Raw genomic sequence first — 144,179 nt, forward strand, 5'->3', positions numbered from 1 at the left:
GAGTTTTGACAAGAAGTAGAATAGCCCTATTTAGATTAATGCGATTGGGATACCAAGGGGGGTACAGGATGAATACAAAGCTATGAAACAAGTAGGAGAAGGGTTTACTGCAAAGTTCTTTTGGTGGGTGACAATAAACAAAAATGTGGGTGGGATTAATTATATCTATTACGACCAACAACGATTTATTGGCCAGACTAGGGATGCAGTAAAGGGGATCTCTGAACAATTATCCACCACCTCACTCATGACTTGGGAAAATAGGTTGGCTCTAGATATGTTGCAGGTTGAAAGGGGCGGTGTCTATAGAATGGTGGGCCATTGTTGCACATTTATCCCTAACAACACCGCACCGGATGGTACGGTCACCAGAGCTCTTGCAGGATTGACTGCTCTAAGTGAAGAATGGGCTGAGAACTCAGGAGTTAATACATCTTTGATAGGGTGGTTTGATGAAATGTTTGGCAAATGGAAAACCATAGCAGCCACCATCTTGGGGGCAGCCATCGCTTGTGTTGGTATTCTTGTATTATGTGGTTGTTGTCTTATTCCCTGTATCCGAGGGTTGGTGAGTAAGGCGTTGGAGAATGCAGTGTCTCAACAGATGATGAGATATGGACCGACTCCGGACTCTGACCAGTGGAATGTGAAAAACGATCCTCCAGGCTTGGTGGATAACAAGGACTTTGACCCTGATAACCTGCAACTAGATACAACTTTTATTGGTTCTGACATATGAAGGTCATAGGGAAAAATCATGCTTGTAAATACATTTATCCTGAGGGTGTAAAAATTTAGTCAAAGGGTGGATTGATAGAGGAATTTTGGTAAAATGACTAAAATGGTTCCACCCCGATACTGATGATGACTGTGTAAACGGTTTTAGGGTTATAATGTAGTATAAACCCATTAACCAAGGAGGGGGACTTAGAAACTGCTTAATCATTCTATACTGTGGAAATGTACAGGCCACCTAAAGGCAGGCAGAGCAAAGTTCCTTTGTGTGAAGGGATATAAAAAGGCTGGTTGTATGTTTTGGCGGGAGAGCGCTCTCATTGAATAAAAATGGCTGATCCCTTACAAACTGGACAATTTGTTTAATTCATTCTTAACTAGAGTCTGACACCCTCTGGGGATTATTCAAAGTTTGAGTATTAGAGATAAAATTCTCGTGACAGTGTGTCATCGTAATCCAAGATATTGCCATCGTAATCCAAGGGTGTGCTCTTGGGGTTCTACGCCATACTGGGTGAACCACAGCTCACCGTTCTCTGACCTGGACTCTTGATGTAGGTGTTCGATGACGGCTGGAAGGTTGCTGGCCCACTGGCGTAGATCGAATCCTCCCTCAGCAAGAAGGTGCTTCAGCTTGTCCATCAGTTTCTTGGCTTCATCCGCAGAGGGGAGGCTTTGTAGACAGTTGTCTACATAGAAACAGCGTTCTATAGAAAAGCGCACATCTTCTTCGGACTCACTGTGGTCAAACACATGCTTCTGAAGGGCAAACGTGGCGCAGCAGGGGCTACATGTCATCCCAAAGGGAAGAACCTGCCGCTCATAGACATCAGCGTAATCATTACGGTTTAGGTCTCGCCACAGAAACCGGAAAAGAGGCTGGTCTTCGGGTAGCAGGCAGACTTGATGGAACATCCCCTTTATGTCACTGCTGATGGCCACAGAGTGTTCCTGGAAATGGAGAAGGATGCCAAGCAGAGTAGCTCCCAAGATATGTCCGGGAAAGAGTTGTTTGTTCAAGCTCTTGCCCCTGTAGTTGAAGGAACAGTTGAAGACGACTCTGTTTTTCCCATTGTGATGGACCATATGATGGGGAATGTACTCTTTGACTGCTACTGGGGATACCTTCTTAACGTGGCCAGACTCCACCAATTTGTGAATCTCTGCATGCTCTGCTGCTTTCTCTGGATCCATGGACAGACACTTCTCTGTCCCTCACAGATGAGCCAGTACCGCCTCCTTTGGAGCTTCCAAGGGAGGAAGGTTCTTCTTCCACAAAACAGGAGTGGCGTACCTTTGAACCCCGTCCACTTCGACCCTGACTGTCTTCTCCTCCAGTAGATGCATGGCTTCTACATCTTGTCTGGACTGTGTGACGAGCTTCTCACTCCTGTACGGTAGCGTATCCAACTGCCATAACTTCTCTACATGGCTGAAGAGCTCTGCAGATGGAGAGACAAGGGATGTACGAAGGCACTGTTGTGGAGCAAGACTTTGCTGCAAGAACTTTGAAGGACCTTGAAGGGTCCATCCGAGCTGAGTCTTGATGCGGCAGGTCCGCCAGGGAGACCCAAATGCACTGGCTCTGTCGGGGTGATTAGATGGGGATAGTCTGATCCGATGAGCAGTAACGGCTGCGCCTGGTCCAGCGGTTGAAGAGGTAGGCCTTTGAGGTGCCGATATATTTTCTTAAGGGCTTCGACCAGGTAGGTATGCGGTGCAAGGCCCAACTTTTCAGCTGTGAAGGCTCTGTGGATGTCAAAGGACCTGTTTGGTTGAGTAACAGGGGCCACTGAGAATGACACAGAACCTCCATGGACGACTCGGATATCTTGACGCACCGTACAAAGTGCCAAGTCCTCAGGATTTCCTTGGAGGCCTAGCTGCTCTGCTGCTTCATGTAGAAATATAGTGCGCTCCGACCTGTCATCCAACAGGGCGTACGTGTCAAGTGACTTGTTACCACTCCGCAAGATGACTCGACTCATCTTCAGCAGCACCTTGCTGCTGCCGGTAGGTCGATCAACATAGAGGGTCTCTGCAGTGGAGCTCACCAGGCAAATGCTCTCTGTTGTCACCTTTGTGCTGGCGGTCTTCATAGTGTTCGTGCTAGCGTTCTTTGTAGCAGTCGGTCTAGCGTTGACCTCGTGGAGAATCTCAAGATGCTTCTTCTCGCACTTCTTGCACTTAGCCTTGAGAGTACACTGAGCTGCTTGGTGTTCGCGTCCACACTTCCAACATCTTTCATTTGTCTTGATCCAGGATTATTTCTGTTCTTTGGAAAGGAGCTGAAAGTTGGTGCATTGATTCATGTAATACTGCGTGGTGTTGCAGAACAGACAATACTTATTTGGCTTCTCCCATGACCTTTCCTCTAGAGACTGGTTCTGTGCAGAGAGTTCGACTTTGTCCTTTCTCTGCTCACCTCCATGGAGAATGGTTATGGTCTTGGGGAATGATTTGTCTTTACACTTATCTCGGCGTGAGCTACGGTGGTCCCTGCTTTGTTCATTACTGAACTGCGTGCCATCTACTTGCACTCTCACCTCGCACTCTGCCAGGTGAAGGAGGGTTGTAATGGGTGTCTTGATGGGGTTCACACATCTCTTGAAGCTGGCTTTTAGGTTGTGTGGTAACTTAGCTAAGAGGCATGAGACTTGTGAGCCACACCTCAGTTCTGTCTGTTCATTACTCCCTAGCTGATCCAACATGCCAACCAAGGCACGCACCCTCAGAGCGAATCTTTGGAATGCCTTGGTGTCACCACTCTTGATGTTGGGGCCATCCATTAACCCTGCGATGCGTTGGAGGGCAAGCTGCTGGGGCTGGCCATACAGTTCTGTGAGGGACTCCATGGTGGCACTGTATGGGTACCTGCTGTTACTGTAGGAGTTGGCAATTAGCAAAGCCTCTTCCAACTTCAGGTGGTCCACCAATATTTGAAACTTGAAGCACTCTGTTGCATCTACAGGCAGCACATTGTCGAGGGCCACCTTCAGCCTTGCAAACTCTCGTGGGTCTTTATTGATGAAGTTGGGGATGGTAGGAGTTGGTCCACGGTAGACACGCTACCGGCTGGGTGGAAAATGTGTGCGGTAGCGGACAGGTGAGTGCCGACGACGATCAGGTGAGTAGGCCCGGCGGTGACGGTCAGGCGAGTAGTCACAGTGGCGATGGTCAGGTGAGGGGTGATGACAACGGTCAGGTGAGTAGTCGTGGCGGCGACAGTCAGGCGTGGGCTGACAATGGCAATCAGTTGAGGGTTTACAACGGCAATCAGGCATAGCTGACCGTAGCGGTCAGGTGAGTAGTCGTGTCGGCATACGGTCAGGTGAGTAGTTGGGGCGGCGACAGTCAGGTACAGGCTGACGATGGCGATCAGGTGTAGGCTGACCATAATGGTCAGGTGAGTAGTCGCAGCGGTGACGGGCAGATGCAGGCTGATGACAGCGATCAGGTGTAGGTTGACCGCAGCGGTTAGGTGAGGGCTGACGTTGGTGATCCTGTGAAGTCAGCCCTCTAGGTGGCGCTGTAGGGCTATGAGTTCTGTAATGAGAAGTCGACCGATCTCGCTGGTGCGATGGCTCACGACGTCGAGGGGTTGACTGAGTAGATGATGACGGTGAGGATGACTGGTCTGAGAAGGAGAGCCCTCTGATCCCAAGGTTTTCAATGAGCTGCTCTAGCTTATCACGCTGCCTTTGTGACTGCAGTTTATCATCTCTGGTTGTCACCAGCTGTGCCCGCTCAGGCTGACTTTGATGATGACAATCTCTAGTCGAGGTGCGCCTGCTATGGGGGGCCGGTGAGTTGGCCATTGATGAAGGTGAGGCTCCATCCTCACTGTTGCGGGTCAGCCTGGGTAGTGACTTGAACTGTTGGGGACCTATTGAAGCGGATGAATATAGCTCTTCCGATAGCTCCAGTATCTCCCGTGTCAACTTCTCAGTTTCCTCTCCTATCAGCTTCAGGCACGTTACAACTGTTCTGGAAGAAGAACGTGTTTCTCTCTCATCTTGTACAGGAGGGTAGCTTCTGCTGGTCTTGTTGTGAGAGTAATTAATTCCACTCACAGGGCCCTCTGCTCGTGGTCCCTCGTTGGAGTGGTGTGTTGTTGTGTGTGGTGTCTGCCTTGACTCATAGCTTACCTCATAGTCGACCAGACGATGTGGGGGGCGAGTCTGACGGCGGGGACGAACCACAACTTGAGGAGGATCTTCTCTGGAGACTGGCATCCTTGAACTTTGGCAGTTACTAAATCCGTCTCGAAGGACCATGAAAAATATGGGTTGTTTATGAATTCGAAGGACCAATAAAAAGGGATAAAAAACATAGGTGTTGGATTTCAGACTATCCCTCCCTCAGATGACAGCAGTAGCTGACCCCAGTTGACCTTGCTTGGCTTGCATCATGGAAGAAACGACACAGCAAGTCCACACAATCCAAAAAACTAGCCTACTTGTCTTTATTTTTATTATCTTCGAGTTAAATGTCTTTGTAAACACTCAGTCTGCTAACCTCACAAACCACAAAAGGACCATGTTGTGGTTGCTACTAGATTAGCTAACTAGCTAGCTAGCAAACGAGTGAACGTTCGCTAACATTAGCTAGCTAAGCTAGCTGGGAAATTCGGTTTATCACATCACCTTGCATCTTTCACAACTAGTTAACATTACAGACAATATTAGTATATTCATCACTGTTATTTTGGAAGGTGACATGCTTCAAACATTATATTAACCAGTTAAATGTAACTAAATGTCAATGAAATTGTAGTCTACGTAATCCCCAAACATAATGATTTATCATGAGAGGGCCATAAACAATAACTAGTAATGCTGGATACTCAAAGGAAGGTTAAAATCTCACCTTTCTGGTAAAAAGTAGTTATAAATTGCTGAGGTGTAGTCACTTCTGAGGACACAAGCTCAAGTACATCACAAATATGATAAAAAATGAAATATTTTATATGATGTACAGTGAGGGAAAAAAGTATTTGATTTTGTACATTTGCCCACTGACAAAGACATGATCAGTCTATAATTTTAATGGTAGGTTTATTTGAACAGTGAGAGACAGAATAACAACAAAAAAATCCAGAAAAACGCATGTCAAAAATGTTATAAATTGATTTGCATTTTAATGAGGGAAATACGTATTTGACCCCTCTGCAAAACATGACTTAGTACTTGGTGGCAAAACCCTTGTTGGCAATCACAGAGGTCAGACGTTTCTTGTAGTTGACCACCAGGTTTGCACACATCTCAGGAGGGATTTTGTCCCACTCCTCTTTGCAGATCTTCTCCAAGTCATTAAGGTTTCGAGGCTGATGTTTGGCAGCTCGAACCTTCAGCTCCCTCCACAGATTTTCTATGGGATTAAGGTCTGGAGACTGGGCTAGGCCACTCTAGGAACTTAATGTGCTTCTTCTTGAGCCCCTCCTTTGTTGCCTTGGCCGTGTGTTTTGGGTCATTGTCATGCTGGAATACCCATCCACGACCCATTTTCAATGCCCTGGCTGAGGGAAGGAGGTTCTCACCCAAGATCTGACGGTACATGGCCCCGTCCATCGTCCCTTTGATGCGGTGAAGTTGTCCTGTCCCCTTAGCAGAAAAACACCCCCAAAGCATAATGTTTCCACCTCCATGTTTGATGGTGGGGATGGTGTTCTTGGGGTCATAGGCAGCATTCCTCCTCCTCCAAACACGGCGAGTTGAGTTGATGCCAAAGAGCTCGATTTTGGTCTCATCTGACCACAACACTTTCACCCAGTTCTCCTCTGAATCATTCAGATGTTCATTGGCCAACTTCAGACGGGCCTGTATATGTGCTTTCTTGAGCAGGGGGACCTTGCGGGTGCTGCAGGATTTCAGTCCTTCACGGCGTAGTGTGTTACCAATTGTTTTCTTGGTGACTATGGTCCCAGCTGCCTTGAGATCATTGACAAGATCCTCCCGTGTAGTTCTGGGCTGATTCCTCACCGTTCTCATGATCATTGCAACTCCACGAGGTGAGATCTTGCATGGAGCCCCAGGCCGAGGGAGATTGACAGTTCTTTTGTGTTTCTTCCATTTGCGAATAATCGCACCAACTGTTGTCACCTTCTCACCAAGCTGCTTGGCGTTGGTCTTGTAGCCCATTCCAGCCTTGTGTAGGTCTACAATCTTGTCCCTGACATCCTTGAAGAGCTCTTTGGTCTTGGCCATGGTGGAGAGTTTGGAATCTGATTGATTGATTGCTTCTGTGGACAGGTGTCTTTTATACAGGTAACAAACTGAGATTAGGAGCACTCCCTTTAAGAGTGTGCTCCTAATCTCAGCTCGTTACCTGTATAAAAGACACCTAGGAGCCAGAAATCTTTCTGATTGAGAGGGGGTCAAATACTTATTTCCCTCATTAAAATGCAAATCAATTTATAACATTTTTGACATGCATCTTTCTGGATTGTTTTGTTGTTATTCTGTCTCTCACTGTTCAAATAAACCTACCATTAAAATTATAGACTGATCATTTCTTTGTCAGTGAGCAAACGTACAAAATCAGCAGGGAATCAAATACTTTTTTCCCCTCACTGTATTTCCTATTCAACAAAACTGTATGAATAAAGGCCGAAAATTATTTATATGCTTTGTAAATATAGCAATCAAATTATAAAATGACTAACTCTAAGATCTCACCTTCCTTATATCTGTATACATATTTGTATGTTTAGTGTTACAGAACATTTGCATATTTTCTAAAGGTCTGGCTTGATCAAAACGTCTGCCTCCATCGCTGTGTATGTCACAGAGCTCTAGCTTGGATTCCTGAATTCGTTAGGAACTCGCCATTCATCTCATATTAATATTGTCCATCTATGACAAACAGAAAGTGGTTTTTGTTTAAAATCTATGAATTATTTTAGATTAATGGCTATAAATCAATCTCTGAACCATGATTAAACCACTCTCTCCTGCTGCACTACGATGTAACGATTGCAGGCATGTGCTTTGTCCGTGGCTATGATGTAGGGTCAGCCAGGAGTTGATGGACAGTCAGAAGAGCGAATTAAATGGTAGTAGGGACATCCCAGCTTCAAGTGGTTTCAGATTTCACATCCTACATCACACAGGCACAGACAAAATACTACTGTGTCCGTGGGAACCAGGGCTATCGCTCAATGCAAGCCATTCGATCGACGGTATCCACAAATCGATTTATAAGCAAAAATGTCGGTCAGAACCGGTACCAGAACCACACAGGTCCCCTTACATATATGAAGTCTTAATTAACAGGCTTTAAGTTTTTCACAAAGTTGTTGTAAAAACAAGTGAAATGCTAACGTTCGTGAGCTAGCATAAAGCAGCTCATCGGATGCTACTAGCTACTGTTAGCTAGCTAACGCGTTTGCACTTATTTGCTTCCCTCCCCCACATTAAAGTATTAATCGGTCCAGCGAATAAGTTTGAAGCACTGACCTGTATGGATTTGAACAACTAGTTGGACTGTGCTAGTGAAGTGTCAAATTTAGCTAATGTTCATAAACCAATTAAATTTTTGGCAAACCACCCACGGCACGGGCTTGGCACCTTAATTTTGCAGGTACATGCATGAAACCAGAGGTCAATGAGTTCATGTGACGTCATCACGTTATGGATTTAGCCAGATCTCCTAAAGTCTCCTACAATCAGAAATGGGCAAAGACACATGTATCTTGTTACAAAATCCAAAATACCATAAAGACCAATCAAATATAAAATACTGGTGCCAAACAATGTGACCCTATGACCCCTGCCTAACACTCTGCTATGAACAATACCAATAGCTACCATCTATGACCAATAACCCAGATAATAATGTAAGTCTCCAGAGCTTTGTGACTCCTATTTACCGAATACATATTACTCCAAATTCGCTGCGTTGGTGTCAGAAATGAGATACCATGAGGGTGACGTAATCAGAGGTGCACGTGGAGGCACAAAAGGGTTTGAAGTTGAGGCAGGGGACTTGCTTCCCGAATGAGAGTAAGTATAATGACAGCGTGGCAATAACATAGTGTGTTCGTTTTCAAAGTCGAGTTCACTTCCACCTTTTGGAGCAAATTCACTGCATAATCCTCAGTTTTGAAGTGCATTATATGTGCTTCAACTTTCTTTCAAACTCCTCCACTCATCTACCAACACCTCTCAAGGTCTCACACTATAGTACCATCTGACACCAATGCAGCAACGTTGGGGTGATAGAGGGCCACAAAATTGTGAACCACTATAAAAAGTATTTTGAAAATACAAAATACCATTCTCTGAAGTATCTTGTTACAAATTACATTGTGATTTTTCCAGGCCTTTGAAATACAAATGACTAAATACTCAAAAGTGATTGAAATACGCATTTCAAATACATGTAACAGAAATACTGCCCATCTCTGCCTACAAATGACCTAAACAAGACCTAACATTATTATCCCCATATAACATGAATTTATGTTCATGTTTAATGTTAATGCCATGAATTACTTGAATTTAACCACAGAGATAGCTATTATTTGATGAAGGAGCAGAGCAGTGTGTTTTATACAGTGCATTCAGAAAGTATTTCCCACTTTGTTACGTTAGAGCCTTATTCTAAAATGGATTAAATAAATAAAAATACCTCATCAATCTACACACAATACCCCATAATAACAAAGCAAAAACAGATATACCTTATTCAGACCCTTTGCTATGAGATTCGAAATTGAGCTCAGAGGAACATCCTGTTTCCATTGATCATCCTTGAGATGTTTCTATAACTTGATTGGAGTCCACCTGTGGTAAATTCAGTTGATTGGACATGATTTGGAAAGGCGCACACCTGTCTATATAAGGTCCCACAGTTGACAGTGCATGTCAGAGCAAAAACCAAGCCATGAGGTCGAAGGCATTGTCCGTAGAGCGCAGAGACAAGGAAGGGTACCAAAAAATGTCTGCAGTATTGAAGGTCCCCAAGAACACAGTGGCCTCCATCATTCTTAAATGGAAGAAGTTTGGAACCACCAAGACTCTTCCTAGAGCTGGCCGCCCGGCCAAACTGAGCAATCGGGGGAGAAGGGCCTTAGTCAGGGAGGTGACCAAGAACCCAATGGTCACGCTGACAGAGCTCCAGAGTTCCTCTGTGGAGATGGGAGAACCTTCCAGAAGGCAAACCATCTCTGCAGCACTCCACCAATCAGGCCTTTATGGTAGAGCGGCCAGACGGAAGCCACTCCTCAGTAAAAGGCACGTGACAGCCCACTTGGAGTTTGCCAAAAGGCATCTAAAGGACTCTGACCATGATAAACAAGATTCTCTGGTCTGATGAAACCAAGATTGAACTCTTTGGCCTGAATGCCAAGCGTCACGTCTGGAGGAAACCTGGCACCATCCCTACGGTGAAGCATGGTGGTGGCAGCATCATGCTGTGGGGATGTTTTTCAGCAGCAGGGACTGGGAGACTAGTCAGGATCGAGGGAAAGATGAATGGAGCAAAGTACAGAGAGAACCTTGAAGAAAACCTGCTCCAGAGTGCTCAGGACCTCAGACTGGAGTAAAGGTTCACCTTCCAACAGGACAATGACCCTATGCACACAGCCAAGACAACGCAGGAGTTGCTTTGGGACAAGTCTCTGAATGTCCTTGAGTGGCCTAGCCAGAGCCCGGACTTGAACCCGATCTAAAATCTCTGGAGAGACCTGAAAATAGCTGTGCAGCGACGCTCCCCATCCAACCTGACAGAGCTTAAGAGAATCTGCAGAGAAGAATGGAAGAAACTCCCCAAATACAGGTGTGCCAAACTTGTAGCGTCATACAAGACTCGAGGCTGTAATCGCTGCCAAAGGTGCTTCAACAAAGTACTGAGTAAAGGGTCTGAATACTTATGTAAATGTAATATTTCCATTTTTTATTTTTAATACATTTGCTTAAGAAAATTAACACCAGTTTTTGCTTTGTTATTGTGGGGTATTGTGTGTAGATTGATGAGGGAAAAAAACAAATGTAATCCATTTTAGAATAAGGCTGTAACGTAACAAAATGTGGAAAGAGTCAAGGGGTCTCAATACTTTCTGAATGCACTGTATATACAGTATATATATATATATATATATATATATATATATATATATAATACAATAGCCTCACACTGATACATACTTTTTATTGAATTCAGAGGTAACATAATACCAGAAATTATCAAAAATATTTTAAACTGTATCACAAATGTCAGAGATATTAACATGGAGACTTGACCTTAACTCAAACCCTCATTCCAAACTGTCAAGTAAACGATCAAAATGAGCACCAACCAGATTAGACAACATTAGTGGTACATGTAAGAGCTAGATGGTTATTATAATAACAATCACCGACATGAAAGTATGTGCTTTGTAGAGGGATTAGTGGAGAGTGCAAAAATAGATCTTGCAATAGAATAAAAATAAGACTCTATACACACACAAACATACATATAACCCACATATTATACATGCAAGTAACACAGGCGGCCGGTGAAACCTTAATTGGGGAGGACAGGCTCATAGTAATGGCTGGAATGGAATAAATGGAATGGTATCCAACACAAACACACAGTTTCCATGTGTCTGATACCATTCCAGCCATCCTCCCCTCAGCAGCCTCCTGTGGCAAGTACATTTTGTTAAAGCCCATTTGTCCAATTATTAGAGCCATTGAGCGCAGACGTAGTGATGGTCACCCTCAATCTTTATTCTTATATTTTGCATCATGGCTGAAGTTCACTCCAGCTGGCTTTGACTCCATCACCAGTGAAGTTTCCCCTCTGAGTGAGTTACTCCTCCATCCACTGACAATAACAAAGGGAACATAACTGTGGCATTAGCCCAGACTCAAACAGTGACCATGGATGTGTTGACCTTATATATACACATTATTTTCTGCCTCTAACGCTTAAATGCGCCTTCACCAAATGCTCAACAAGTAATAAATTATAGCTCGGTTTGTATCAGGTTATGTATACTGTACATACATACTCAACTTGGTATATATACACACATATATACAGTACAAACATACCAGTCAGTACAGACAAAGGCAAATTTAAAAACCAAAAAATTAATGGGGTATTGAATGTAACAAACACCAGATGACTGCATGTTTAAAATTCAATTCAAACAAATGGTTGAATTGCTTTGGTCTTAGTTCTGGAGGCTCTCGACTCCAGTAGGTCTCTCCTGGTTGGTCAGTTAGACGCGCTAACAGTCACATCCCTCAAGATGGCACCACTGAGTGGACTTTCAGGGAGAATCACATACAAAGTCCACTAGGCCTACTGTTCTTTCACAGACACCACACAGTCACTGCCTCTCTACTGCTTTCTCCCACATCCCTATCACTCTCCTTCTCCATCTTTTTCTCCCTCCCTCGACGCCTTACTTCCGCAGTGGCTCCACCCTTAGAACCCAAACATATAGTCTTTTTCGGCGTTGTCTGCATCCATTTTGTCCCAGTTAGCTGGGGACAGGCACTCTTCAGTGTTGAAGTCCTGAGGTTTTACCCCAATGTCCAGGACCTGGGGGTTAGTGCGAAACTCAGCGAGTCTGGGGGGGGGGAGAAAGAAAGACATTTCACTTATCACATTCATAAGGCAAAAGACACCATTTAACAGATGGGATGTGAACACTCAATACATTGAAATTAATGGAGATGTGGTAGCGTTAACATTCAAAAGCATTTAAATGACAAATGTGTGTATTGGCTACTAGCATAAACATTATTGTTCAACATGACAGGAAAGATACTATACAGAAATGTGTCAAACTTGAGTAAGTAACTAAAAAGACAGTGTGTTGGTCTCGAGTTACAGTATCCAGAACTAAACTGTAGAGGGATGTCTTTTTAAATGATCAAACAGTGAGGTGTGGTTATCTAAGTACTTCACACAGCTACAGCTCTCAGGCCTGACAAAACAGAATGTTTCAACACACGCCAGACTCTCAACAACACTTCACTGCTACGACACTAACACCACTTGGCTCACCATGTCATTACTCATTCAGTGATGTGGCAACAACAGTGAAATGGCTGTAGATGTGAAGCAGAATAACACACAAATTCAAGTACATGGACAAAATGAGAATAAATGACAACAATCAACATGTTAGCAGAGAACCCTGCCGTTCATACATAGCACAGCCTTCCCAACCTCTGTGCACTTTGCTGGTGTAATGTTGGAACCTGTAGTCCAACCTTACATCAGACGGGTAACTTCTCTGTCTTGGTTTAAGCCATAAGTTTGCTCAGCTTTGTCTCAACATAAGGTAAGTCAATAGGACAGGGTTCTGAGCCATGGTAATGGGATGCTCCTACAGGGAGATATGCAACTACAGGCGTTGTAATGGCAGAATCCTACAGATCCACATCCATGCTCAGACAGATGGGCTGTGTACAGTAAGGATGGAGGTTGTACACAGCCCATCTGTAAGTCGCTCTGGATAAGAGCGTCTGCTAAATGACTAAAATGTAAATGTAAAAATGTTGACAAAGGGGTCTCAGTTGTGGTGAGGGTGGTGAATGGAGTGGAGGTGACTGGGGGAAGTGAGGGTGGGACACTGCACGTCCAATGGATGGCGTCATTACCTGAGTATGATTCAAAGCTATCCAGACTGCGGCTGAGGGGTGCAAAGGAAATGTCAATAGTCAGACAGCTGTTTTATTATTCCCCTATAGTTTTATTATGAAGAACACCAGAGCATTCCCACCGAACGTAAAAGTTGCAGTAACTTCCTACAGCCAGCAGATGGCACTGTAATCCTTCTTGAGGTACAGCGATCTTAGTGAGGTCAGTATCAGTGTTGAGAAAGGGTTCCGACTCCTGGGCACAAACTTCTTTCATATTGATGTTTAAAGGAATATACAAGGAGAGAAAGTTTAGGTGCCCATACAGCTAAACAAAATCTCTCACCAATCACTCACACAGAGAATGAAGGCAAGAAATGTCAACTCTTGTCTGAAATTTTAAAACTCACACTAGTAAAACACTAATTAACAGGGATGGAGGATTGGAACTAAAACTGTTCTTGGCTTCAGAATAAGTCCTGAAGGAGGAAAACCATTCAGTCTAAAATGACAGGCATCCTTGGACTTCCAGAGTTCTGCTACCCCATAATACCACCCACAGCAAGTTTGGAGGGACAAAAGTCAATCTGCCAATACTCTTCCTTTTACTAAGAGTTATTTCCTGAAACTCAGAGGAAAAGTCCGACCTTATTTCACCCCATTCCCAGAGGTAAAAGAAAGGAAAGAACAAGCATTAGCAACAAAATATCCCTGACTGTCAATATGCAGGGAGTTTATAAACAGCCCAGTCTAGAGAATGACTAAGGTCTCACAGACAGAAGCTTATTTTCTGTCATCGCTGGTTTTGGTCTTTTTAGAAAATGTATACTCAAAGTGCTTTTAGGAGCTTGTTTAAAATCTCCAGCTGCCACTTCCAAGTCTCCTCAAGTAACTAAAAACTATCCATACTAATATATCAGCTACAGGTATGCAACTCTAAAAAAGGAGAAGCGTGTCTACAGGTACTGACATCAGCAGAACGTCCAGTTCAGTCATGTTTGGGCATAGAGGTCAGTACATATGACAGTGAATCAGTTCAGCAGCCCTCATATGGAGATATAGAGTGACAGAACTTCCTCTCACTCTTCACCACAGCTCAACACCCACTACTTCAATAGTAAGAGTGCAGGTCTGCAATCAGCTCTCTCTGATAGACAAAAGGCTTGAACCAGGGGACTCATTTATCAAAAGTGCGTGCGCAACAAAAATACTCTAAACCTTGCGTGTGCCTGTTTTCCATCAAAGGTTGGTATTTATCCATTTTGAACATGGGAAAGTGTGCGTATCAAACTACAGCTCAGACCATTCGTACGCACAACTTCTAGTGGTTGATCAACTTTATTGCAAGCAACTAACAATGATAAAACAGATACATTTGCCATTGAGATCGCATCGCAGCATTGAGATCGCATCGCAGCTTACAGCATAATATATGTTTCTTTGACTTAAGGCCTAAATCATACTAATATTTTCTGACATGACTGGTTTATTCCCGCTACACAACAAATATTAGGCTACCATTTATTCATGAATCATTCAATAGTCAAGCAAGATCGGAAGTATATAGACCGGTATCCTATTTAAAATATTTGACAGTATGGGTAGGCTACAGCATTGCTGTAAGATAGGAGTGTGACATCATAGCCCATTTAATATTAGAGCCTATACCAAGGCAGGATATAGAAACCCAACCATCTATTGATAAACAAAATATTGAACAACAATTTGACTGCATAGAAGTGTGGGCTGTAGCATTTACATTTAAATTGTTTGAATAGACAATCAATCTTGCAGAATGCGTGGCCAGTGTTTGCCACGCGCTATAGGTGGCATGCATTTTTGGTTTGAAAAAGTCACTGCAAAATATAAAAACATTCTACCCACACCTCTACAGAAATGTGATGAAATACGGCCTCCTGAGTGGCGCAGCGGTCTAAGGCACTGCATCACAGTGCTAGAGGCATCACTACAAAGCCGGGTTCGATCCCGGACTGTGTCGCAGCCGGCCGCAACTGGGAGATCCATGCACGCAAATCCTAGAATCTCCACGTACGAAAGAATTTAGTAAGAAATGTACACACAGTTGATAAATGAGGCCCCAGGTCCTCTGCCTACTAAATTTCCCTCAATTAAGGCAATCTGTGGCCGGACTGCCCATCACTTCTCCACAGAGTCCCCTCATTAATCAGTAGCATAGATTAATGGCCTAGTGAGTAATTACTGTGTGTGCAGACAAATAATTATCTGATAACAGCACTAGAATGGCCTCAATGCTTGATTACCGCCCCTCTGAAGCACACTATCCCTACCGTCAGAAAAATACTGATAAACAGAGGAGGGCCACCATCAGTTTCAACTGAAACAAAATGAAAAGAGCCCTGGGGGAAATGAAAGCACTGAAAGTCTGGAATCAGACTATAACTTAGTGGTAGACATAACAAAAACAAATAAACATATTGGGAATTGTGATTCAGGATGCATAAAGACCTCATCAGGACATGTAATTGAAACAAGAAGGACTCCTTTGAGCTCTGCATGAGTTGGTTTATTTAAAATGAGCCCTTGAGCAGGGTTGGGCAGTAACTGATTATAAAAGACCTGTAACTGTAATCAGTTACATTACCAGCAACAATATTGTAATTGGATTACAGATACTTTTGAAAAACTCAATGATTACTTATTGGATTACATTTAAAATTTTGGGTATAATGTTTGTGAAAAAATACATTATGACATCTTTCTGTTATCTCAATGACATTAAATTCAGCATTGAAAAAAAGGTTCAAGTTTAAGCTTGTTCCACCTGAGCAAGTCTGGATTTTAATGTCGCCGGAGGGGATGGCTGCAGTATTACGGGCTCCTAACCAACTGTGCTATTTTGTTAGAGTTTTTTCACATTGTTAGTAACTTATATTTTAACTTATTGTGTACATAATGTTGCTGCTACCATCGCTTATGACCGAAAATAACTTCTGGACATCAGAACAGCGATTACTCACCTCGAACCGGACAAAGATTTTTTCTTTAATGAGTCCGACGCGAAGGATATACTGCTTTCTCGGGAACGGGCCCAAATACCCGTCATTTGCGTGAAGAAAAGGAGAAAAGGGGGGCGGAGGTCGGGCTGCCTTCTGGGAATTCGTAGGCGAGTGAGTAAACCTCCACTACCAATCAACGTGCAATCATTGGAAAACAATATGGATGATCTACGATCAAGACTATTCTATCAATGGGATATTAAAAACTGTAATATCTTATGTTTCACCGAGTCGTGGCTGAACGACGACACGGATAATATAGAGCTGGCGGGATTTCCATGCATCGGCAGGACAGAGAAGCTACGTCTGGTAAGACGAGGGGCGGGGGTGTGTGTCTATTTGTCAATAACAGCTGGTGCGCGATGTCTAATATTAAAGAAGTCTCGATGTATTGCTCGCCTGAGGTAGAGTACCTCATGATAAGCAGTAGACCACACTATCTACCAAGAGAGTTCTCATCTATATTATTCGTAGCCGTCTATTTACCACCACAAACCGATGCTGGCACTAAGACCGCACTCAACGAGCTGTACAAGGCCATAAGCAAACAAGAAAATGCTCATCCAGAAGCGGCACTCCTAGTGGCCGGGGACTTTAATGCAGGCAAACAAATCAGTTTTACCTAATTTCTACCAGCATGTCACGTGCAACCAGAGGGAAAAAAACTCTAGACCACCTTTACTCCACACAGAGACGCATACACAGCTCTCCCTCGCCCTCCATTTGGCAAATCTGACTATAATTCTATCTTCCTGATTCCTGCTTACAAGCAAAAACTAAAGCAGGAAGTACCAGTGATTCGCTCAATACGGCAGTGGTCAGATGATGCGGATGCTACGCTACAGGACTGTTTTGCTAGCACAGACTGGAATATATTCCGGGATTCATCCAATGGCATTGAGGAGTATACCACCTCAGTCATCGGCTTCATCAATAAGTGCATTGACGACGTCGTAGGTACATATCCCAACCAGAAGCCATGGATTACAGGCAACATCCACATCGAGCTAAAGGCTAGAGCTGCCGCTTTCAAGGAGCGGCACACTAATCCGGACGCTTATAAGAAATCCTGCTACGCCCTCAGACGAACCATCAAACAGGCAAAGCTTCAATACAGGATTAAGATTTAATCCTACTACACCGGCTCTGACGCTCGTCGGATATGGCAGGGCTTGAAAACTTTTAAGGACTACAAAGGGAAACCCAGCCGCGAACTGCCCAGTGACACGAGCCTACCAAACGAGCTAAATGCCTTTTATGCTCGCTTCGAGGCAAGCAACACTGACGCATGCATGAGAGCACCAGCTGTTCCGGACGACTGTGTGATAACGCTCTCGGTAGCCGATGTGAGCAAGACCTTTAAACAGGTCAACATTCACAAAGCCGCGGGGCCAGACGGATTACCAGGACGTGTACTCAAAGCATGCGCGGACCAACTGGCAAGTGTCTTCACTGACATTTTCAACCTCTCCCTGACCGAGTCTGTAATACCTACATATTTCAAGCAGACCACCATAGTCCCTGTGCCCAAGGAAGCGAAGGTAACCTGCCTAAATGATTAAAGCCCCGTAGCACTCACGTCGGTAGCCATGAAGTGCTTTGAAAGGCTGGTCATGGCTCACATCAACAGCATCATCCCGGATACCCTAGACCCACTCCAATTTGCATACCGCCCCAACAGATCCACAGATGACGCAATCTCAATCGCACTCCACACTGCCCTTTCCCACCTGGACAAAAGGAACACCTATGTGAGAATGCTGTTCATTAACTACTGCTCAGTGTTCAACCCCATAGTGCCCACAAAGCTCATCAATCACTAAGCTAAAGACCCCGGGACTAAACACCTCCCTCTGTAACTGGATCCTGGACTTCCTGACGGCCGCCCCCAGGTGGTGAGGGTAGGCAACAACACTTCCTGACCCCCGCCCATTGACTCAGTACCGGTACCCCCTGTATATAGCCTTGTTATTGTTATTATATTGTGTTACTTTTTATTCGTTTTTACTTTAGTTTATTTGGTAAATATTTTCTTAACTCTTTCTTGAACTGCATTGTTGGTTAAGGGCTTGTAAGTAAGCATTTCACGGTAAGGTCTACACCTGTTGTATTCGGCGCATGTGACAAAGTTTGATTTGATTTGATTTGAAGTCAGAGACCACTACGATGACACACCAAATGCGTTTGATGGATCCTTTTTGTCTTCTTCTAATGCCTCTTAAAAGGGAGATTCCACCCAAAAACGATATTTTGGTAAATGTTTTGCATGTCAGCAATCAAGTTAAGATATATAGCTTTCAAAATACAGAAATACAGCCGGTATGATGCATTTTCAATCATATGATGCAAAACGTAGCGTCATATGATGCAAAATGCATCATACCGGCTGTATTTCTGTATTTTGAAGGTTATATATATCTTGAAAACTTGATTACTGATATGCAAAACATTTTGGGACTATATTAACAATGGACTAATGAAACAAATACCAAAAGATAGTTTTTGGGTGGAATTTTCCTTTAAGGGGAAAGTAATCAAAATGTAACTAATCAGATTACGTTACTGAATTTGGGTAATCCAAAAGTTACGTTACTGATGACAATTTTGGACAGGTAACTACAATAGTAACTAACGGATTACATTTAAAAAGTAACCTACCCAACCCTGCCCTTGAGGAATCCCAGTCTGTGTTAGAGTACAGAGAATACACTGAAGGATGTGTCCAGTCAACCTTGAACCTGCTAGTTGTATGACCGAAAATCAATGCTCTGTGTATTTATCCCTCAACCACTACCATTGTTGTCTGCAAGCTTCAATCTATCTTAAGTCCTCACTTAAAAATCTACTGTTAAATCACTGCTTGTGGGGACCTGGCCAGTAAAAAAAGGCTGAGAAAGCAGAAGATGACTAAGTTTGCCATTGAGGCCAGTAAACTAAACAGCCAGTTTCTTGGGTATAAGTGCAGCGAGCGCCCAGCGGTCAGCCAGCAGGTGGGAGTGGCAGCGTTTATAAGACAAGCCCTAACCACCGGCTATTTCCAGAGCAGTGTGTGTGTGTGTGTGTGTGTGTGTGTGGGGGGGTACTAAGGCACAGTAAAATTACACACCTTGAGAAAGCTTCATCCAGACCATCCTCAAGCTCCTGCCAGACAAAACACACATATAGACGAGTTCAGGGAAAGACCACAATGTCAAAATAATTTAAATACTGTAAAAAACAACAACATTTGTTTCGGAAAGGTTTACAGTAGGTATACTACAGGAAGTGACCACCAATAAAAATAAATGGCATCATGAATGGCTCTTTTGGTTTTACAACTACAAATGGAAGGTTTGGGTTATGAGCAGCTAAAGGAAACACACACCTCTATCCAAACTTTCCCTGTAATATAAGTATATGATTGCAGAGTAACAGCTCCACACCCTCCCCTGCTATGGGGACCATCTGATAAGTCTTGTTCTTTTCAATGCACCATTGTCCTGAGCTAAACTCAACCCACAATCATACTCTACTATAAAGACACTGCCTTTGAATCAAGTATGTATGCTAGGAGCTCCTGCCAATACTGTATTGTTTCAATCTTACCCATACAGTATACTGTAGCCATTCTATGTCCATTTAATCTAACCCATACAGCTAGTTCTAGCAAACATTATGCTCTCCAAGCCTTCATTCTCTCATCCATAAAGCATTGCCCCTTATCAAGCCTGTGCAGCTACAGTAGTTCTATTCTAGCCCCCATTCTCTTACCCATACAGTATTGTTGTTCTCTGTGGCGTGGTTGTGCGCCATGAAGGTGTCCGGTTCACTCTCCTTTGTCCCTGAGTGCACCAGCGCCATGTTCGCCCCCTCTGCCAAGTCTAGAAGGTTCCCTGTGGCCACTTCTGTAACTCAGAGAAAACAAACATACTACATTCATCTCTGACTTTCAACATCAACAGCATTGCAGGACTTCTGTACAGACATCTTGTACAGACATCTATTAAATATCTTATTTTCACATACTGGCACCAAAACCCCATGCACACTCATGACCATCATGTGCAAACATAACAGTAACTGGAGTCATGCAGACAAAGGCCATTACGAGAATCATTAGGACCAAGCCTTCCTTATTACCCCTCCTAATGTGTGTCATCAACATGCCCATCTGTTGTTTGTCATTTATTGTCTTTTTGATAAGCGGGCAAGGAATAATCCCCCGACACACACACACACACACACACACACACACACACACACACACACACACACACACACACACACACACACCTCACCATGATGATGACTGTGCTGTAATGGGATCGTCTCCAATGGCTGCTGTGGACGCAGCTGTTTAATAGGATTGGGAATCGTGTGTGTGTGTGCCTGCCTGCGCCATGTGTGCTTATTGATTCCCTGGTCAGACAGACTGGTATCAGTCCCCTGAGAAGAGAACGTCAAATCTCAGTAGGTTCTCTAAATCTGTCTCATAGTTGTACTTGGGTCCATTAATAACCTCATTTACTTCGTCCTCTTTTCTATGCATAACAGGTGGCCCCCAAAAGAGGAAGGCTCATAAATGATCAACTCAGCCATCGCAGCAGTTCCCCTCCACTAGTTCTCTCCATCAACATGTTGTTATCTCCATCAACATGGCCTCATTGACATTAACTGCATCTTCCATTTCACTAAGAAAGCAATTATCAGCAGCAATTATTCATCATATCTGTCTGTCTGGGATGGGGAAGGATGCAGGGGGCACCGCAGCACTGTTCATCACCACATTGGGGATGGGTCTGGTGCTGTGTGAGGAGAGGTTGAGAGTGGGATGGGTGTGGGGGCTTGGAACGGGTCAGGGGTCTGGGCACCGGCTGGCAGGCTTGCCCCAAGGAGTGAGCAGCAGACTGAGTCAGGAGTATCATTTTTCAGGCCTCTCAGGAACTACATCTCCAAGTAGAGGACACAGGAGGATGTGCACACATCCACACACACATTTAGACGCACATGCCCGCACACACACTAGTTTGTGTGACAAGCAGAAAACTGGCAGAGAGGGAGGAGGGGAGGTGGGTATCATGTCTCCTGAATAAAGCTGAATAGTCTTCAGCAACACTCCTTCCTGAAGCTCCCAGGAGGTGAATACTTACTGTAAGCACTTTACGTCTCGGTCAATACCGCTTCCTTATGGGTCTAACCCACACATCCCTCTATGGGACTATGAATCATAGCTCAAGGACTGCCAAAAGTTAAAGGAACAGGGCTGCAATCCCCTTACACCAAGCCTCTCTGTTACAAAAATATGATTTCTAGGTCAAGGGTTTCGCTGTCCTCTCTAGAGATTATCTATAAACCACTGAACCCAAACGGGCCTAATCCCATTGTAATCCCGAGCTGATCCAGTCCCATCCCATGTTAATAGTGTCAGCTGAGATTTAGAGGGATCCCACTCTGGGGTCCACCTGGCCAGACTAGGGGGAAGCATTGGCCAAGCTGATGTTTTAAGGCTGTTCTCTCTGCGTCACACAGTGACTGACTCCTGTGACCCTCTCACAGAGGAGGGGAGGGGAGGAGAGGGAGAACATGGTGTGCCAGAGGTACTGTAGGGTGAAGGGTGAGCGTCATCCTCTATCAGGCTCTGGATCAGGATGCAGCACTTCAGGGCCTAAAGCTGCACAGGCCTCCCCAGCAGGATTTGAGGAAACGGTCACAGGGACTAGAATCTCTCTGCTTACAGAATTCTACAGAAGAGGAACCTAATAGCCACAAAGAATGTAGATCCCTCAAGCTTTTCAAACAAACAGTGTTTCCTGTTGTTGGACTTCTCTCATGTGTACATGGCAGAAGTCACTGTTCTCCTTAACATTCCACTGTGCAAAACATACTTCAAAAACAAATAGCTCAATCAGAGAGACAACATTCTGAGAAAAACAGATCCCCATTACTTCCTACTGAAGTATTGATCACATCTACATGAGTATCTTCAGAAGAATAAAGACAGTAACCAGCGTGAGGGAGTGATCGTGGATTTAGACGAAAATGGATTCGGAGGAGACTCAACAAGCACCAGATTGACATCGTCAACTGCCCTGGGCTATATGAATAGCCTGCCCTTTGAATATAATTCCATCCCTGAGGCCCTCAGGCAGAGACTTTAGGTTGGTGACTCACCTCCTCCCTTCAGACTGCTCAGTCTGGCCGAGCTCTCCGACTGGCTACTACTTGCTCCTTCCTCATCTGACCCAGACATCACGTGCTTCTCCTTCTCTGTGGGGGAGAGAGAGGGAAAAAGAGAGAGACAGTCAGGGAAATACAGGAGAATATTTACATCTAGCTGATCATGTTTGTGATGTCTGTAAATCATAGTTGATCATTCTCAGCAGATAATCGGGCACTTGACCAAACACTAATATTTAGACAAGATGCCACAAAGACCACAAGTTCTGTAGTGGCTACACTTAAACATGTCAGTCAGTGGCCATAGGCCAGGAGATTTAAATAGGGCAGAACCAAACACTGGTCATGTCTGTAGCTTCAGGATCCAGTCAGTCAGTCAGGCAGACAGTTCCTCCTTTGTCTTAATAAGGAGCATCTGGGTCACATGGATAAAGCCCGTCTCCTCTCCTAACATTCTCACCTGCTGGGAGCAGGGTTATGTTGAGCACAGACCCAAAGAGCTTTCCTGGGACTTCCTGGATAATCTGAATGCTTTTCTATGAATTTCAGTCTCAGACTACACAGTACGTGTTCACGGTATGGTTTATATAACTAGAGAAGGGTCTCTACAGAAAGTATAGGCCTAAAAATGCACACACATGTATGGACATACATATCCACTATGGGTATGCATTGCATGCATGTTTCCATTCCCCTGTGATGAAAGGTGAGTTTTTTGCTCACGCACAAACACATACTTGTGATGCACTCAAGCAAACCAATACACAGTATCTGAGCAGGCCTGATCATTCTCAAAAGGCCTGGCTGCTGACCTACTGTACCTAATGCTTCCATTACCGTCGGTGGAGATTAAAAGCACATCTCAGCCTGTCCCTCAAGGGCATTGGTTACATTAAGGCCTTTTTAAGATTCCTTAGCCATTGTCCAGCTGAAGCATAAAAAACATGGACCCCCTCCCGAGAGTCCCATTCTCCAGGAGAGTCACGGTGGCGGAGTGGTGACTGGGTTCTAAACCATTCCCTGGGCGACTGCGCCCTCTTTTCCACTGCACTGGATAGCCCCCAGACAGGGTGTGAGAGTGCCATCAGACATTGAAACAACTCCAAATAATATTGAGAGTTCACTGAGGCAAAATCAAAGCTATACTAGCTAGTTGTGTTTACTGTAAATACACTTCAAATCACTATTTCTCATGCATAGAGATGAGAGCTTATAAGGATGTGGGTCAGGGATGCGGTTTAGAGTAAGTAATATGGTGGGGCTGTGTGGGGGTGGGAGTGTGTGTGGTTGGGGGGGGGGGGGTGAGGGGGTGGGATGCAATGATGTACAGCAAAGAGACAACCACCCTGATGTTCCTACCCACAATCCTCTAGGGCCATGTAACTCACAGAGCAGTCTCAAAGCTTTTTCGTTTTTAGTTCTCTCCTTCTGCAACAAGAGAACACAACTACTTCCTTTGATAGCTCCCCAAAGCCCCACTCCTTTCTACTCCACTCTCTCCCTCATCAGCCACATTGTGTAGAACAAGACAAGACGCAGCCCAGCAAATCAGAGGGGTTAGCGCTCCTGATGGCTCAGAGTCTGAGCAAACTCTGACGAGGTACAAGGGGAGAGAGCGCGAGGGGAGAAAAGTCTGCACTCCTAATTTGCAGCTTTAATATTCATTTCTGAAATGCGGAGTGGAACACAGAAGCGGGGAAACTAAACAGCCCTCCGCTGCCTTGATCTCTGAAAAATAATAAAATAATAAAATGGAAATGCATCCAAATTAAAACACTATCAAAAGGCTCTGCGGTAAACACAACCTTCTCCTGTCCAAAACCACTAAAAGGGGGGAGTAAATGAAAGGCTAGTGGGTGTAAAGGGATTAATAAATAACCTCTCCTTCACTCTCTCAGTGAGACAGGATCAATGGCACAGGCACCCAGCTGTCACAGGACTGAACTGCCATTGTCACAGCCTCTCTCCCTCCCTCACCCCCTCTGCCTCCCTCCCTCGTCTCTCCCTCCTCCTCCTCCTCTCTCCCTCATCTCTGACAGTGACAAACAGAAAGAGGGGTTTAGACAAGGAAAATAAAACAGGAATGTTACAAGGATCTAGGTAGAGGTTTGAGCAGGACTGAGTTTTTCATCCCACTCCCACCAAAGCCTGCAGCTTTTCATACCGCACCTGCCCGCTCCCACTGGTTTTCAGCCAATAGGCTAGATGTAGTTTGAAGAGAGCAGAGTTGGAGAGGGAGTGGACGCTTACACTTTCTCTTGAACTAAGTTTTTCATATAGCCTACCTTTTAGGAGTGGGACAATTTGCAGGCAGAGACAAATAAATGGGTAATCAATATTTATTGAAAAGGAAAAAGGTGCAACGCTCGCTCACCATGGTATGCACGTTGCTATTTTTTGATTGCACCTCAACTCACGTTGGTTGAGTGCCCTCTATTCTCTGCATTATCAATATTTATTTACAGACACTGTAGTAAACTATAGTCTAATCAAATTTAAGTTGATTTCCTTGGAAATATAACTGCCACGTGATTCTCAGTCCATGCATAAGCAGCCTACCCTATTTCATATAGCCTACTGTAGGACGCACTTGATCTCGCACGCCAAACTAGGAGAGGAGAGGAGAGGAGAGGAAGGCTCCTGAAATTGAAGCAGTGAATTCTGAGAGTGTGTGAATAATGTGTCAAAGGCTAACGCAGAAACAAAGCAGAAAGACGACCGTTTGCAAATAATCTGCGGGGAAAAAATGGTTTCATCCCAGTTGTCTGACCACCCGAAGCATGAAAAATGCAGAGCGCGCCGCAATAATCTGTCGGGATCCGCAGGTCCATGCAGCCCTCTAGATCCAGGTAACAGACTAGATACACAGTCACAAATTACATTTGGAAATATCTAGAAACAAAAGACAACATAGTAAGAGAGGGCATGCCATATGGAGGTGTGAATAGGGCTGTGGCGGTCATGACATTTTGTCAGCCGGTGATTGTCAAGCAAATAACTGCCAGTCACACCGTAATTAACATAAACACATATAGCCTACAAGCCACTGATGCAGACCTTTGGAACATCTACATTTAAAAAAGTCTAATAAATCCATAGCCTACACCATCACAATAAATCCATTATGTATAGACAGGTCTAAAGAAACATGATATGAAGAAAATATAGTCTACTTCAGAAGAACAGAATAGCATACTCTTTATCCTTATGTTAGGCCCTGATCTGGCTATGCCATATGGCTGTGGGCTACACTAGCTCATTTAGCAGACAAGATTAGCTTAGAATTCCATATTTTATAGTATGAAGAATACAATTGAACATAGCTGAATAAAATAAAAAGGATGTTGTTTTCTTCAAAATATTTGAGGGAGTGCGCACATGTGGCTATTCTGTGTTGAGCGGTTAACAAAGAAACAGGTCTTCCTATATGCTTAATTTAGAGTTATTTATGCAACTTTAGTTATGATGAAAACATATAGCCCAACGTTTGTATTTTTAATATACAGTGGGGAGAACAAGTATTTGATACACTGCCGATTTTGCAGGTTTTCCTACTTACAAAGCATGTAGAGGTCTGTAATTTTTATCATAGGTACACTTCAACTGTGAGAGACGGAATCTAAAACAAAAATCCAGAAAATCACATTGTATGATTTTTAAGTAATTAATTTGCATTTTATTGCATGACATAAGTATTTGATCACCTACCAACCAGTAAGAATTCCGGCTCTCACAGACCTGTTAGTTTTTCTTTAAGAAGCCCTCCTGTTCTCCACTCATTACCTGTATTAACTGCACCTGTTTGAACTCGTTAACTGTATAAAAGACACCTGTCCACACACTCAATCAAACAGACTCCAACCTCTCCACAATGGCCAAGACCAGAGAGCTGTGTAAGGACATCAGGGATAAAATTGTAGACCTGCACAAGGCTGGGATGGGCTACAGGACAATAGGCAAGCAGCTTGGTGAGAAGGCAACAACTGTTGGCGCAATTATTAGAAAATTGAAGAAGTTCAAGATGACGGTCAATCACCCTCGGTCTGGGGCTCCATGCAAGATCTCACCTCGTGGGGAATCAATGATCATGAGGAAGGTGAGGGATCAGCCCAGAACTACACGGCAGGACCTGGTCAATGACCTGAAGAGAGCTGGGACCACAGTCTCAAAGAAAACCATTAGTAACACACTACGCCGTCATGGATTAAAATCCTGCAGCGCACGCAAGGTCCCCCTGCTCAAGCCAGCGCATGTCCAGGCCCGTCTGAAGTTTGCCAATGACCATCTGGATGATCCAGAGGAGGAATGGGAGAAGGTCATGTGGTCTGATGAGAAAAAAATAGAGCTTTTTGGTCTAAACTCCACTCGCCGTGTTTGGAGGAAGAAGAAGGATGAGTACAACCCCAAGAACACCATCCCAACTGTGAAGCATGGAGGTGGAAACATAATTCTTTGGGGATGCTTTTCTGCAAGGGGACAGGACGACTGCACCGTATTGAGGGGAGGATGGATGGGGCCATGTATCGCGAGATCTTGGCCAACAACCTCCTTCCCTCAGTAAGAGTATTGAAGATGGGTCGTGGCTGGGTCTTCCAGCATGACAACAACCTGAAACACACAGCCAGGGCAACTAAGGAGTGGCTCTGTAAGAAGCATCTCAAGGGCCTGGAGTGGCTTAGCCAGTCTCCAGACCTGAACCCAATAGAAAATCTTTGGAGGGAGCTGAAAGTCCGTATTGCCCAGCAACAGCCCCGAAACCTGAAGGATCTGGAGAAGGTCTGTATGGAGGAGTGGGCCAAAATCCCTGCTGCAGTGTGTGCAAACCTGGTCAAGACCTACAGGAAACGTATGATCTCTGTAATTGCAAACAAAGGTTTCTGTACCAAATATTATGTTCTGCTTTTCTGATGTATCAAATACTTATGTCATGCAATAAAATGCAAAATAATTACTTAAAAATCATACAATGTGATTTTCTGGATTCCCTCTCTCACAGTTGAAGTGTACCTATGATAAAAATTACAGACCTCTACATGCTTTGTAAGTAGGAAAATCTGCAAAATCGGCAGTGTATCAAATACTTGTTCTCCCCACTGTATTCTAAGGCTGCATGATGCGGCTCTAATGACGATTTGAAAAAAGTTGCATGAAACGCATGAGCTCTGCTTTGTTATTTGTGCAGGCTGCACACATTTCATCAGTCTTTTATTCACAATTTGACAAGCACTTGATAATGCCTCGAAGCAGCATCCCCTTTGTGTGGCCGTAACGCCCCCTAAAAGAATCCCTGCCTTTTGCGGCCAGTGGCCATTGTGCCCTTGGGCTGGATATAATAATTATAATTCCCTTCTCCCGGCTGCATGCTCTGAAGCACCTCTCACTCACATGGCTCTCTCAGATATCTCAATTCTTATTAGCTAATGTCCGTCATGTGATCGGGTCTTTCTCACTGAGTGCGTCCTTATCCAACTGTCCACACTTACTTTTCGTCAGCCAACAAGATGAGTAGGCCTAACGAACAGCAAAAGCACTAGCCTATCAACTTTTGGTTGTATTAATTTGGGATCTATCGCATCCCACAACTGTCCCAGACTAGGTTTGGAATATTTATTTCTCGCACAGAAAATAATAGGTCAACTTTTGCACTATTTTCGTTGTGAGAAATAAATATTCCAAACATAGTCTAGGACAGTTGTGGGATGTGATAGATCCCAAATTAATACAACCACTGGCATAAAAAACATTTTTTAAGCAATGAGGCTGACGCAACAGATCATAAAGTTTAGCTTACAATTTTGATAAAAGGGCCTCCTAAGTGGTGCAGCAGTCTAAGGCACTGCATCGCAGTGTTTGAGGCGTCACTACAGACCCAGGTTCGATCCCAGGCTGTGTCGCAGCCGGCTGTGACTGGGAGACCCATGAGGCAGCGCACAATTGACCCAGCGTCGTCCGGGTTAGGGGAGGGTTTGGCCAGCCAGCTGTACGGTGTTTCCTACGACACATTGGTGCGGCTGGCTTCCGGGTTAAGCGAGCAGTGTGTCAAGAAGCAGTGCGGCTTGGCAGGGTCGTGTTTCGGAGGACGCATGGCTCTCGACCTTCACATCTCCCGAGTCCGTACGGGAGTTGCAGTGATGGGACAAGACTGTAACTACCGATTGGATATCACAAAATAGGGGAGAAAAAGGGGTAAAAAGTACTAAAAAATAAAACATGATATATCAAATTGATAAACTATTAGGCTATTTCTTCACATTATAAGTGGAGCAATGCACACACGGCAGTGTATAAGCGCAAATATTCCACAATGCAATCAATTAGCAGGAAAATACCATTCTCAAAAGTGCTTTTATTATATAAAGGTGAATTTTTATGGTGAAAATTATCTTCCCCAAACTTGAAACTCACACGCTACGTATGTATGCCAGTTAGGCTCTACACCTGTTGTAAAGCGGATTAATGTGCTTAATTTTAAGAAGTTATTTGAGCACTTTAGTTGTGATACAAACCTTATCAAAACATATCGGCCTACAGGCTAGGCTACATGAAAAAGTTGCAAAAAAAAAGGCATGCGCTTATTCGCGCCTTAATACACACAAGCTGGGCATCATTCACAAGTGATAGGCTAATATTGTCACCCATCAGACTGTTCTTGATTTAATCTTGTCTTTACATGTACTAAATAATATACAGTGCCTTCAGAAAGTATTCAGACTCCTTGATTTTTCCACATTTTGGTACGTTACAGCCTTATTCTAAAATTGATTAAATAAATACAAATACTAAGTAATCTACACAATATCCCAGAATGACAAAGCGAAAACAGGTTTTTGACATTTTTGCAAATGTATTAAAAATAAACTGAAATACCTTATTTACATAAGTATTCAGACCCTTTGCTATGAGACTCAAAATTGAGCTCAGATGCATCCTGTTTCCATTTATCATCCTTGAGATGTTTCCATAACCTGATTGGAGTCCACCTGTGTTAAATTCAATTGATTGGACATGATCTGAAAAATGGCACACACCTGTCTATATAAGGTCCCACAGTTGACAGTGCATGTCCGAGCAAAAACCAAGCCATGTGGTCGAAGGAATGGTCCGTAGACCTCCGAGACAGGATTGTGTCGAGGCACAGGTCTGGTGAAGGGTACCAAAATATTTCTGCAGCATTGAAGGTCCCCAAGAACACAGTGGCCTCCATCATTCTTAAATGGAAGAAGTTTGGAACCACCAACACTCTTCCTTGAGCTGGCCGCTCGGCCAAACTGAGCAATCGGGGGAGAAGGGCCTTGGTCAGGGATGTGACCAAGAACCCGATGGTCACTGTGAAAGAGCTCTAGAGTTCCTCAGTGGAGAACCTTCCAGAAGGACAACCATCCCTGCAGCACTCCACCAATCAGGCCTTCTGGTAGAGTGGCCAGACGGAAGCCACTCCTCAGTAAAAGGCACATGACAGCCCGCTTGGAGTTTGCCAAAAGGCAGCTAAAGACTCTCAGACCATGAGAAACAAGATTCTCTGATCTGATGAAACCAAGATTGAACTCTTTGGCCTGAATGCCATGCGTCACATCTGGAGGAAACCTGGCACCATCCCTACGGTGAAGCATTGTGGTGGCAGCATCATGCTGTGGGGATGTTCTTCAGCGGCAGGGACTGGGAGACTAGTCAGGATCGAGGCAAAGATGAACGAAGCGATCATTGATGAAAACCTGCTCCGGAGTGCTCAGGACCTCAGACTGGGGTGAAGGTTGACCTTCCAGCAGGACAACGACCCTAAGCACACAGCCAAGACAACGCAAGAGTGGCTTCGGGACAAGTCTTTCAATGTCCTTGAGTGGCTCAGCCAGAGCCCGGACTTGAACACGATCTAACATCTCTGGAGAGACCTGAAAATAGCTGTGCAGCAACGCTCCCCATCCAACCTGACAGAGCTTGAGAGGATCTGCATAGAAGAATGGGAGAAACTCCCCAAATACAGGTGTGCCAAGCTTGTAGCGTCATACCCAAGCAGACTCAAGGCTTTAATCGCTGCCAAAGGTACTTGAACAAAGTACTGATTAAAGGGTCTGAATCCTTGTAAATGTGATATTTCAGTTTTTTATTTATTTGATAAATTAGCAAACATTTATAAAAACCTGTTTTTGCTTTGGCATTATGGGGTATTGTGTGTACAGTCGTGGTCAAAAGTTTTGAGAATGACACAAATACTAATTTTCATAAAGTCTGCTGCCTCAGTTTTGATGATGGGAATTTGCATATACTCCAGAATGTCATGAAGAGTGATGAGATGAATTGCAATTAATTGCAAAGTCCCTCTTTGTCATGAAAATGAACTTAATCCCCCAAAAACATTTCCACTGCATTTCAGCCCTGCCACAAAAGGACCAGCTGCCATCATGTCAGTGATTCTCTCATTAACACAGGTGAGAGTGTTGACGAGGACAAGGCTGGAGATCACTCTGTCATGCTGATTGAGTTAGAATAACAGACTGGAAGCTTAAAAAGGAGGGTGGTGCTTGAAATCATTGTTCTTCCTCTGTTAACCATGGTTAGCTGCAAGGAAACACGTGCCGTCATCATTGCTTTGAACAAAAAGGGCTTCACAGGCAAGGATATTGCTGCTAGTAAGATTGCACCTAAATCAACCATTTATCGGATCATCAAGGACTTCAAGGAGAAAGGTTCAATTGTTGTGAAGAAGGCGTCAGGGCACCCAAGAAAGTCCAGCAAGCACCAGGACCGTCTCCTAAAGTTGATTCAGCTGCGGGATCGGGGCACCACCAGTGCAGAGCTTGCTCAGGAATGGCAGCAGGCAGGTGTGAGGCGAAGACTTTTGGAGGATGGCCTGGTGTCAAGAAGAGCAGCAAAGAAGCCACTTCTCTCCAGGAAAAACAGGGACAGACTGATATTCTGCAAAAGGTACAGAGATTGGACTGCTGAGGACTGGGGTAAAGTCATTTTCTCTGATGAATCCCTTTTTCGATTGTTTGGGGCATCAGGAAAACACCTTGTCCGGAGAAGACAAGGTGAGCGCTACCATCAGTCCTGTGTCATGCCAACAGTAAAGCATCCTGAGACCATTCATGTGTGGGGTTGCTTCTCAGCCAAGGGAGTGGGCTCACTCACAATTTTGCCTAAGAACACAGCCATGAATAAAGAATGGTACCAACACATCTTCCGATAGCAACTCCTCCCAACCATCCAAGAACAGTTTGGTGACGACCAATGCCTTTACCAGCATGATAGAGCACCTTGCCATAAGGCAAAAGTGATAACTAAGTGGCTCGGGGAACAAAACATTGACATTTTGGGTCCATGGCCAGGAAACTCCCCAGACCTTAATCCCATTGAGAACTTGTGGTCGATCCTCAAGAGGCGTGTGGACAAACAAAAACCCACAAATTCTGACAAACTCCAAGCATTGATTATGCAAGAATGGGCTGCCATCACTCAGGATGTGGCCCAGAAGTTAATTGACAGCATGCCAGGGCGGATTGCAGAGGTCTTGAAAAAGAAGGGTCAACACTGCAAATATTGACTCTTTGCATAAACTTAATGTAATTGTCAATAAAAGCCTTTGACACTTATGGAATGCTTGTAATTATACTTCAGTATACCATAGTAACATCTGACAAAAATCTCATAACATTGAAGCAGCGAACTTTGTGAGGACCAATACTTGTGTCATTCTCAAAACTTTTGACCACGACTGTAGATTGATGAGGGAAAAAAACAATTTAATCAATTTTAGAATAAGGCTGTAACCTAACAACATTTGGAAAAAGTCAAGGGGTCTGAATACTTTCCGAAGGCACTATATGTGTGAAATTTGCTTTGATTTAGAACGGACCATTATCATGCACCTGTCTCGAAATAGGGTCAGGGGAAATAAATACATGTCATCTATGCACTTAAATAGCGAATGGAGGATCCTTTTCCCATGGTTCATTTTCATGCCAGCCAGGTAGGCTTTCCTCCTGTTGTAAAGAGAAGCAATGTGCTTAATATTAGGAAAGTTGAGAAATAAATATAGTAGGCCTAGCCTGTAGAAAGCTGATGGGATCCTCCTCCATCACTCGGTTTTCTCACGCAATTGCATAGCCTATAGAAATGTTGCGCAACATGAGCTCGTGGGCGCTCATGAAGTGTTTGATTAGATTTTCGATTTAATTTGCATTGATGTCAGAGTTATTACAGGGACAATAGAGTGCTGAGTACCAGGCAGTTAGCAAGTTTGGTAGGCTACTGATGACCATCAGCAGCATCAGAGCTCAGAGAAGCCCAATTACCGTGACTATACAGTCACGTGGAATTTGACTGTCATCATGACTCGTGACCGCCAGTGTGGCGGTAATATGGTCACCGTAACAGCCCTAGGTGTGAAGAGGGAGAAATACTGACACACACGTAGAGAATACCCCCAGGAGTTCTCATTTACATAGAAGTCATACATGCAGTAAATTACATACATATTCTGCTGATCTGTGAAAACCATGAATGGGTTTGTGACACCTTGCTAACACAGCACATTCAGTGTGTGTACACACATCTTCATCCGTTTAGCCTGGGCGAGTACCGTAGGAGCTGGATAGCTGTCTTCACACGCACACAGATACACTACTGTACATGCTCAAAGTAAAAAATACTTCAATTAAACTATATACCTAGTAAATAATTAATGTACTAGAATAAAATATTTCCACTCCGGTTGAAGTAGTCCTCACTATCTCATTGGTGACTTCCATCTCTCCCACTTCTGCCTCATGTTCTCACAGCCCACAGTGAAAACACAGGAAACAGGCCAGATTGACTCTAACCCACCTAGGCTACGACTCACTGAGCTCCTGTCAATATCCATATCAGCCTTTAACCAGAGTATTCTGCCCTTAATAAAGTGGGTTTACTGAACTAAGCCAGGTTTCCCTTTCTGGCCTGGTTGTTCCCACAGAGGCACTGTTTTAATCAAATGTGGACCTTCCTGATGGGGAGCTAACTATTTCACATGCCTCTGAGGGGTCAGGGCCAAGGTGAGGGAGGACAGGGTCATTTATGTTGCCACATAGTACAGGAACTACGGTGGGATTGAGAAACTCCACTCGATCGTCCCTAATTCAGCTATTGTAGAGAATAGCTACATGCATTGCATGTGAACAGGAGAGAATTAAGTGTGTACTGAAAGAGAATAGAGGCTGAGAGGCAACAGGGTGAAAGAATGAAAGAGTTGGGGGGGAAGGAAAGGGAGAGAGTAGGAGGATATGAACGCTCAAAGAATATCAGGCAGCCATCACACTTCTCTAGTCGTCAGGGGTGACCATGCCTACCTTCTTTGGAGGCCTGCCAGAATTCAAACGCCACTCTGAAGGCCTGGGCCACTGTTAACGTCACTGCCTGGGCCTGGGTGGAGAGAGGGAGAGAGGGAGAGAGGAAGAGAGGAAGAGAGGGAGAGAGGGAGAGAGAGAGAGAGAGAGAGAGAGAGAGAGAGAGAGAGAGAGAGAGAGAGAGAGAGAGAGAGAGAGAGAGAGAGAGAGAGAGAGAGAGAGAGAGAGAGAGAGAGAGAGAGAGAGAGAGAGAGAGAGAGAGAGAGAGAGAGAGAGAGAGAGAGAGAGAGAGAGAGAGAGAGAAAGCGAGGCAGGGAGAGATAAACACAATAAGTATGACAAACAAGATGTTGGCTAAGTGTTTCAAGACGGGAGATGAAAATCCATTGATGACAGATGAGAGCAGAACTAGGGACTACTTGATGAGGGAACATTAACCTAGGTGTTGTTCCCTACTGCTCAGTTCAACTTCTCCTTTTCATTACAGTTGTTTTATGCAGCTGGGAGGAAGTGTGGCCTTTGGACCAGAGCTAAATTAACAAGGGGAAGGAAAGAAAGGGAGTGGCACAATCATTCCCAAAACCCCCCTTGGAGGGAGACTATTTGGAAGAGGGCGCACAGGCACACACACGGACTCACCACCTTCCTCTTGGTGCAGAGGTAGGCGTGGCACTCAAGAGTTTCGTTCTGTTGGCTCTGGGCGATGTAGGCAAACACTTTGTCGTGCATCTTGTCTGCTGTGCAGTAGGATATCCTGAGGGGGGTCAGAGACAAACTAGTTTGAATAAAACCTAAAAATCTAAGAGTCACCACGGATCGGGCAAGGCTATCACACCACTTCATCTTCACTAAGCCTTTAAGCCCACTAAAATCAGATTTAGACTCTTAAATCTTTAATTTCCACATCAAATACACCCATCACATTCCACACAGACACACACACTATAGCGTACAGGTGGAGAGCCAATCAAAAGATACAGGCGGTGAATTTTAATCTGTAGTTGATCCCCAGTGTACCTTGGCTCCATTAGTGTCAGCCATAAAGACTGATGCCTGCTGTGTCCACCTAGCCCGCCTGGGCCTGTGGCGTTTTAGCATTATTGGATTGAACCTGGACTCTTAACCACAGGTCTGCTCTTTCTCTAACGCTGGCCCCTGGAACATGCTCTGTTCTGCAGATATTCAGAGACATGACATCATTGGTGATGTCATCACCCCAAGACCTGATTGACAGGTGGGTTGGCCAGTCGGAGGGGGACCCTGAGCAGTGGCGGGACAGGGATAATGAATGACCACCATCTGCCCTCCCTGTTCCTCTCCACACCAGTACACTGCTGCTCAAACTGTCAACATCACTGCGGGGAGATCAAATGTCTAGTTAACTAATGACTCAGAGATATAAAAATGCAACATGTAAAAGGTTTCTCTGCTATCTAACTGTAAGTCGCTCTGGATAAGAGCGCCTGCTAAATGACTAAAAACAATATATATATATATATATATATACACATATACACACACACATTTAAAAAAGCCCACAGCTGCACAATGTGACGCTGTGGGATTTACGACAGATGTTCGAGTGAGAGCATTGTAAAATTGTGTGTCTAATCCATTTCATTTCCTGCTCGTCCATCTTCTCTAGCGGATGCCTGGAGAGGAGGACCCCAGTGAATGACGTTTGCTTTAAATTTAACCAACACGATTACATTGGGTCACAGCTGGATAGTTAGTGTTGAAGATCACCCAGCCTCTTCAGAGTCAGAGCAGAGTGGTGTGCTCCAGTGTGATGAGAGTTGAGCGACGTGGTTGTGATTCTGCCAACCCCTTCTCTGTTACTGTGAGAGAGTGATCCAAGTTCTGGCCTTGCTTCATTTCATTTCCAGATAGAGTGCTGGGAAGACCCAGTTCAAACTCCACTTCTCATAAATGTGGAATGTTAGACAAGCGACTCAAGTTTGACCTAAGCAGTTACAAGTCACACACTGTTTTTGAAAGGTGAAATTGAGGGTGTGTGTGTGCTTGCGCATGTGTGCTATCGTGCGTGCCCGTTTGAGTGTTCACACCCCAGGTGAGGGCTCAGACACATAGATGTTGTAGAGGCCTCTTGAGGGAGAGGAGATTGATGGGAAACTCTATCCAACCCTCCACCCTTTGGAAGAGAAGGGAGATTCTGGGGGAAAATAACCTTTGTTTTTTTGCGAGTTAAAAATTATGAACTTGGCCTGATAGAATTTCACATTTCAGCGACTCACAACGAGAGCATGAGTATCTTCTTCTCTGTCAGTGAAAGGCAGAGAGAGAGAGAGAGAGAGAAACAAAGAGAGGGAGACAGGAGGACTAACCTGTATATGGAGATGTTCTCGATCAGCTGGTTAGAGGCATAGTCGTAGAGGATGATTCCTCGAGGGGACACTTTTAATGTCACTTTCTGGAGTTTCTTGCCACTGGCTTTGGCCTAGAAAGACAGACCGACAGACAGACCGACAGAGACAGACAGACAGAAAGAGAACAATAATAACGCAATCAGAAACATGTGCGACACTTGCCAGTGTGCAAGTCTGTGCTAAAAGTACACATCTAGACTGTCCGTTCACACTTCTGCTATCTCCTCCAGTGCTGACACAGAACTAGTCCAAATCACAGCCTTGACACCAGCAGGCATTAATCAAACCTACACGCCCCTAGCCTAAACACACTTCCCTCTGAGAAACAAAACACATGATTTAGAAAACCCTGGGGGCCGATAACAGCTTTCTAGACACAATGATTCATTATACTGGAGAAACAGATCTATTAGACAACTTCATACTACAGTCTGAAGGGATGCATCCAGACCCCTCAGCTGCTAATGATATCCCTAACACACACAGTCAAGACAAGCAGCTTGTTAGAGTTCTATAACACACAAATACCACTCAGGAGCTTAGCAATGTCGACAGAGAGCCTTGGGCAGAGCAAGCAACAACAAAGTTCGGTACTGTTTACACCCGGCTAGGAAAAGGAAGAGGAGCAGTAGAAATACTCAAGGCTGTTATCTAAGCCATTCTCTCTAAAATCCTGCTATCAACCAGTCAATAGTAGAAGTATTGGGTCCAAAACAACACTACCTAGTGTATTAACTGTCAGGACCTTGTTAGTCTGGTCAGGGTGGCGACAGAGAGAGCAGAGTCAGTCACCTCTGAGACACTGTCCTGTGTGCCCTGGGCCTGATCAGCTCCCCCTAATTTAATTAGTGTGGAGCTGACAGATTTATTAACAATAAGCCTTTCTGTTACTGTATAATAAACCTGGCCAAAGCAACACACAGATGCTTCACTACTACTCTGGTTGAAATGGCACAGTAAGCCTGGGGCACTAAGTGTTGCAGCAGGTTGACTTTTCATGAAGGCAACAACTTAATGGGAAAATAAATGGGACTGTTTTATACTGTGGTGGTGCGGGTATTGAACTATAAGGAATAGATCACAATCCACTGTATGTTTGGGAAAATTGTCAAAAGGGCCTTTAAAAGGTCAGGGAATCTATATAGAATGGAGTTTGCATTTTGGGGGGATAGGGTGCAGAACTCCTTAGGAGAGGATGAGTGGGAGTATAGAAGGCCAAGTGTGTATGTGTGTGTGTGTGTTGCTGACCGTGGCAACAATCCTCTTGACGGCGGCTGCAGAGAGCTCCTCTCCTTTGGGCTGCTCCACCAGCGTGACGCCCAGGTACTTGAGCTGGAACACCATGCCCTCCAGCAGGGTCTCCCGCGTGTCTGTCCAGTTCTCTGGCAGCTCTATGGAGAGGAGAGAGGACACTTTATTTTTTATTTCACCTTTATTTAACCAGGTAAACCAGTTGAGAACAAGTTCTCATTTACAACTGCGACCTGGCCAAGATAAGCAAAGCAGTGCGATAAAAACAACACAGAGTTACATATGGGGTAAAACAAAACAAAGTCAAAAATACAACAGAAATAAATATATATACAGTGTGTGCAAATGTAGCAAGTTATGGAGGTAAGGCAATAAATAGGCTATAGTGCAAAATAATTACAATTTAGTATTAACACTGGAATGATAGATGTGCAAGAGATGATGTGCAAATAGAGATACTGGGGTACAAATGAGCAAAATAAATAACAATATAGGGATGAGGTAGTTGGGCGGGCTAATTTCAGATGGGCTGTGTACAGGTGCAGTGATCGGTAAGGTGCTCTGACAACTGATGCTTAAAGTTAGTGAGGGAGATAAGTGTCTCCAGCTTCAGAGATTTTTGCAATTTGTTCCAGTCATTGGCAGCAGAGAACTGGAAGGAATGGCGGCCAAAGGAGGTGTTGGCTTTGGGGATGACCAGTGAGATATGCCTGCTGGAGCGCATACTACGGGTGGGTGTTGCTATGGTGACCAATGAGCTAAGATAAGGCGGGGATTTGCCTAGCAGTGATTTATAGATGGCCTGGAGCCAGTGGGTTTGGCGACGAATATGTAGTGAGGACCAGCCAACAAGAGCGTACAGGTCACAGTGGTGGGTAGTATATGGTGAGGTGAGGTGAGGTGACACAGGTGAGAAGAGACAGGTACAGGGGACATACAGGTGACAGGTCAGACAGATGGCCCATGTTCTTCCATCTAGAGACAGGTAGGCATATTTCTGATATTAGTTTATGATTCAAGTTTTATAGGTAATTTCATTTCCTTCACCAGTTTCTGTGTAAAATCCTCCAAAGGACATTGAACTGTACTATGGTTGTGCGTGACCATTCCTTAGATTGGGGGAAACGGTAGAGAAGCAGACTGTCTCAGACCAAGGTTTATCACACTAACCACGTTTCCATCCTCAGTTTCTATGCGAGTTTCGGTACAATTTTATAAATGCAGACAGAATTTGTTAGTTCGACATGGTGGGATCTTTTTGTGTCGGTAAAATGAATTATGAGAGAAATGTTGGTGGAAATGCCTTTATGTGCAAATATTGATATAACAACCATCATATCGAAGTAAACTTGGAGTCAAGCAATGATATGGTGTGTGGTCCTCCCACTATGACTCGGGAAACCATGCAGTTTATTAGGCTACAGAAGAAATAAAGTTCTGTTATACAACGGGTGGTTTGGAATTCCCATTGTTAGAGCCTATCCTTACCTACCGTTACCTAGCAACGCACTACCACTACTACTACTACTACTTTTACAACTACAAGCATTAGCATCTGTAACTCGTCATGGATGATTTTAAAGTGACTTTTGATTTGTTTTATCCACTAACATTTGAAGAATGGTGCAAACAAGAAGAGGAGGAGGATATGAAAGAAATGAAAGAAGAAGAGCAAGTGGACCAGCAACCTGAGCCTAACATTAACGTTAGACATGCAGAAATCAGTAGCACCGTTATAGGCGACATAGAAAAGGAGAGAAATGAAAAAGCTACATCAAGACAAACCAATTGGCAGTGAAGTGCTTTCTGGAATGGCTGTCAGAAAAGGGGATAAACTGGTAACCCGTTGTATAAAAGCAATAATACACTTGAGCCCATGTGTTATGACATTTTTATCATGTTGAGTTGGTCTACTCGGCTTCGCCTCGTGGCTATGACCATGTCACGGCCATGATAAAAATGTCAAAACACATGGACTCTCATGTATTATTGCTAAATGAACTTCACAGGGTGGTAAAAGTGCACAGTGATGATGCTCCTTTCCAATAAATATTGAGGGTCTTATTCTGTTGACATGATGATCGATGCTTGACAAATAAAAATATTCTCGCTCTTATCCATAATCTCACACTGGATCTGCGAGCTGTTGGCTACAGCGCACATGCCAAGAACAGAGTAGGCACATTTTAGGGCTGGGACGATACCAGTATCGCAATATTTTTTAGATTGCAAAAATGAAAACACGAAGCAGACCAAACTCTTTGGTCCTTTAAAACCTGCTATATGTAAAATATTGTGTGCTATAGCTTGGAAATGAAATACATGTGACTCTGGATGACAACATCATGTTTATTTCCAACTTTAGGGCTGTTTTTCTAAATAAGTACAAATCTGCTTTGTGTTTTGTTTCCTTGCCATTATACTAACGAGAATCGCGATACTGGTATCGTCCCAGCCCTAGCACATTTGCCATTTAACGCAACAGATTGTGATAAAACTATTGCTATAGTTGAACATGCGATGGAAACACATTCAACTTTAGATTTTTATTCTGTACATGAAAATGTAAGCGAAAAAGTACATTTTGTGTGCACTAGTCATCATGCACTGATTTGTATCCGCAACAAGTACGTTTGGTGGAATCACCACTGGTGGGAAAATGTGCATATATTCTTTATGCAGATTTTCTTAATATTCACATGAAAATCTATCGCCAATTGGATGGAAACCTAGCTTCAGCCTTTGGTCAGTCACCTTAAAATGTGAAAATCTGCCAAACCAGGCATCTATCCAGACATTGGGCAAATACAGCAGGACAAACTTTGTTACATGCAGGGAAGGGATTGGCACATCAAGAGCTTTTGTGTCTACTCTATTAAAAACGTTATCAAAACAGTAAGAATCAGATACATTTTTGTCAAAAGGCTGCTCTCCCTACATAAACTTTCCTTCAAAAACTTAATTTGAAATTATATTAGTGTTCCTTGGTATTGTAGAACCACCTCCGGTCTATGAAACGATGACATTCAATGAATCTAATATTGTAATATTATGAGACGAATAGGAGCCCTGCCATTTCATTTCTTTAACATTTTATCTCCAGAATACGCTGCGAGCAGCTCAAAGACTCTCTCCCTCTGTCTCTGTATAACGCCAGATAGCCTGAGGCATTTCGTCACAGGACAGAACAGTTACTTAGAGCAGAGATAGAGCTGAGCAAAACAGAGAACTACTATTACCTATAGCCTACTCCCCCTCTCCCATGAGACCTCAGTCTCAGCCAAGGCCATGAGGGATCACTGCAATACCCCAGCAATAAAGCATAAACGAGCGTGCACAGACACGCACACAATCCTCTAAATAGCTGAGTGACATAACAGGCTTCTTATTCAGAGTGCCTTAAGCACCATGTTTAATTACACTGACTTAATGATTAGTGTTACAGGCTTAGATCTGAAAGGCTGGCCAGTACACTAAACCCAGCCAAATTCATGTTTCTGAGACAAAAGACGAATAACAAGGGTTGTTTTGGACAGCTTTCATTATAAAAACAATGCTTAATCTTCATACTGCACTTCCTTCCTCAAATCAGAAAACACACTCACACCCTCCCAACACTTTTATTGACTTGTCGCTCTAAAGAAGAGCATTCACAAGAATCAGGGTGCTCAATTCTGTCAGTTAGAGGCCACCATGAGACATGGCCACCTGCCCCCTGGCCACTGCTCACTTCTTGGGAGGTCTCTGGCGGTCAGTGATATATGTTGACCTCAGGGTCATCTAGATGGAAGATCCTGTCTTTACAGCTGCCGTGGTCTTACAGAGACATTCAGCCAACTGCAAAGGTTACTAGGTTAAAATCATGTTCGGAGCGTCAAAGGTAAACCCATGGATTGGAATCCATGTAGGCTATAGACTGCAAAAGGTAAAAGGTTCAGATTATTATGCTTTCACCCTATGGAGCCACAGTCATATTCTACCAATGTAAAATGCCTGAGGTCTAGCTTGCTACTTTGCTTGTGTTTCAGAGACAAAAGCTACCCATCGAAGGCCACACACACTCAAGGTCACTGGTTTGAAAAGTGCAACAAGGTGACTTCCCTTTAAAACCTAACAAAATGTGAGCAAAAATCTTGAAAATGTACAGTACACCCTGTTCTGAATGTGAGGGAGGAGTTGAAACTAGAAACTAATATTTTCAAATACGGAATCTATAATTCCCATCTCTCTCCCCACCCTTGGCGACCAGCCTTCAGTAAACACAGGTTTTGTCCATTCCAACCTCCTCCATCCATCCTTATCTCCATTTTATACTAAGCTAACCCCATAATAAACCCTGCCTCTGCAGCCCAGCTAACTGTAACCAGGGTTTCTAAGTGACTGAGGGAGGTTGAATGGTCTGTAATAGTCTAAATGTGAACCTACACTTACCAAACAGGAGTCTGGTGAACGCCCATGATTGAGGTCAAGGGCCCACAGCCACTCAGGCTGGTAAATGTGAATCTGACCGTGGCCCCCCACTGATCCAACTTAATGCACTTTACAGCATGAAACCACTAAAAGCTAATTATGCTCCCTAATTAGGTTACTAAGCAGACACATATGCCCATTGTGGGGGTGTAGGTTTCAGTTTTACAAGCAGAGGTATCACTTAGGCTCATTATTATTGTAAATTATATAAGTTTATTATTGTGGAATGCACTTCCAGACACTATTAGAGCGGCGGTCTCTGTCCTCCTTTACGGCACAGTTCAAGACAGTGCTGCTCAGAAAAGCCTTCAAGGACCTCTGCTAATTCTGTTCCAATGTCCTCCGGATCTGATGATACCTGTATATAGCTTTGTTTGTTGTCGGTGTTCTATGTTCTGGATTGTTTTTATTATAATACTTTTTTAGCACATTGGGTGTGAGAAAAGCACTTTACAAATTACATTAATTAGTATTATTATAAAGGCAAAATAACAGTGGCGTCTCATACATTCTGAATACTAATTTGATACCTGACCTCACTAAACCACCAGTCATAGGGGGGATAAATTATGAGTTTGTATTTATTAAGGATCCACATTAGCTGCTGCCATGTGTAAGTGTGTGTAGAGTACTTTACTGTATTTTTATCTGTTTTTTAATCTGATTCTACTGCTTGTATCAGTTACCCGATGTGGAATAGAGTTCCATGGCTTTAAGTAGTACTGTGCGCCTCCCATAGTCTGTTCTTGACTTGTTGATTGTGAAGAGACCTCTGGTGGCATGTCTTGTGGGGTATGCATGTGTCCGAGCTGTGTGCTAGTAGCTTAAAAACAGACACCTCAGTGCATTCAGCACATCAACACTTCTTACAAAAACAAGTAGTGATGAAGTCAATCTCTCCTCCACTTTGAGCCATGAGAGATTTTCATGCATATTATTAATGTTAGCTCTCCGTGTACATTTAAGGGCCAGCCGTGCTGCCCTGTTCTGAGCCAATTGTAATTTTCCGAGGTCCCTCTTTGTGGCACCTGACCATACGACTGAACAGTAGTCCAGGTACGACAAAACTAGGGCCTGTAGGACCTGCCTTGTTGATAGTGTTGTTAAAAAGGCAGATCAGCGCTTTATTGTGGACTTCTCCCCATCTTACCTTCTGTTGTATCAACATGTTTTGACCATGACAGTTTACAATCCAGGGTTACTCCAAGCAGTTCAGTCACCTCAACTTGCTCAATTTCCACATTATTTATTAAAAAATTTAGTTGAGGTTTAGGGTTTAGTGAATGATTTGTCCCAAATACAATGCTTTTAGTTTATGAAATATTTACAGTGCATTCGGAAAGTATTCAGCTCCCTTCCCTTTTTCCACAAAGGCGCTTCAACAAAGTCCTGAGTAAAGGGTCTGAATACTTATGTAAATGTCATGTTTTTTTTTGTTGTTTTTTTATACATTTGCAAAAATGTCTAAAAACCTGTTTTTACTTTGTCATTATGGGGTATTGTGTGTAGATTGATGAGGGAAAAAAACAATTGAATCCATTTTAGAATAAGGTCTGAATACTTTCCGAATGCACTGTAGGACTAACTTATTCCTTGCCACCCATTCTGATACTAACTGCATCTCTTTATTAAGTGTTTCAGTGATTTCACTCACTGTAGTAGCTGATGTGTATAGTGTTGAGTCATCCGCATACATAGATACACTGGCTTTACTCAAAGCCAGTGGCATGTCATTAATAAAGATTGAAAAAAGTAAGGGGCCTAGACAGACGCCCTGGGGAATTCCTGATTCTACCTGGATTATGTTGGAGAGGCTTCCATTAAAAAACACCCTCTGTGTTCTGTTAGACAGGTAACTCTTCATCCACAATATAGCAGGGGGTGTAAAGCCATAACACATACATTTTTCCAGCAGCATACTATGATCGATAATGTGAAAAGCTGCACTGATGTCTAACAAAACAGCTCCCACAATCTTTTTATCATCAATTTCTCTCAGCCAATCATCAGTCATTTGTGTTTGTGCCGTGCTTGTTGAATGTCCTTCCCTATAAGCGTGCGGAACGTCTGTTGTTAATTTGTTTACAGTAAAATTGCATTGTACCTTGATCGGACCACAAAGGTCTTAAAAGCTATAGTACCAGAAAGGGCATCAAGCCGTCTGAAATTACAAGCATCTGCCTACAGAAGACACTTTACTTTTCCCCCCAAGGGGCATTTCCTCCATTCTTTTATCTCAACACACATGTACTGTGTGGATCACTGAGACCAATCCCTACTAGAGGCTGTGGGGTTGACCAACACTTCACTCTACATACAGAGCCTCAGTGTAATCCTTTTCTCTTGGTACCCTCCCCCCTCTTGCTCTCAGAACCATAAATATACATGGCTGTGCTCTTTCGCTTATTCTGTCCCTCCCTCACACCCTCTCCTTACTTCTTATAGAAAACCATAGGAGCTGCTGAGATAAGCAGGGCAAGAGATAATATACTATAGCAAAATGATGTACCACAAAGTGAAATAATGTTCATGCTCTTTTCATGCCTAAAAGCAATTGAGAGATGGAGGGAGGGGCAATCCTCCACATGCCAATGACTCCTGAAATAGCTACATTAAAGTACATTCAGCCTTTGAAGCCAAACTCAATGTCTATGAGAGTGGGGTAGTGAGTGAGTATATGCTATATTTACACATCAGCCTATACTAAGAGTGCTGCTTCGTATGGATAATAATCTAGTTCCATATTGGAACAGAGCGCAACATTCTCATTCTTCTTCTCCTCCTCTTGCTCCCAGCAGAGGTGGTGGTGATTAACGCACACTTCAAAGGCTGCCTATGCTGGCTGGTCCACAGCGCTGCCCGTAACTGAATGAAGTGCTGGACGCTGGAACACTGCTGCATGCTGGGAGGCCCAGGCAGTTTGGCAGCGACACAGAGGACCACAGCTGCTCCCAGAGCAGGGGGTGTGAGTACGGTCGACTCGGCCCGTGATCTTCAAAGCCAAGTCTGGATAATGAAACGGTAGAGGTGTGTGTGAGTGTGTATGTGTGGAGGTGGCTCTGAGGCACTGGAGGGGCAGGTGTCTACTTCTGCTGCCATGGGACAACATTAAGAACAGACTATCTCACAACAAAGCCAGCTTCTGCACAGTGCACACACATGAATTAACCAAAGCATGTTCACTCTGCATGGGGAAATGGGCAGAATGGAGGAAAACCCAGTGAACAGGCAAAACACACGTGGACTGAAACTTAAATCAAGGTAAAAGTAGGGAACGAGAAAGAAGAGATTCCCCTAAAGCGGCCCACATACATTCCTTTACACAAATGTCTGTTTGAGGTGATACACCATATGCCCCTCTATGAATAAAAGACAAGGCCCTTTTTTTTTTTTATCGCATTATCAGGCACCACCATCATGAATTAACAATGAGACAGTTACAGGAATACAGAATCTCACTGAATGTACATACATTCTTCAAACAGTAGGGTCTATACACCACAGTCAGTCTATGTCATAGTTGTGAGAAGTGTGAACCAATTCCAGTGTCTCCCGTCACAGCAGATAGAATGGTGCTTCCCTCAGAACGGTGGCAGTGAAAGGTGTCAGACTAATCCCGCAGAGAGAGCAGTCTGCTCCACAGCCCTCTAATCAAACAAGCTGTGAGGAGCCCACTCTGACACACTGCCATACTGATACACTCCATCACGCCACCTCCAGTCCTCTGCTTCTCCTGGATCAGACCAGTCTTAACACGCCACAGTCAGGAAGAAGGGAGGGAGGGAGGGGAGGAACAAAGACAAATAAACCCTACTACCGTCCTCCTCCCTTCTTTCTCTTCATCAGTCAGTAGTCTACCTCATCTGAACCCAGAATGGTTTCAGGGGACTGGGCGAAGTGGAAATGACCTTATTTGGCCTCCACTGTCTTGTGTTTTATGGTGAAGTGTAGCTTCTCTGGTAGCTGGATCGTGGGAAGATGGTAGCAGTGAGATAAAACCAGCGAACGGCTCTGAATATCTAACAGATGTGCCAGCGGCTGCAAACGGTCTCCTGGATTACCGGTAGGCAAGACAGTGTTAGCCAGTGATTGATTGACATTGACAGTGTATGGAAATTCTGCCCATCTGAGGTCTCTCAGTACTAGTGGGAAGCAGTGTTAATTGTCAACAATAACTATAACGAAAGATACTCGTCAACAACCTATTTTTCCTGACTAAAACTATGACGATAACGAGACGCCCTGGGAAAAAAAATAACTATTACAAATTACTTTTATTTTGTCTACACTTTACAAAAACGCAAATACCATGTGAGCTCCAAGGCGGTCAACTTCAGTCACTCGTCAATCTTTGGAACTGATGCGAAGCCAGGACACTTGACTTGTAACTAACCTCAACTAGAAACAATGTTCACTTTCTCTCTTACTTTCATGTAGGCTATTTTTTCTTTGATCACATCAGAAGCTCTATTTTCCCATGTGCTCTGTTATTCAATCATCTGTGTTGCTGATCTCGCAATGCGGCCTGCAAATGCGAGTTGCGGTTGCTTTTTTCATATGGGAAAAACAAATGGTATTTGTTGAATATTAGGAGTACAGTAATACTACAGTATAGTACAGTAATACTACAGTATAGTACAGTAATACTTCTGGCATTTAAGTAAAGCTTATTCTTCCCTTTTCAAGGAAACTACTACTACAGTGAGGGAAAAAAGTATTTGATCCCCTGCTGATTTTGTATGTTTGCCCACTGACAAAGACATGATCAGTCTATAATTTTAATGGTAGGTTTATTTGAACAGTGAGAGACAGAATAACAACAAAAAAATCCAGAAATACGCATGTCAAAAATGTTATGAATTGATTTGCATTTTAATGAGGGAAATAAGTATTTGACCCCTCTGCAAAACATGACTTAGTACATGGTGGAAAACCCTTGTTGGCAATCACAGAGGTCAGACGTTTCTTGTAGTTGGCCACCAGGTTTGCACACATCTCAGGAGGTATTTTGTCCCACTCCTCTTTGCAGATCTTCTCCAAGTCATTTAGGTTTCGAGGCTGACGTTTGGCAACTCGAACCTTCAGCTCCCTCCACAGATTTTCTATGGGATTAAGGTCTGGAGACTGGCTAGGCCACTCCAGGACCTTAATGTGCTTCTTCGTGAGCCACTCCTTTGTTGCCTTGGCCGTGTGATTTGGGTCATTGTCATGCTGGAATACCCATCCACGACCCATTTTCAATGCCCTGGCTGAGGGAAGGAGGTTCTCACCCAAGATTTGACGGTACATGGCCCCGTCCATCGTCCCTTTGATGCGGTGAAGTTGTCCTGTCCCCTCAGCAGAAATACAGCCCCAAAGTATAATGTTTCCACCTCCATGTTTGACAGTGGGGATGGTGTTCTTGGGGTCATAGACAGCATTCCTCCTCCTCCAAACACGGCGAGTTGAGTTGATGCCAAAGAGCTCCATTTTGGTCTCATCTGACCACAACACTTTCACCCAGTTCTCCTCTGAATCATTCAGATGTTCATTAGCAAACTTCAGATGGGCATGTATTTGTGCTTTCTTGAGCAGGGGGACCTTACGAGCGCTGCAGGATTTCAGTCCTTCACGGCGTAGTGTGTTACCAATTGTTTTCTTGGTGACTATGGTCCCAGCTGCCTTGAGATCATTGACAAGATCCTCCTGTGTAGTTCTGGGCTGATTCCTCACCGTTCTCATCATCATTGCAACTCCACGAGGTGAGATCTTGCATGGAGCCCCAGGCCGAGGGAGATTGACAGTTCTTTTGTGTTTCTTCCATTTGCGAATAATCGCACCAAATGTTGTCACCTTCTCACCAAGCTGCTTGGCGATGGTCTTGTAGCCCATTCCAGCCTTGTGTAGGTCTAGAATATTGTCCCTGACATCCTTGGAGAGCTCTTTGGTCTTGGCCATGGTGGAGAGTTTGGAAGCTGATTGATTGACTGCTTCTGTGGACAGGTGTCTTTTATACAGGTAACAAGCTGAGATTAGGAGCACTCCCTTTAAGAGTGTGCTCCTAATCTCAGCTCGTTACCTGTATAAAAGACACCTGGGAGCCAGAAATCTTTCTGATTGAGAGGGGGTCAAATACTTATTTCCCTCATTAAAATGCAAATCAATGTAGACATTTTTTGACATGCGTCTTTCTGAATTTTGTTGTTGTTATTCTGTCTCTCCATTAAAATTATAGACTGATCATATCTTTGTCAGTGGGCAAACGTACAAAATCAGCAGGGGATCAAATACTTTTTCCCCCCTCACTGTATATCAACCTTATTACTTTGGTGTGTGTTCCTATTCTAATGAAATTAATTTATTCTCAAGCAAAGGAATCTGTAAGAGTGGTGGGACCAGGTTTCCAAGTTAATGGTTATTGTTATTCTCTTGTAGGACCTCCAGTGAGCAATAGGGCAACAAAGTTACTTAGAAAAATATTGAATAAAGTTGTACTATAAAAAAAGCAAAGCTAAATATACTGAACAAAAATATAAACGCAACATTTAAAGTGCTGGTCCCATGTTTCATGAGCTGAAATAAAAGAATCCAGAAATGTTCCATATGCACAAAAAGCTTATTTCTCAAAAATGTTGTGCACAAATGTGTTTACATCCCTGTTAGTGAGCATTTCTCCTTTGCCAAGATAATCCATCCACCTGACAGATCTGGCATATCAATAAACTGATTAAAGAGCATGATCATTACACAGGTGCACCTTGTGCTGGGGACAATAAATGCTACTGTAAAATGTGAATTTTTATCACATCCAACCTCCGGAGTGCTCAGGACCTCAGACTGGGGTGAAGGTTCACCTTCCAGCAGGACAACAACCCTAAGCACACAGCCAAGACAACGCAGGAGTGGCTTCGGGACAAGTCTTTGAATGTCCTTGAGTGGCTCAGCCAGAGCCCGGACTTGAACACAATCAAACATCTCTGGAGAGACCTGAAAATAGCTGTGCAGTAACGCTCCCCATCCAACCTGACAGAGCTTGAGAGGATCTGCAGAGTAGAATGGGAGAAACTCCGTTAATACAGGTGTAACAAGCTTGTAGCGTCATAACCAAGAAGACTCGAGGCTATAATCGCTGACACAGGTGCTTCAACAAAGTACTGAGTAAAGGGTCTGAATACTTATCAAAATATATGTCATTTATTTATTTTTATATACAGTACCAGTTAAAAGTCTGGACACACCTACTCATTCAAGGGTTTTTCTTTATTTTTATTTTGATAAGACTTCAAAACTATGAAATAACACATATGGAATCATGTAGTAACCAAAAATAAGTGTTAAACAAATCAAAATATATTTATATTTTAGATTTGTCAAAGTAGCCACCCTTTGCCTTGATGACAGCTTTGCACACTCTTGGCATTCTCTCAACCAGCTTCACCTGGAATGCTTTTCCAACAGTCTTGAAGGAGTTCCCACATATGCTGAGCACTTGTTCACGACTTTTCCTTCACTCTGCGGTCCAATTCATCCCAAACCATCTCAATTGGGTTGAGGTCGGGTGATTGTGGAGGCCAGGTCATCTGATGCAGCACTCAATCACGCTCCTTCTTAGTCAAATAGCCCTTACACAGCCTGGAGGTGTGTTTTGGAGCATTATCCTGTTGAAAAACAAATGACAGTCCCACTAAGCCCAAACCAGATGGGATGGCGTATCGCTGCATAATGCTGTGGTAGCCATGCTGGTTAAGTGTGCCTTGAATTCTAAATAAATCACCAACAGCTTCAACAGCAAAGCACCTCCACACCTCCTCCTCCATGCTTCACGGTGGGAACCACACATGCGGAGATCATCCGTTCACCTACTCTGCGTCTCACAAAGACACGGCAGTTGGAACCAAAAATCTCAAAATTTGGACTCATCAGACCAAAAGGACAGATTTCCACTGGTCTAATGTCCATTGCTCGTGTTTCTTGGCCCAAGCAAGTCTCTTCTTATTATTGGTGTCCTTTAGTAGTGGTTTCTTTGCAGCAATTCGACCATGAAGGCCTGATTCATGTAGTCTCCTCTGAACAGTTGATGTTGAGATGTGTCTGTTACTTGAACTCTGTGAAGCATTTATTTGGGCTGCAATCTGAGGCTGGTAACTCTAATGAACTTATCCTCTGCAGCAGAGGTAACTCTGGGTCTTCCTTTTCTGTGGCGGTCCTCATGAGAGCCAGTTTCATCATAGCGCTTGATAGTTTTTGCGACCGCACTTGAAGAAACGTTCAAAGTTCTTGACATTTTCCGGATTGACTGACCTTCATGTCTTAAAAGTAATGATGGACTGTCATTTGCCTTTGCTTATTTGAGCTGTTCTTGCCATAATATGGACTTGGTCTTTTACCAAATGTATACCACCCCTACCTTGTCACAACACAACGGATTGGCTCAAACGCATTAAGGAAAGAAATTCCACAAATTATATTTTAACAAGGCACACCTGTTAATTGAAATGCATTCCAGGTGACTACCTCATGAAGCTGGTTGAGAGAATGCCAAGAGCGGGCAAAGCTGTCATCAAGGCAAAACGGTGGCTACTTTGAAGAATCTAAAATATATTTTGATTTTTGTATTAACACTTCTTTGGTTACTACATGATTCCATGTGCTATTTCATTTTGATGTCTTCACTATTATTCTACAATGTAGAAAATCGTAAAAATCAAGAAAAACCCTTGAATGAGTAGGTGTCTCCAAACTTTTGACAGATACTGTAAAAAAAATTGCAAACATTTATAAAAACCAGTTTTTGCTTCGTCATTATGGGGTATTGTGTTTAGATTGATGAGGGAAAAAACAATTTAATCCATTTTAGAATGTCTTACAGTTTGTATTTGTATTTATTAAGGATCCCAATTAGCTAAGGCAGCAGCTACTCTTCCTGGGGTCCAGCAACATTAAGGCAAATATATATACAATTTAAAATATTACATGACATTACATTTCACAACACTCAGGCCACTACTCCACTATCACAATACAACATCCATGTGTATATGTGTGTAGAGTGCGTGTCTTATCATGTGTATGTGTGTCTGTGCCTGTGTGTGTGTGTGTGTGTCTCTTCACAGTACCCGCGGTTCCATAAGGGGTATTTTTATCTGCTGTTTAAATCTGATTCTACTGCTTGCATCAGTTACCTGATGTGGAATAGAGTTCCATGTAGCCATGGCTCTATGTAGTACTGTGCACCTCCCATAGTGTGTCAATCTCTCCTCCACTTTGAGCCATGAGAGATTTTCATGCATATTATTAATGTTAGCTCTCCATATACATTTAAGGGCCAGCCGTGCTGCCCTGTTCTGAGCCAATTGTAATTTTCCGAGGTCCCCCTTTGTGGCACCTGACCACACGACTGAACAGTAGTCCAGGTGCGACAAAACTAGGGCCTGTAGGACCTGCCTTGTTGATAGTGTTGTTAAAAAGGCAGTTCAGCGCTTTAATATGGACAGACTTCTCCCCATCTTAGCTACTGTTGTACAACATGTTTTGACCATGACAGTTTACAATCCAGGGTTACTCCAAGCAGTTTAGTCACCTCAACTTGCTCAATTTCCACATTACTTATTACAATATTTAGTTGAGGTTTAGGGTTTAGTGAATGATTGGTCCCAAATACAATGCTTTTAGTTTTTGAAATATTCAGGTCTAACTTATTCCTTGCCACCCATTCTGAAACTAACTGCAGCACTGTGTTCTGTTAGACAGGTAACTCTTTATCCACAATATAGCAGGGGGTGTAAAGCCATAACACATACTTTTTTCCATCAGCAGACTATGATCGATAATGTCAAAAGCCGCCAATAATGTCAAAAGCCGCACTGAAGTCTAACAAAACAGCTCCCACAATATTTGTAGCATTAATTTCTCTCAGCCAGTCATTTGTGTAAGTGCCGTGCTTGTTGACTATCCTTCCCTATAAGCATGCTGAAAGTCTGTTGTCAATTTGTTTACAGTAAAATAGCATTGTATCTGGTCAAACACAGTTAAGAACATATATCCTCAATTATATTAAAACTTAAGAAAAGAGAAAGTTTAAAAATACCAAATGTAGTATGGGATAGACCATTAACCTCTCCTGGTGCAACGAGCAGTGGAGATGCCAACATTTCTGATCAGGGGGATTTGAATCAAAGGGACTGCAGGCCTGACACCATGGAGAGGAGAGACAGAGGAAGCAGGGGGTAAGCAGACACCGCAGGGTAGTGTGCCAACAGAGGAAATGAGGCTGGCGATTTAGAGACGGGGAGACAGAGGGTCACTTCAGATCACTGCTGTCTCCTCCATCAACAACCTGCAGTTACCGCAGATAATGAGGACAGGAATCCAGCCCTCTAGTCTAAGCATAGGCTACCCTCTGCTCTGGAACTATAGACTAGAGGGGGAGTGGGGGGTGAAAGAGAGAGAGAGGGAAAGACAGAAAGACAGACAAACACTTAGACAAGGAGAGAGAGATCGAATGAGACAGTAAAACGGAGCAAGACGGAAAAAAAAGAGGCGCACACACACACTCTCAGCCAGGAGGAGACATCACACAGCCAGTCTGACAGACCATTACGCGTTATTCAGATATGTGGGACATGTAACAGTCTTTAATCACCATGGAAACAGGCAGCGACTCTCTAAGCAGACAGCGAAAGTAAGGCTCAGAGCGAGTGAAGGAGGTAGGCATTCAATGATCGAGACAATGAAAATACAAATCATGGCTGTGTATTTGCACGATGTGACAGCCTACGGTGTTTTTGATGGTTTATGGTTTCTAGCCATGGGCGTTAAGAATCTCAAGACAGGCTATTCACTAGCTGACAAGGGAATGCTGACGGCCCCTTAAGAGCGTCAACAAAAGGAAAGACAAACAAATCCGCCCCTCTCAGAGATCCACCTATTTTACACAACACCATGTAGGCTATGTGGTGACACAAAGGCGGATCAGGTTGCCATGTCTTCAGTGAGTGGAGCAGAGTGCTAGCTGACGTGGGATAACCCACTCACCTTACACATGGGCAGCGACAAGGCACTTACGGTCTTTCTCAAGTACTCTCTCTAGTATCATTGCAACAGCAACGCCAGCCCAAATCAAACCTGTTTTTGCTTCGTCATTATGGGGTATTGTGTTTAGATTGATGAGGGAAAAAAAACATTTTTTTTTTTTTGGGTTGTAACGTAACAAAATGTGGAAGAAGTCAAGGGGTCTGAATACTTTCCGAATGCACTGTATAGTGGACATTCATGAGCCGGTCTTACAGTTTGTATTTGTATTTATTAAGGTTCCCAATTAGCAGGTTGCCATGTCTTCAGTGAGTGGAGCAGAGTGCTAGCTGACGTGGGCTAACCCACTCACCTTACACATGGGCAGCGACAAGGCACTTACGGTCTTTCTCAAGTACTCTCTCTAGTATCATTGCAACAGCAATGCCAGCCCAAATCAAGTCACTGTAAAGCCACACAGACATGAGAAACAAAAACTATTAAGAAATCACAGTCACTAATAGTTAGTTAGTTACACAACAGCCTGCCATCTCAGACCTTCCCAGGGTTGGGTAGGTTACTTTCTAAATGTAATCCATTACAGTTACTAGTTACCTGTACTAAATTGTAACCAGTAATGTAACTTTTGGATTACCCAAACTCAGTAATGTCATCTGATTATGTTCAGTTACTTTGGATTACTTTCCCTTAAGAGGCATTAGAAGAAAAAAAGGATCCATCAAATGCATTTGCTGTGTCATCATATTAGTCTGACTTGTGGTCAGACTCGCTGAGGTGGAACAAACTTAAACTTTTTCAATTCTGAATTGAATGTCATTGAGAAAACAGAAAGGTGTCAATGTAATTTTTTCACAAACATCCTTTCTGAATTTAAAAGTAATCCAAGAAGTAATCTAGTTTTTCAAAAGGTATCTGTAATCTGATTACAATATTGTTGCTGGTAACTTAACTGATTACAGGTACAGTTTTTTTGTAATCGGATTACATGTGACAGTACATGTAATCAGTTACTACCAAACTGTGATGTAGTGGTAAAAAAAAAAAAAAAAAAAAAAGGTTGGGTAAACTGATTGCCGGTCACGCTGAAAAAAGTAATGCTTCCTATACTTAATGCATTTTTCTGCAAAAGGTGCGTAAACAGTTGGGCAAATAAAAAAGGTGGGTAAACTGTGTGCACTTGCATTTACCCTCCACTACACCACTGCTCCCCAACCCTGGGTCTTCCTCCTTCCACTGGTAGGCTGAATGACTTGTGCCTGAGCCAGTGGAAGGGAAGGGGTCTGCTGCTCTACTCTGCTCTGCTACACCAGTTTACATACAAACACAAACAAGACTTTCAGGTCAATTAACAAGCCCCGCAGCTCCAGCAAGTCAAGCCTGCTGTATCAACAGTTTTGCCTTCGTAGAGCCTGAACAAGTTTCCGACAGTTGACAGCTCCCTGCATGGGTTTGTGTTGAGCAGAGCTGAATGCTGCCTGCCTGGCTGAAGCCTAAATGAATGAGCCTGCAAATAGGTCCTGGTCCATGCAGTAACTAAGCACTCTGATACCCAGCAGAATGAAGGCCTGTCAAAGAGGCATTGTTTAGACTAGAGCAGGCCCAACGCTCAGCTCTGCCCACCTGCATACGACCTACACCCACCACATACAAAAAGGGGGATTCATTTTCAACGGTCCTCTACTACTTGCACTCATAAGCATGCAAACTCTATGTAATATAGTCACACACAGAACTTCAGTTGTAGGCTGGTGGGGAGTCAATTTCATGGCTTACCCTGGGATGTGCATATTGAAGATGGCAGTGGCCCGGTCAGCAGTGTGGCTGTTTAACCAGGGACAGAGTCAACACACAGCCAGCCACTGTGTGTGCAGAGGTCAGAGAGGAGCCCCATTGATCTGTGAGTGCAGTAAACACAGAGAGAGGGGAATCTGGGACACACACAACCAACCCACCAGGTCTGACAGTGACTATCTGTGTGAATGTGTGCACACGTGTTTGTCAACATGTGGACACCTTCAAACACAAAGAAGAGGTGATCCAGGGAGAACAGCCTTCGTGTCAGAGAGAGAGAGAGAGAGACTGGACTGTGCTGTTTGGGGACAGTGGACTCAGTCTGGAAATACACAGCCTGAAAACAAACAGGACTAAGATGTAACAGACCATGAGCCACGAGATCAATACACAACAATTCTAGAGATATACCTCCATGTCCACCAATCACTATGCTGAACTCGAGTGTACTGCTGTCGGACGGAGCAGAGTCTGATTTAAGGCCTCATCTGACCTATCCATCTCCCCTCACCTCCTGGTGAAGAAGCATCTGATTCCAATCAGGGCACTTAGTGCGCATTGAAGAACCTGCAGACTCAAGACCTGGAGAGAGCTCTGGGGAGCAGGTGAGATTCACTCGTGGAGAGAGGAGAGAGTAGCTTCACTTGTTTTCACAGGTAAAATAGTAATATAAACCACAGGAGATACATGATTTACTTCACATATGCTTGGCACAGTAGTGGGTAAGAACTCCTGCATGTCACATTATGCATTTAAACCCACTCAACCCTGTCTTGTGTTGTGCCTGCTAGCCTCTGTGCAGAACAGTGCCTGGCACTGGCACCAGCTCCAGCTCCTCACAGAGACAGAGGAGTGGCTGCTGTGGTGGCGGTGGACTGAAAGGAGACTTTGTGAGACAGGCTGGGGGACAGTATGGAAAGGTTGAGGAGGCCAGAGGAGACTGGAGAGGAAGGAGGTGTGCCGCTGTGACAGACTTCCTCTGCCTGGTACACAGTAGTACACACTGATGCACTGTTGCTGCTGCCTTCAACTCAGCTACTGAGGGGAGAGTAGAGAGATGTTTACATTATGTCAGAGGCTTAGAGCAATATTATACACTCACACATAAACATGGACCAACATATACTCTACAGTACATGTCAAGTGTTTATTTTATAGCTGGAACATTCACCAAGTCTGTCCATGCAATTAAGAAAAGAAGTGGACATGCACTTCTATGGAGGACCAGACCTGCCGTAATTAGAATTAAATAAATAAATCCACACAATTAAATAAACGAGCAACGAAATACAAAAATACTGACAAAAATGTATACATTATCTGTATGTATTTAATTATTTATGTATTATCTAATTATTCAAACTTTAATTTATTTTATATATTTATTCATTTATTTACACCTAAATTCTTTGGATGTGCAAACCCAGTTTCATCCAACCCACAGGTGAAGAAGCTGGATGTGGAGGTCCTGTTATTTGGACCACTGTTATATACTGTTATTTACCCACTTGACAGTTGTGATGGGGAGAAAATCAGAGCTGTAAAATGTTTAACCAGTAGCCAAGGCTTTATAGCCTATCTGGTTAATTATGTCTGGCATTGGTTACAATCTGCCTCAATATCAATGTTGCCAGCTTAGGTATACGAGGGGATAGTAGGCCTAGCTGGACAAGGCTATCTGAATGTGCACATGATGGAAATTAGAGGTAGCCTAAATATTCATTATTTAATAGAAAAAAATGCATTAACTATTATGTGACTAAAATGTCTGACTAAAACTAAACTTTTTTTTGTCGACTGATAATAACTAAAACTAACGAAGGATGAGATGACTAAAACTAAAATGTAAAATATCCTGAACCAAAAAATAAACGCAACATGTAAAGTTTTGGTCCCATGTTTCCTGAGCTGAAATAAAAAGATCCCAGAAATGTTCCATATGCACAAAAACGTTTTTTCGCTCTAATTTTGTGCATAAATTTGTTTACATAACTGTTAGTGACAATTTCTCCGTTGTTAAAATAATTTATCCCCCTTTACAGGTGTGGTATATCAAGAAGCTGATTAAACAGCATGATCATTACACAGGTGCACCTTGTGCTGGGGACAATAAAAGGCCACTAAAATGTGCAGTTTTGTCACAACAAAATGCCACAGATGTCTCAAGTTGAGGGAGTGTGCAATTGGCATGCTGACTGCAGCAATGTCCACCAGCGCTGTGGACAGAGAATTGAATGTTTATTCCTCTACCATAAGCCGCCTCCAATGTCATTTTAGAGAATTTGGCAGTACGTCCAACCAGCCTCACAACCACAGACCATGTGTAACCACGCCAGCCCATGACCTACACATCCGGCTTCTTCACCTGCGGGATCGTCTGAGACCAGCCACCTGGACAGCTGATGAAACTGAGGAGTATTTCTGTCTGTAATTGATATGACGTGTTTTATGCAGGATTTGTTAATGTGACTGATATTGTGTGTTGCATAGGATTTTGAGGATGAGGACATTCCATTTATTTATGTCACTGGTGGGTGCCAGAAGGTCTGCGTGCCAGGAAGGCTGGGGGGCCACTGATGTTAATTTTAGAATGAGTATGTGATGGAATGTCCTGACTAGGGTGCAAGATGATACCATCTAGGGTGATACTATTGTAGTTGGGAGGGACACCCAATAATGGTTGGCAACTGTTGGATAGAATTAGCTTGCAAAGCAGTACATAAACAGATATTTTGTATGCCTATCATTTGGATAGTAAGATGCAAACCATGTGCAGCTTGCTATGTTGAATCCGGTACTGTGTATATTAAATACATGTATCAACTCTCCATCTAAGTGTTGAAGTATCTTCTTGCATATTGAATTCCTTGATACCAGAGAACTCATCATAACAGTAATAAAGCCCTTTTGTGGGGAAAAACGTATTCTGATTGGCTCCCCAGTGGGTGGGCCTATGCCCAGTCATGTGAAATCCATAGATTAGGGCGTAATTACTTTATGTCAATTGACAGATTTCCTTATATGAGCTGTAAGTCAGTTGCGTTTGTATTTTTGATCAGTATAGATAATGGTTTATGATAATTGCAGTTTAGTTCATTATCTAAAATCAAATAAAATGTTATTTGTCACATACACGTGTTTAGCAGATGTTATTGCCGGTGTAGCGAAATGCTTGTGCTTCTAGCTCCGACAGCGCAGTAATATCTAACAATTTCACAACATATACCCAATACACACAAATCTAAGTAAGGAATGGAATTAAGAATATATACATATATGGACAAGCAATGACAGACCGGCATGGACTAAGATACAGTAGAATATTGTAGAATACAGTATATACACATGAGATGAGTAATGCAAGATATGTAAACATTATCAAAGTGACTAGTGTTCCATTTCTTAAAGTGGCCAGTGATTTCAATAGCCAGCAGCAGCCTCTAATGTGCTAGTGATGGTTATTTAACAGTCTAATGGCCTTGAGAAAGCGGTTTTTCATTCTCTCGGTCCCAGCTTTGATGTACCTGTACTGACCTCACCTTATTGATGATAACGGGGTGAACAGGCAGTGGCTCGGGTGGTTGATGTCCTTGATGATCTTTTTGGCCTTCCTGTGACATAGGGTGCTGTAGGTGTCCTGGAGGGTGGGTAGTTTGCCCCCGGTAATGCGTTAGGCAGACCGCACCACCCTCTGGAAAGCCCTGGGGTTGCGGGCGGTGCAGTTGCCGTACCAGGCAGTGATACAGCCCGACAGGATGCTCTCAATTGAACAACTGTAAAAGTTTGTGAGGGTTTTAGGTGCCAAGCCAAATTCCTTCAGCCTCCTGAGGTTGAAGAGGCTCTGTTGTGCCTTCTTCACCACACTGTCTGCGTGGGTGGACCATTTCAGTTTGTCAGTGATGTGTACACCAAGGAACTTGAAGCTTTCCACCTTCTCCACAGCGGTCCCGTGGATAGGGTGTGCATCCTCTGCTGTTTCCTGAAGTCCACGATCATCTCCTTTGTTTTGTTGACGTTAAGTGAGAGGTTATTTTCCTGGCACCACACTCCCAGAGCCCTCACCTCCTCCCTGTAGGCTGTCTCGTCATTGTTGGTAATCCAGCCTACTACTCTTGTGTCGTCTGCAAACCTGATGATTGAGTTGGAGGCGTGCTTGGCCACGCAGTCATGGGTGAACAGGGAGTACAGGAGGGGGCTGAGCACGCACCCTTGTGGGGCCCCAGTGTTGAGGATCAGCAAAGTGGAGATGTTGTTTCCTACCTTCACCACCTGGGGGCGGCCCGTCAGGAAGTCCAGGACCCAGTTGCACAGGGCAGGGTTCAGACACAGGGCCTCAAGCTTAATGATGAGCTTGGAGGGTACTAGAGTGTTGAATGCTGAGCTATAGTCAATGAACAGCATTCTTACATATGTATTCCTCTTGTCCAGATGGGATAGGGCAGTGTGCAGTGTGATGGCGATTGCATCGTCTGTGGATCTATTGGGGCGGTTGAAGTGGGTCTAGGGTGACAGGTAAGGTAGAGGTGATATGATCCTTGACTAGTCTCTCAAAGCACTTAATGATGACAGAGGTGAGTGCTACAGGGTGATAGTCATTTAGTTCAGTTACCTTTGCTTTCTTGGGTACAGGAACAATGGTGGCCATCTTGAAGCATGTGGGGACAGCAGACTGGGATAGGGAGAGATTGAATATGTCCGTAAACACACCAGCCAGCTGGTCTGCGCATGCTCTGAGAACACGGCTAGGGATGCCGTCTGGGCCGGCAGCTTTGCGGGGGTTAACATGCTTAAATGTCTTACTCACGTCGGCCACGGAGAAGGAGAGCCCACAGTCCTTGGTAGTGGGCCGCGTCGGTGGCACTGTGTTATCCTCAAAGCAGGCAAAGAAGGTGTTTAGCTTGTCCGGAAGCAAGACATCGGTGTCGGCGACGTGGCTGGTTTGCCTTCTGTAGTCCGTGATTGTCTGTAGACCCTGCCACATACAGTGCCTTACAAAAGTATTCATCCCCCTTGCCGTTTTTCCTATTTTGTTGCATTACAACCTGTACTTTTAATGGATTTTTATTTCATGTAATGGACATACACAAAATAGTCCAAATTGGTGAAGTGAAATGAAAAAAATAACTTGTTTCAAAACATTCTGCAAAATAAATAACGGAAAAATGGTGCGTCCATATGTAGTCACCCCCTTTACTATGAAGCCCCTAAATAAGATCTGGTGCAACAAATTACCTTCAGAAGTTACATAATTAGTTAAATAAAGTCCACCTGTGTGCAATCTAAGTGTCACATGATCTCAGTATATTTACACCTGTTCTGAAAGGCCCCAGAGTCTGCAACACCACTAAGCAAGGGGCACCACCAAGCAAACTGCACCATGAAGACCAAGGAGCTCTCCAAACAGGTCAGGGACAAAGTTGTGGAGAAGTACAGATTAGGGTTGGGTTATAAAAAAATATCCAAAAAACTTTTAAACATCCCACGGAGCATCATTAAATTCATTATTAAAAAATATGGCACCACAACAAACCTGCCAAGAGAGGGCCGCCCACCAAAACTCATGGACCAGGCAAGGAGGGCATTAATCAGAGAGGCAACAAAGAGACCAAAGATAACCTTGAAGGAGCTGCAAAGCTCCACAGCGGAGATTGGAGTATGTCCATAGGACCACTTTAAGCCATTCAGTCCAGAGCTGGGCTTTATGGAAGAGTGGCCAGAAAAAAGCCATTGCTTAAAGAAAACAATAAGCAAACACGTTTGGTGTTCGCCAAAACGCATGTGGGAGACTCCCCAAACATATGGAAGAAGGTACTCTGGTCAGATGAGACTAAAATTTAGCTTTTTGGCCATCAAGGAAAACGCTATGTCTGGTGCAAACCCAACACCTCTCATTACCCCGAGAACACAATCCCCACAGTGAAGCATGGTGGTGGCAGCATCATGCTGTGGGGATGTTTTTCATCGGCAGGGACTGGGAAACTGGTCAGAATAGAAGGAATGATGGATGGCGCTAAATATAGGGAAATTCTTGAGGGAAACCTGTTTCGGTCTTCCAGAGATTTGAGACTGGGATGGAGGTTCGCCTTCCAGCAGGACAATGACCCTAAGCATACTGCTAAAGCAACACTCAAGTGGTTTAAGGGGAAATGTAAATGTCTTGGAATGCCCTAGTCAAAGCCCAGACCTCAATCCAAATGAGAATCTGTGGTATGACTTAAAGATTGCTGTACACCAGCGGAACCCATCCAACTTGAAGGTGCTGGAGCAGTTTTGCCTTGAAGAATGAGCAACATTCCCAGTGGCTAGATGTGCCAAGCTTATAGAGACATACCCCAAGAGACTTGCAGCTGTAATTGCTGCAAAAGGTGGCTCTACAACGTATTGACTTTGGGGGGGGTGAATAGTTATGCACGCTCAAGTTCTGTTTTTTTGTTTGTTTCACAATAAAAAATATTTTGCATCTTCAAAATGGTAGGCATGTTGTGTAAATCAAATGTTACAAACCCCCCAAAAATCAATTTTAATTCCAGGTTGTAAGGCAACAAAATAGGAAAAATGCCAAGGGGGGTGAATACTTTCGCAAGCCACTGTACGTCTCGTTTCTGAGCCGTTGAACTGCGACTCCACTTTGTCTCTATACTGATGTTTTGCCAGTTTAATTGCCTTGCGGAATGAGTAGCTACACTGTTTGTATTCTGCCATATTCCCAGTCACCTTGCCATGGTTAAATGCGGTGGTTCGCGCTTTCAGTTTTGCGCGAATGCTGCCATCTATCCACAGTTTCTGGTTAGGGTATGTTTTAATAGTCACAGTGGGCACAACATCTCCTATACACTTCCTGATAAACTCAGTCACCGTTTCAGTGTATTCATCAAAATTATTTATTTTCGCAAGCTACCCGGAACATATCCCAGTCCGCGTGATCAAAACTATCTTGAAGCGTGGATTCCGATTGGTCAGACCAGCGTTAAATAGTCCTTAGCACGGGTACTTCCTGTTTGAGTTTCTGCCTATAGGAATTGAGCTAGCTATCTAAGTGTAAAACTGAGATTCTGGCTGTAAAAGCAGCTATCTAGCCGCCGACTTTATCAGTTGTAGCCAAGCTAGCTAACTTGATACTCACTCAGTAACGTTAGCTTTCCATACTTTTCTGGCCTACTGGACAGTCCTCTCGCCCATCCCGTTTGAATCCTTCTTGCCTACTCCAGTCTTCTTCTCGGTTCAAAACTATATGGCTGTAGTCCAGTGCCTTATTGTCAGGCAGGCAGTCAGTCAATGGCTCATTGTTCCAAAACTGTTCACCTGTTTCTACATCAAGCAGGGACAATGTTCCATTTGTTCTTTTTGTGTGTGTTTATGGTGCGCGTGCGGCACAGCAACATATAGATTTGATCTCCTATTTCCCCCCAAAAAAGTGACATACGTGACACATTATTGTTTGGGGGATGCTAATGTGATACATGGCCTTTAAACTTTGAACACCATTCTTTCATACTGAACGCAGCATAGGCAAATGCAAACAAGCAACGCGCCGTGGCATTGACCAACCAATGGTGGGTTAGATACCACCCACATCATATTGGAGGAAGAAATACAGAAATAAATAAATGAAGAAATAATATAAATGAATAACATTTATGTGGCATTCATTATTTAAGTAATTATCTATGTAGGTGTACATTCATTCATCCATGTATTTATGTATCTATTTATATGTGCATTTATTTATGTATTCATGTATATATCTATTTGTGTGTTTTATTTATTTATTCATTTAATTCTAATTACATCAGGTTTGGTCCTCCATACAATTCTGTGTCCTGATGTCAATGTTCTGTTTCTCCTCAATTGCCCTTCATTACTGATTTACTATCGTCTGGGGCCATCCATCGGGATAAATACTTGTCTGTGTCCTTTTCCTGCCCAATAATAATCCAGCTGTGTTCACATCAACTCAGCCAAATCAGGTGAACACTATCACCTAATAAATAGCATCCAACTTGAGAGCAGAGTCAGCCAAAAATGATCAACATGCTTTCAGAAATTAATGTCAGCCTGTATAAACTCAGATTATGGCAACAGCAGCAGTTACAGGTGTACATATGGTACAGGAGAAACTACTAAATTGTTGCGTAACCCAGAGTAGTTATCAGCGTTTGATTTGGTGTGTCCCCAAAATAATTCCAGCTGACTGAAGGAAGGGATTTACAGATCAGATTAGAGTCTTATCACAGGCCTGTAAGTCCCAACAGTGAGACAGGTGCTGCTGTGCAACACTGATCAAATCCACTGGGAGAAAGAAAATGAGGAAGAGGGGAGGAGAACTGTCCTGTCAGTTAGGGATTAAACCAGTGGTCAGCTAGGGCCTGTGTTTACATGTGCTCAAAGAATGAACTTGTCGCTGGTTAAATCTACTATTTTTCAGTTACAGTAGACATCACAGGGGCTGTCCAGGCATAGGTCATCATGGTTAGGGCCAGGAGTTGTTCCTGATCAAGTGATCCAACCAGGAATACCTCCAGGACCTAGTCATGAGGCCTAGGGGGTGTTAATGCTGCAGCCTCAGCACAAATAGAAAACTTCCTATCGCAATACCAGAACATGAGTGCAGCAACTTCTTACCCCTATGCAAAGCTACAGGAGGTCAATAGCAGAGACTCGCTCAGACCGTCAGGAACATGCTTACCTGAATTACGTGCACGTCCACCTCCACACTGTATATGAGGACAGGCAATATATGCAGCATCAGCAGCATGATTTATCTTACCTGCCTGTCTGCGAACAGCCCTGAGAGATCTCTGATTGCCTTTATGGCCCTGCTGACAGGTTAGACAACAGAACTAGCATTAAGGGCTTGCCATGAGGGTGTCCAGTGATTCCAGAGGCTCACTTTAGAGCCCTCCACACATCCTTCTCAGACTCATTGTCATCCCTCATAACAGAGAAAGACAGAGAGAGAGAAGAGAGGAGTAGAGAGAGAGATAATGTAGAGGGAGAGAGAGAAGTGAGAAAGTAGGGAGTGAGAGAGAGAGTTGAGAGAAAGGACAATAAATAACGTCCCAGAGTTCCACGGCTGGGACAGCTTGTCCAGGAAGCCACATAAATAAAATCATACTTTAATGGGATTTGTAGGCCTTCAACTTGCTGTAAATAGCCTCAGGTGGCGTGCATTTATGCAGAAGACCCCAAATCTAAAACAATGCCTACTGTACAGCCCAAAACTTGCTTAACCATACTGGTATAACAAGCTGACAGAATGATTTGACATTTCCCTAAACATTGGGCGGCAGGTAGCTTAGTGGTTAAGAGCGTTGTGCCAGTAAATAAAAGGTCGCTGGTTCTAATCCCCGAGCCGACTAGGTGAAAAATCTGTCGATGTGCAAGGCACTTAACCCTAATTGCTCCTGTAAGTCGCTCTGGATAAGAGCGTCTGCTAAATGACGTAAATGTAAATGTAATTGGAATCACCCTTCATACATACAGATGTAGGCCTAATCTCTTCAAAACAATAAGGGCATTTCCATCTAAAAGGACCCATGAGCACTAACATGTGAAGTTGATAGGAGCATATCAAATTGGGTGCCAAATGAAAGCTAAAAGTCTATCATTTTGGCAAATTAAGGCATGGATACATTTTTCAACCATTTTGAATCTTAAAAATTAGGCATAAGTAAAGGCTTTGATTTCTGGATAAACTGATGGAAAAGGGGTCTTTGAAAACATATATCAGAAAGTCTTAAAAGGTATCAGAAATACATCAAAATACAATAATGTTGACGTAAACACCCCTGCCAACTAATACTGTATCAACACATTTAGTTTTGAAGAAATTGTTTACCTTCTGTAAGTCTAAGAAATATGGCCTTGTGCCTTGTAATTCTGTTACCAAAAACCCACATCTTTAAAATATTTAATAATTTCTCTCCCTCATGAGGAGAGAGGATAATGAAAGTTCACAGAAGTAACAAGTAAAGGTAGACCTACCAATTAGTTCGTGATTTTACTGATATCAATTTTGTTTATGAATTATTAAGTGATTAAAACTCGTAATTCCGTTACCAAACAAACAAAAAAATCAGTCAAGGAAACACTGCAACTGAATTGGCTACAACGGGAATTCATATTAGTCATAAACAACCATTGGGCCACTTGTTACAGTCCTCCCTTCCACTGGCATACTGTGAACTTCAGCTCATAACTTTTCTTTGTCTTTTGGTTGTCTGGTGGTCAAACCAAGAGCGTTAAAACAATCAGAGTCTGGACAACCCCTCCCTCTCCCTCTCCAGTTAATGTCATCTCTCCCAGCTCTAGCCATGAGCCCCCTCGCTTTCCATTTACTGTAACCAGCATCCTTCCCCACTGAGCACGACCGACACTGGACATCCATGGACGTTGAAAGTAGTTTAAAGTTGGTCAATCCACCCTGGCCTTGATGTTAGCCCTATCAACTCCAAGACCCCAGCAAAAAAATGGCTTTTCAATTATACGACTTTCATTTATCTGTATGTCCAGCCCTTATATCTAGCCTCACAATTAAGTGTTTTACCATTTTATTTTCAGGACAGCCAGGGCTACAACTACACAAAACAATTTGACAAACAGTTGCATTCATTTGTTTTATTGACAAATGTCAATAAATAAATAAATACAAAGTTTGCCAAAGCAAAAATCGGATCAAAATGAATTGATATAAATGCTGCTCACTGGGAAATGAATATGCAACTAGTCAGTGACAACTGTGTGGAGTTTGGAATTTGTGACAGCAACTATGTGAGCTTATTACAGTATTATAGACACTATGTCCTGGGATTTCCTATGATCTATGTAGAAGAACACTTCACTTCTAACGACTTGTGTGGCTTGTGAACGTCATAGAGCAAAACATGACATATGCGTGTTTGAGAGAATCTCAGCTTTTCATAGATCGCTTTTAGTAGTTTGTAGCTCAAACCATTCGGACTCTACAGACGTTTTTGTATAAAAGACCCGGCCCCAAGCCCCTTTGGGATCCGCCTTTGTCTCACAAACACCGTTCTGGTTCAGCCCCCGTTAATCACACAGACTAATGGTTGGTATATACGGATGCAGAAGAAATAGAATCAAAATGGTACAACCCAGAAGTCTGTAGCTCAAACACACAATGTTTAAAAGGCGTTAGAAGTCCAAAACGTGCCAGCGTTACGGTGGGACTCATTGGATTAACGTCCACAGACGGACCGGAATGGACCAAATCTGAACCTATCATAGACATATGTTTCACAAGTTTGGCTAGCACAGTACAGTGAGTAGAGCACAGTAGAGTACAGTACAATACTGGGCTCCCGAGTGGCGCAGCGGTCTAAGGCACTGAATCTCAGTGCTTGAGGCGTCACTACAGACCCCCTGGTTCGATTCCAGGCTGTATCACAACCGGCCGTGATTGGGAGTCCCGTAGGGCGGCGCACAATTGGCTCAGCGTCGTCCGGGTTTGGCCGGTGTAGGCCGCCATTGTAAATAAGAATTTGTTCTTAACCGACTTGCCTAGTTAAATAAAGGTAAAATACAGAAGTGTACAATACAATACAGTGAGTAGAGCACAGTAGAGTACAGACCAATACAGTATTATAGTACAATACAGTTAAGAAAAGTATAGTACAGTATATTGTATGCCACCATATTTATGTGGCTTCCTGGACAAGCTGTCCCAGCCGTGGAACTCTGGGACGTTATTTATTGTCCTTTCTCTAATCTCTCTCTACTCTCCTTCTATACTCTACTGCATTGTATTGCACTCTACCCTACTCTGCTGTGCTCTATTGTATTGCACTCTACCCTACTCTGCTGTGCTCTATTGTATTGCACAGCACTCTAATGTGCTCTGCTGTGATGTCCAAACTTGTGAAACATGAGGAGAATGACATTCATATCCATAATTACTCATTTCTGTGTAGTACAGATCAGGGACCCATGATGTAATTCAGTAACCGTAATTCCTTTACCGGGTGTAAAGCCACTTCACTTACTGTAGTTCAACAACCAAAATAGATTTGTTCAAACTCAAGGTGCATTGCCATAGCCGACACCCAATTCCTTCTGCAGACTTTTAATCTTTAATTCGGAGCAGATATTTAACATTGTTTTTGGAAAATGTGGTCGCATAAAAAGCTGAGGAAGATTTTACCGTAATTCCGTTACCAGAGTTTGCATCTGCACAGTTCTTCCAATAAATTCATTTTTGTATGTTTTCAATTGGAATTTGTAAAAAGTAGTCCTGTATGGTTTGTTAAACTTTGAAATCAATGGTTTTTGTTTGGCATACATTTTAAAAGTAAAAAATATATAGTTAATAATAATAATACTACTACGGAGTCAAGGCAAAATTCCATTAACGTGGAATTTCTCATAACAAACAATAAAATAATTTTAAGTTGCACTATGCAGAAATCGCTCCGCCATTTCCTGGTTGCTGAAACTCTAAGTTTGCCTAATTTCAGTTTAGTTGACAAAATAAACTAGTATAGTGTAGAGAATCATTGTACCATCTACACCACTGTGAAATATAGTTCCCATAACCAAAAATATTGTTGTTTCAGCTGTTTGAAGCTGGTGTATAAAACCGAAAGACAAAAAAACAAAACTTCAGAACGGGAAGCATAGAAATAGAGCACATAGAACAGCTCTACCACCTCAGACTTGCTTTCAAGTACAATGATAGATCTATAACTCACACTTCTATGTGAATTTGGTCAGGTCGCTCCAAAAGTTACATATTGCCACTTTAAGAAACAGGGTGACTAACCCCTGTGTGGGATAAGCCAATCTAAAAAGAAAAACAGTGACAAAGCATGATTGTGCAGTTCCATCCCATCCACACACACAGTGCACGTGTGGCTCCATACACAAGCAGACTCCAGTGATACTGGAGATGTAACAGGGCTACGTCACTGGGGATTTTAGAACTCCATAAAGGAATCATGCAGGAAGCAATCTCCATTACAACCTGGCAGTGCTTTTTGGATGACTTTGTGCAGGGGCCACAATTCCACTGCACTGGCCAGAGGCAGAGGGCAAGAACTAGCCAGGACAGAGCAGAGGAAACTACAGCTCCAGTATGTCATGTCTGTTTTAGAAGGCCAGAAAAGTAGAGCCTAGAGACTTTTACTCCTCCATGGCTCTATGGCTTTCCACATCGTGTCACCACTGATATTCTGGTTACACAGGCAGGGACGGCCTGTTCAATAGGGCGATATGGGCGACGCACTGCCAAACGGGAAAAGGAAGGGATTTTTTTTCTAATCAATTATATCACGGCAACAGTAGTTATCAGTGTTGTAATCTATACGTCTGATCTGCCACAGTGCCACACTGCCACTAAATGTCGAATCAGGCTAAAGTCGTGCTTCAAATGGCTCCACCCCCTTTTTGGGGGCGATTTCAGTCAGATTGAAAATCGCCCAGAACTTCTGTCATAGACTCCCATGTAAAATCTATTTTTTTCAAATTTCAGAGCCTTCAATACAATCTCAATGGGTGTCTGTGGGCTTGCACTTACGCGCTTTCGTCACATGAACGTAACTAAGAAAAGAGAGGGTAGCAGCGTCAATCAATTCACTACTACTATCAACATGGCTAGGCTTCAGTGCAACTCGATTGTGTCTTTGAAAGAATTTCCTTTTGTCGTAACAAATGAAGATAAATTGGCAACGAAACAATTAGGACCTCCCAGACCAAATTTAATAATTCAACAGGTTTCTACTAAAGGGGGGAAGTCCTACACCCGAGGATTTTCCAAAAAATGGTACGAACGAAAAAATAACATTGCCACTCAACTGGATGAGGGATACAGGCTAGCTGTCCGCCGCCACAACGATGAGGTTAGTGTTGATAATCACAAGTTTACTGGAGAACTGAGACCAAGTAGAGACTTTGGACAGGGTGGATATGGTTATATTGCGATATTGTCAATACAGTATATCGTAAAGTATCACTATGTAATTCGATTTCTTTCACCCCCAATCCCTCAAATTAACGGTAAATAACTGAATTGTTTGCCCACATTTAGCTAAGATGATTAGCTAGCCAGCTAAAATGTTTTATTTAGTTAGCAGTCGCATCTACAATAGTTTACTGTCAATAACATGTCTCCAAAAATGACGTGGTGTCTCCAATTGTGTTGACATTTTACAATTGCGATGCGCATCCATGAGTATCCACTTTCTGTAGCTCAGCTGGTAGAGCACGGCGCTTGTAACGCTCAAGGTAGTGGGTTCGATCCCCGGGACCACCCATACACAAAAATGTATGCACGCATGACTGTAAGTCGCTTTGGATAAAAGCGTCTGCTAAATGGCATATTATTATTATTATTATTATTATTCCAGCCTTGTGTAGGTCTCCAATTTTGTCCCTGACATCCTTGGAGAGCTCTTTGGTCTTGGCCATGGTGGAGAGTTTGGAATCTGATTGATTGATTGCTTCTGTGGACAGGTGTCTTTTATACAGGTAACAAGCTGAGATTAGGAGCACTCCCTGAGATCAGTCAATAAATGATTCTGGTATTGACTTATATGCTGCCCCTGTCTTCATGTTGTTGCTGGACATATCTTTTTAAAAATGTGTGTAGGTCACCTAAATCATCAGAAAAATTGCCCCTCCTGAGAATTTTTTCAGGAGCCGCCACTGTACACAGGCCACAATAACCAGTTGGCCACACTCGTCAACATAACACCATGTTACAGCAACAACTACCACCAGGGGAAACACTATTATAATAGTTGATAAACCAACACATTGAGTGGTTAAAGAGTCCACTTGGGGCATTCCCCAGGCGTCCATCTGTGGATGTCCTGGATCAACTGGTCAAGCATCTAAATCCAGTCTTTCCACTGTAAAAAGGGCTCCAGGCAGATAAGTGACAGTTCCTAGGCCAGCACTTAGGCACTGTGTCTGAAGCGCAGACAGAGGCATACAGACATAACATGGGGAATTGTTATGGCCTGAGAAGAGGGTAAAGGTTGATGTCAAATAAAAAAATGTGGACAAACTAAAGCGAATCAGACACTATAGCTGTGCAGAGTAAGCCTTTATCAGCAGCACTGCCAAAATCACGAGAGCTGTTTGTTGTCAGCAGGAAATGACATACAGTGTAGGTGTCTTGCTCTATTCTATGCTGAAGTCAGGCAGGGGATGGAAAACAGAAAATGGATAGTAACCGTTGTCGAGTCTGACACCTCGGACAAGCTCACGTTTTAAACGTATGGAAGCCAGAGGGCATTGCAAAAACAGAGTTTTCACCCAAAAACAACTTGTTTAAAATGGCTAAAGGGTCGATCCATGTCATTTCAGCAAGCCATAACACTCACCATCTAAGATTGTTCTGAAATATTTTCTGTAGTTAGAAACAGATAAAATACGCATTCTGGAAGCATTAATTTGATCTCTGAGAAATTGCGCTAATTGATTGCACCCAAAATGTCAATTTTAATTCATAGGATTAGGGATAGTTTACCCTGTAAGCAGCCTATAGACCAGGTATGACAGCAAATGCTAACCTTTTAGCATTTGTGGCACAAATCCAATGCAAGTCAATGTACCTATATCATTTTCACATATCCAAATCATCTATAAGTAACCTAATTGAGTTACAAAATCTATTTTTAGATACTTTTGGATGATTTGTACATGAAGCGTGAAAAAGCTAATATTAGGTACCATTGACTTGCTTTGGATGTGTCACAAATGCTAAAAAGTTAGCATTTGAAACAGTGGTCAGGTAAACAAAACCAAAGCATGGGCTGCTCTCATACCAGAGGGGTATCCTACGAAGCAAGCTAGATCTACTCAGGGTTTTCTAAAGCTAACCAGCTTCAGTTAGCTTCACATTTCAGCTCAGGCTTCATTCGTAATACGACGGTGGATATTGCTTGTCCGCCTGCCACGAACTCTAGCAGGCTTGTAACTGCGTGTGCATGTCACACATTGCTAGTCGAAAGCCAAACTCTTCATCGAGACAACGGTGAAACATCAATCCATTGGCCGAGTCAGCGCCACATTTTAATTTGTGCCGAAATCAAAATGGAAGTAAAGTTATCTTGCAAATTCAGCAGGCTATGGTGTGCTTACTTATCGTTATTGCCGACTTTGGTGTGCTTTGGGGTACTTATGAAATGCACAAACACAACCACCTTTTTTCCCCCACTCATCGTGATACAATTATTTTATTAAGTCATACAAGTGTTACTGTGCGTAAAGTTTAAAATGCATTCAATCGTTACTAAATGTGTAATGTGATATATTTTAACATTACTATACTGAACAAAAATATAAAACGCAACATGTAAAGTGTTGGTCCCATGTTTCATGAGCTGAAATAAAATATCCCAGAAATGTTCCATATGGCGATGGTCTTGTAGCCCATTCCAGCCTTGTGTAGGTCTACAATCTTGTCCCTGACATCCTTGGAGAGCTCTTTGGTCTTCGCCATGGTGGAGAGTTTGGACTCTGATTGACTGATTGCTTCTGTGGACAGGTGTCTTTTATACAGGTAACAAACTGAGATTAGGAGCACTCCCTTTAAGTGTGCTCCTAATATCAGCTCGTTACCTGTATAAAAGACACCTGGGAGTCAGAAATCTTTGATTGAGAGGGGGTCAAATACTTATTTCCCTCATTAAAATGCAAATCAATTTATAACATTTTTGACATGCGTCTTTCTGGATTTTTGTTGTTGTTAGTCTCTCACTGTTCAAATAAACCTACCATTAAAATTATAGACTGATCATTTCTTTGTCAGTGGGCAAACGTACAAAATCAACAGGGGATCAAATACTTTTTTCCCCTCACTGTATGCATCCTTACTCAAACGCATCCCAACAAGTATGAAAAATGTATGCACTCACTAACTGTAAGTCGCTCTGGATAAGAGCGTCTGCTAAATGACTAAAATGTAAATGTTAAATGTAAGAAGCAATTCATTACCATTCATACACGTATCCTCCACTCCAATTTCAGACAATTTCCTTTTTGTTCCAGTTTGATACTACTGTTGTCCATTCAAAACATTAGTCTTCACCAATTTGCACGACGTGCTGCTTGATTCGAACTCATTATCCTCTTCCGCCATCTTTCCCTCCTTCCAGACGGCGCAATCTATGATGGAATGTGCTTTTAGATATCCATTATAGAAGGCATTCTGCAACATTGTTACAGAGAATTTGTTGTTCTCCTGATCTGGAATCCCTTCCGGGATGGCTACAAGGCCCTCCCCCACCCTCCTTTCGCCAAATCAGATCACGCCTCCATTCTTCTCCTCCCCACTTATAGGCAGAAACGTACACAGGAAGCTCCCATGGTAAGGACTGTTCAACGTTGGTCTGACCATTCGGAATCGATTCTTCAAGATTGTTTTGATCACGCGGACTGGGAATAGTATCGACGTACACACTGCCTCGGGGCATAAGGAAGTGCTTAGAGGATGTTGTTCCCACTGCGACAACTTTAACTCATCCAAACCAAAAACCATAGATAGATGGCTGCATTCACCACTACATTTAACCATGGCAAGGTGACTGGGAACATGGATGTGTACAAACAGACCAGATATGACCTCCGTAAGGCAATCAAAGAGGCAAAACGACAATACAGATACAAATTGGAGTCTCAATTCAACGGCTCAGAGACGAGACGTAAATGCCAGGCACGTCGCGGACACTGACGCCTTGCTCCCGGACGAGCTAAACACCTTCTTCGCCCGCGTCGAGAAAAACAACATAGAGCCGCTGACACGGGCCCACAACGCTCACGAGGACTGTGTTTACTCGTTCTCCGTGGCCGACGTGAGTAAGTAATTTAAGCGCGTTAACACTCGCAAGGCTGCCGGCCCAGACGGCATCCCAAGCCACATCCTCCGAGCATGTGCAGGCCAGCTGGCTGGAGTGTTTACGGGCATATTCACTCTCTCCATATCCCAGTCTGTTGTCCCCACTTGCTTGAAGATGTCTACCATTTTCCCTGTACCCAAGAAAGTGAAGGTAACTGAACTAAATGAAGTCAAATCAAATCAAATTTTATTGGTCACATGCGCCGAATACAACAGGTGCAGACATTACAGTGAAATGCTTACTTACAGCCCTTAACCAACAGTGCATTTATTTTAAACAAAAAAGTAAGAATAAAACAACAACAAAAAAGTGTTGAGAAAAAAAGAGCAGAAGTAAAATAAAGTGACAGTAGGGAGGCTATATATACAGTAAAATAAAGTGACAGTAGGGAGGCTATATATACAGGGGGGTACCGTTGCATAGTCAATGTGCGGGGCACCGGCTAGTTGAGGTAGTTGAGGTAATATGTACATGTGGGTAGAGTTAAAGTGACTATGCATAAATACTTAACAGAGTAGCAGCAGCGTAAAAAGAATGGGGTGGGGGGGCAGTGCAAATAGTCCGGGTAGCCATGATTAGCTGTTCAGGAGTCTTATGGCTTGGGGGTAGAAGCTGTTGAGAAGTCTTTTGGACCTAGACTTGGCACTCCGGTACCGCTTGCCGTGCGGTAGCAGAGAGAACAGTCTATGACTAGGGTGGCTGGAGTCTTTCACAATTTTGAGGGCCTTCCTCTGACACCGCCTGGTATAGAGGTCCTGGATGGCAGGGAGAGGCTAGTTAAACTGTGCTTTGAGAGGCTAGTTAAACTCTACGGGATCGGTGTCCCTTATACGGGACGGTTTTGCTCAATATGCGATATGTGACTAGAATGGTGTTGTAAACAGCAGCCAACTTTCCGGGACATAGACATGTCTTATATGGGCAGAAAGCTTAAAGTATTCTTAATCTAACTGCAGTGTCCAATTTACAGTAGCTATAACAGCTAAAAAAAATGCCATGCTATTGTTTGAGGATAGTGCACAACAACAAAACACTTATCACGGCAACTGGTTTGGTACATTCACCTCTGAAGTTAAATAATGTACTTACATTCAGTAATCTTGCTCTGATTTGTCATCCTGAGGGTCCCAGAGATAAAATGTAGTGTAGTTTTGTTTGAAAAATCTATTTTTATATTCAAATGTAGGAACTGGGTTATACAGTTTGACCTCTGACTCCACACCCACCCCGCCCGGCCATCTAGATGTGTGAAGGTTAGTGGCTTTTCGGTAGGAAGCTAATGATCCATTATTTATGACATTCCTGGGAGTGTGCAAACTTACATGTTGTATTACCATAGCATTTTTGTACGTTCTCTATAGTTATGTACTTGAAAACCAATTCCGCACATTTGGGAAAACTCCTGGCAGACTTGATCAAAATTTTGTGTAGTGATGGAATTCTTCACTGGATCAGTCTGAAACTTCACACACACTGCTGCCATCTGATGGACAACATCTAAATTACATTGAGAATCCTACATCACTGTCTGGCCATTCTCTTGCATTTCAAAGATGATGCAAAAAATAAATGTGCCGAATTGTTTTTTTGTTTGTATTATCTTTTACCAGATCTAATGTGTTATATTCTCCTACATTAAATTCACATTTCCACAAACTTCAAAGTGCTTCCTTTAAAATTATATCAAGAATATGCATATCCTTGCTTCAGGTCCTGAGCTACAGGCAGTTAGATTTGGGTATGTCATTTTAGGCGAAAATTTAAAAAAAGGGTCCGATCCTTAAAAGGGGACCATCTCACCTTACCAAACACAACAGATCCATCGCCCCAACAGATCCACGGACCAACGTAATAGCCATTGCACTGCACACTGCCCTATACCACCTGGACAAGATAAATACCTGTGTATGAATGCTCTTCATCGATTACGGCTCAGCCTTCAAAATTATAGTGCCCTCCAAGCTCAAGTACAGAAGGTAGGTAACAACACCTACGCCACGCTGATCCTCAACACAGGGGCGGCCCCTAAGACCCAGCTTGGCCCCTAAGACCCTCACAAACTTCTACAGATGCACCATTGAGAGCATGCTGTCGGGCTGTATTGCTGCCCGGTACGGCAATTGTACCATCCGCAACCGCATGGCTCTCCAGAGGGTGGTGTGGTCAGCCCAACGCATCACTTGGGGCACACTGCCTGCCCTTCAGGACATCAACAGCACCCAGTGTCACAGGAAGGCCAAGAAGATCATCAAGGATCTCAGCCACCCAAGCCACGGCCTGTTCACCTCGCTACCATCTAGAAGGCGGAGACAGTACAGGTGTTACGAACCGGCTCGTAGCCCGTAACAAAGAGGGAGGCAACGCAGAGATAAAGAAATAACAAACATATTTATTAAATAAAGTAAACTACATCCAAGTAACAATGGTGTGTGTAGTCAGTAATCAGTAGTGTAAGTGAGTGGATGCGTGCATAGATGGTGATAATGAGGGGTGTTGAGAGGTGCCAAGACAAATTAACACAAAGAAGCCCCAAAATGTCATGTCCAAAAACAACAGTGTGTCTGCATGGAGAGAGTCTCCTCGAAGTATGGAGGAAAGGTGTATTTATCCCCGAGACACGCCCGAGCCCAGGTGTGTCCCAATTCACTGACGACCCTCCCAGCTCCGCCCACCGACAGACATCCTATTAAGGAAAACAAGAGCAGAGAGAAAGAATACGGCAGACAGAATGGGAGGGTTGTCATCCCCCCCATAAAACCGGGGACCACCAAGGACCCTGGAACACCACACCAACCAAAAACTAAAAATGTAAATATTTCAACAACAAACAAAAAAATATATATATATAAACACAAACAAAATACTGCCCTGGTTAAAGCTACCCCACTGCCCCAGCCAACCTCATCCTTCCCAGACCTCAGCAACCTTTGCGCACTGGAAGCAACCTTTAAGAGCAAAGAAGAAAATGAGAACAGATGACAGGAGCGACAGAACAGGACAATACAAAATAAAACAGCGGCCGGTCACGTGGACGACACGCATACGTCACAACACTCGGGGACCACACGCATGACAAAACACGTGTCCACCAGTATCTGCATAAACCACTATGTCGTCCAGATAAACAGCGCACCCAACCAGACCGGAGACAAGCCTATTCATAAAGGTGCTGAAAAGTGGCAGGTGCGTTCCGCAGGCCAAAACTCATAACCGAATACGAGTACAGACCGGAGGGTGTAATAAAGGCAGAGATTTCGCGTGCCCTACTCATCAGTGGCACCTGCCAATAGCCCTTTAACAGGTCAAATTTACTCACAAACTTCGCTGCTCCGACCTGATCAACGCAGTCCTCCATCCGAGGAAGAGGAAACTAATCTGGCTTAGTGACACTGTTTACGTTACGGTAGTCTGTACAAAATCTGTTTGTCCCATCCCGTTTACTGACAAAGATACATTGTTATTCTTTGTCTTTATTTCTTTATTGAGTTTATTTTTACAGGGACAGTGCACATTAATCAATGTTTCTCCAAAAGTGCAGTTTTTAGCCAGCCAGCTAATTTTCAACAGCAGTCCCTGGGCAGGTTATTAAAAACAATTACAATACAGACAAACGAACAATGAGCAGTGAGCACATGCAGAGCAACATAGGACAAGCAACACATAGCACTCAGACTGACAGAGCAATTGCACCATTTAAAAAAATATATATATACAAAAGCAACAAACAGTGTTTCACACACACCTCACAAGCTACAGACAAGATTCAACGTCATTCTTCACTGTTGCATATTACACACATATACATATATATATATATATATATATAGTAAAAATGATTATTGTTTTCATTTCACTCAATGGTCATGCTGCTGGTCATTCCATCAGACCCCCTCAGTCTTTACTCTGCCTCCACCCCAATGAACATTTATTTATTCATCACTGCCACAGTTGTTGTTATATATACACAGTTGAAGTCGGAAGTTTACATACACTTAGGTTTGAGTCATTAAAACTTGTTTTTCAACCACTCCACAAATGTCTTGTTAACAAACTATAGTTTTGGCAAGTCGGTTAGGACATCTACTTTGTGCATGACACAAGAAATTTTTCCAACAATTATTTACAGACAGATTATTTCAATAATAATTCACTGTATCACAATTCCAGTGGGTCAGAAGTTTACATACATTAAGTTGACTGTGCCTTTAAACAGCTTGGAAAATTCCAGAAAATAAAGTAATAGCTTTAGAAGCTTCTGATAGGCTAATTGACATAATTTGAGTCAATTGGAGGTGTACCTGTGGATGTATTTCAAGACCTACCTTGAAACTCAGTGCCTCTTTGCTTGACATCATGGGAAAATCAAAAGAAATCAGCCAAGACCTCAGAAAAAAAAATGTGTAGACCTCCACAAGTCTGGTTCATCCTTGGGAGCAATTTCCAAACGCCTGAAGGTACCACGTTCATCTGTACAAACAATAGTATACAAGTATAAAACACCATGGGACCATGCAGCCGTCATACCGCTCAGGAAGGAGACGCGTTCTGTCTCCTAAAGATGAACGTACTTTAGTGCGAAAAGTGCTAAACAATCCCAGTACAACAGCAAAGGACCTTGTGAAGATGCTGGAGGAAACGGTACAAAAGTATCTATATCCACAGTAAAACAAGTCCTATATCGACATAACCTGAAAGGCCGCTCAGCAAGGAAGACGCCACCGCTCCAAAACCGCCATAAAAAAGCCAGACTACGGTTTGCAACTGCACATGGGGACAAAGATTGTACTTTTTTGAGAAATGTCCTCTGGTCTGATGAAACAAAAATATAACTGTTTAACCATAATGACCATCGTTATGTTTGGAGGAAAAAGGGGTCTTGCAAACCGAAGAACACCATCCCAACCGTGAAGCACGGGGGTGGCAGCATCATGTTGTGGGGGTGCTTTGCTGCAGGAGGGACTGGTGCACTTCAAAGTAGATGGCATCATGAGGAAGGAAAATGATGTGGATATATTGAAGCAACATCTCAAGACATCAGTCAGGAAGTTAAAGCTTGGTCACAAATGAGTCTTCCAAATGGACAATGACCCCATGCATACCTCCAAAGCTGTGGTCAAATGGCTTAAGGACAACAAAGTCAAGGTATTGGAGTGGCCATCACAAAGCCCTGACCACAATCCTATAGAAAATGTGTGGGCAGAACTGAAAAACCGTGTGCGAGCAAGGAGGCCTACAAACCTGACTCAGTTACACCAGCTCTGTCAGGAGGAATGGGCCAAAATTCACCCAACGTATTGTGGGAAGCTTGTGGAAGGCTACCCGAAACGTTTGACCCAAGTTAAACAATTTAAAAAGGCAATGCTACCAAATACTAATTGAGTGTATGTAAACTTCTGACCCACTGGGAATGTGATGAAATAATTAAAAAGGTGAAATAAATCACTCTACTATTATTCTGACATTTCCAATTCTTAAAATAAAGTGGTGATCCTAACTGACCTAAGACAGGGAATTTTTACTAGGATTAAATGTCAGGAATTGTGAAAAACTGAGTTTAAATGTATTTGGCTAAGGTGTATGTAAACTTCCGACTTCAACTGTGTGTGTATATACAGTGGGGAGAACAAGTATTTGATACACTGCCGATTTTGCAGGTTTTCCTACTTACAAAGCATGTAGAGGTCTGTAATTTTTATCATAGGTACACTTCAACTGTGAGAGACGGAATCTAAATCCAGAAAATCACATTGTATGATTTTTAAGTAATTAATTTGCATTTTATTGCATGTATTTGATACATCAGAAAAGCAGAACTTAATATTTGGTAGAGAAACCTTTGTTTGCAATTACAGAGATCATACGTTTCCTGTAGGTCTTGACAAGGTTTGCACACACTGCAGCAGGGATTTTGGCCCACTCCTCCATACAGACCTTCTCCAGATCCTTCAGGTTTCGGGGCTGTCGCTGGGCAATACGGACTTTCAGCTCCCTCCAAAGATTTTCTATTGGGTTCAGGTCTGGAGACTGGCTAGGCCACTCCAGGACCTTGAGATGCTTCTTACGGAGCCACTCCTTAGTTGCCCTGGCTGTGTGTTCCAGGTCGTTGTCATGCTGGAAGACCCCAGCCACGACCCATCTTCAATGCTCTTACTGAGGGAAGGAGGTTGTTGGCCAAAATCTTGCGATACATGGCCCCATCCATCCTCCCCTCAATACGGTGCAGTCGTCCTGTCCCCTTTGCAGAAAAGCATCCCCAAAGAATGATTTTCCACCTCCATGCTTCACGGTTGGGATGGTGTTCTTGAGGTTGTACTCATCCTTCTTCTTCCTCCAAACACGGCGAGTGGAGTTTAGACCAAAAAGCTATATTTTTGTCTCAACAGACCACATGACCTTCTCCCATTCCTCCTCTGGATCATGCCGATGGACATTGGCAAACTTCAGACGGGCCTGGACATGCGCTGGCTTGAGCAGGGGGACCTTGCGTGCGCTGCAGGATTTTAATCCATGATGGCGTAGTGTGTTACTAATGGTTTTCTTTGAGACTGTGGTCCCAGCTCTCTTCAGGTCATTGACCAGGTCCTGCCGTGTAGTTCTGGGCTAATCCCTCACCTTCCTCATGATCATTGATGCCCCACGAGGTGAGATCTTGCATGGAGCCCCAGACCGAGGGTGATTGACCGTCATCTTGAACTTCTTCCATTTTCTAATAATTGCGCCAACAGTTGTTGCCTTCTCACCAAGCTGCTTGCCTATTGTCCTGTAGCCCATCCCAGCCTTGTGCAGGTCTACAATTGTATCCCTGATGTCCTTACACAGCTCTCTGGTCTTGGCCATTGTGGAGAGGTTGGAGTCTGTTTGATTGAGTGTGTGGACAGGTGTCTTTTATACAGGTAACGAGTTCAAACAGGTGCAGTTAATACAGGTAATGAGTGGAGAACAGGAGGGCTTCTTAAAGAAAAACTAGCAGGTCTGTGAGAGCCAGAATTCTTACTGGTTGGTAGGTGATCAAATACTTATGTCATGCAATAAAATGCAAATTAATTACTTAAAAATCATACAATGTGACTTTCTGGATTTTTGTTTTAGATTCCTTCTCTCACAGTTGAAGTGTACCTATGATAAAAATTACAGACCTCTACATGCTTTGTAAGTAGGAAAACCTGCAAAATCGGCAGTGTATCAAATACTTGTTCTCCCCACTGTAATATATATATATATATATATATATATATATATTGGTGCTATTTCTTTTTATACTGTTGTTTATTACCATTTTCATTATTTTATTTCACCTAGTCCTGCATGTCGAAGCCTAAGACTTTCACTGTACCCTGCAATCACACCTGCAACCCTGTACGTGACTATTAAAACACTGAATCTGAATACATGGAAAGCGACAATACACAGCTAGGGATTATGTTCCCAAATCTGATTGTCCTTTGCCATGTCTTTGCTTTTTGTGAAGGTGCGATAGGTGGTGCAGTTGTGTGTGTCTGATGGCAGCGTGTTCCAGACATGGGAAGCTCTCACAGAGAAAGCAGTTTGACTAAAGATGTTTTTCCTTATGGAAGACCTTGTGAATCTGCTGCCATGGGTTAGGGTTTTCTGTTTGGCAAAAGTACTAAGTGGAGGGGGAGCAAGGCCATTTAGGATCTTGAATACAAGACAAGCGTTGGTGCATTGCACAGGATTATCCCAACTCAGGAGCTCATGCATTCTGAGGATGTAACAGTGGTGATGGCTATTGGGCTTTCTATCAGGAACCTTGAGAGCCTGTTTGTAGACAGACTGAATTAGTTTTTATGTTGTACAGCAAGCTTGGCCCCAAGTAGTCAAGCAGTATGTTAAGTGGGGGAGTATCATAGCTGTGACTCTGAATGCCTTGAATTATGCAATGTGATACTATGTGGTTAATGGTTTGTGTAATAATAATAATAATAATAATAATAATAATAATAATAAGCCATTTAGCAGACGCTTTTATCCAAAGCGACTTACAGTCATGTGTGCATGCATTTTTACGTATGGGTGGTCCCGGGGATCGAACCCACTACCCTGGCGTTACGAGCGCCATGCTCTACCAATTGAGCTACAGAGGACCACGTATGACACTGTACAATTGCTGCAGAATTGAGAGATCTCTCTTGAAAACGACACTAAATCTCAATGGGATCAATAAATGATGGACAAATAAAAGGCAGGGTTACAAAATAGACAGACTGGGGGGGAAAGAATGCTATGTGCATAGATGCCAAAATAAAAACAAACAAAAATAATCGGCATGCATGTACAGTGGCTTGCGAAAGTATTCACCCCCCTTGGCATTTTTCCTATTTTGTTGCCTAATAACCTGAATTTAAAATTGATTTTTGGGGGCTTTGTATCATTTGATTTACACAACATGCCTACCATTTTGAAGATGCAAAATCATTTTTTGGGTGAAATAAACAAGACAAAAAAACGGAACACTTGAGCGTGCATAACTATTCACTCCCCCAAAGTCAATACTTTGTAGAGCCACCTTTTGCAGCAATTACAGCTGCAAGTCTCTTGGGGTATGTCTCTATAAGCTTGGCACATCTAGCCACTGGGATTTTTGCCCATTCTTCAAGGCAAAACTGCTCCAGCTCCTTCTAGTTGGATGGGTTCCGCTGGTGTACAGCAATCTGGGCTTTGACTAGGCCATTCCAAGACATTAAAATGTTTCCCCGTAAACCACTCGAGTGTTGTTTTAATAGTATGCTTAGGGTCATTGTCCTGCTGGAAGGTGAACCTCCATCCCAGTCTCAAATCTCTGGAAGACTGAAACAGATTTCCCTCAAGAATGTCCCTGTACTTAGCGCCATCCATTATTCCTTCAATTCTGACCAGTTTCCCAGTCCCTGCCGATGAAAAACATCCCCACAGCATGATGCTGCCACCAACATGCTTCACTGTGGGGATGGTGTTCTCGGGGTGATGACAGGTGTTGGGTTTGCGCCAGACATAGCGTTTTCCTTGATGGCCAAAAAGCTCAATTTGAGTCTCATCTGACCAGAGTACCTTCTTCCATATGTTTGGAGTGTCTCCCACATGCGTTTTGGCGAACACCAAACGTGTTTGCTTATTTTTTTCTTTAAGAAATTGCTTTTTTCTGGCCACGCTTCAGGGTGCAGCTCCTTCAGGGTTATCTTTGGTCTCTTTGTTGCCTCTCTGATTAATGCCCTCCTTGCCTGGTCCGTGAGTTTTGGTGGGCAGCCTTCTCTTGGCAGGTTTGTTGTGGTGCCATATTCTTTCAATTTTTTAAATAATGGATTTAAAATGGTGCTCCGTGGGATGTTAAAAGTTTTGGATATTTTTTTATAACCCAAAAGTTTTGGATTTTTTTTTATAACCCAACCCTGATCTGTACTTCTCCACAACTTTGTCCCTGACCTGTTTAGAGAGCTCCTTGGTCTTCATGGTGACGCTTGCTTGGTGGTGCCCTTGCTTAGTGGTGTTGCAGACTATGGGGCCTTTCAGAACAGGTGTATATATACTGAGATCAAGTGACAGATCATGTGACACTTAGATTGTACACAGGTGTACTTTATTTAACTAGTTATGTGACTTCTGAAGGTAATTGGTTGCACCAGATCTTATTTAGGGGCTTCAGTGAGGGAAAAAAGTATTTGATGCCCTGCTGATTTTGTACGTTTGCCCACTGACAAAGACATGATCAGTCTATAATTTTAATGGTAGGTTTATTTGAACAGTGAGAGACAGAATAACAAAAAAAATCCAGAAAAACGCATGTCAAAAATGTTATAAATTGATTTGCATTTTAAATGAGGGAAATAAGTATTTGGCCCCGTCCATCGTCCCTTTGATGCGGTGAAGTTGTCCTGTCCCCTTAGCAGAAAAACACCCCCAAAGCATAATTTTTCCACCTCCATATTTGACGGTGGGGATGGTGTTCTTGGGGTCATAGGCAGCATTCCTCCTCCTCCAAACACGGCGAGTTGAGTTGATGCCAAAGAGCTCGATTTTGGTCTCATCTGACCACAACACTTTCATCCAGTTCTCCTCTGAATCATTCAGATGTTCATTGGCAAACTTCAGATGGCCCTGTATATGTGCTTTCTTGAGCAGGGGGACCTTGCGGGCGCTACAGGATTTCAGTCCTTCACGGCGTAGTGTGTTACCAATTGTTTTCTTGGTGACTATGGTCCCAGCTGCCTTGAGATCATTGACAAGATCCTCCCTTGTAGTTCTGGGCTGATTCCTCACCGTTCTCATGATCATTGCAACTCCACGAGGTGAGATCTTGCATGGAGCCCCAGGCCGAGGGAGATTGACAGTTATTTTGTGTTTCTTCAATTGTTGTCACCTTCTCACCAAGCTGCTTGGCGATGGTCTTGTAGCCCATTCCAGCCTTGTGTAGGTCTACAATCTTGTCCCTGACATCCTTGGAGAGCTCTTTGGTCTTCGCCATGGTGGAGAGTTTGGAATCTGATTGATTGATTGCTTCTGTGGACAGGTGTCTTTTATACAGGTAACAAACTGAGATTAGGAGCACTCCCTTTAAGAGTGTGCTCCTAATCTCAGCTCGTTACCTGTATAAAAGACACCTGGGAGCCAGAAATCTTTCTGATTGAGAGGGGGTCAAATACTTATTTCCCTCATTAAAATGCAAATCAATTTATAACATTTGACATGTGTTTTTCTGGATTTTTTTGTTGTTATTCTGTCTCTCACTGTTCAAATAAACCTACCATTAAAATTATAGACTGATCATTTCTTTGTCAGTGGGCAAACGTACAAAATCAGCAGGGGATCAAATACTTATTTCCCTCACTGTATGCACGCACCACTTTTCCGTTATTTATTTTTCAACGTTTTTTTTTTTCATTTCACTTCACCAATTTGGACTATTTTGTGTATATCCATTAAATGAAATCCAAATAAAAAATCATTTAAATTACAGGTTGCAATGCAACAAAATAGGAAAAACGCCAAGGGGGATGAATACTTTTGCAAGGCACTGTACAAGGCCAAGCCCAAAGCATGAGCGCCAAGAGTTACTTTATTTGGGATTCGAACACAAACATTCTATTTAGTATACATCATGTAGGAGTGGAGGACACCAACATTGAATCCAGGTGTGTTTGGACTTGTAGGTGCTTTGCATGGACTCCAGACATCTCAATAACAAGACCCTGAATACTTCTGTTTTGTGGTCTCAGCATTTAAAGCAGCATGCATCACTTGCCCACAACGAAACACAGTCTGTCTTGCAGCAGTGGTATTCTTCCTGTTATGACAAGATGAAACAAGTTGCTTTCCATCAACAGTTGACGGCAGCTACCGGTGCACTCTACACTAGCCATGCTGTATTGAAATAACCACATAGAAACAAGAGGCAGTTAAATCAGTGTTTTGACCATAAACACTACCTGACCTTGCTGTGAATAGGCAGCATGTGGGTGAGAGGAAATGCTGGTTTTAAGTCATGTGGGCCCTGGCCATCACAGGCCAGGGCCCACATGACTTGCATATAGAGAGGTCAACAACATAAAAGATGAAGATGCAACACTGCCCTGATAAATCTGTAACCATGATTATAGATGTGCATTATCAGCTTCCACCAACTGTGGCTGTTGGCCACGCATCGTCCCTGCCGGGAGACTGGGGACAGGAAGCAGGCCTTTAGAAAGCCTCATTATTCGCCCAGAGAAAGTGGACCAAAACAAAGCATTGACGGCACAGAATGGCACGTGTGGCATCATGCTGCCATGTCTGCCAACTACCCCACTGTCTATGAAGAAAAGGAAGGCGAGACCAGGGAGAGGGCGTTGTTCCCTCTGTGAAACCAAACAAAAAAGGTTTAACCAAGCAGCTACTCCTCTTTTTGAAAAGCCATACTACAGTAGTGTGATCATATGCACCCACCCGGGTGACTGCACATCGCATAGCTGTCTGTGACAAACCACTGAAGACAGAGATCAAAGCCATTGTGAGAATCCTGCAGCTCCCCAGCCAATGGTAGTGCATGAAGATATGGAGAGACTTTGAAGATGATTTATCTATACTGAACAAAAATATAAACGCAACATGTAACGTGTTGGTTCCATGACCTGAAATGTTTACAAAATCCCAAAAAAAATTCACACGCACAAAATGTCTCTTAAATTGTGTGCACAAATTTGTTTATATCCCTGTTAGTGAGCATTTCTCCTTTGCCAAGATAATCCATCCACCTGACAGGTGTGGCATATCAAGAATCTGATTAAACAGCATTATCATTACACAGGTGCACCTTGTGCTGGGGACAATAAAAGGCCACTTTAAAATGTGCAGTTTTGTCGCACAACACAATGCCACAGATGTCTCAAGTTGAGGGAGCATGCAATTGGCATGCTGACTGAAGGAATGTCCACCAGAGTTGTTGCCAGATCATTTTATGTTCATTTCTCTAACATAAACTGTCTCCAACGTTGTTTCGGAGAATTTGGCAGTACGTCCAACCGACCTCACAACCGCAGTCCACGCCAGTCCAGGACCTCCATACCCGGCTTCTTCACCTGTGAGATCATCTGAGGGGGGGTAGGGGGTAGGGGGTTGCTGAGGAGTATTTCTGTCTGTAATTTGTACTCCTGAGTGGCGCAGTGGTCTAAGGCACTGCATCGCAGTGCTAACTGTGCCACTAGAGATCCTGGTTCGAATCCAGGCTCTGTCGCAGCCGGCCGCGACCGGGAGACTCATGGGCGGCGCACAATTGGCCCAGCGTCGTCCAGGGTAGGGGAGGGAATGGCCGGCAGGGATGTAGCTCAGTTGATAGAGCATGGCGTTTGCAACGCCAGGGTTGTGGGTTCGATTCCCACGGGGGGCCAGTATAAAAATAAAAAATTTTTAAAAAACATGTATTCACTAACTGTAAGTCGCTCTGGATATGAGCGTCTGCTAAATGACTAAAATGTAAATGTAAAGCCCTTTTGTGGGGATAAACATATTCTGATTCTCCAAACATATTCTGATTCTCCCAACATATTCTCCCAGGCCCACCCATGGCTGCACCCCTGCCCAGTCATGTGAAATCCATAGATTAGGGCCTAATGAATTTATTTCAATTGACTGATTTCCTTACATGAACTGTAACTTAGTAAAATCTATGAAATTGTTGCATGTTGCGTTTCTATTTTTGCTCAGTGTAATAAAATAAGTAAATAAGTCATTGTTTTTAAGCCAATTTACCAAGTGTTGATCATATGTGTTTGAAAGGGGTCTACAGCTTCTGTTGGTTTTTAGGCTACACGTTCACCAAAAACTGAAACTAAATTGAGCCCCCTCTAAGACCTCCCTGCTACCACTCCTTTACACATTTTGCTTCACAAAAAAATTATTAAATTTGTTTTCCGAGCCATATCTCGTGCCGGCTCCGCAGTGTCTTAATCTAAACAGGAAGCCTGTCCGACCCTAGCCCTTGATCATGACTCTCAGTTCCATTCCACATATGAGTCATTGGATGAAGGCGTCTTCTGTAGGGTTGCATTTTGTTAAGAGGCGACGCTCTGTCTGAACATTAACAGGCATCGCTTGCGGTACGGTTTTGGAAGCATAAGGACCTTATCTTTCATATCGGTGAGAAATTATTTTCACAAAACAAAAGGTTAAATTGATACACACCTTTATAGGGTTAGGGTTCCCACACGGCCATATTTCCATGTTACAGCATTTACAGAAGACAGAGTGGACTACCTGTGCTAATTAGCCATCTGTGTTTCCGAACACCTGTGTGTAAACGGAAGACAGCCGCCAAAAACTTGTTATCACCCGAAAAATACTGTCGGCTGCAACTGTGTTAAAACAGTAAGTGTGTATTTGGCATTTGAAATTATTTTGATACGATCTGAAAGTAGAGGGATTTAGGTTTCTAGAACCGTATCGCAAGTGAGAATCGATTCTCGTTTAGATGGACTAGGCTATTTGGATGTTTTGGCTTCCAGGGCCAACTCTCTTTAAACTGAACATGCAAGTTCCTTGGACTAAGGAGTAACTTTAGGCTCAATACAGCTGTAAGCAATAGTATGGTCGGAATCTATTTTGGCTAGACGCTTCCTAGGGAAAATCTGGTATGATAGCCAGAGAACTAACCTTATGAGTTTAAACAATCTTCCTAGCACGTTTTAGCTTTAATGATCTATCGGCAATCACGGAAAAATAATGCATCAAATTAAATTGTGCTTGTCACATTCGCCGAATACAACGGGTGTGTAGACTTTACCATGAAATGCTAGCCTACAAGCCCTTCCCATCGATGCAGAGTTTAATAAATAAAACTACCAAAATTGTACCAAGAGGAATAAAATATACAATAATTAAGCTATATAAAGGGAGTACTAGTACCAGATAAATGTGCAGGGGTACGAGGTAATTGAGATACATGTACATAAAGGCAGGGTAAAATGACTAACGTTAAGAATCAGGATAGATAACAATAGGAGTAAGGTTAAGAATAAAGAACGGAGTAGCAGCTGCATATGATGTGTGAATGTGTGTCGGTATGCGTGTGAGTGAGCATAAAGTACATTCAGTTAGGTACGATTTCCACTTTCAAGTACTCAACTTTACTCTAGCTACAGAGGAACAAATTGGGGAATACAGCAGGAAGCTAAATTCGGTACCTAGCCTATACGTAGAGAACTACATAGAAAATACGTATACCAAACATTTCCGCTAACCTTTTACTAGTATCCACATGCTAGCTAGTCAGCTCACTACCAATACTTACTTTTATGTCTACCCACACTCCATGACTGTTTAGCGAGACTGGGGCTGCGAATTATTGCCCTTCCTGCCGACTTCAAAGCGTCCATATCGTAATCCAAAATTGGGGCAAAGAGCCCATCAAACATCGATTCTTGTCTCTCGAAGCACTTGGCTTGGTTTGTCACACTCTCCCAAACTTTTCCAGCGGTTTTTTCCCCCACCTGCTTCAAAGACAGCCTAGAATAGATACATTATCATATTCGTCCGCACTGGGCGGTGTTATGTAGCTAGCTATGTAAATTACCGGATAATATATGTGACGTATATTTGTGGAATCCATAACAGAGATATGGCTATAATGACGAGATGCCAATGTCTCCGCCCTAACAATGGGATTCGTTGTCCACAGAGCGGAACGGCGGGCTGTCAAGCTCCCGCCTATTCCTCTCTTTGGATTGGTGGATACATCTCCTTATTTAAATATTGTTTTGAATATTCGATGAGGAGGGGTTGACGTTAACCGACTGTATTCAATGGACCGTGAGACGCTGTGCTAGCCTCATGAATATGCAGAGACAGTCTCGAACGTCTACAGCAGGGGTGTCAAAGTCAAATGGACGGAGGGCCAAATAAAAAATTTAGCTACAAGCCGAGGGCCGGACTGTTCGAATGTTCATTGAAATTTTTTTAAATGACGCATATAGTCTAGTGAACCTAATTGAACCTACTGAAAACCTAACAAATATATTCCAATATGATCAGATAAATAAAGCAATATTTTCTTATGGCTCTGTCAGTAATCTTTAATTTTCAACAGACACAAAAGACAAATTTCCTTTATATAAAAATCCCCATAACATGAACATTAAATGAAAGAAACCGGTATTCAAGGCACCATCAGTAGCCTATATTTTCTATTTTAGCAAAAGTGGGCTAAATTTACTTCAAAGAAAAAAACAATAATAGCAATTTTCTATCATCCACTCAACTGAAATATTTTTAAAATATAATTGGATTGAAATACAATAAAATAAAGTGCAAAAATCTATTAATCAAAAACAACACTTTGTTTAAGGAGAAGTAACATGCAGTGAAAACAAATATTAAACTTTAACTTTTAAACTTGAACTGAGTAAAAACTCTAAATATGTGATTGCACAGTAATGTTCACTTGTTTGAGGTTGAGGGTGATACTTGGTGGTGTCCCATCTTTTCCACAAGTTCATCAATGTTCGGGGTAAGGCTCTGAGCTGAGGGAAATCCTCAGAATTGAGTGGAGGTGTTCAGCACTACCTACTCAGTAAATGGCCGGGCTGATTTAGCGATCTCTTCTGCCAAAATAAAACTGGCCTTGACAGCAGCCTGGCCTTGTGATTTGGCTTTTTGAACAGAGCCTGTCGAGATTTGAGGCCTCGTTTTAATTCCTCTGCCTTTTGTAGCCTTTGTTCCATGTCCATATTCTTGTTTTTGTCCGCGTGTTTCGTTTCATAATGTCGTCTCAGATTATACTCTTTCAGTACCGCCACACTTTCTCCACACAGAAGACACACATGTTTTCCAGCTACCTCCGTGAACATATACTCCGACTCCCACCTTGTTTGAAACCCCCGGTTCTCAGTGTCCACCTTCCGTTTTGCCATTTTTGATGGGTATCTGAAAGTTAATTTTACTGTGATGCTGACGACTGCTGTGCCAATAAATATTGAAATGAAGCAGCCTACTGCTCGGTGCGTCACCGTTGCATTGTGGGAAATGTAGTATTGGTGCGTGTAAAAGATCTGCGGGCTGCCGGCTTGCTGCGGTCTGCGGGCCGGTTCTAATAATAAATCAAGATCATCCCAGGGGCCGTAAAAAACCTTCTCGCGGGCCGGATGTGGCCCGCGGGCCTTGACTCTGACATATGTGGTCTACAGGGATAACTCCGATATAAAGTGTTTTTTTCTCAAAGTTGCCCGGATGTCACGTGCATCACACTTATATCAGTACACTCATAACAACCTAAGCATTACGAAACTTCTATTATATCAAATAAGCCTCACGTATCAATATAGCAATTTATGTTTATCTTGACTAAATTCGACACTCACCCCCCCCACCCCCCCATACAAAAACTCCTCACCTGCTTAATAATTAAGGATCTACTTAATGTGGACACATTTGGGGCAGCGATAGGGCTCTCGCTTCACCTCCCTCTCTCTGTCCATAATTGCAGGTCGCTACGCAGCTCTTTCCGGGCCCTTGTGTCTCGCGCAGGTTGTGCCTTCACTGTGACTGATTGTCCTATTCTTTTGAATAGCGTAGTTTATCAGAATATCAACAAAATAGACATGAATTACTACCTATTACTACTAATTGATGTGTTCATGGGTTAATAAAATGTTCATGATGAATATGTCGACTAGATAAAATAATTCAGAGTTGCCATATATTATGTAGATTACATTTACATTTTACATTTTTGTCATTTAGCAGACGCTCTTATCCAGAGCAACTTACAAATTGGGTGATATTTGATTTATGAACGACTGAATTGACAGGACTCCTGTCATAGGCTATAATATTTGTCATCATTAGATAATGTCCACTGCCCAGATGTTGGATTTCCTCTCAAGTAACACATTCATTTGATACATATTTCAGATCTTTAGATTTTCTCTCAAGTTACACATTTCATATACATTTAAACCCGAGTCCCCCCTCCCTCCCCCTGTGTAACCCAAGCCCCATTCTCCCTCTGTGCCATGACAGGCAGGCCATCATATAAATGGACAGACAGCTGCTGGTGGAAAAACAGAGCCAGTGCCAGTGAGCCTTTGCTCCATCACCATAGACCCCAGCTCTCAGCAAGTCCCTCCAGACTACCTTGTTCCTGGCAGACTCTGGGTGACATGCTCACCTGTCTGGAGACAGGCTGTGTTGCAACACCCTCCCAGGCCATAACAAAAGCTCTTCTCCCCTAGATTCATGAAGGAATGGTGGCTGTTTTTCCTCAATATAAATATTTCGAGTTGGCTCTGGTTGAATCTGAATAATGAAACTGTGTTCCACACATGAGTGATATGACTGTTTCATGATCATTACACAGGTGCACCTTGTGCTGGGGATAATAAAAGGCCACTCTAAAATGTGCAGTTTTGTGACACAACACGTCACAGATGTCTCAAGTTTTGAGGGAGCGTGCAATTGGCATGCTGACTGCAGGAATGTCCGTCCACCAGAGCTGTTGCCAGAGAATTGAATGTTAATTTCTCTACCTTAAGCTGCCTCCAACATCATTTTAGAGAATTTGGCAGTATGTCCAACTGGCCTCACAACCGCAGACCACGTGTATGGCGTCGTGTGGGTGAGCGGTTTGCTGATCTAAACGTTATGAACAGAGTGCCCCATGGCGGCGGTGGGGTTATGGTATGGGCAGGCATAAGCTACGGACAACGAACACAATTGCATGTTATCGATGTCAATTTGAATGCACAGAATTACTGTGCCGAGATCCTGAGGCCTATTGTGAGGCCCATTTTTTAAAAAGGTATCTGTGACCAACAGATGCATACAGTGGGGAAAAAAAGTATTTAGTCAGCCACCAATTGTGCAAGTTCTCCCACTTAAAAAGATGAGAGAGGCCTGTAATTTTCATCATAGGTACACGTCAACTATGACAGACAAAATGAGAAAAAAAATTCCAGAAAATCACATTGTAGGATTTTTAATGAATTGATTTGCAAATTATGGTGGAAAATAAGTATTTGGTCAATAACAAAAGTTTCTCAATACTTTGTTATATACCCTTTTGTTGGCAATGACACAGGTCAAACGTTTTCTGTAAGTCTTCACAAGGTTTTCACACACTGTTGCTGGTATTTTGGCCCATTCCTCCATGCAGATCTCCTCTAGAGCAGTGATGTTTTGGGGCTGTCGCTGGGCAACACGGACTTTCAACTCCCTCCAAAGATTTTCTATGGGATTGAGATCTGGAGACTGGCTAGGCCACTCCAGGACCTTGAAATGCTTCTTACGAAGCCACTCCTTCGTTGCTCGGGCGGTGTGTTTGGGATCATTGTCATGCTGAAAGACCCAGCCACGTTTCATCTTCAATGCCCTTGCTGATGGAAGGAGGTTTTCACTCAAAATCTCATGATACATGGCCCCATTCATTCTTTCCTTTACACGGATCAGTCGTCCTGGTCCCTTTGCAGAAAAACAGCCCCAAAGCATGATGTTTCCACCCCCATGCTTCACAGTAGGTATGGTGTTCTTTGGATGCAACTCAGCATTCTTTGTCCTCCAAACACGACGAGTTGAGTTTTTACCAAAAAGTTATATTTTGGTTTCATCTGTCCATATGACATTCTCCCAATCCTCTTCTGGATCATCCAAATGCACTCTAGCAAACTTCAGACGGGCCTGGACATGTACTGGCTTAAGCAGGGGGACACGTCTGTCACTGCAGGATTTGAGTCCCTGGCGGCGTAGTGTGTTACTGATGGTAGGCTTTGTTACTTTGGTCCCAGCTCTCTGCAGGTCATTCACTAGGTCCCCCCCGTGTGGTTCTGGGATTTTTGCTCACCGTTCTTGTGATCATTTTGACCCCACGGGGTGAGATCTTGCGTGGAGCCCCAGATCGAGGGAGATTATCAGTGGTATTGTATGTCTTCCATTTCCTAATAATTGCTCCCACAGTTGATTTCTTCAAACCAAGCTGCTTACCTATTGCAGATTCAGTCTTCCCAGCCTGATGCAGGTCTACAATTTTGTTTCTGGTGTCCTTTGACAGCTCTTTGGTCTTGGCCATAGTGGAGTTTGGAGTGTGACTGTTTGAGGTTGTGGACAGGTGTCTTTTGTACTGATAACAAGTTAAAACAGGTGCCATTAATACAGGTAACGTGTGGAGGACAGAGGAGCCTCTTAAAGAAGAAGTTACAGGTCTGTGAGAGCCAGAAATCTTGCTTGTTTGTAGGTGACCAAATACTTATTTTCCACCATAATTTGCAAATAAATTCATTAAAAATCCTACAATGTGTTTTTCTGGATTTTTTTTCCTCAATTTGTCTGTCATAGTTGACGTGTACCTATGATGACAATTCCAGGCCTCTCTCATCTTTTTAAGTGGGAGAACTTGCACAATTGGTGGCTGACTAAATACTTTTTTTCCCCACTGTATCTGTATTCGCAGTCGTGAAATCCATAGATTAGGGCCTAATTTATTTATTTCAATTGACTGATCCTCATAAGAACTGTAACTCAGTAAAATCGTTGCATGTTGTGTTTATATTTTTGTTCAGTATAGGTAAGATCCTTATGTTGTACCTCAGCAAAAGGTGCGCTTTCCACATTTAATTTCCTTGAGTTTACATCAGTCATCACCTATTCACATTGTGCACTCAGGGGTTTGGAATTCAAAATATCCAGCACTTCCAGATTTCAGGAGATGACATGCCACAGATATAGAAAGAGTTCTACAATGTATTGTGTTCCCAGGTGCATTAGCATAGCTGGGTTACAAATAGTACAAATGACAGTCTCACAGAGCTCCTTTGACATGAATCAGAGGCTACAGATCAATGAGCAAAGCTTTACCTTGTATGAGCAATACAACTGGCATCTAATACCAAGGGACTCTGATCACTCTGGCGATAACTAAACCAAATATTTTATAGATACATGTGTCTCTTGTAATAACACATACACAACTTTTAGATATACATATTCATGATTTGCTGCCATAGCTATACTTTGATGAAAGCCTGGAGAAGTTCTACTGCCAATAAATCTGTCAGTTCCACTGAAACCCTGTTCAAAGTCTGAGCATAGCAGACACTCCTAGACTTTAAAGCAAAAAGATGAATGTAGTTTATATTTTTCAGAATCAATTAATTCAGCAGTGGAGGAAAGAGAGAAACACAGTGGTCCAAGACAGGTTCAGGTGAGTAGGTTGATTTTAGATGTGTGTATTGTTAGATATTACTGCACTGTTGGAGCTAGGAACACAAGCATTTCTCTACACCCGCAATAACATCTGCTAAATTTGTGTATGCAACCAATAAAATTTGATTTGATGTAGGCAGTCGCTGAAAGCACATATTTGATATAAGATGAAAATGCAGCCAATTCTTGCTCTGCTGGCAGGGGGAACGTGTGAAATATAATTATTCATGTATAAAGAATGTACTACTTAACTATAACTCATGCACATCATGTTTGTTTAATAGATAGTCGGATAATATAAATCTTTGGCATTGTCTTAAAAATCAGTTGTGGTGAGCAGCGAGTGTCTATCCACAGGAGTACTGGTTGTCCCCTCACAGAAATAGGCCTACCTTATTCCTTTTGTTCTGCTCACGTAATTCACACCAATGGCCTCATATCACATCCTCATTGCCAGCACAGTAGATATCTATTTAATAGCAGACAATCGAAACAAATCAAAATGCTGAGCTAAATTTGCATTGCATAATGGCTTTATGCTTTGTTTACTGTATACTTTGCCAGATTCAGATTGCTTGAAAATACCCATTATAATCTGTCAAATCTGAATGGTCAATGTGCCAAATTGATGTTAACTTGGAACAAAGCACTCAGGATTAAATATATGCAATTCATTCTTATATTTCTGCAGATGTATGCCTGATACGGTTCCTCTATATGTGAAGTGGCCAAATATGCATGGCTTTGAGGCCTCTATGCCTTGCAGTGTGGAATGCCCATGCAACTCAGCTGTATAAAAACAGCCGCAACAATACCCCCAAAAAACTTGATCAATGTGTTTGTCACAGAGTATTTGGATTCAAAGCAATTGAGGGAACTCTTTGTAAAGCCGTGCTTTCATGCATCATGTTAAAAGGGTTAATTGAGAGCAACATCTTGACGAACCTGAAATAAAAAATCTAAACATACAGGCAGCCCATACTGTTTCCATTTACAGTTCCATCATTTAGAAATCATTGGCCTTGAGGTCATTCTATTTCTAAAAGCCTCATCTAATGATTATTTTTCTCTGTGGCGCTCAGACAGCCAAAGATGTGGATAGAGAATACAGAGGGTTCAGTGACAGAAGAAAACAGGGCGGTGGGTTTAAGTGCTCAGACTGGTCTGGGGATTAAGGTAATCAATATATTAGGCCTGCGACCTCCACCAAATACCATCTTATGTGTCCCAGGCCTGGCTGAACAGCCTATTGCACAGAGGCAGCTAGTTTATTAGCTGTGATTGGATTTCATTTTAGATTGCAAAAAAACACGCTGATGCACATTTAAGATAGCCAAACCACACAGCTGAACATGAGTGAGCTGAGGACCAGAGGCTTTGTAACACTGAAGAGATGGACACTGCCTCCTAGTGGGAGTGAGATGACCATAACATTTAATTGCTCTTTCAGACTTCACAGATCACTCTGCTTGATGTTTAATTATTACGTCAAAGGACAAGGAAAGGAACTCCCGACTGAACATTTGCAAGAAAATAATTAATTCCTTGTAAACCTCAGAGTGTGAGAGCAGACCTGGGGAGAAACAGAACAGTGACTGCGGGAATAACAAAAAAAAAACGTGTATACTTTCAATATCAGTTGAAGGACCAACTGACTAAACTGTAATTTGCACAAAAAGCTTTTCCATATACAGTAGGTCATAACCACACACACAAATTACCATTTCAGATGACAGCAAAACCACATCTGGCTCAAGCTATTCCTCCCTGCAGGGAATGACAATACCAAAAAGGAGTAAGGAAGAAATGGTTGACTGTTCTTAACACCCATGGCCCAGGCAGTTTCCAATACTGTTTCATTTACAAAAAGAAAACGTCATTTCCTAGTCCCTTACTTTCAACTACGTAAACAGTCTACTACAAACACGTGAGCAGTTTTCCCACCTTCCTGACATACTTCAGACAATTCAGTTAGAGAATGTTTGTCAAACATCAACCAATGTATTTGCAGTACATTCTTGGATAGCACATATCCTAGAAAACAAGCAATCCTTTCTTGGCAAATGGGCTGAAGTTGAGTATTCAGCAATAAAAAGGAGCCATATTAAGAATTTAATGCAACATTTAGTGGAAAAATAATGTCATTTGGCAATTCCAGAGCCTTGTTTCTTGTATAACTTACATATATATACACTACCGTTCAAAAGTTTGGGGTCACTTAGAAATGTCCTTGTTTTCAAAAGAAAAGCAAAAAAAATGTGACAATTAAAATAACATCAAATTGATCAGAAATACAGTGTAGACATTCATGTTGTAAATGGCTATTGTAGCTGGAAATGGCTGATTTTTTATGGAATTTCTACATAGGCGTACAGAGGCCCATTATCAGCAACCATCAGTCATGTGTTCCAATGGCACATTGTGTTGGCTAATCCAAGTTTATCATTTTAAAAAGGCTAATTGATAATTAGAAAACCTGTTTGCAATTATGTTAGCACAGCTGAAAACTGTTGTGCTGATTAAAGAAGCAATAAAACTGGCCTTCTTGAGACTAGTTGAGTATCAGCAATTGTGGGTTCAATTACAGGCTCAATGTGGTCAGAAACAAATAACTTTCTTCTGAAACTCGTAAGTCTATTCTTGTTCTGAGAAATGAAGGCTATTCCATGCGAGAAATTGCCACGAAACGGAAGATCTCGTACAATGCTGTGTACTACTCCCTTCACAGAACAGCGCAAACTGGCTCTAACCAGAATAGAAGGAGTGGGAGGCCCCGGTGCACAACTGAGCAAGAGGACAAATACATTAGAGCAGGGTTCTTCAATTCCGGTCCTGGAGGGCCGAAACACTTCTGTTTTTTATTTCTACCTGGTAGTTAATTGCACTCACCTGGTGTCCCAGGTCTGAATTAGCCCCTGATTAGAAGGAGAGGATGATAAACAGAGGTGTTTCGGCCCTCCAGGACCGGAATTGAAGAACCCTGCATTAGTGTCTAGTTTGAGAAAGACGCCTCACAGGTCCTCAACTGGCAGCTTCATTAAATACTATCCGCAAAACACCAGTCTCAACGTCAACAGTGAAGAGGCGACTCCGGGATGCTGACCTTCTAAGCAGAGTTGCAAAGAAAAAGCCATCTCTCAGACTGGACAAAAAATAAAATATTAAGATGGGCAAAAGAACACAGACACTGGATACTTCAGTTTCTTGGCAATTTCTCACATGGAATAGCCTTCATTTCTCAGAACAAGAATAGACTGACGAGTTTCAGAAGAAAGTTATTTGTTTCTGGCCATTTTGAGCCTGTAATCGAACCCACAATTGCTGATGCTCCAGATACTCAACTATTTTTATTTTTTTTGTCATTTAGCAGACACTCTTATCCAGAGCGACTTAGTGAGTGCATACATTTTCATACTGGCCCCCCTGGGAATCGAACCCACAACCCTGGCGTTGCAAGCGCCATGCTCTACCAACTGAGCTACACGGGACCATGAAGGCCAGTCTCAAGAAGGCCAGTTTTATTGCTTCTTTAATCAGCACAACAGTTTTCAGCTGTGCTAATATAATTGCAAAAGGGTTTTCTAATGATCATTTTTTAAATGATACACTTGGATTAGCAAACACAACGTGCCATTGGAACACAGGACTGTTGTTTGCTGATAATGGGCCTCTGTACGCCTACGTAGATATTCCATTAAAAAAAAAAAAAAAATCTGCCATTTCCAGCTACAATAGCCATTTACAACGGTCTACACTGTATTTCTGATCAATTTGATGTTATTTTAAATGGACAAAAAAAAAGCTTTTCTATCGAAAACAAGGACATTTAGGTGACCCCGAACTTTTGAACTGTAGTGTACATTGCACAAAATCCATCAAGTTTTCCCCTTCCAAACAGCTTTTTTTTAACCATACAATTTAAGTCAAAACAATAAAAAGATAAGTAGGGACAACAGTTAAACCAACAGAACAGGAGTTTCCAGCAGAGAGATGTGTTATAGTTGGATGCAGTAGACTCCCATGCAGGGAGCTTGGGACCTGTTTGCAGTAGACTTAGTAGTAATGTTACCATATTCAACATACTGTAAAGGATTAACATGACCATGCTAGACCAGACAAAAGTGGCCATATCGTCAGAACTGTTGAGCAAGTAGATGGGCTATCTTTTCTGAACCTAAGGTTAGGATCCGGGTCAAGGTTAGGGGTATAATTGTATGTGGTTGGAAAGCCCTGTACTTCAGTCCTTTCTAGCATAGCAGGCTACTAACTCCCACCACTGAGGTCCTGTCTCAAGGCACTGTGATCATGACAATTTGTGAAAGACATTTCTGGGCTTAAAGAGAAGGCATATTATAGATTAACTTCTCTTAATACTGCCTTTGCATAACACTTTTGGAAAGGATCGTGGAAATTAGGGTGCTTTAAGGGAAGTAAATGTAATTTTGCAGATGGTAGTCAACATTTGGGGTTGTTGAGGATGGTTTATGTTGATTTATCCCTTGTTATTCAAACAAATAACATCTTGGTACAGCTCTGTTCTCAACTCAGTGATGTTTTCAACTTTTTGTGGCAAGATCAACAAGTGAAATAGGAGACCACACAATCCACTTTCAAACATAATAGAACCAATACCACAAAACCCAAGAACAGCCACTGGAAGGTTCAATTTGGTCTGATATTCACAACTGAAAAATACCATTGACAAAACAGGGCTAGAGTTTACTGGGTATCTGCACTCAGCGATCAGAATGTCTAATGTGGAAATAAGGGTGAGCACTCCTGCTAGCAGAGATCCACATCCCAGATTTAACTAAATAAAACCAAGCCCAGAGACCAAGTAACTGGTAGAGTAGAAGGGGAAACTGAAACGCCCTAGATAAGCCCAATTCTCTACGTTTTCACAAGACATTCACAAGAAGAAAAATAACTGGGAATTCCTAGTCGACATGTGATGTCCCTTAGTTCTTTTTTTAGTCTTTTGTTTTAACTACAACAAATAGTCACACAATACAACATCCTTCTGATCTGGCGAGAAAATTTAACAAAAACAGTTCAGTCGCAGACCTTCCAAGCAGATCTGGAGGTCGGCTTAAGAAAAAAAGAAAGAGAAAAAAAAGAGAATGGAGGTTTGGAGGGAGCATTCACTTTTTGAGTGGCTGGTAGATGGAGGCATTTGGGTCCAGGACGGAGGGACTTGTGTCCATGAACTTGGAGGAGTAGTGGGGGGCTACGGGAGTCATGTTGCTGCTGTCAGCTGTGTAGGAGATGCTGGGCATGACCGCCATCACCTCAGCTATTTTCTGCTTCAGGTCCTTGATCTCCTGGTCCTTCTGCAGGTTCTGACCTGAGACACACACACACACACACACAGCAACAAACTGTCAGATAAGACCTTCATAATGTCATGCAACCTATTCTACATCAATCACATTCAGTAGGAAATAGGTGTGACTGAGGCAGTATTGCAGAGGGGCTAGACACTGACCTTGTGCAATCTCCAGCTGTCTCTTGGCATCCCCCAGTGCTGAGAACAGGTCCAGTTTGATGCGGGTCTCTGCAGACAGGCTGTTCTCCAGGTGCTGGGTCTTTTCCTGCATGGCCGACAGCGCTGACATCAGCACTTCTGTGTCCTTCTCATTCTCCTTGTACTTCTGGAGCTCCTGAGAGAGGGAAAGAACACATCAATATAAGTGACATTGTCTGTGTGCCAGTGTACAGCAGGTGTGCATGAGTCATATTAGCCCTCTAATTACACTAAAAAATCTCAAACGCAACAATTTAAAATATTTTACTGAGTTACAATTCATAGAAGGAAATCAGGCAATTGAAATAAATTCATTAGGCCCTAACCTATGGATTTCACATGACTGGGCAGGGACGCCTCCTTGGGTGGGTATAGGCCTACCCACTGGGGAGCCAAGCCCAGCCAAATCAGAATGAGTTTTTCCCCAGAAAAGGGCTTTATTACAGACAGAAATACTCCTCAGCACCCCCCCCCCCCGATGATTCCACAGGTGAAGAAGCCGGATGTGGAGGTGCTGGGCTGGCGTGGTTTCACGTGTTCTGCGGTTGTGAGGCCGGTTGAATGTACTGCCAAACTAAAACGAGGTAGCTTATGGTAGAGAACATTCAATTCTCTGCACATTTTAGGGTAGCCTTTTGTCCCCAGCACAAGCTGCACCTGATCATGCTGTTTTATCAACTTATTGATATGCCACACCTGTCAGGTGGATGGATTATCTTGTCAAATGAGAAATGCTTACTAACAGGGATGTAAACATAAACTTTATGTGTGCATGGAACATTTCTGGGATGTTGCATTTATATTTTTGTTAAGTATATTTATTTAATAAGATTAGGTCTAAGGGCCTTAGACCGCTCCCGAGTGGCGCAGCGGTCTAAGGCACTGCATCTCAGTGCTTGAGGCGTCACTACAGACCCCCTGGTTCGATTCCAAGCTGTATCACAACCGGCCATGATTGGGAGTCCCATAGGGCGGCGCACAATTGGCCCAGCGTCGTTCGGGTTTGGCCGGTGTAGACTTGCCTAGTTAAATAAAAAATCCATAGTGACAGCATGTCAGATGGGTCATGGTCCAATGACTGTAGACTTTGATTTGGGGAGGGGGTGTAGCATCTAACTGGATGTAATAGTGTCTTGTTTATTGCTTGGCGACGCAAACAACGATTCTCCAATCAGAACCATCTACTGATTATGGATGTAGCTTCGGATGCCGGACACATGCTGCTGGCAGGTACAGTCATTGGACAAGGACATAGATCACACGCTGTTGCTATGGAATGCCCTTGACCTAGTCTTATTAATTAAATAATTAGAGGGCTAATATTGGGCTAGAGTCATAACATTTTAGCTACCTTAACCAAACATTTTCTTGACATCAAAACATACCCATCTTAACTGAACAGTGAACCTCACCTGCACGTTCATCTCCAGCTCTCTGATCTGATCTTCTTTGAGCTTGATGTCCATGGTCAGTTTCTTACACTCTGTCTCCAGCTCCGTGATCCGCCTCCTCAGTGTATCTGTGCACTCCCCCCTGTGGAGCAGACCGAGAGAACTCCACTAATAGCAGATCATTTATGAAATATTTCTGAATATCTCTGGAGCCTATACCTGGATGCTGTTGCTAGTGCGACGGCTCTGGCTGCGGTGGCCTCCTCCAGTTTCTTACGTTTCTTCTCATCTGCAAGCTGTTTCTCTGCGTTGGCGCGGGCCTCCTGCTCGACCTTCAGCCTCTTTTCCAGCTGGCCCACGGCCTGCTTGTCCTTCTGCTTGGCCTGGACTGCGTTATGGAGCCTGCACACACACAGCAGCCACAGACCATTCAGCACCATGTTAGCCAGCAGCCAGTGAGATTCCATCCCACCCCCAGTGTGTGCGCACGCAAGCTAACAGTGCTAAAAGGTAGTCATGTTCATCATGAGTGTAAGTTAACAGAGTCTGTCCATGTGGAGATGGTGAGAGGGCAGGATGGCTGATGAGTTTGGTAACCAAGTAAACTGTCCACTAATTTCTTTGCACTTTCATAATCCTTAGCCTAGCATCCTTTGCCTAGCTTTGAGCATAGCCAACAGAGCCAGTCTCCACCGACAGACTGAATGAGTGAAACAGGCTCTGATGAGGCAATAGGAATCAGCTGGTCATTAGGGGCAGGCTTGGAGGGCCTACATGTTACCTTTAATTGCATCAGATAATTAACTGCCCATAACTGCTGAGTTTGTGTCAGTATGTACATGCTAACTACCATATTAGGGTGGTCTTAAGTAACGCTCCTTACCAAGGACACCCAGGAGTCCCCAGCTGGTCAGTGATGACTTAATTGGCCAATTAAAGCAGCCCTCTCTGCTCCAGTCTGCTGCCGTGATATGAAGCCTGCCAGACTGACGCTTTCACAAGCCTGCACTGAGAGGAGAAGCAGACAGGATCCCATCTGTAACCTTCACTATAATGACTTGTTTTTGACTTCAGTCCTCACGCCAGAATGTTTTAACCCAGAGTTATTTGTATTTCAGACTAGCTCTTCTTGTCCCTAAACTAAAGCATTTTGACATGGACAGTCCAAGCTCAGTCCTGGGTTTTCAAGCAGTGATAACCTTTAGGTCTGAACTAGGTCCCCTGAGTTTTTCCTGACTACATGACCCGACTAGGAAAGACTCGTGGGGCGCTCACATGCTATCGGTAGTGGGAAATTTCACTTCAATGACCAAGTTGGAAACTCTGAAAAATGTGTGTTACCCGAGTTGCGATGTTTCACCACTGACCTGTCATAAAAGTATTTGTCATCTTTTGGTTGAAAATGTCAATTACACCGTCAAAATTAAGCAAGCTAGCTAACTTTATTATTGGCAAAGCTAGCCCCACTAGTCCCAGCAGGTGAGCAGATCCAGTTGTCAATTCCTGACCTTTAACCTGTGCCACTCACTTGTTCTGCAGCAGCTCGTTCTCCTGGCGCAGCTGGCCCAGTTCAGAGCGGATGGAGCGCTCAGCGCTGCCCAGGGAGCCGATCTGACTGCGCAGGTCCTGCTCCACCTGTCTGCTGGCCTGCAGGTCTGCCTTCAGCTTCTTCACATCCTGCTCCAGCCTGCAGGGGTAGAGGGGGGAAGGAAAGAACATTCGGAAGAGGGGATGAAGAGGATGAGAAAGAAGTGGAGGAGAGGGGGCGAGAGAAACAATTTGATGAAGATACGGTTTCTGCATAGCGCATACACAGTAGGTTTGTATCATCCACAGTTCCTTTCTCCAGGCTTTGGCAAAGGTTTATAATGGTTTAATCTGCTCATAAGATGGTTTCAGTAGGGCCATCCTTGTACCACTTAGCTCTTTTCTGTTCTGCGGAGTGCTGCTGCGTAGTGGTTTGTATTTGGCCTGTTTTATTTCAGCTGATGGCAGATTCTCCTTTCTGGCTGTTGGCCATTTCACTGACAGTTGTTTTAGTGTTTGTCATTGGTTTTCCTTGGCCAATCAGGTCATTGCCTATTGATATCGTCACCAGTGTTTTATTTTTCATGATATTCCAAATTGTTGAATAAGCTGTAACCATTTAATTATCTGTGGTTCTGAATTTTGATGGAAAGTCTCCTCTTTGAGCTTTAAAATGACTTTTCTTTCATACTAGACACAGCTTTTGTCTTTGAGTGTACAATCAATGCAACAAGCAACACTTTAACCAATAAGAAACACCCATCAGCCAAAAGAGTATACAGCAAAAACACATTTAGACTAAGCCTATAGGCTACTGTCTAGGGCCAGGACGATACCAGTATGGCGATACATTTTAGTCATTTGGCAGACGCTCTTATCCAGAGCGACTTAGTTAGTGAGTGCATACATTTTTCATACTGGCCCCCGTGGGAATCGAACCCACAACCCTGGCATTGCAAGCGCCATGCTCTACCAACTGAGCTACGTTAGTATCATGGAAAGGGAACACAAAGTGGATTTAACTACTTTAGGAAAATGGCCCTAATGTTGGAAACAAACATGTTGTCATCCAGTCACGTTTCCAAGCTATAGAACACAATATTTTATATACACAGCAGGTTTTTAAAAGGACCCGAAGAGTTAGGTCTGCCTCGCGTTTCCATGGCAAAATATTGCAATACTGGTATCGTCACAGCCCTACTACTGTCAAAATAATGTAGGCAGGGAAGCCCAAAGTTTGAGAGTGTGGTAAATGCAGGCCACACGTTACCATGACAACTTGCCACAAACACATTCATTCGACTTTCCGCTGATTTCATCGACAATCTTCCTCCCCCACACCACTGTGTCTGTCCAGCACCATCACACACCCAGCGGTATAACTACAGAGCCAAAAGGGTCAGACATTCACTACTCAAAGTTCACATTTTCAGCAAAGCATAATTTTGTGGCAAACCATAGATTCTAACAGTCCAACTTTCTCACCCCCCAGCCCAATGACATCACAGCTGAAACAGCTCTACTTCACGCCTATCTGTCTGCAGCATGGTCAGTTTGAGGTCAGGGACTGTGGTATCTGATAAAAGGGAAGCATCCCATGCAGCAATCATGCACCAGCAAGTTACTGATACTTTGGCCTGAAAATATGAGAACTGACATCCAGGCAGGAGCTACTCCTGTTCATACATTGTTGTCACAATACCAGTAGCGCAATACTAGGAAGCAAGGAAGCAAAAACATGAAGCAGACGCAATTCAAGGAAAATGTTGGAGAAAAAAAAAACAGCCTTATGTTGTCACACAGAATCACATTTGTTTATTTTGCAAGCTATAGCTCACAATATTTTAGAAAAGTCGGTTTTAAAGGACCATAGAGTTTAGTCTGCTTCGTGTTTCCTTTTTTGCCAAGGGAAATCTGATATCGTAGTAGCGCAATACTGGTATCATCATGACAACACTAATACATATCCTTAGATTCTGAGTGTGTGTGGAGTCTCTAGCAAGCACAGCTCTGTGAGTGCATCAGGGTTTCCGTTAGCCGTAATAGCCAGCCGATATTTTTTTGGGTTGTAAAGCAGATAAATAAAATTGCCAATGGTCCAGGAGAAGAAGAAATCCAAAAATAATGCTTTTTAGCCTATTCATTGATGGAAATACATTTGACTGGTCATGCTTATCAGTCTATAGGTTAATTTACTGAATTAAATTGGCACGTGTACAGTATATTCGTTATGGATCTTATTTATCATACACGACTCCCGAGTGGCGCAGTGGTCTAAGGCACTGCATCGCAGTGCTAGCTGTGCCACTAGAGATCCTGGTTCGAGTCCAGGCTCTGTCGCAGCCGGCCGCGACCGGGAGACCCATGGGCGGAGCACTAAAATGTAGATGTACAGCATACAGATAGAGCCTTTGAGTGAAAAATCTGGAAGACAACGCGAGAGCTGCTGCTACAGTATCTCAAACAGCAAATGCATACAGTGCCTTCAAAAAGTATTACACCTTGACTTTTTCCACATTTTGTTGTGTTACAGTCTGAATTTAAAATTGTCAATAAGTATTCAACCCCTTTGCTATGGCAAGCCTAAATGGGTTCAGGAGTAAACATTTGCTTAACAAGTCACATAATAAGTTGCATGGACTCTGAAATAATAGTGTTTACCATGATTTTTGAATGACTACTTCATCTCTGTACCCCACTCATTCAATTATCTGTAAGGTCCCTCAGTCGAGCAGTGAATTTCAAACAGATTCAACCACAAAGACAAGGGAGGTTTTCCAATGCCTCGCAAAGGGGGGCACCTATTGGTAGATGGGTAAAAAAAAAAAGCAGACATTGAATATCCCTTTGAGCATGGTGAAGTTAGTCATTACACTTTGGATGGTGTATCAATACACCCAGTCAACTACAAAGATGCAGGCATCTTTCCTAACTCAGTTGCTGGAGAGGAAGAAAACTGCTCAGGGATTTCACCATGAGGCCAATGGTGACTTTAAAACAGTTAAGAGTTAAATGGCTGTGATAGGAGAAAACTGAGGATGGACCAACATTGTAGTTACTCCACAATACTAACCTTTACAGAAAAAAAATATTCCAAAACACATCACCGACTACCATTCCATATCTTCAAGCATGGTGGTGGCTGCATCATGTTATGCGTATGCTTGTCATCGGCAGGACTAGGGAGTTTAGGACAAAAATAAACAGAATAGAGCTAAGCACAGGCAAAATCCTAGAGGAAAACGTGGTTCAGTCTGCTTTCCAACAGACACTAGGAGGCAAATTCACCTTTCAGCAGGACAATAACCTAAAAAACAAAGCAAAATATAGAGGAGAGTGGAACTTAGTAATGTGTTATATTTGCCCCAAACATAACGCTTTGTATTCAGAACAAAAAGTTTGATAGCTTAGCCAATTTTTTTTGCAGTATTACTTTAGTGCCTTGTTGCAAACAGGATGAATGTTTTGGAGGAAAAAAAACTTCTGTGCAGGCTTCCTTCTTTTCACTGTCAATTGGGTTAGTATTGTGGTGTAACTCAAATGTTGAGCCATCCTCAGTTTCCTCCTATCACAGCCATTAAACTAACTGTTTTAAAGTCACCATTGGCCTCATGGTGAAATCCCTGAGCGGTTTCCTTCCTCTCCAGCAACTGAGTTAGGAAGGACGCCTGTATCTTTGTAGTGACTTTTTTTGGGGGGAATGGATCAGCTTAATATTGCAGATAGATTGTATCTTCTATCAATGTAATTGTCTGCGTCACTTCCAATCCCCCATGTTTTTTTTTTTTTATATATATATATATACACACTCCCCTTTATTACTTTTCAACCCCACCATCCTTTCCCTACTTGGAGTAAATTAGTGAACAACAATGCCCAGGCCTCTACTTCCGGTCTATAATTACTATCTACACCTTATGTTAATTTTACAATAATTATATATATATATATATATATATATATATATATATATATTTATATTATATATATAATTATTTTTTTGCTCCTGAACTTCTTCTACTCTCAACCTCTCCGATCATTTTCATGATGTCCATCCGGTTTGCTCCTATATGCCATATCTTTCTAACTGTGCGCTTTCCCAAAAGCTCCCAACATACAACCTATATACTTATTATGGACACAGTATGCTTACATTATTAGATATCTTTGTTATTATTTGTTGTTATTTGTTATTAGTCCCATCCTTCAACTCTATTCAATACCTCCCATCTATCTCTTAACACCATCCATATAGGATTTCTATTTGCCATATATATTTCAACCGTACTGTGATGTTTTACAAAAGTTCTGAACCTTTCTATTCTCATTGCTTCTACAGATTGTGAATTAAAAATAAACATAGATGCCCTTCTTTGCGAGGCATTGGAAAACCTCCCTGGTCTTTGTAGTTGAATCGCAGTGTTTGAAATTCACTGCTCGACCTTACAGATAATTGAATGAGTGGGGTACAGAGATGAAGTAGTCATTCAAAAATCATGGTAAACACTATTTCACAGAGTCCATGCAACTTATTATGTGACTTGTTAACAAATGTTTACTCCTGAACCCATTCAGGCTTGCAATAACAAAGGGGTTGAATACTTATTGGCTTAAGACATCTGCTTTTTATTATTAATTGGTAAAAACATAATTCCACTTTGACATTATGGGGTATTCGGTGTAGGCCAGTGACAATCTCAATTTAATCCATTTTTAAATTCAGGCTAACAAAAAAATTTGGAAAAAGTCAAGGTGTGTGAATACTTTCTGAAGGCACTAACTGATTAATGCTTAATATATGATATATAACGAAAACTTACACTGCCATAAATGCAAGGACAGAAAATTTATGTTTTATGTCACACGATTTTGGACAAATCTGTCAAGACACCAACCATGAGAATGGGTTAAACATAGACTATAAAATCAACTCGTGAATTTTATTGAATATAGCTATGATCACCCCGTTATATCTTAAATGTAATGACATGAAAAAAATGGCTGATATCATCAATGGCTTAACAGCTGTAACAAGTCGTCAAGTGTAGGAAATCCTCAATGGTAACCTAGTTTATAGAAAGACCCTCTTACCGTACGAGTGCCTCAGGCTTGCTTAACTGATTGTTGGGGATGCAGTTGTCTGTTGGGTCCCTGTGGGAGCCTACTGCTGGACCCTTCCCCGCTGCACACTTCTGCTTCTTCCCCCATGAAAAGGAGGAAGGGGCTGATGATGGGACGCTGCCGTTGGTGACGCAGTGTCCGCAGGGCAAGGAGTTGACGGCCGCGTTTCCGCTGGAGTTCTTGTAGTTTTTCGAGGACGATGAGCAGGAGGAAGAGTTCTCCTCCTTTAGCATCAGGTTCTCTGTACTGCCCACCAGCTCTGTGGTAAGTCTATTATTGTTCATATGGTTCTCCATGTACTCCATCTCCTGGAGTTTAGAGTCTACCGATGACGGCAGGATGCTGTTGTGTTGCTTTTTGGCCTCGCGGCCCTCTTTCCCTTTCTCTCTGTACTCCAGCTCCAGGAGCGAAGCTGCCGTCTTTTTACTGGCAGGGGCGCCATTCTGTGAGACTGGGGTGGAGTCCATCACAGATATCCCTTTAGCTACTGCAGCTGAATGGAGGGTGGAAGTAAGAAAGGAAAGAATGAAAGAGTGAGATTAAATGCATATTTGACCACCTTCACTTGGACTGTGTCTGGAGCGTCGGTTGTGTGCGTCTCTCACCTTCCTCTGCCTCCCTTTCCTGTCTCTGGAGCATCTGTTGCTCTGGGGGCAGGGCCTGCTGCAGGAGCTGCATGTAGAACTCATTCTCCTTCTGCACCTCTTTCTGCCTTCTTAAGCGCATCTTATAGCTGACGTAGCTCTTGAATCCAAAGCCCAGCGTCACCATTGGGTAGCCAATGCTACAGACATATGGAGAGAGACCAAAGTTCAGACAACCTTACGCATCACCAAGACAAACTGGTTCACAAGTTGAGAAGCATAGGTGCTATGAAAAAAAGCCTTGAGATGAATATCACTCCAGAAAGTAAAGCTGGAGGAATGACTTGCCCTAATATCCTGCATTACTACAAAACAGCTCAATTACAGCACATAATACAGGCTAAACTCTAAATCCACACAAAGGTCTTAAAGAGTACTTAGATTATAAACGTAGGTATTTTCAACCCAACAGTGGTGTATGACCTTACAGATCTGGGGCAGAAATATTCCTTAAACCATCTTAGAATATGTATGCTTTTTAATAATGATACAGACTGAATGAAACCAGCATGCAGTCTTTTTCTCTTTGTGGAAAGTGGAGTCTGAGCATAGGGGATATCCAGGCATCATTATTTGTATATTATGCCTAACAAGCTGAAATAATATTGTTTTCTGAGAGTCAAATGAGGCAGAACACTCCCCTACGGAATCTTAGCCCATCTTCCTCACAGATCCACACATGTAGCCTAGACAAAGACCTGCCAGGGCTTGGACAAAACACTTGACTTAATCTTACCAATGTGCAGCGAATGGGCGACACAAGTCGACATGGAAGTTCTTCAGGTCTTTGAATCTGATGGCTGCCTCTATGTACACAAAGAGTATCCAAAGAGACACTGTGGGGAGACAGACCCCTCTCTCTGTGGAAGCAAAAGAGATGTATTAGAACAGGAAAGACTACTGGTCATAACCACACATCTACATGAAAAATGATACATGCAGATTTACTTCCTCTGAACATGAAACCAGGGGCTTACACTGTGGTCAGTACAGCAGCATCCCTCACCAGACAAAGAACAAGCATCACAACAGCAGCAGAGTAGATCAGCGTTTGAGTGACGAAGTGAGACACACAACCACAAAAGGACAGCTTTTCAATAGTGATTGTTACATATCGCTGTTACGTTCCCCAGCAAGAAAACCAAAAGTTGCCGCTCAAACAGAAGGGGGAACTAACAGAGTCACTGACAACCAAAACAAAACAGGTGGGGTTCTATGAGGGGTTCTGAAAGACACTCATGGGGATGTCCACTGAAAGTTGACTAGCAACAACAACTGGGACCCACGACACCCACCATGAGCGCCCACTAAATTTGCCCAAGAAAGAGGCAAACAAAAGAAAAGCCCACACCAAACTTAAAGACAGGAAGCAAACCAAAACGTGGAGCAAAACGAAAACAGGGACGATCAGATAAAATAGGGCGCACCAACCAAAGGTGTTGACCCTCCACATCTCAAGACAACTAGAAGACTGTGCCAGCCACTCTTAAATATCCCCTGTGCCAACACAGGTGAAACGCCTTCTGACTAAAGAGATGACAAGCCAGCACAGGTGTAAAACATACTGCATAACGAGGTGAAACCAATCGGTGTGCCCAACGTGCAACCTCGAAATATAAATGGAAAAACCAAAGGCCGTAACAATCGCAATATTATTTTTGGACAATATAAAAAAAAATAGAATAATCTAGCTTGTCAATGTAGGTAACTCCAGTTGAGTACATTCGGAAAGTATTCAGACCCCTAGACTTTTTCCCAAATGTTACGTTACAGCCTTATTCTAAAATTGATTAAATTTGTATTTTCCTCATCAATCTACACACAATACCCCATAATGACAAAGCAAAAATAGTTTACATGTGTTGCACATTTATATAATTCAATAAAATTAAAAATATACATTTACATAACTATTCAGACCCTTTACTCAGAACTTTGTTGAAGCACCTTCGGCAGCGATTACAGCCTCAAGTCTTCTTGGGTATGATGCTACAAGCTTGGCACACCTGTATTTGGAGAGTTTCTCCCATTCTTCTCTGCAGATCCTCTCATGCTCTGTCAGGTTGGATGGGGAGCGTCACTTCACAGCTATTTTCAGGTCTCTCCAGAGATGTTCGATCGGATTCAAGTCCGGGCTCTGGCTGGGTCACTCAAGGACATTAAGAGACTTGTCCCGAAGCCACTCCTGTGTTGTCTTGGCTGTGTGCTTAGGGTTGTTGTCCTGTTGGAAGGTGAACCTTTGCCCCACTCTGAGGTCCTGAGCACTCTGGAGCAGGTTTTAATCAAGGATCTCTGTACTTTGCTCCGTTAATCTTTCCCTCAATTCTGACTAGTCTCCCAGTCCCTGCCGCTGAAAAACATCCCCACAGCATGATACTGCCACCACCATGCTTCACCGTAGGGATGGTGCCAGGTTTCCTCCAGATGTGACGCCTGGCATTCAGGCCAAAGAGTTCAATCTTGGTTTCTCATGGTCTGAGAGTCCTTTAGGTGCCTTTTGGCAAACTCCAAGCGGGCTGTCATGTGCCTTTTACTGAGGAGTGGCTTCTGTCTGGCCACTCTACCATAAAGACCTGATTGGTTGAGAGCTGTAGAGATGGTTGTCCTTCTGGAATGTTCTCCCATCTCCACAGAGGAACTCTGGAGCTCTGTCAGAGTGATCATCGGGTTCTTGGTCACCTCCCTGACCAGGGCCCTTCTCCCCCGATTGCTCAGTTTGGCTGGGCGGCCACCTCTAGAAAGGGTCTTGGTGGTTCCAAACGTCTTCCATTTAAGAATGATGTAGACCACTGTGTTCTTGGGGACCTTCAATGCTGCAGACATTTTTTTGGTACCCTTCCCCAGATCTGTACTTCGACACAATTCTGTCTCGGAGCTCTAGGGACAATTTCTTCAACCTCATGGCTTGGTTTTTGCTTAGACATGCACTGTCAACTGTGGGACCTTATATAGACAGGTGTGTGCCTTTCCAAATCATGTCCAATTTAATTTATCACAGGTGGACTCCAATCAAGTTGTAGAAACATCTCAAGGATGATCAATGGAAACAGGATTCACCTGAGCTCAAATTCGAGTCTCATAGCAAAGATTCTGAATACTTATGTAAATAAGGTATTTCTGTTTTTAATACATTTGCAAACATTTCTAAAAAACATATTTTGCTTTGTCATTATGGGGTATTGTGTGTAGGTTGAGGAAAATCATGTATTTAATAAAATGTTAGAGTAAAGCCATAACATAACAAAATGTGGAAAAAGGGAAGGGGTCTGAATACTTTCCGAATGCACTGTATGTGCTCCGTGTATACTAATGCTGGTGCCTCACTCCAAAGAAATAGTATTGTGAGATTTGATCCTGTGACCCTCCTGTCACTAGTTCCATTTCTTTACAGCTAGGCTTAAATAGTGCAATACAGGGATCATAGTCTTTATACCCACACACTAATTCACCGTAATCGTTAAGGTGTTTCCCCTTATTAAAAAAGGCAGGTGAGTAGGAGGGCTTACCTGTGTGCCACACGTACTGCACCCACACATAGGTACTGGCAGCGAAGAACAGCCATTGTACTGGGATGAAGAGCAGGCATATGATGTCAGAGGTGAACGCCACACACACAAAGAACACTGAGAATGCCTGGAAGAGAGGAGATGTGAGGGGGGTAAGTAGGAGATCTGCCAAAACACAAAAAAAACACATTGCTACCAACAATTAGAGAGATGTGGGTCACATTATCCACATCAACATTTATTGCTTGATGATTAATCACAAGTTAAATACAAAAAATTTGCAAAAGACATCAAAGCCTCCACTTAAATTGACTACGCTACTTTTTTTACAGTTCGCAAGTCCGAAAAAAAGTCAGCCGAGCCCTCTCGCTAGAATGAAAAACGTGCATCTTCTAGTGATCTATTGATTGGACAGGCGCCTGTCAGTCAAAGTGAGCGATGACAGGGAAATACTGCTGATTTGACAGTCTGCTGTCTGTCCCGCCTCCCGGTACCTGGGCATGTGTGTGTTGTGTACTCTGTGGTTGCAGTCAAATTTCTTTACACAGAGGGAGAGACCATGTACTTGTGGAAAACACTGATTGGGGGGTGAAATATTATGTAAATATTTTGAAAACAAGGCAGCACTAGAGAAGGGCTTAGGCTAGATGTTGTTCACAGAAGCTCCACAGGCCTGCTCTTTAGACCACAGATCAGTCAGGCCAACCCAGGAGACAGCCAGACAGACACTCACCAGCCCCTGGTATCTGAAGGAGTCGTACACACTTCTGATGAAGAGCCAGAAAGGCCACAGGTACTCAAATCTGAACTCGAGCACAAAGTCTGCCAGCAGCACCAGTGCCCACACCACAAGGAACTTCAGGTACAGGAAGGTACTGGATAGGAGAGACCGAGAGAAGAGACATTCATGAATTTGTGTGTCCAACATCAAAACCATTTTTCAATAAGACTGGATTGTGTAAAGGTGTGGTTGCACCTTCCTTTACTATTCATTCTGCACGCGCCTCATATGTTTTTTTTTTTTTCTTTATTTAAGGTAAGCAGTGAAATTCTCATTTACAACTGCGACCTGGCCAAGATAAAGCAAAGCAGTGCAATAAAAACAACACAGAGTTACATATGGGGTAAAAAAACATAAAGTCAAAAATACAACAGAAAATATATATACAGTGTGTGCAAATGTAGCAAGTTATGGAGGTAAGGCAATAAATAGGCTATAGTGCAAAAATAATTACAATAGTATTAACACTGGAATGCTAGATGTGCAAGAGATTATGTGCAAATAGAGATACTGGGGTGCAAAAGAGCAAAATAAATAACAATATAGGGATGAGGTAGTTGGGTGGGCTAATTTCATGTATGTATACAAAATGGTGTCGTCTGCGTAGAGGTGGATCTGAGAGTCACCAGCAGCAAGAGCGACATCATTGATATACACAGAGAAAAGTGTCGGCCCAAGAATTGAACCCTGTGGCACCCCCATAGAGACTGCCATAGGTCCAGACAACAGGCCCTCCGATTTGACACACTGAACTCTATCTGAGAAGTAGTTGGTGAACCAGGCGAGGCAGTCATTTGAGAAACCAAGGCTATTTAGTCTGCCAATAAGAATGCGGTGGTTGACAGAGTCGAAAGCCTTGGCCAGGTCGATGAAGACGGCTGCACAGTACTGTCTATTATCAATCGCGGTTATAATATCGTTTAGGACCTTGAGCGTGGCTGAAGTGCACCCATGACCAGCTCGGAAACCGGATTGCATAGCGGAGAAGGTACGGTGGTATTCGAAATGGTCGGTGATCTGTTTGTTAACTTGGCTTTCAAATACTTTCGAAAGGCAGGGCAGGATGGATATAGGTCTGTAGCAGTTTGGATCTAGAGTGTCACCCCCCTTTGAAGAGGGGGATGACCGCGGCAGCTTTCAATCTCTGGGGATCTCAGACGTTATGAAAGAGAGGTTGAACAGACTAGTAATAGGGGTTGCGACAATTTCGCGGCTAGTTTTAGAAAGAAAGGGTCCAGATTGTCTAGCCCAGCTGATTTGTAGGGGTCCAGATTTTGCAGCGCTTTCAAAACATCAGCTGTCTGAATTTGTGTGAAGGAGAAGCGGGGGGCATGGGCAAGTTGCAGCGGAGGGTGCAGAGTTGGTGGCCGGGGTAGTGGTAGCCAGATGGAAAGCATGGCCAGCTGTAGCAAAATGCTTGTTGAAATTCTCGATTATTGTAGATTTATCGGTGGTGATAGTGTTTCCTAGCCTCAGTGCAGTGGGCAACTGGGAGGAAGTGCTCTTATTCTCCATGGACTTTACAGTGTCCCAAAACTTTTTGGAGTTAGTGCTACTGCAAATTTCTGTTTGAAAAAGTTAGCCTTTGCTTTCCTGACTGCTTGTGTATATTGTTTCCTAACTTCCCTGAAAAGTTGCATATCGCAGGGGCTATTTGATGCTAATGCAGTACGCCACAGGATGTTTTTGTGCTGGTCAAGGGCAGTCAAGTCTGAGGAGAACCAGGGGCTATATCGGTTCTTAGTTCTGTCTTTTTTGAATGGGGCATGTTTATTTAAGATTGAGAGGAAATTACTTTTAAGGAACAACCAGGCATCCTCTACTGACGGAATGAGATCTATATCCATCCAGGATACCTGGGCCAAGTCAATTAGGAAGGCCTGCTCGCTAAAGTGTTTTAGGGAGCGTTTGACAGTGATGAGGGGTGGTCGTTTGACCGCGGACCCGTTACGGACGCAGGCAATAAGGCAGTGATCGCTGAGATCCTGGTTGAAGACAGCTGAGGTGTATTTAGAGGGTATGTTAGTCAGGATGATATCTATGAGGGTACCCATGTTTACGGATTTAGGGTTGTACCTGGTAGGTTCGTTGATAATTTGCGTGAGGTTGAGGGCATCTAGTTTGGATTGTAGGATGGCCGGGGTATTAAGCATATCCCAATTTAGGTCACCAAGCAGTACGAACTCTGAGGATAAATGGGGGGGCAATCAATTCACATATGGTGTCCAGGGCACAGCTGGGGGCTGAGGGGGGTCTGTAACAAGAGGCAACAGTGAGAGACTTATTTCTGGAAAGGTGGATTTTTAGAAGTAGAAGCTCAAACCGTTTGGGCACAGACCTGGATAGTATGATAGATCTTTCATATCAGCAATTACTACACACCTTTATACAGTTAGTGTTCAGGGCTTGACATTCAGGTAAATTTGCCTGTGGCACCAGCTGAGTACAAAGTGAAAACTACTGGCCCGAATGAGAAAATAACTGGCCCGGGCCAAGATCACAGGAAAGCAAGTTATGCATGCAGAATTTCAATCATGTGATTTCATGTTTCATTTGCAGTCTGGGAAAGTACCTTATAGCCTATGGCCAACCATTCAATCTGATATTTAAACTGATTTTAGTTTGGAAAATTTTAATAAAACCACCCCCCCCCCTATGATGACATATAGCCTTAACATATGAAACCGTTTAAAATGTAATGTTCCCCTCCAGAAACAAGCCCAATAACATATTCATGAAAAGTTAAATGTTTAGGTCCTGTACATGGTGCATATTGTATGCATGTGTGCTATTTTAGCAAAAAGCATCATCACCTGTAGCCTGATACAGCATTTTGGCTAGACTGGCTACATGGCTGAAGCATGGGGTTGCTCATCTACATTATTTACCCCAATGGGCTAATCATTCTCTAGATCAGACTCTAAATATTTTCATGTTGCTTTTTTTTTTTTTTTACTGTTTAATGTAATTGTGAATATAGACCTACCGTTTATGCACATGGCCATGATGCACTTCTGCGGTTACTTTTAATTTCAAATCAAATCAAATTTTATTGGTCACATGCGCCGAATACAACAGGTGCAGACATTACAGTGAAATGCTTACTTACAGCCCTTAACCAACAGTGCATTTATTTTAAACAAAAAGTAAAAAAAAAAAAAAAAAAAAAAAAAGTGTTGAGAAAAAAAAGAGCAGAAGTAAAATAAAGTGACAGTAGGGAGGCTATATATACAGGAGGGGTACCGTTGCAGAGTCAATGTGCGGGGGCACCGGCTAGTTGAGGTAGTTGAGGTAATATGTACATGTGGGTAGAGTTAAAGTGACTATGCATAAATACTTAACAGAGTAGCAGCAGCGTAAAAAGGATGGGGTGGGGGGGCAGTGCAAATAGTCCGGGTAGCCATGATTAGCTGTTCAGGAGTCTTATGGCTTGGGGGTAGAAGCTGTTGAGAAGTCTTTTGGACCTAGACTTGGCACTCCGCTACCGCTTGCCGTGCGGTAGCAGAGAGAACAGTCTATGACTAGGGTGGCTGGAGTCTTTGACAATTTTGAGGGCCTTCCTCTGACACCGCCTGGTATAGAGGTCCTGGATGGCAGGAAGCTTTGCCCCAGTGATGTACTGGGCCGTACGCACTACCCTCTGTAGTGCCTTGCGGTCGGAGGCCAAGCAGTTGCCATACCAGGCGGTGATGCAACCAGTCAGGATGCTCTCGATGGTGCAGCTGTAGAATTTTTTGAGGATCTGAGGACCCATGCCAAATCTTTTTAGTCTCCTGAGGGGGAATAGGCTTTGTCGTGCCCTCTTCACGACTGTCTTGGTGTGTTTGGACCATGATAGTTCGTTGGTGATGTGGACACCAAGGAACTTGAAGCTCTCAACCTGTTCCACTACAGCCCCGTCGATGAGAATGGGGGCGTGCTCAGTCCTCTTTTTTTTCCTGTAGTCCACAATCATCTCCTTTGTCTTGGTCACGTTGAGGGAGAGGTTGTTGTCCTGGCACCACACGGCCAGATCTCTGACCTCCTCCCCTATAGGCTGTCTCATCGTTGTCGGTGATCAGGCCTACCACTGTTGTGTCGTCGGCAAACTTAATGATGGTGTTGGAGTCGTGCCTGGCCATGCAGTCATGGGTGAACAGAGAGTACAGGAGGGGACTGAGCACGCACCCCTGAGGGGCCCCCGTGTTGAGGATCAGTGTGGCAGATGTGTTGTTACCTACCCTTACCACCTGGGGGCGGCCCGTCAGGAAGTCCAGGATCCAGTTGCAGAGGGAGGTGTTTAGTCCCAGGATCCTTAGCTTAGTGATGAGCTTAGAGGGCACTATGGTGTTGAATGCTGAGCTGTAGTCAATGAATAGCATTCTCACGTAGGTGTTCCTCTTGTCCAGGTGGGAAAGGGCAGTGTGGAGTGCAATAGAGATTGCATCATCTGTGGATCTGTTGGGGCGGTATGCAAATTGGAGTGGGTCTAGGGTTTCTGGGATAATGCTGTTGATGTGAGCCATGACCAGCCTTTCAAAGCACTTCATGGCTACAGACGTCAGTGCTACGGGTCGGTAGACATTTAGGCAGGTTATCTTAGAGTCCTTGGGCACGGGGACTATGGTGGTCTGCTTGAAACATGTTGGTATTACAGACTCAGTCAGGGACATGTTGAAAATGTCAGTGAAGACACTTGCCAGTTGGTCAGCACATGCTCGGAGTACACGTCCTGGTAATCCGTCTGGCCCTGCGGCCTTGTGAATGTTGACCTGCTTAAAAGTCTTACTCACATCGGCTACGGAGAGCGTGATCACATAGTCATCCGGAACAGCTGGTGCTCTCATGCATGCTTCAGTGTTGCTTGCCTCGAAGCGAGCATAGAAGTGGTTTAGCTCATCTGGTAGGCTTGTGTCACTGGGCAGCTCGCGGCTGTGCTTCCCTTTGTAGTCTGTAATAGTTTTCAAGCCCTGCCACATCCGACGAGCGTCAGAGCCAGTGTAGTACGATTCAATCTTAGACCTGTATTGACTCTTTGCCTGTTTGATGGTTCGTCGGAGGTCATAGCGGGATTTCTTATAAGCGTCCGGGTTAGATTCCCGTTCCTTGAAAGCGGCAACTCTACCCTTTAGCTCAGTGCGGATGTTTCCTGTAATCCATGGCTTCTGGTTGGGGTATGTACGTACGGTCACTGTGGGGACGACATCATCGATGCACTTATTGATGAAGCCAGTGACTGATGTGGTGTACTCCTCAATGCTGTCTGAAGAATCCCGGAACATGTTCCAGTCTGTGCTAGCAAAACAGTCCTGTAGCTTAGCATCTGCGTCATCTGACCACTTTTTTATTAACCGAGTCACTGGTGCTTCCTGCTTTAGTTTTTGCTTATAAGCAGGAATCAGGAGGATAGAGTTATGGTCAGATTTGCCAAATGGAGGACGAGGGGAGAGCTTTGTATGCGTCTCTGTGTGTGGAGTAAAGGTGGTCTAGAGTTTTTTTCCCTCTGGTTGCACATTTAACATGCTGGTAGAAATTAGGTAGAACGGATTTAAGTTTCCCTGCATTAAAGTCCCCGGCCACTAGGAGCGCTGCATCTGGATGAGCGTTTTCCTGTTGATTAATGGCCTTGTACAACTCATTCAGTGCAATCTTAATGCCAGCATTGGTTTGTGGTGGTAAATAGACAGCTATGAAAAATATAGATGAAAACTCTCTTGGTAAATAGTGTGGTCTACAGCTTATCATAAGATACTCTACCTCAGGCGAGCAAAACCTCGAGACTTCCTTAGTATTTGATTTTGTGCACCAGCTGTTGTTTACAAATATACACAGACTGCCACCCCTTGTCTTACCGGAGTCAGCCGTTCTGTCCTGCCGATGTAGCGTATAGCCTGCTAGCTGAATGTTATCATTGTCGTCGTTCAGCCACGACTCGGTGAAACATAATATATTACAGTTTTTAATGTCCCGTTGGTAGGATAACCGTAATCTTAAGTCGTCCACTTTATTTTCAAAAGATTGAACGTTGGCTAATAGGATTGATGTTAGAGGCAGTTTACTCGCTCGCCGTCGGATCCTTACAAGGCACCCCGATCTCCGTCCACGATACCTCCGTCTCTTCCTCACGCGAATGACGGGGATTTGGGCCTTGTCGGGTGTCTGTATGATATCCTTCGCGGCCGCCTCGTTGAAGAAAAAATCTTCGTCCAATACGAGGTGAGTAATCGCTGTCCTGATATCCAGAAGCTCTTTTTGGTTATAAGAGAAGATGGCAGAAACATTATGTACAAAATAAATTACAAATAACGCGGAAAAACACACATAATAGTACAATTGGTTAGAGGGCTGTAAAACGGCAGCCATCTTCTCCGGCGCAGCCTACAAAACATCTAGAACAGTTAATGCACATTGACATTTCTGCTGGCTGAATTAAATGTGTTTAGTTATCTGAATGATGATAGGGTGCAATGTTGGCAAATAAGCTGCAAAAAGGGGTGGTTTACTGCTACTAATATCCCCTTCATGTGCAGACCAAAATCACACTAATTTACAATGCCTGCATTTTATACCTGCTTTTTCGTATATCTGAAAGGGGTAGGGGGTAAAACATGGAAAAATAAAAGCCACCTAAAGTCCTAGTCATGATTCCTGCATTTTCACAGACCCTGTAACTAAAATACAGGTATCAGGTCTGCGTGAATGGTTCTCTGCTTTTTTTGTAGGAAAATTTATGAACACTTCCATTGTTTAACAGGGGTGTCAAACTCATTCCACGGAGGGCCGAGTGTCTGCGGGTTTTAGTTTTTTCCTTTCAATTAAGACCTAGACAACCAGGTGAGGGGAGTTCCTTACTAATTAGCGACCTTAATTCATCAATCAAGTACAAGGGTGGAGTGAAAACCAGAAGACACTCAGCCCTACGTGGAATGAGTTTGACACCTCCCTAATTTGAACTGCAAACAGCCCCCTAGCGGACTAAACTCCACGGTGAAGGAAGTTTATGATGAACTTCACCAACCGAGTGGAGCAGAGACCAGGCTTGGTGGAATCTAGCTCTGATTACGTCGATTCGCCCAAGGTCAATACTTCAAAAAATTTAAATCATGAAAACGCCGACCTTGTACCCATGTTTGTCCTCTGTAGTTGCGTGCCTTTGTTTGCTGAAATCCATATTTTTTTCTCCAATAAACGTTAATCAAATACAACTACCGACTTTTTGCTCGTTTCTGTTTCTCAAACATGACGTCGGCCTAGGTCTCCAAATTATCACTGTGTGATTTGATTGAACAATCTACAGATGGTGTGTCAACCAATCAAGTATCACAGATCATTACAGGTGCCAGTAAACACTACATTTTGCGCATAACTTTCACTTGACTATTTGTCCAGAGATGCTGAGAGAGAAATCTTTTCTCTTCATATTACAATCATTTTATAGCCTAGGTTTCATTTACAAACGTCACCGGAGCGCCAGGTCTAGGTCCAAAAGGCTCCTTAACAGCTTCTACCCCCAAGCCATAAGACTGCTGAACTATTAATCAAATGGCTACCCGGACTATTTGCATTGACCCCCCCCCCATAAAAAATTTTTCACACTGCTGCTATTCGCTGTTTATTATCTATGCATAGTCACTTTACCCCTACCCCCTGTATATAGCCTCGTTCGTTTTTTTTTTTTACTTTAGTTTATTTCAGAATTATTTTCTTAACTGCATTGTTGGTTAAGGGCTTGTAAGTAAGCATTTCACGGCAAGGTCTACTACACCTGTTGTATTCGGCGCATGTGACAAATACAAATTGATTTTGATTTGGTCATCCATGAGCATTCGCGCTGAGTTGCCATCTTCGAGAAACAGAAACGAGCAAAAAAAGTTGGTGGTTGTATTTGATTAACGTTTATTGAAAAATTATTGATTTCAGCAAACAAAGGCACGCAAACATAGGTGACCGTTTCATGATTTATATTTTAAGTATTTATAAGTATTGATTGACCTTGGGCGAATCGATCCAATCGGAGCTAGATTCCACAAAGCCTGGTCTCTGCTCCACTCAGTTGAAGTTCAAACTTCCTTCACCGTGGAGTTTAGTCCGCCAACAGCCCCCATGATTTAACACCCACCACCCTTCCCAATTTACCAGTTACCCACTGATGTATAAAAGGGTTATACCTGCAAATAAGTGGTAAATAAGGGGCTGTTTGAAAGGGGTCCTCAACATTGCCTTTTTTTTTACTGGTAACATTCAACAGCTTTGTCTGAAATTGGTATAACTGTTCCATACCCCAGCAGCTAGTAGCCTATCTTAGTAGGGTGAACTTAGCTAGCTAACGCTGCTGCCTCCAGTTCTAGCTAGCTAGCTAGCTACTTAAGACAACAATATGGGATAAATACAGTTAATCGAGATGCCTAATTGAAGCAGGTGTGTTAAAGACAGCCCCAAGCTATTTCTTGGGGCCTATCAATGGCTAGTAGCCTAACGTTACATCAAATAATTTATACCTCTCCGTTTAGCTATTCTGTCCACAAATATAGTAGCTAGCCAATTTCACTTGAATGTCAGTGTGACATTTTACATTAGGAGAGACACAGTAACTAGATACTTGCTGACAACCCAGCCCTGCAATGAGGGAGTCTTACAACCCCCTTTATGGACGTGAGAACCCATCGCTAGGCTTCATATACCTGCCGTATATTCCCTCGGTGATTCGGTTCCGTTTTAACGGCCGTCGGAGTTTGCTGCAGTCCGCATTGCGCCGCTTCATCCTCCCCTCCTTCGCTTTGGCTTTTGAATTCCTACGGTAATCTTATCCCGTTTTCTTGTGTGGGAAGACAAAGGCAATAAATTAAGTTCCTGTGAAATATATCGCTGTAATTATTTTTCTACTGGAAACATCAATAAATCAAACTATTTTCAAGAACCTCCTCTTTTCTCTCAGCGCAGGCTCACGCTATAATTTACGTCTGTCAGGTTATGAGACAGCCGGTTTATCCAATCACCGTATTTGCCAAAGCCTTTCATTTTGATTGACGCAAAGATGAGCCATTTATATTGCTCGTGTCCACCTAAAACGAGAGAGCGAGTCAGAGGCCGTGTTCGAGATGATCAAAACCGTAATGTATCACGGGTAAATTGTGACTGACTGACTGATCTAAAAATAATAATGAGAAGTTATTTATGATACAAGGTTCTTTGTAAATCAGTCAGTCGGCAGTCGCCTGCATTGTCGGCAGCAACATCGAACAAGCCCAGGGAGTTCTATTAACCTGAGCAGCTGTACGTGTGTTTGTCCTGAACAACATTTAGCGTGAGCAACAATAGTGGAATCGGCGGTTCACCTTCAAAATAAAAGTTTCCCATTGAAACTGACGCAAAAGGATAGAAATTGTGAAAACATGCCACAATTGTACTAGATAATGCTAAACCAGGTTGGAATGTTATTATATATATTCAACAAAAGATAAGTAGGCTTATCAGTTGAAATCACATTGTGGATGTATTTGAATTCAGAATTGCATTGGGGCATACTTATATGTCAGTCTATTGTGTATATTGGACATTCATAGTGCACTGTACAGCCTAACCAATGCATTGTGCACCAGTGGCGGTCGGAGCCGTTTTTTTCATGAGCATGTCCTTAATTCTCTTACAGCATAGTGGATGACTGTCATTTATATTCCATTCACCCAGTTCAATGTAACAGCGATAGGTTTAGGCTACTACATGATACTCACATTTTCCCAATACCCATCATGAAGTTGCTACAACCTAGCCTATGAATGAAAGTTTACAACGTACAGTGAGGGAAAAAAGGTATTTGATCCCCTGCTGATTTTGTACGTTTGCCCACTGACAAAGACATGATCAGTCTATAATTTAAATGGTAGGTTTATTTTGAATAGTGAGAGACAGAATAACAACAAAAAAATCCAGAAAAACGCATGTCAAAAATTTTATAAATTGATTTGCATTCTAATGAGGGAAATAAGTATTTGACCCCTCTGCAAAACATGACTTAGTACTTGGTGGCAAAACCCTTGTTGGCAATCACAAAGGTCAGACGTTTCTTGTAGTTGGCCACCAGGTTTGCACACATCTCAGGAGGGATTCTCAGGAGGGATTCTGTTCCACTCCTCTTTGCAGATCTTCTCCAAGTCATTAGGGTTTTGAGGCTGACGTTTGGCAACTCGAACCTTCAGCTCCCTCCACAGATTTTCTATGGGATTAAGGTCTGGAGACTGGCTAGGCCACTCCAGGACCTTAATATGCTCCTTCTTGAGCCACTCCTTTGTTGCCTTGGCCGTGTGTTTTGGGTCATTGTCATGCTGGAATACCCATCCACGACCCATTTTCAATGCCCTGGCTGAGGGAAGGTAGGTTCTCACCCAAGACTTGACGGTACATGGCCCCGTCCATCGTCCCTTTGATGCAGTGAAGTTGTCCTGTCCCCTTAGAAGAAACCCCCCCCCCCATGTTTCCACCTCCATGTTTGACGGTGGGGATGGTGTTCTTGGGGTCATAGGCAGCATTCCTCCTCCTCCAAACACGGCGAGTTGAGTTGATGCCAAAGAGCTCGATTTTGGTCTCATCTGACCACAACACTTTCACCCAGTTCTCCTCTGAATCATTCAGATGTTCATTGGCAAACTTCAGACGGCCCTGTATATGTGCTTTCTTGAGCAGGGGGACCTTGCGGGCACTGCAGGATTTCAGTCCTTCACGGCGTAGTGCTTTACCAATTGTTTTCTTGGTGACTATGGTCCCAGCTGCCTTGAGATCATTGACAAGATCCTCCTGTGTAGTTCTGGGTTGATTCCTCACCGTTCTCATGATAATTGCAACTCCACGAGGTGAGATCTTGCATGGAGCCCCAGGCCGAGGGAGATTGACAGTTATTTTGTGTTTCTTCCATTTGCGAATAATCGCACCAACTGTTGTCACCTTCTCACCAAGCTGCTTGGCGATGGTCTTGTAGCCCATTCCAGCCTTGTGTATGTCTACAATCTTGTCCCTGACATCCTTGGAGAGCTCTTTGGTCTTGGCCATGGTGGAGAGTTTGGAATCTGATTGATTGCTTCTGTGGACAGGTGTCTTTTATACAGGTAACAAACTGAGATTAGGAGCACTCCCTTTAAGAGTGTGCTCCTAATCTCAGCTTGTTAACTGTATAAAAGACACCTGGGAGCCAGAAATCTTTCTGATTGAGAGGGGGTCAAATACTTATTTCCCTCATTAAAATACAAATCAATTTATAACATTTTTGACATGCGTTTTTCTGGATTTTGTTGTTGTTATTCTGTCTCTCACTGTTCAAATAAACCTACCATTAAAATTATAGACGGATAATTTCTTTGTCAGTGGGCAAACGTACAAAATCAGGAGGGGATCAAATACTTTTTTCCCTCACTGTAGGTGCACACAGGTCGAGAGAAAAATTAAATACCGCCTTGCACACTCTTGCCTGCATCTAGCTGATCTAGGGTGTAATCACTAGTCCCAACATTTGCAAACAAGAGTTTATATTGGACAGATTCAGGTACAGTTGAAGTCGGAAGTTTACATACACTTAGGTTGGGGTCATTAAAACTTGTTTGTCAACCACTCCACAAATTTCTTGTTAACAAACTATAGTTTTAGCAAGTCGGTTAGGACATCTACTTTGTGCATGACACAAGTAATTTTTCCAACAATTGTTTACAGCCAGATTATTTCAATAATAATTCACTGTATCACAATTCCAGTGGGTCAGAAGTTTACATACACTAAGTTGACTGTGCCTTTAAACAGCTTGGAAAATTCAGGAAAATTATGTAATGGCTTTAGAAGCTTCTGATAGGCTAATTGACATCATTTGAGTCAATTGGAGGTGTACCTGTGGATGTATTTCAAGGCCTACCTTCAAACTCAGTGCCTCTTTGCTTGACATCATGGGAAAATGAAAATAAATTAGCCAAGACCTCAGAAAAAAAATTTGTAGACCTCCACAAGTCTGGTTCATCCTTGGGAGCAATTTCCAAATGCCTGAAGGTACCACATTCATCTGTACAAACAATAATACGCAAGTATAAACACCATGGGACCATGCAGCCGTCATACCGCTCAGGAAGGAGACGTGTTCTGTCTCCTAGAAATGAACGTACTTTGATGCGAAAAGTGCAAATCAATCCCAGAACAACAGCAAAGGACCTTGTGAAGATGCTGGAGGAAACAGGTACAAAAGTATCTATATTCACAGTAAAACAAGTCCTATATTGACATATCCTGAAAGGCCGCTCAGCAAGGAAGAAGCCACTGCTCCATAACCGCCATAAAAAAAACAGACTACGGTTTGCAACTGCACATGTGTCACGCCCTGGCTCTAGGGACTTTTAAGTTGAGCCAGGGTGTGTAGAGTTTATGTTTTGTGCTCGTTGTGTCTAGTCTAGTTTTGGTATATCTATGTTGGCCAGAGTGGTTCTCAATCAGAGGCAATGAGTATCAGCTGTTGCTGGTTGTCTCTGATTGGGAACCATATTTAGTCAGGTGGTTTTCCCACAGTGTTTGTGGGATCTTATTCCGTGTTGGTTTGTGTTTTGCACCTGTGGACGTCAAGTATCGATTTGTTGTTTTGTTCGTGTATCATTTAATAAATAAGTATGTTCACCTTCCCCGCTGCGCCTTGGTCCTCTATATCCGACGATCGTGACAGAAGATCCCACCAATACAGGACCAAGCAGCGTGCCCAGGCAGGAGAGGAGAAGCGGCGCCAACCGGGCAGTCGTCGGACAGGCGAGGGGCACCCCCAAGAAATTTTTAGGGGGGGGCACATGGCAGGGACGACGGGGCCACTGGAGGCAGATAAGGGGCGAGTTGGTGGACGAGGAGAGAAGGCCACCGGGTTACGGGAGCCATTGGTGTATAGAGGGAAGGAAAATGTAGAGGCACGGCGAGAGGTACTGAAGTGTGTTGCCAGTCCGGTCCGGCCCGTTCCTGATCCCCGTGTAAGGCCAGTGGTGTGTGTTCCCAGTACGGTCCGGCCTGTTCCTGTCCATCGCGCCAAGCCTATGGTGCGCGTCGCCAGCCCGGCCCGGCCTGTTCCTGCCCCTCGCACCAAGCCTATGGTGCGCGTCGCCAGCCCGGCCCGGCCTGTTCCTGCTCCCCGCACCAAGCCAATGGTGCGCGTCGCCAGCCTGGTCCGGCCTGTTCCTGCTCCCCGCACCAAACCTGTGGTGCGCATCGCCAGCCCGTGCCAGTTTCACCGGTGCCTGGTCAGGTACCGGTCAGCTGCTCCACACCGGAGCCTGAGCAATCCGCTCCACCGAAGTCCAGTCCAGCTTCAGCCAGTGGGGCTAGACCAGACTAGGGGCACTACGGGGGGGTTAGTAGAGGGTGGTGGTCAAGCCCGGAGCCGGAACCGCCTCCGAGGAGGAATGCCCACCCAGCCCTCCCCTGTTCGGTGATGTTTAGGCGCAGTCGCAGTCCGCGCCTTTAGGGGGGGGGGTACTGTCATGCCCTGGCTCTAGGGACTCTTTTAAGTTGAGCCAGGGTGTGTAGAGTTTATGTTTTGTGCTCGTTGTGTCTAGTCTAGTTTTGGTATATCTATGTTGGCCAGAGTGGTTCTCAATCAGAGGCAACGAGTATCAGCTGTTGCTGGTTGTCTCTGATTGGGAACCATATTTAGTCAGGTGGTTTTCCCACAGTGTTTGTGGGATCTTGTTCCGTGTTGGTTTGTGTTTTGCACCTGTGGACGTCACGTATCGATTTGTTGTTTTGTTCGTGTATCATTTAATAAATAAGTATGTTCACCTTCCACGCTGCGCCTTGGTCCTCTATATCCGACGATCGTGACAACATGGAGACAAAGATCGTACTTTTTGGAGAAATGTCCTCTGCTCTGATGAAACAAAAATATAACTGTTTGGCCATAATGACCATTGTTATGTTTGGAAGAAAAAGGGGTCCGCTTGCAAGCCGAAGAACACCATCCCAACCGTGACGCACGGAGGTGGCAGCATCATGCTGTGGGGGTGCTTTGCTGCAGGAGGGACTGGTGCACTTCACAAAATAGATGGCATCATGAGGAAGGGAAATTATGTGGATATATTGAAGCAACATCTCAAGTCATCAGTCAGGAAGTTAGAGCTTGGTCGCAAATTGGTCTTCCAAATGGACAATGACCCCAAGCATACTTCCAAAGTTGTGGCAAAATGGCTTAAGGACAACAAAGTCAAGGTATTGGAGTGGCCATCACAAAGCCCTGACCTCAATCCTATAGAAAATGTATGGGCAGAACTGAAAAAGCATGTGCGAGCAAGGAGGCCCACAACCCTGACTCAGTTACATCAGCTCTGTCAGGAGGAATGGGCCAAAATTCACCCAACTTATTGTGGGAAGCTTGTGGAAGGCTACCCGAAACGTTTGACCCAAGTTAAACAATTTAAAGGCAATGCTACCAAATACTAATTGAGTGTATGTAAACTTCTGACCCACTGGGAATGTGATGAAATAAATAAAAGCTGAAATAAATCATTCTCTCTACTATTATTCTGATATTTCACATTCTTAAAATAAAGTGGTGATCCTAACTGACCTAAGAGGGAATTTTTACTAGGATTAAATGTCAGGAATTGTGAAAAACTGAGTTTAAATGTATTTGGCTAAAGTGTACGTAAACTTCCGACTTCAACTGTATGTTTATCCCCGTTCTGTTCCGTTCCGTTTGCTTCCGTTTAAGAAACGTTTTTCAACAGTAAATACAGTTCATTTTCACAGCAACCACGTTGTATTCCTTCTCGCATCTATGCGCTCTCCTCCTCTCACCTTTTCCCTTCGCTTGTGGACTTCAATGCACAAGACATCAGCTGTATGTGACCAGACAAAAAAAACTTTCCAAGCCAAACCATATCATAACCGCTACACACAGCCAACATCGTTGTCACCATATTAGCTAAAGTGATATCATAGTCAACATAGCTAATAGAACTAATGCGTTAGTAAACCCGCTACAATCAAGCAATAAATTAGTAAAACCAAAAGCTTACCTTGACTTGGAAGAGTTCCAGTGTTGTGTTGGATAGTCATAGCCAGCTAGCTAACATAGCATCCCTCTGTTTGAGCAGGGTGTTTGAATGGGCTAAACTAGCTAGCTAGCTGCATTTGCTAGCTAAGTAAGTGAAACTGAAAGTGAAAAAAAATGACAATCTCTCTCTCTATCTCTCTCTTGGTTCTCCTTAATTTTGGAAGTAATTAATTTGTTATAAACTCTTCAACTATTGTCTTTCTCTCTCTTTAAGTCAACTACTCAATAGCTAGCTGTAGCATATGCTTTCAGTACTAGATTAATTCTCTGATCCTTTGATTGGGTGGACAACATGTCAGTTCATGCTGCAAGAGCTCTGATAGGTTGGAGGACATCCTCCGGAAGTTATCATAATTACTGTGTAAGTCTATGGAAGGGGCTGAGAACCATGAGAACCATGAGCCTGCAAGGCTTTGTATTGAAGTCAATGTACCGAGAGGAGGACGGAAGCTAGCTGTCCTCTGGCTACACCATGGTGCTACCCTACAGAGTGCTGTTGAGGCTACTGTCGACCTTCATTGCAAAACAGTGTGTTTTAATCAATTATTTGGTGAAGTGAATATACTTAGCATAGTTTTCATATCAAATCAAATCCCCAAAAAATTCAAATCAATTTCTATTCGTCACATGCTTCGTAAACAACAGGTGTGGACTAACAGTGAAATGCTTACGGGCCCTTCCCTACAATGCAGAGAGAAAGAAAATAGAGAAATAATAGAAAAGTAAAACATGTAATAATAAAAGTAATAATAGATACACAATGAGTAATGATAATTTGGCTATATACAAGGGGTAGGAGTACCGATTCGATGTGCAGGGGTACGAGGTAATTGAGGTAGATACAGTGCCTTCAGAAAGTATTCACACCCCTTCACTTTTTCCATATTTTGAAGTGTTACAGCCTGAATTTAAAATAGATTACATGTATTTTTTGTCACTGGCCTACACACAATACCCCATATGTCAAAGTGGAATTATGTTTTTTGAAAATTTACAAATTAATTACAAATGAAAAGCTGAAATGTCTTGAGTCAATAAGTATTCAACCCCTTTGATATGGCAAGCCTAAATAAGTTCAGGAGTAAACATGTGCTTAACAAGTCACAAAATAAGTTGCATGGACTCACTCTGTGTGCAACAATAGTGTTTAACATTATATTTTAATGACTAGCTCATCTCTGTACCCCACGCATACAATTATCTGTAAGGTCCCTCAGTTGAGCAGTACATTTCAAACACAGATTCAACCACAAAGACCATGGAGGTTTTCCAATGCCTCGCAAATAAGTGCACCTATTGGTAGATGGGTAAAAAAACATCAGACATTGAATATCCCTTTGAGCATGGTGAAGTTAGTCATTACACTATGAATGGTGTAACAATACATCCAGTCACTACAAAGATACAGGCGTCCTACCTAACTCAGTTGCCGGAGAGGAAGGAAAACGCTCAGGGATTTCACCATGGACATTAAAACAGTTAGAGAGTTGAATGGCTGTGATAGGAGAAAACTGAGGATGGATCAACCACATTGTAGTTACTCCACAATACTAACCTAACTGACAGAGTGAAAAGAAGGATGCCTGTACAGAATCAAACATATTCCAAAACATGCATCCTGTTTGCAACAAGGCGCTAAAGTAATACTGCAAAAAATTTGGCAAAGCAATTAACTTTTTGTCCTGAATGCAAAATCCAATACAACACATTACTGGGTACTACTCTCCATATTTTAAGCATAGTGGTGGCTGCATCATGTTATGGGTATGCTTGTAATTGTTAAGGACTGGGGAGTTTTTCTAGATTAAAAAAAAAAGAAACAGAATGGAGCAAAATCCTAGAGGAAAACCTGGTTGAGTCTGCTTTCCACCAAACACTGGGAGATTAAGTCACCTTTCAGCAGGACAATAACCTAAAACAAGTAATAACCTGTATACTAGTGTCTTACCAAGAAGACAGTGAATATTCCTGAGTGGCCGAGTTACAGGTTTGACTTAAATCTGCTTGAAAATCTATGGCAAGAGTTGAAAATGGTTGTCTAGCAATGATCAACAACCAATTTGACAGAGCTTGAATAATTTTGAAAAGAATAATGGGTAAATATTGTACAATCCAGGTGTGCAAAGCTCTTAGAGACTTACCCAGAAAGACTCACAGCTGTAATTGTTGCCAAAGGTGATTCTAATATGTATTGACTCATGGTGTGAATAGTTATGTAAATTAGATATTCCTGTATTTCATTTTAAATGCATTTGCAAACATTTCTAAAAACATGTTTTCACTTTGTCATTATGGGGTATTGTATGTAGGTGGGTGAGAAATAAAATCTATTTAATCCATTTTGAATTCAGGCTGTACACAACAAAATGTGGAATAAGTCTGGGGGTATGAATACTTTCTGAAGGCACTGTCTTTATAAAGTATACCGTAGCAGCAGCGTATGTGATGAGTCAAAAAGTTAGTGCAAAAGGGTCAATACAGATAGTCCGGGTAGCTGTTTGGTTAACTATTGTCACATGCGCCGAATACAACAGGTGTAGACCTCACCATGAAATGATTAATTACAAGCCCTTAATCAACAATGCAGTTCAAGAAATAGAGTTAAGAAAATATTTACTAAATAAAGTTAAAACATCAAATAAAATAAAAAAGTAACACAAGAAAACTACATAACAATAACGAGGCTATATACAGGGGTACCGGTAGCAAGTCAATGTGCGTCGGTACAGGTTAGTCGAGGTAATTTGTAAAGTGACTATGCATAGATAATAAACAGCGAGTAGCAGCATTGTAAAAACAGAGGGGGAGGGGTCAATGTAAATAGTCCGGGTGGCCATTTGATTAATTGTTCAGCAGTCTTATGGCTTGGGGTAGTAGCTGTTAAGGAGCCTTTTGGTGCTAGACTTGGCGCTCCAGTACCGCTTGCAGTGCGCTAGCAGAGAGAACAGTCTATGACTTGGGTGACTGTATATACAGTGGGGAGAACAAGTATTTGATACACTGCCGATTTTGCAGGTTTTCCTACTTACAAAGCATGTAGAGGTCTGTAATTTTTATCATAGGTACACTTCAACTGTGAGAGACGGAATCTAAAACAAAAATCCAGAAAATCACATTGTATGATTTTTAAGTAATTAATTTGCATTTTATTGCATGACATAAGTATTTGATACATCAGAAAAGCAGAACTTAATATCTGGTACAGAAACCTTTGTTTGCAATTACAGAGATCATACGTTTCCTGTAGGTCTTGACCAGGTTTGCACACACTGCAGCAGGGATTTTGGCCCACTCCTCCATACATACCTTCTCCAGATCATTCAGGTTTCGGGGCTGTCACTGGGCAATATGGACTTTCAGCTCCCTCCAAAGAAGTTCTATTGGGTTCAGGTCTGGAGACTGGCTAGGCCACTCCAGGACCTTGAGATGCTTCTTACGGAGCCACTCCTTAGTTGCCCTGGCTGTGTGTTTCGGGTCGTTGTCATGCTGGAAGACCTAGCCACGACCCATCTTCAATGCTCTTACTGAGGGAAGGAGGTTGTTGGCCAAGATCTCGCGATACATGGCCCAATCCATCCTCCCCTCAATACGGTGCAGTCGTCCTGTCCCCTTTGCAGAAAAGCATCCCCAAAGAATGATGTTTCCACCTCCATGCTTCACGGTTGGGATGGTGTTCTTGGGGTTGTACTCATCCTTCTTCTTCCTCCAAACACGGCGAGTGGAGTTTAGACCAAAAAGCTCTATTTTTGTTTCATCTGACCACATGACCTTCTCCCATTCCTCCTCTGGATCATCCAGATGGTCATTGGCAAACTTCAGACGGGCCTGGACATGCGCTGGCTTGAGCAGGGGGACCTTGCATGCGCTGCAGGATTTTAATCCATGACGGCGTAGTGTGTTACTAATGGTTTTCTTTGAGACTGTGGTCCCAGCTCTCTTCAGGTCATTGACCAGGGCCTGCCGTGTAGTTCTGGGCTGATCCCTCACCTTCCTCATGATCATTGATGCCCCACGAGGTGAGATCTTGCATGGAGCCCCAGACCGAGGGTGATTGACCGTCATCTTGAACTTCTTCCATTTTCGAATAATTACGCCAACAGTTGTTGCCTTCTCACCAAGCTGCTTGCCGATTGTCCTGTAGCCCATCCCAGCCTTGTGCAGGTCTACAATTTTATTCCTGATGTCCTTACACAGCTCTCTGGTCTTGGCCATTGTGGAGAGGTTGGAGTCTGTTTGATTGAGTGTGTGGACAGGTGTCTTTTATACAGGTAACGAGTTCAAGCAGGTGCAGTTAATACAGGTAATGAGTGGAGAACAGGAGGGCTTCTTAAAGAAAAACTAACAGGTCTGTGAGAGCCGGAATTCTTACTGGTTGGTAGGTGATCAAATACTTATGTCATGCAATAAAATGCAAATTAATTACTTAAAAATCATACAATGTGATTTTCTGGATTTTTGTTTTAGATTCCATCTCTCACAGTTGAAGTGTACCTATGATAAAAATTACAAACCTCTACATGCTTTGTAAGTAGGAAAACCTGCAAAATCGGCAGTGTATCAAATACTTGTTCTCCCCACTGTAGGTCCTGGATGTCAGGAAGCTTGGCCCCATTGATGTACTGGGCCGAACGCACTACCCTCTGTAGTGCCTTGCGGTCAGATTGCCGAGCAGTTGCCATACCAGGCGGTGATGCAACCGGTCAGGATGCCCTCAGTGGTGCAGCTGTATAACTTTTTGAGGATCTGGGGACCCATGCCAAATCTTTTCAGTCTCCTGAGGGGGAAAAGGTGTTGTCGTGCCCTCTTCACAACTGTCTTGGTGTGTTTGGACCATGATAGTTTGTTGGTGATGTGGACACCAAGGAACTTGAAACTCACGAGCCGCTCCACTTCAGCCCCTTCGATGTTAATGGCGGCCTGTTCGGCCCTCCTTTTCCTATAGTCCACGATCAGCTCCTTTGTCTTCCTCACATTGAGGGAGAGGTTGTTGTCCTGGCACCACAATGCCAGGTCTCTGACCTCCTCCCTGTAGGCTGTCTCGTCGTTGTCACAGGGCTGTCACAGGGTTGAGTGTGTCGTCGTCGGGTGAGGTTGTGTCTCTCTCTGGCGGGAGGTAAGCTTGGCTTATATGGCTTATATACATAGTTTGGGCTTTGTCGAGTAAAGCTTAAACTATGTATTTAGATTGTAGTTAGGTATTGTAGGTAGTTATCGTGGGTTGATGTTGTATGTAATTATTGTAGGTTAGTATTGTATTCGGCTGAGCCCGGTGAAGCACGAAGCTAGCTAACCCACTACCTGGACTAGCTAGCGGGTAGCTACTGGTAACTATTAGCAACTGTGGATAGTTGTTTCACGCCTGAGAGTACCTGTAATTATGCCAGCTAGCTGCCTACAATAATTACATACAATAATGCCTACCATTCAGCTGTTTTTCTAACCTCATTGTCTGAAGCGTTAACGTTAGGTAGTAAGTGGCTACTGTGCTTGAAATGTAGCTAGCTTGTTGCTACCTGGATAGCTACTAAACAATAGCTGGAACGACCTAGCGAACAGACGCGAACTGGCTGAGTCAATTCAGTGGCTAGCTTTGCACTTGGCTAGCTAACAGTAGCTGCTAGGGGTAAGTTATAACCTACATTTGTGTTATGTTTTTACATACTGGTAGCCAGAGTCGTTCAAGGGAATTCGGGACATGGGTGACTAGTTAACGTTAGCTTGGCTCTCTCTGTGTGTTCGTGCCGTGGGAGGAGGGGTTTCTTCGTTGTCTGAAAGCAATGGCTAGCTAGTATGCTAACTATTCTAGTTAACTAACTGGCTGAATAAGTTGACGACGGACTCGCTCAAGCTGTCGGGACTAACCCACAACGTTAGACACGGACATGAATGATCTGCTTGGCGTGTTGACACACTGGTGGTTTGTTGTGGCAGAGTATTGGTGCTAAACCGTGTTGTTGAAGTCCGGCATTCTAGTTGGCTGTGGCGTCATATGACTAGGTGCCCTGGACGATTTTCACAGAAGAATTCTGTACCAAGTTAGCTAGCTGAATAAACTAAGTTAGTCTATTCCTAGAAAACATTGAACCGCTGTAGTTTACAACAATTATAGTTTCTGAGGTGGAAGTTGGGAGAGTTATATTTGGGTGCTTCAGTGAAACGTAAGTGAGGGATGCCCCGCTCTCTCCTTTCCTTGCATTATTGTAGCCATTTTCTGTAGCTTGTCAACTATGCCTCTGTCTATCCCTGTTTTCTCCTCTCTGCACAGGCTATACAAACGCCTCACACCGCGTGGCTGCTGCCTCTCTAACCTGGTGGTCCCTGCATGCACCACCCACGTGGAGTTCCAGGTCTCAGGCAGCCTCTGGAACTGCCGTTCTGCTGCCAACAAGGCAGAGTTCATCTCAGCCTATGCTACCCTCCAGTCCCTCAACTTCTTAGCGCTGACGGAAACATGGATTACCACTGAAAACACTGCTACTCCTACTGTTCTCTCCTCGTCTGACCATGTGTTCTCGCATACCCCGAGAGCATCTGGTCAGCGGGGTGGTGGCACAGGAATCCTCATCTCTCCCAAGTGGACATTCTCTCTTTATCCACTGACCCATCTGCCTATCTCCTCATTTGAATTCCATGCTGTCACAGTCACTAGCCCATTCAAGCTTAACATCCTTGTCATTTATCGCCCTCCAGGTTCCCTAGGAGAGTTCATCAATGAGCTTGACGCCTTGATAAGTTCCTTTCCTGAGGATGGCTCACCCCTCACAGTTCTGGGTGACTTCAACCTCCCTACGTCTACCTTTGACTCATTTCTCTCTGCCTCCTTCTTTCCACTCCTCTCCTCTTTTGACCTCACCCTCTCACCGTCCCCCCCCTACTCACAAGGCAGGCAATACGCTTGACCTCATCTTTACTAGATGCTGTTCTTCTACTAATCTCACTGCAACTCCCCTCCAACTCCTCTCCGACCACTACTTTGTATCCTTTTCTCTCTCGCTCTCCTCCAACACTACTCACTCTGCCCCTACTCAGATGGTAATGCACCATCGCAACCTTCGCTCTCTCTCTCCCGCTACTCTCTCCTCTTCCATCCTATCATCTCTTCCCTCTGCTCAATCCTTCTCCCTCCAATCTCCTGATTCTGCCTCCTCAACCCTCCTCTCCTCCCTTTCTGCATCCTTTGACTCTCTATGTCCCCTATCCTCCCGGCAGGCTCGGTCCTCCCCTCCTGCTCCGTGGCTTGACGACTCATTGTGAGCTCACAGAACAGGGCTCCGGTCAGCCGAGCGGAACTGGAGGAAAACTAGACACCCTGCGGACCTGGCATCTTTTCACTCCCTCCTCTCTACATTTTCTTCATCTGTTTCTGCTGCTAAAGCCACTTTCTACCACTCTAAATTCCAAGCATCTGCATCTAACCCTAGGAAGCTCTTTGCCACCTTCTCCTCCCTGCTGAATCCTCCCCCCTCTCTGTGGATGACTTCGTCAACCATTTTGAAAAGAATGTTGACGACATCCGATCCTCGTTTGTTAAGTCAAATGACACTGCTGGTCCTGCTCACACGGCCCTACCCTATGCTTTGAGTTCTTTCTCCCCTCTCTCTCCAGATAAAATCTTGCGACTTGTGACGGCCGGCCGCCCAACAACCTGCCCGCTTGACCCTATCCCCTCCTCTCTTCTCCAGACCATCTCCGGTGACCTTCTCCCTTACCTCACCTCGCTCATCAACTCATCCTTGACCGCTGGCTATGTCCCTTCTGTCTTCAAGAGAGCGAGAGTTGCACCCCTTCTCAAAAAACCAACACTCGATCCCTCTGATGTCAACAACTACAGACCAGTATCCCTTCTTTCTTTTCTCTCCAAAACTCTTGAGCATGCCGTCTTTAGCCAACTCTCTTGCTATCTCTCTCAGAATGACCTTCTTGATCCAAACCAGTCAGGTTTCAAGACTGGTCATTCAACTGAGACTGCTCTTCTCTGTGTCACGGAGGCTCTCCGCACTGCTAAAGCTAACTCTCTCTCCTCTGCTCTTGTCCTTCTAGACCTGTCTGCTGCCTTTGATACTGTGAACCATCAGATCCTCCTCTCCACCCTCTCCGAGTTGGGCATCTCCGGCGTGGCTCACTCTTGGATTGCGTCCTACCTGACCGGTCGCTCCTACCAAGTGGCGTGGCGAGAATCTGTCTCCGCACCCCGTGCTCTCACCACTAGTGTCCCCCAGGGCTCAGTTCTAGGCCCTCTCCTATTCTCGCTATACACCAAGTCACTTGGCTCTGTCATATCCTCACATGGCCTCTCCTATCATTGCTACGCAGACGACACACAACTAATCTTCTCCTTTTCCCCTTCTGATAACCAGGTGGCGAATCGCATCTCTGCATGTCTGGCAGACATATCAGTGTGGATGACGGATCACCACCTCAAGCTGAACCTCGGCAAGACGGAGCTGCTCTTCCTCCCGGGGAAGGACTGCCCGTTCCATGATCTCGCCATCACGGTTGACAACTCCGTTGTGTCCTCCTCCCAGAGTGCGAAGAGCCTTGGCGTGACCCTGGACAACACCCTGTCGTTCTCTGCTAACATCAAGGCGGTGAGCCGATCCTGTAGGTTCATGCTCTACAACATTCGGAGAGTACGACCCTGCCTTACACAGGAAGCGGCACAGGTCCTAATCCAGGCACTTGTCATCTCCCATCTGGATTATTGCAACTCGCTGTTGGCTGGGCTCCCTGCCTGTGCCATTAAACCCCTACAACTCATCCAGAATGCCACAGCCCGTCTGGTGTTCAACCTTCCCAAGTTCTCTCACGTCACCCCGCTCCTCCGCACACTCCACTGGCTTCCAGTTGAAGCTCGCATCTGCTACAAGACCATGGTGCTTGCCTACGGAGCTGTGAGGGGAACGGCACCTCCGTACCTTCAGGATCTGATCAGTCCCTACACCCAAACGAGGGCATTGCGTTCATCCACCTCTGGCCTGCTGGCCCCCCTACCTCTGCGGAAGCACAGTTCCCGCTCAGCCCAGTCAAAACTGTTCGCAGCTCTAGCACCCCAATGGTGGAACAAGCTCCCTCACGACGCCAGGATAGCGGAGTCACTCACCACCTTCCGGAGACACTTGAAACCCCACCTCTTTAAGGAATACCTGGGATAGGATAAAATAATCCTTACCCTACCCCCCAAAAAAATAAAAAAATAAAATAGATATTGTAAAGTGGTTATCCCACTGGCTATAAGGTGAATGCACCAATTTGTAAGTCGCTCTGGATAAGAGCGTCTGCTAAATGACGTGAATGTAAATGTAAATGTCGGTGAGCAGGCCAACCACTGTTGTGGCGTCAGCAAACTTAATGATGGTGTTGGAGTCGTGCTTGGCTACGCAGTTGTGGGTGAACAGGGAGTACAGGAGGGGACTAAGCACGCATCCCTGAGGGGCACCAGTGTTGAGGATCAGCGTGGCAGATGTGTTGTTGCCTACCCTTACCACCTGGGGGCGGCCCATCAGGAAGTCCTGGATCCAGTTGCAGAGGGAGGTGTTTAGTCCCAGAGTCCTTAGCTTAGTGATGTGCTTTGTGAGCGATATGGTGTTGAACGCTGAGTTGTAGTCAATGAACAGCATTCTCACATAGGTGTTCCTTTTGTCCAAGTGGGAAAGGGCAGTGTGGAGTGTGATTGAGATTGCGTCATCTGTGGATCTGTTGGGGCAGTATGCGAATTGGAGTGGGTCTAGGGTTTCCGACATAATGGTGTTGATGTGAGCCATGACCAGCCTTTCAAAGCACTTCATGGCTGCCGACGTGAGGGCTACGGGGCGGTAATCATTTAGGGAGGTTACCTTCGCTTTCTTGGGCACAGGGACTATGGTGGTCTGTTTGAAACATGTAGGTATTAAAGACTCGGTCAGGGAGAGATTGAAAATGTCAGTGAAGACACTTGCTAGTTGGTCCGCGCATGCTTTGAGTACACGTCCTGGTAAGCCGTCTGGCCCTGTGGCTTTGTGAATGTTGACCTGTTTAAAGGTCTTGCTCACATCGGCTACGGAGAGCGTGATCACACAGTCGTCCAGAACAGCTGGTGCTCTCATGCATGCTTCAGTGTTGCTTGCCTCGAAGCGAGCATGAAAGAAATTTAGCTCGTTTGGTAGGCTCGTGTAACTGGGCAGCTCGCGGCTGGATTTCCCTTTGTAGTCTGTAATATTTTTCAAGCCCTTCCACATCCGACGAGCGTCAGAGCCGGTGTAGTAGGATTCAATCTTAGTCCTGTATTAATGCTTTGCCTGTTTGATGGTTCATCTGAGGGCGTAGCGGGATTTCTTATAAGTGTCCGGGTTAGAGTCCCGCTCCTTGAAAGCGGCAGCTCTACCCTTTAGCTCAGGAGGATGTTGCCTGTAATCCATGGCTTCTGGTTGGGGTATGTACGTACGGTCACTGTGGGGACGATGTCTTCAATGCACCTATTGATGAAGCCGGTGACTGAGGTGGTATACTCCTCAATGCCATTGGATGAATCCCGGAACATATTCCAATCTGTGCTAGCAAAACAGTCCTGTAGCGTAGCATCCGCGTCATCTGACCATTTCTGTACTGACTGAGTCACTGGTACTTCCTGCTTTAGATTTTGCTTGTAAGCAGGAATCAGGAGGATAGAATTATGGTCAGATTTGCCAAATGGAGGGTGAGGGAGAGCTTTGTATGTGTCTCTGTGTGTGGAGTAAAGGTGGTCTAGAGTTTTTTCCCTCTGGTTGCACATGTGACATGCTGGTAGAAATTAGGTAAAACTGATCGTCCAGTTTGTTTTCCAATGATTGCATGTTGGCCACGCTGATGACAGGGATTTAGGCCTTGTCTTGACAAAGCAGTATATCCTTCGCGTCGGACTCATTAAATAAAAAATCTTCGTCCATTTCGAGGTGAGTAATCGCTGTTCTGATGTCCAGAAGCTATTTTCGGTCATAAGAGACGGTAGCAGCAACATTATGTACAAAATGAGTTACAAACAATGCGAAAAAATAACAAAATAGCATAGTTGGTTAGGAGCCCTTAAAACGGCAGCCATCCCCTCTGGCGCCATTATTCAGCTGTATAACTTTTTGAACATGCCAAATCTTTTCAGCCTCCTGAGGGGGAAGAGGCATTGTCGTGCCCTCTTCACGACTGTGTTGGTGTGTTCGGCCCTCTGTTTCCTGTAGTCCACAATCAGCTCCTTTCTCTTTCTGACATTGAGGGAGAGGTTGTTGTCCTGGCACCACACAGCCAGGTCTCTGACCTCCTCCCTATAGGCTGTCTCATCGTCGTCGGTGATCAGGCTTATCACCGTCGTGTCGTCTGCAAACTTAAAGATGGTGTTGGAGTCGTGCGCGGCCACGCAGTCGTGGGTTAACAAGGAGTACAGGAGGGGACTAATATTGTACTCTACAGCCTAACCCATGGATTGTGCACCCATGAAATGGGGTATAAGCCTACTCAGTGACAGCCAACAATTCATTAGATGACTTCATTAATGTAATGATTCATTAAAAAAAATTATATCACTCAGCTAGATCTTTCTAAAGAAGTACTTTGTCCGAGTTGACAGAAAACAATCTCTCATTCCTTTGTCACAAAATGTATTAATGCTTTGCCCTGAAATGACTGCTTTGGAAACCCAACATACATACACTGAACAAAAATATAAACGCAACATGTAAAGTGTTGGACCCATGTTTCATGAGCTGAAATAAAAGATCCCAGAAATGTTCCATACACACAAAAACCTTATTTCTCTGAAATTGTGTGCACAAATTTGTTTACATCCCTGCTAATAAGCATTTCTCCTTTGCCAAGATAATCCATTCATCTGACGGGTGTGACATATCAAGAAGCTGATTAAACAGCATGATCATTACACAGGTGCACCTTGTGCTGGGGACAATAAAAGGCCACTCTAAAATATGCAGTTTTGTCACACAACACAATGCCACAGATGTCTCAAGTTTTGAGGGAGCGTGCAATTGGCATGCTGACTGCAGGAATGTCCACCAGAGATGTTGCCAGATAATTGATTGTTCAGTTCTCTACCATAAGCCGCCTCCAACGTCGTTGTAGAGAATTTGGCAGTACATCCATCTGGCCTCACAACCGCAGACCACATGTATTGCATCGTGTGGGCGAGCGGTTTGCTGATGTCAACGTTGTGAACAGAGTGCCCCATGGTGGCAGTGAGGTTATGGTATGGGCAGGCATAAGCTACAGACAACGAACACAATTGCATTTTATCAATGGCAATTTGAATGCACAGCAATATCGTGATGAGATCCTGAGGCCCATTGTCGTGCCATTCATCCACCACCATAATCTTATGTTTTAGCAAGATAATGCACCGCCCCATGTTGCAAGGATCTGTACACAATTCCTGGAAGCTGAAGATGTCTCAGTTCTTCCATGGCCTGCATACTCACCAGACATGTCACCCATTGAGCATGTTTGGGATGCTCTGGATCGACGTGTACGACAGCGTGTTCCAGTTCCCGCCAATATCCAGCAACTTCACACAGCCATTGAAGAGGAGAGTGGGACAACATTCCATAGGCCACAATCAACAGCCTGATCAACACTATGCGAAGGAGATGTATTGCGCTGCATGAGGCAAATGGTGGTCACACCAGATACTGACTGGTTTTCTGATCCACGCCCCTACTTTTTTTTTATGGTATCTGTGTCCAACAGATGCATATCTGTATTCCCAGTCATGTGAAATCCATAGATTAGGGCCTAATGAATTTATTTCAATTGACTGATTTCCTTCTATGAACTGTAACTCAGTAAAATCTTTGAAATTGTTGCATGTTGCATTTATATTTTTGTTCAGTATAGATACTACAACTGCTGCCATCTGACTGTTTTTTTATTTAGGGCATCAATGCCAGAATTCATAATCATGGACAATATCCATCACAACTGTCACGCCCTGGCTCGGGGGACTCTTAAATGTTGAGCCAGGGTGTGGAGTTTCTGTTAAATTTTCTATGCTTTTGTTCTAGATCGTTTATATCTATGTTGGCCAGGGTGGTTCCCAATCAGAGACAGCTGTAGCTCGTTGTCTCTGATTGGGGACCATACTTAGGCAGCCTGTTTGGCACTAGTATTTTGTGGGATCTTGTTCCGTAAGGTTTTGTGTATAATCTAGGACTTCACGTATCGTTTCGTTTGTTGTTTTGGTTAGTGTGTGTACTAAATAAAGAATGTACGCTTATCACGTTGCGCCTTGGTCCGTCTCTTCATCAGTCAACGAACGTGACAGAAGATCCCACCACCAGAGGACCAAGCAGCGTGCCCAGGAGGAGAAGAGGGCGATGGCTCAGGTGGGCGAATGGTGGTCATGGGAGGACATATTCGCGGGCAGAGGGCCATGGGCAAAAGTAAATGCCCAGGCAGGAGAGGAGAAACGGCGCCAACCGTGCCGACGACGGACACGCGAGAGGCAACCCCAAGTAATTTTTTGGGGGGCACACGGCGTCGACGACGGGGCTGCTGGAGGCAGCTACAGGGCGAATCGGCGGACTAGGAGAGGAGGCCACCAGGTTTGGGGGGCTGGAAGGGTGGTTGGCGTAGCCTAGAGGTAGAGCAGAGCCAACTCCCCGTACTCAGGCTAGGCAGCGTGAGACTGGGCAGGTTCTGTGTTATGCGGAGCCACGTACTGTGCCGCGAGTGTTCCGGCACAGTCCTGTACGTCCTGTGCTAGCACCACGCACGTGTCGTGCTAAGGTGGGCATGCAGCCAGGACGGAGTGTGCCGGCTCAACGCTCGTGGCCTCCAGTACCCCTCCTCGGTCCCGGATATCCTGCGCCAGTGCCACGTGCTGTAGTGCCAGTACGAGTGCACAGCCCTGTACGTCCTGTGCTGATGCCTCAAACAGATTGTGTGGAAATAGGCATTCAGCCAGGACAGGTTGTGTCAGCTCTCCGCTCCAGACCTCCAGTCCGTCTCCACAGTCCAGCCCGGCCTGTTCCTGTCCCTCGCACCAAGCCTGTGGTGCGCGTTGTCAACCCGGTCCGGCCTGTTCCTGCTCCCCGCACCAAGCCTGTGGTGCGCGTCGCCAGCCCGGTCCGGCCTGTTCCTGCTCCCCGCACCAAGCCTGTGGTGCGCGTCGCCAGCCCGGTCCGGCCTGTTCCTGTCCCTCGCACCAAGCCTGTGGTGCGCGTCGCCAGCCCGGTCCGGCCTGTTCCTGCTCCCCGCACCAAGCCTGTGGTGCGCGTCGCCAGCCCGGTCCGGCCTGTTCCTGCTCCCCGCACCAAGCCTGTGGTGCGCGTCGCCAGCCCGTTCCGGCCTGTTCCTGTCCCTCGCACCAAGCCTGTGGTGCGCGTCGTCACCCCGGTCCGGCCTGTTCCTCCCCCTCGCACCAAGCCAGTGGTGTGCGTCGCCAGCCCGGTCCGGCCTGTTCCTGCTCCCCGCACAAAGCCAATGGTGCGCGTCGTCAGCTGCTCCACACCGGAGCCAGAGCAATCCGCTCCACCGGTGTCCAGTCCAGCTCCGGCCAGCGGGGCCAGACCAGACCAGGGGCGCTACGGGGGGGTAGAGAGAGAGTGGTGGTCACGCCCGGAGCCGGATCCGCCTCCGAGGCGGAATGCCCACCCGGCCCCTACCCCGTTGTGTTGGTGTGGCGCGGTCGCAGTCCGCGCCTTTGGGGGGGGGTACTGTCACGCCCTGGCTCGGGGGACTCTTAAATGTTGAGCCAGGGTGTGGAGTTTCTGTTACATTTTCTATGCTTTTGTTCTAGATCGTTTATATCTATGTTGGCCAGGGTGGTTCCCAATCAGAGACAGCTGTAGCTCGTTGTCTCTGATTGGGGACCATACTTAGGCAGCCTGTTTGGCACTAGTATTTTGTGGGATCTTGTTCCGTAAGGTTTTGTGTATAATCTAGGACTTTACGTATCGTTTCGTTTGTTGTTTTGGTTCGTGTGTGTACTAAATAAAGAATGTACGCTTATCACGCTGCGCCTTGGTCCGTCTCTTCATCAGTCAACGATCGTGACAACAACTCTATTCAATGCCAAGTATTACACAGCCAGTTATTTTTGCAATCTTTACAGAATACCTGTGATCTCCATTTTGTATTGCTGTAAAAGGAGTGCATTATTCCACAAGGTAATGTTTTGGTTGTCTCTTTACTCACTCTCTGCTCCATGTCAATTGCTATGGCTACCCAATGTGATGACCTGACATTATCACTACACCTAACTCAGAACGCCACCAATTGAACTCTGCTATGTGTCTAACTCTTGAGAATTGTGTTCTGTGGGTGTCACTGAGTAGGCTGATACCCCATTTCATGGGTGCACAATCCATAGGTTAGGCTGTACAGTGCATATAAGTATGCCCCCGATGCAATTCTGAAGACTAATACATCCACAGTGTGATTTCAACAGATGTTTACTTTTTGGGCCAAATTAACTAATAAATGTATTTTGTTGAATTTATATAACAACATTCCATTATCTAGTCCAATTGTGGCATGTTTCCACTATTTGTATCCGTTTGCATCAGTTTCAATTGTGGACTTTTATGTTAAAGGCGAACTGCCGATTCCACTATTGTTGCTCACTCTGTTGTTCACAACACACTGATAGCTGCGGTGCACACCGTTCTATGTATGGCCCGTGACGGGAACAGGCAAAAGCCGGGAGGGAGGAGAGCCCTTCTCAAATGAACAGCAGAAGGCTACTGGTGGTTTCAAGACGACTGGTGCAGTGTTCAAAACAACTGGGAACTCTGATCTCAGATTCAGAAATGTTCAGTGCGTTCTAGACAACTAGGAGACAAGATGGTGCTGACAGACATGGCAGCTCTGTTTCTGGCTCCTAAGCAACTTTGCAGTATTTTGTTTTTTGTGTGTTATTTTTTACATTATTAGCCAGAACTTTTTTTACATTATTACATACAGCCGGAAATAAGTTTTGGATATCAGAGCGGCGGTAACGTACCAGCATTTCGACCAGAAATATGACTTTCCTGAATTGGATCCTTTGTTCGTACCCCCCAAGGGGATTGGATTTATCCCAGAGGATGCTCCAAGACGCCGCCGGCGGAGAAGAGGTATTCGGAGTGGACTTCTACTCCGACTCAGGAGGTGTGCACACCATCCACCGCTTCCGAGTATATTACTCGCTAATGTTCAGTCCCTGGACAATAAAGTAGACAAGCTCAGCGCGAGTGTCTCCTTCCAGAGAGACATCAGGGACTGTAACATACTCTGTTTAACGGAATCATGGCTCTCTCCGGATATACTGTCCCTGTCCATACAGCCATCTGGGTTCTCATTACGTTGCGCAGATAGGAATAAAGAACTCTCCGGGAAGAAGAAAGGCAGAGGTGTATGTTTCATGATTAACTATTCTTGGTGTGATTGTGGTAACATACAGGAACTCAAATCCTTTTGTTCAACCAACCTAGAATTCCTCACAATCAAATACCAACCTCATTACCTCCCGAGATAATTGTCTTCGGTCATCGTCACAGCCGTGTGTATTCCCCCTCAAACCGATACTACGACTGCTCTCAAGGAACTACACTGGACTTTGTGCGAACTGGAAACCACATTTATTGTAGCTGGGGACTTTAATAAAGCAAATCTGAGGAAAACGCTACCGAAGTTTTATTAACACATTGCCTGCAGTACTAGCACTTAAAAAACTCTCGACCATTGTTACTCTCCCTTCTGGGATGGCTACAAGGCCCTCCCCCACCCTCCCATTGGCAAATCAGATCACGACTCCATTCTGCTCCTCCCTTCCTATACAGTGGGGAGAACAAGTATTTGATACACTGCCGATTTTGCAGGTTTTCCTACTTACAAAGCATGTAGAGGTCTGTCATTTTTATCATAGGTACACTTCAACTGTGAGAGACGGAATCTAAAACAAAAATCCAGAAAATCACATTGTATGATTTTAAAGTAATTAATTTGCATTTTATTGCATGACATAAGTATTTGATCACCTACCAACCAGTAAGAATTCCGGCTCTCACAGACCTGTTAATTTTTCTTTAGAAGCCCTCCTGTTCTCCACTCATTACCTGTATTAACGCACCTGTTTGAACTCGTTACCTGTATAAAAGACACCTGTCCACACACTCAATCAAACAACTCCAACCTCTCCACAATGGCCAAGACCAGAGAGCTGTGTAGGACATCAGGGATAAAATTGTAGACCTGCACAAGGCTGGGATGGGCTACAGGACAATGGCAAGAAGCTTGGTGAGAAGGCAACAACTGTTGGCCAATTATTAGAAAATGGAAGAAGTTCAAGATGACGGTCAATCACCCTCGGCCTGGGGCTCCATGCAAGATCTCACCTCGTGGGGCATCAATGATCATGAGGAAGGTGAGGGATCAGCCCAGAACTACACGGCAGGACCTG

The 144,179-nt window shown here is 43.7% G+C and overlaps 2 protein-coding genes across 3 annotated transcripts; both read right to left on the reverse strand.

Moving 5' to 3' along the window:
* Positions 1 to 10,872: 10,872 nt before the first annotated feature.
* On the reverse strand, positions 10,873 to 87,634 carry LOC121539199 (low density lipoprotein receptor adapter protein 1-B). 2 transcript variants are annotated; one of them, XM_041847516.2, is made up of 10 exons: positions 87,357 to 87,634; positions 37,473 to 37,615; positions 36,183 to 36,295; positions 34,477 to 34,591; positions 33,841 to 33,913; positions 22,511 to 22,606; positions 20,111 to 20,244; positions 19,467 to 19,501; positions 13,344 to 13,375; positions 12,168 to 12,304 (listed from the first exon to the last, which is right to left on the reverse strand). In XM_041847516.2, exons 1-10 carry the CDS (start codon positions 87,478 to 87,480, stop codon positions 12,258 to 12,260), a joined length of 912 nt encoding a protein of 303 aa, XP_041703450.1. In that variant the 5' UTR covers positions 87,481 to 87,634; the 3' UTR covers positions 12,168 to 12,257. The 2 variants fall into 2 exon arrangements, with proteins under 2 accessions (XP_041703449.1, XP_041703450.1); XM_041847515.2 differs by lacking the exon at positions 13,344 to 13,375 and having other exon boundaries at positions 10,873 to 12,304; positions 87,357 to 87,632.
* Positions 87,635 to 97,732: 10,098 nt separating this feature from the next.
* On the reverse strand, positions 97,733 to 120,679 carry LOC121539198 (macoilin-2). Its single transcript, XM_041847514.2, has 11 exons — positions 120,411 to 120,679; positions 111,703 to 111,844; positions 110,970 to 111,096; positions 108,200 to 108,323; positions 107,425 to 107,603; positions 106,790 to 107,312; positions 101,700 to 101,858; positions 100,391 to 100,573; positions 100,193 to 100,313; positions 98,742 to 98,916; positions 97,733 to 98,600 (listed from the first exon to the last, which is right to left on the reverse strand). The coding sequence occupies exons 1-11, from the start codon at positions 120,488 to 120,490 to the stop codon at positions 98,398 to 98,400; spliced, it is 2,016 nt and encodes a 671-aa protein (XP_041703448.1). The 5' UTR covers positions 120,491 to 120,679; the 3' UTR covers positions 97,733 to 98,397.
* Between the last annotated feature and the right edge of the window lie 23,500 nt (positions 120,680 to 144,179).

The sequence above is a fragment of the Coregonus clupeaformis genome, chromosome 25, assembly GCF_020615455.1.
Source record: "Coregonus clupeaformis isolate EN_2021a chromosome 25, ASM2061545v1, whole genome shotgun sequence".
Lineage (NCBI taxonomy): Eukaryota > Metazoa > Chordata > Actinopteri > Salmoniformes > Salmonidae > Coregonus > Coregonus clupeaformis.

Excerpts from the sequence above, each read along its gene's own strand:
- LOC121539199 (XM_041847515.2), bottom strand. The coding sequence starts at position 87,480 with ATGTTTGATGGGCTCTTTGCCCCAATTTTGGATTACGATATGGACGCT. Across the intron at positions 36,296-37,472 it reads TCAAGAGGATTGTTGCCACG|GCCAAAGCCAGTGGCAAGAA; the intron begins GTCAGCAACACA and ends CTGTCTTTCTAG. Across the intron at positions 22,607-33,840 it reads CTGGCAGGCCTCCAAAGAAG|AGAAGGAGAAGCACGTGATG; the intron begins GTAGGCATGGTC and ends TCTCCCCCACAG.
- LOC121539198 (XM_041847514.2), bottom strand. The coding sequence starts at position 120,490 with ATGAAGCGGCGCAATGCGGACTGCAGCAAACTCCGACGGCCGTTAAAA. Across the intron at positions 111,845-120,410 it reads ACCGAGGGAATATACGGCAG|TACCTTCCTGTACCTGAAGT; the intron begins GTATATGAAGCC and ends TCTCCTATCCAG. Across the intron at positions 107,313-107,424 it reads GGAAAGGGAGGCAGAGGAAG|CTGCAGTAGCTAAAGGGATA; the intron begins GTGAGAGACGCA and ends CCCTCCATTCAG.